Source organism: Mauremys mutica, chromosome 21 (genome assembly GCF_020497125.1).
Source record: "Mauremys mutica isolate MM-2020 ecotype Southern chromosome 21, ASM2049712v1, whole genome shotgun sequence".
Lineage (NCBI taxonomy): Eukaryota > Metazoa > Chordata > Testudines > Geoemydidae > Mauremys > Mauremys mutica.
This window is the reverse complement of record NC_059092.1, coordinates 24,456,561-24,595,359: the sequence shown is the minus strand read 5'-3', so window position 1 is coordinate 24,595,359 and position 138,799 is coordinate 24,456,561. Positions and strand designations below refer to the sequence as shown.

Genomic DNA, 138,799 nt, shown 5'->3' with positions numbered 1-138,799 from the left:
ATTACTTCCCAGACCAGAAAATAACAGTTGGGGATGTTGAAATGCCTGTCGTTATCCTGGGGGACCCAGCCTACCCCTTGATGCCATGGCTCATGAAGCCATACACAGGCAGCCTGGACGGTGGTCATTAGCTGTTCAACTACAGGCTGAGCAAGTGCAGAATGGTGGTAGAATGTGCCTTTGGCCGTTTAAAGGCGCGCTGGCGCACATTAGTGACTCGCTCAGACATCAGCCAAACCAATGTCCCCTATGTTATTGCTGCTTGCTGTGTTCTTCACAATCTCTGTGAGAGTAAGGGGGAGACCTTTATGGCGGGGTGGGAGGCTGAGGCAAATCACCTGGCTGCTGATTACGCGCAGCCAGACACCAGGGAGATTAGAAGAGCACACCAGGAAGCGGTGCGCATCAGAGAAGCTTTGAAAACGAGCTTCATCACTGGCCAGGGTAGGGTGTGACTGTTGTGTTTGTTGATGAACACCCACCCCCCTTGATTGAGTCATTCCCTGTAAGCAACCCACCCTCCCCCTTCAATTACAGCTTGATTATGGAAATAAAGTCACTCTCGTTTAAAAATCATGTATTCTTTATTAATTCATTATAAAAAGAGGGAGAGAACTGAGAAGGTAGCCCGGGTGTGGTTTGGGAGGAGGATGATGTTTGTCCATCGTTGTCGATGAAGACCTCAACAACTCATTCGTTTGATGACCGGGCTCTGTGCATCCAAAGATGACTGATCAGTCCGATTCGGGCATGGAACGTCCTGTCACACGTCGGGCAGACATGTGATGACACTGTCGATGATGTGCGGGCAGCTCTGGACTTGCGCAGCTCACACTTTCTTTCAGCCTCAGCGGTACGCCTCGCCTCAGAGGTATTACTGCCTGTGTGAATGAGGCTGCGCCATGCTGGACGGTTCAGTGCGAGGGTTTCCCATGTGGCGGTGTTGATCTCGAGGGACTTCAGAGAGGTCTTCAGCGTGTCCTTGAACCGCTTCTTTTGTCCTCCATGGGAGCGCTTTCCCTGGGCGAGTTCTCCGTAGAAGAGCTGTTTAGGAATGCGCTCGTCTGACATTCTCACGACATGTACAGCCCATCTGGTCTGGGCTCTCATCAGCAGTGTGTGAACTGACGGCAGACTGGCTCTGGTAAGGACTTCAGTATCGGGCACTTTGTCCTGCCATCTGATTTTTAGAAGCTTTCGCAGACAGGAAGTGTGGAAGTGATTGAGCCGTCGTGCATGACTCCGATAGACAGTCCACGTCTCACAGGCGTACAGCAGAGTTGGAAGCACCACTGCTCGGTAGACCTTCAGCCTCGTTGGTAGGCTGATCCCTCGACGTTCCCAGACGTTGGAGCGCAATCGGCCAAATGCAGAGCTGGCTTTAGCAATTCTGCACTTTACTTCTTCATCGATTGACACTGCTCGAGAAAGGGTACTGCCCAGGTACGTGAAGTGGTCCACTGCCTGAAGTCTCTGTCCATTTACAGTGATGGACGGTTCTGAGTACAGAGTGTGGGGAGCTGGCTGGTACATGACCTCAGTCTTCTTGATGTTAATGGTGAGGCCGAAGCTGTTGCATGTAGATGAAAATTTGTCCATACTGGCTTTCATTTCTGGCTCTGTACTAGCATTCAGAGCACAATCATCGGCAAAGAGAAAGTCTCGAAGTACAGTTTCCTTCACCTTGGTGATGGCACGCAGTCGCCTCAGATTGAATAGTTTCCCATCGGTTCTGTACTTCAGGCCTACTCCTTCAGTGCAGTGTTGAAAGGCATCAGTCAGAGTGGCAGAGAATATCATGCTAACCAAAGTGGGTGCTAAAACACACCCTTGCTTGATGCCGTTGGTGACTGGGAAGGCCTCAGATGTTTCACCGTCATCCAGGACACGAGCCATCATACCGTGATGAAATTGACGTACCATTCGTAAGAATCGGTCTGGACAGCCGAATTTCGACATGATCCTCCACAGGCCCTGGCGACTGACAGAGTCGAACGCTTTCGTGAGGTCCACAAAAGTTGTGTAGAGTTCACGGTTCTGCTCTTGACATTTCTCCTGTAGCTGACGCGCAGCGAAGAAAATGTCAATAGTCCCACGCCCCTTGCGGAAGCCGCACTGTGATTCTGGCAGTAAGCCCTGCTCCAGGTGAGTGATCAGTCGGTTCAACAAAACCCGTGCAAGAACTTTCCCCGCTGTAGAGAGCAGTGAGATTCCATGGTGATTGTCGCATACCTGGCGATTGCCCTTCCTCTTATAGAGGTGCACGATGGACGCGTCTCTAAATTCCTGTGGAATGGATCCCTGCTTCCAGAAGGACTGAAACAGCTCAGTGAGTTTCTGTAGCAGCACTGGTCCACCGACTTTGTACACCTCTGCTGGTATGGCATCTGACCCTGGGGATTTGCCACTTGACAGTTGGTTGATGGCTTTCTTCACTTCGTCCGCTTCTGATGAAGCATCCATGGAGTCATTGACTGCAACCTGGGGCATCTTGTCGATGGCCTCATCATTGATGACTTAGGGGCAGTTGAGAACTGCTTCAAAATGTTCAGCCCATCTCTGGAGAATCTGCGTCTTCTCTGTAAGGAGCACAGTGCCATCAGAGTTCAGGAGGGGAAAGCTCCCAGAAGCCTGTGGACCATAGAGCGTGTTGAGGGCTTCATAGAACTGCTTATAGTCGTTCCTGTCCGCGTACGCCTGTATTTCATCTGCTTTGGCGCTCAGCCACAAGTCCCGCATTTTGCGCAGTCGGTTCTGTACTGTTCTGCAAGCGTTGATAAAGGCGGTCTCCTTTGCCGCTGAGGATGGGTCGTTCTGATATGCACGATGCAGACGGTGCTTCTCAGCAAGCAAGGACTGGATTTCTGCATCATTTTCATCAAACCAGTCTTGCCGCCTGCGTGTGGAGGGCCCCAATACCTTCGATGCAGCTGTATGGACAGTGTTGCGGAATCGCTCCCAGTCTCTCTCAGCGTCATTCTCAATACGAAGATCAGCAAGCTCATTCTCTAGGTCTTCTGCTAGATTTTCAGTGATGCGGCTGTTCTTCAGCTTCGACACGTTGATCCTTTTAAGAGCCTTACAGCCTTGTGGTCGTCTCTTCGGCATGATACGGAGCCTCATTTTAGATACTATGAGCCTGTGATCTGTCCAGCAGTCAGCGCCGCACATAGCTTTTGTAACCCTGACATCTTGTCTGTCCCTTCTCCTGATGATGACATAGTCAATCAGATGCCAGTGCTTGGAACGGGGATGCATCCACGAAGTCCTGTTACGGGTAGGGAGGCGGAAGACCGTATTGGTGATCAGAAGTTCATGTTCTGCACAAGTTTCCAGCAGTAACAGACCATTGCTGTTACACTTTCCCACTACATTTTTCCCGATGACTCCTTCCCAGGCTGTGGCATCGCATCCGACTCTTGCGTTAAAATCGCCAAGCAGGATCAGCTTGTCTGTGCGGTGAACTGATGATAGCAGAGCATCTAGTTCTTCGTAGAATTTATCCTTCACATCCTCTGGGTTGGTCATTGTGGGAGCGTATGCGCTGATCAAAGTAGCTTGTTTTCCTTTTTGAAGCGGAAGCTGCATTGTCATGAGACGATCATTCACACCCTTGGGGGAACTGGCAAGTTTCCGAACAAGATGATTCTTGATGGCGAAGCCAACTCCAGATTCGCGACGCTCATCACTGCTGTGGCCACTCCAGAAGAATGTATAGCCTCCGCCTGACTCGGACAGCTGTCCTTCATTAGCAAGGCGAGTTTCGCTAAGGGCTGCAATGTCAATGTTGTAGCGTGCGAGCTCTCTGATGACAAATGCTGTTCTTCCCTCCGGTCTGTCTGCCGTGATGTTGTCCAGTAGCGTGCGCACATTCCATGTGCCAGTGGTGATCGGTGTCACTCTAAGTTTTGTATTTGTTCGACCGCTTTTATGGGATCCCCGCCAGCCGCGGTATGCTGGCCAGGGTAAGGTGAAGCAGGCAATGTTTAGGGCACCTTTTCTAGCCCCCTCCTCATTCTATGGAGGTGAGCAGTGCAATCCTGAATAGGGCTGCTCAGTCGCTCAAGAAGATGCCGAGCTCCACCGCTGCTTCGGTCAGTGAGGAACGACCATTATACTTGAGCCGCCTGTGTGCAGGTCCGCGGCTACAGCTCCCAGTGTATCCACACCTGCTGCTTCGTCCCTCGCCCATCGCCACAGGACTTGATATGATGTGATATGATATGATGTCGAGACTTGCGCGTGAATTGGATTAAAGTGAGGGAGAGTTGCGCGACGTCAACCTCACTCTCTCTTCCCAGTTCCTATCTGTATCCAGTGGCAGGACAAGAGTCGAGACGGCTGGAGATAGGGCAGGACGCAGTGGATGACCAGGATGCCTACGTGTCTTGTCAGGCTCTTGAGCGTTCCACAACGCTTGCTGTCACCGCCTTCCTGACCGTTGAGCCAGGTTTCCTCGGTCAGCCGGATCCAGCCTTCGCATGCAATGGGTAGACAGGCCCTAACTCACCGAGGGTCTTGGACTCATCGGCTACCCTCACCTGGTTTAGCCCGCCAGTCGAGACGGTTTCCGGGGTGTGGCCGCTGTCGCATGCTGACAGCTACTTGGAGCCACAGGTGAGAGCTGGGTGTCAAGTGGGGATCAAAGTGGATGAGCTACTCCTAGGAGTACGACTGCTCCCCTATCAGAGGTACTACCCCTCCCTGACAACCCCATACACGCCAGGGAGGAGGATAGGAGGGATGGAAAAGCCCACTAAAAAAATTTCACAGTAATGACAGCCTTCTGGTTGGGCTGTCCACGGGGGTGGAGTGGGCGGGTGCACGGAGCCTCCCCCCACGCATTCTTACACGTCTGGTGGGTGAGGAGGATGTGGAACATGGTGAGGGGGGTTATTCAGGGGCTGCAGCGGCACTCTGTGATCCTGCTGCCGTTCCTGAAGCTCCACCAGACGCCGGAGCATGTCAGTTTGATCACGCAGCAGCCCCAGCGTTGCATCCCGCCACCGCTGATCTTCCTGCCGCCACCTCTGATCTTCCTGCCGATCTTCCTGCCGCCACCTCTCATCTCGGGTGTTCCTCCTGTCCTCAGGTTCACTGACATCTTTCCTGTAATTTGATACCACCTCCTTCCACTTATTCAGATGAGCTCTTTCCTTGCGGGTAACTTCCATAATATCCGAGAACATCTCATCTCGCATCTTCTTTTTCCTCCGCCTTAGCTGAGCTAGCCTTTGGGATGGAGTAGGGAGGCTTGAAAAATTAGCAGCTGCATAAGGGAGGGAAAAAAGGGAGAGAAGTATTTTAAAAGATACATTTTACAGAACAATGGTTATACTCTTTCACAGTGAACAGCACTATTCACCTTACATAGCCCATGTGATTTCACTACGAGGTTATAGTCCAATGTCCATATTCAGGGTGACTCCAGTTAGTGACTCGGGATCTCAATCCTTATGGCTTAAGGTTCCCCCCTCTTGAAACCCAAAGCAGATCTGAGATGAAGCAGGATCATGTCCCAGACTTCTTATATATTTCCAGCAGCCTTTCAGCCAACAACAGGCTTAACTTCTTCTCCCAAACATCCTGGCAATTAGCACAGGGTAATTTACCCATTAAACAGTTCAGATCCAGGTTAGCACAACCTTCAAAGAGACACAGAGACAATAATACTATTTCACTCACGTATCATCATAAATGTTAATATTCCTTTCTTTGATCTTTGAATTAAAACTACAGCAATAGACAAGACTTGTTTGCTGACATCACAAGACCTGAGCAAACATCTCCCCTTCTACCTCTAACAATGCCGACTTGCATTTCAAAGCTCTGTTCATTTACAGATCTCCCTAACCAGTCCTTAAGGTTCACCCATGGGTCAGGTCAGTCTGTGAGGTGAGTTAATTAACTCTTTCTGGCCCTGTCACCTTTCAATGAAATATTATATTACACTCATAACGTCACAGGAGGTCAGGAATGGGATGGCAGGGGCTGCGGGTCGGGAGTGAGGAACATCAGCAGAGCTGGAGGGAGAGCAGGGGGCTGCAGGTTGGGAGTGAGGGGCACCAGCAGAACTGTGAGTCTGGAGGTCAGGACTGGGATGGCAGGGGCTGCGGGTCGGGAGTGAGGGGCACCAGCAGAACTGTGAGTCTGGAGGTCAGGACTGGGAAGGCAGGGGCTGCGGGTCGGGAGTGAGGTGCACCGTCAGAGCTGGAGGGAGCGCAGGGGGCTGCGGGTCGGGAGTGAGGGGCACCAGCAGAGCTGTAAATCTGGAGGTCAGGATTGGGATAGCAGGGGCTGCGGGTCGGGAGTGAGGGGCACCGTCAGAGCAGGGTCCTGGTGGGGCAGTCAGAAAGGATCAGGGGTTGGATGGGGCGGTGGGAGGCAGTCAGGGGCAGGGGTTCCAGGGGCAGTCAGGGGACAGAGAGAAGGGGTGGTTGGATGGGGCAGGGGTTCTGGGGGGCCATCAGGAATGAGAGGAGGGGTTGGATGGGGCGGCGGAGGGTACTCAGGGTACAGGGAAGGGGGGTGGATGGGACAGGGGTCCCTGGGGTGGGGGGGGCATCAAGGAACGTGGGGGGTTGGTTGGGGCAGGAGTCCTGGGGTGGGGGCATGATCCCTCCTGGGGTGAGGAGGGAACCGGTTGTTATGATTTTGGCAGCTCATCACTGCATATGTCCCCAGATGGAAAAAAAAGTGCCAGGAGAAGCAGGCAGTCGTAACCAGCTCTGTTATTACACAGGGAAGAACAAAAGGGTGAAATGGGGCCTGGAACCCTTAACAAGAATCCACCCCACCAAGTACCAACACTTGTCGCTACCTGCTGCCAGCTCCACTGAGAATGTTTTGGGGTCACTCCTTGGCTGTATCAACCTAGGGGGTCTCGGAAAATCCTAGCAAACAGGTGCTCCAGTGGCACAATTGGTTAGCGCACAGTACTTATAGGGCAGTGCTGAGAGGAGCTATGCTGAGGTTGTGAGTTCAAGCCTCACCTGGAGCACTGGTTTACCAGAAGCTGGGGATGGAGCAGTTGATGATTCCCTCTGGGGCACCTGGCACTGGCCACTGTCGGTAGACAGGATACTGGGCTAGATGAACCCTTGGTCTGACCCAGTAGGGCCGTTGTTAGTCATGCCCCCTGCACCAGGCAGAATAGAAAGGACCATTGTTGTGGGTACATCCCTACTCTGTATCCTAGCACCAGACCAATGGGGCTCTTGCAATCATCTGTCTTTAATGCAGCAAAACAATGGTTCTTCTTTGACTGCTTGCTCATGTCCATTCCACATTAGATGTGTGTGCTCGCCACATGCACCACTGCTCAGCAGTATCTGTAGGGGAGCAGCTCTGGCGCCCTCTGGAGAGGTGTCCGTATGGCGTGGTATAAGGGGCACTGCCGGCTTCCCCCATCCTCAGTTCCTTCTTGCCGCCAGTGACGGTGCACGGCACGTCCGCTGCTCTTGCCAGCGTTGCTTTGGCTTCGTTGGTACGAACCAGAGTTCTTGTAAAGTTAGCGTACGTGAACAGGCGAGGAGGCGCGCGCTCACCAGCTCTCTGCCAAGAGACTCTCCCTCTCTGGGATTTTTGCATTGGCCATGGCATCCATCTGGAAGCTGGTCACCTCCCCAGCATCAGGAACACCCTAGAAGATCACCTCAGCCAGGACTTCTCCTCTCACCACGAGTGGTCGCTCCACCTGGAGGTGGCCTGCATGATCTTCCAGAGGTGGGGAACTCCCCACATAGATCTGTTTGCCACCAGGCAAAACAGAAAGTGCCATTGGTTGTGCTCCCGGCAGGGCCTGAGCAAGGACGCCCTCTCCGATGCCTTCGTCCCCAAGCCGAGGGTCTGATGTACCCGTTCCCTCAGATCCTCTTGTCAGCCAGGTCCTAGTAAAGATCAAGAGGGACAAAGCACCGGTTATCGTGATCACCCGGGTGGCCTCGCCAGCACTGGTTCCGCACACTCATGAACATGGTGGTGGCCTCTCCCTGGCCCCCTTCCCTACCGTCTGGACCTGCTATCACAGGATCACGGTCGGCTCCTACACCCCAGCCTCAAGTCTTTACACCTCTCGGCATGGGGGCTGCGTGGCTGAACCCAGAGGCACGTACCTGCTCAGAGGAAGTCCAGCAGGTCCTCCTGGGAAGTAGGGAGCCATCCATGATACTATCTTACCTGGCCAACTGGACAAAGTTTTCCCCCTGGGCATCGGAGCGCAGCATTTCTCCCTCACGTTCTTCAGTGCAGTCCATCTTCTACTACTTACTGCAGCTCAGGACCCAGGGTCTGGCGCATTCTTCCATCAGAGTGCACCTTGCGGCCATCTCCGCGTTCCACCAGCCGATCCAAGGTCAGACGGTCTTTTCTCACAACATGACTGTCAGGTTCCTGAGGGGCCTCGAGAGGCTTTACCCGCAGGGATGGGCCCCTGTCCTGCAATGGTCCTCTCCAGGCTCACCAGCCCACCTTGTGAGCCGCTGGGCTCCTGCTCCTTTTCCTGCTTGTCCTGGAAGGTCGCCTTCCTCGTGGCGGTGACGTCGGGAAGACGAGTCTCAGAGATTAAGGCTTTGACCTCGGAACCACCTTACACGGTGTTTTATAAGGACAAGATCCAGCTGCGGCCTTCCTGCCAAAGGTGGAATCTTCCTTCCACATGAGCCAGGACATGTTCCTGCCTCTGTTCTGTCCCAAGCCGCACAAGACTGCTGAGGAGAGGCATCTGCACGTGCTGGACATCTGGAGGGCCTTGGCTTTTTACTTGGAGCGTACCAAGCCCGTCTGTACATTGACCCAGCTCTTCATCGCTATGGCGGAGCGGAGGAAGGGCCTTCTGGTTTCTTTGCCAAGGATTTCCAACTCGATCACCTCTTGCATAAAGACCTGTTATGAGCTAGCAAAGGTCCCGCCACCACCAATCGTCAGGGCCCATTCGACTAGAACACAGGCGTCTTCGGCGGCCTTCCTGGCGCACATCCCAATCCAGGACATTCGTCGAGCCGTGACATGGTCCTCGGTCCACACGTTCACGTTTCATTAGGCTCAGCAGGCCAGAGACAACGCTGGGTTTGGCAGAGCTGTACTACAATCTGCACAGCCAAGAACTCCTACCCGCCTCCGTGGGATCTGCTGGGAGTCACCGAATGTTGAACGGACGTGAGCAAGCACCCGAAGAAGAAAAGACGGTTACCTGTTCTGTAACTGGTGTTTTCGAGATGGGTTGCTCATGTCCATTTCATGACGCACCCGCCTTCCCCACTGTGGGAGTTTCCGGCAAGAAGAAACTGAGGGTAGAGGGAGCCGGCGGCACCCCATATACTGTGCCATACGGGCCCCACTCCAGAGTGCGCCAGAGCTGCTCCCCTATGGATACTGCTGAGGGAAAAACTTCCAGCACTGGTGCATGTGGTGAGCGCACACACCTAATGTGGAATGGACACGAGCAACACATCTCGAAGAACAGCAGTTACGGAAGGGAACCGTCTTTGGGGGGAGGTTGCAATTCTACTCACTCCCCTCCCCTTGCCTGATGTGCTGTGAACAGGGCTGGAAAGGGCTGGAAATATGGCTCCCAGCCTACTCAGCAGCTTTCCTCTCTGGCCTTGGCTGCAGATTTCACAGCTGACAATAACTTCTTGCTACAACTGACTCCAGTTAGCCCTGCAGAGCCACGACCGCTGAAAGCTGGGATTTATTTGTGAACGGTGCCTAAGGGAATTAGACACCCAAGTCCCATGGAAACTGGGTGCCTGAACCCCTTTGCAAATCCTAGATGTTGTCTAGTCTGGATCCTGAAGTGTGACCTCAGCTCAAACCTGGCCCTGGGCAGACCAGAGCAATGACTGCAGCCGGTGGCATCTTCCATGGTGCTGAGGCCTGAACCAGGAAAGGGCCCAGCTTGGCTTTCACTCGCAGACTGAATTGGCAATTAGAAAAACGTCCTCCTCTGCCGTTTGAAATGCTCCAAACTGGTTATAAATAAGGGAGGCGCTATGAGCTCAGAGCCCGTTAGCCGAACGTGCCAGGCGCTGACCTGCAACCGGCTGGTGTCCAACGCTGCGGCCCGTCGATTCCAGTGTTCGGGGAACAGTCTAGGCCGCAATGGGCGTAACCCTGGGGCTCTGACTAAAATCAGAGATGCCGACAGGAGGAAATGGCCACACAGAGCCCCTGGCAGCTGCTTAGCGATACCCGCAGCCTCCGCCGGCTCTGTAATTCTCTCTAGACCAAAGAACCAGCCGATGGCAACACTTCACACTGTCCAGCAGAACCCTGGCCCTCGGTTCAGCTCTGCGCAGGCCCCAAGGAGCTTAATGTTGACACCCAGCAAGAGAGAGAAAGAATTCGATTGGTGCCGAGGTCTGAGGGGCTCAAACTCCTTGGCGTGGTTGGGAAGGACCAAGAACCCCGGTGGATGGCAGAACGGGGGCCCCTGGGATGGGTGGGGGGGCACACACAGAACCTGTGGCAAGAGGGAAGCAGGGTTGCAGGGCAGCTGGGGGGCCCTGACAGCTCCGCTGGGTCTCAAGAGTCCTGTCTAGAGACGGCAGTGAAGCTGCCGGGGTGCTAGCCAGGACAATGCAGCTGGGGGGGAAGAGGAACAGCGGGCCAGGGAACTGGTCTGGCCTGAAGCACAGGGAGACACACACAGCCCTTGCTCCTTCCAGGTCCCACCCACTGCAGTGAGAGCAAGGCCAGGCCCTTGCTGAGAAATACCTGGGGGGGCGGTTAATATTGTAAAGTACCTCTAGAGCCCCCAGCTCTGTGCATGTCAGGGCCGAGGCCTGGCTGGCTCAGGGGCTTGGCTGTGAGCTCTGGAACCTTTCCTGGCCGGTGCAAATGCAGAGCAGGGGCTTCCCGTCCTCAGGGAGCCTGTGTGAACGGAGTGAGTCTGGAATCCTGGGGACCAGGGTCCCCGTAATAACAGGGCCCCAGCGGGCCCCAAGGCCCAGCGCCTCTGAGGTATTTAGCCACCTACGGCTGATTGATTTCACTGGGCGTTAGGTGCCTAAAAACCCAGAAGAACCTGCATTTAGGTCGCTTCCCTTTGCTGCCAGTCTCACCAGAAAGGCCAAGGTCTGACTGGGCCATAGAGGCAGAACCTCCAGGTTCCCTCAGCTCAGTCTGTGAGCTCTGGGGCAGGGACGGTCTGCGTTTCTCCAGCACACACAGCGAATGCCATTGAACGGAGCATGGGGACCATGAGGCACTTGGGTTTTGTGGGAGGGGGAATCTTGCTCTGCCGCAGCCCGGGTGTAGCGGCTCTGGCACAGGGTTTATCCAGCAGGGCTGGCACTCAGTTTTACATGGGAACACTCAGGAAAATTAATCTGAATTAATTTTTAAAGTGGATTAGTTAAAACGCATTAAATCCCTATGTGGACACACTCATTTTGGATTAAAGTGGCCTAGATTCGGTTTAGCTTAATTAATTTTGGAAGAGAATTAACGCCACTTTCATTCTGAATAAGAGTGTCTACACAGGGGTGTCACACAGTTTAATCTATCTACTTCAAATTCACACCTTTAGTTCGTTCGGAATAATTCTTCTGAGTGTCTCTGCATAGACGATCATTTTTTACCAGGGCTAAATTTTACCATGCTTTTTTTGTTATTGGCAAGTGTGACAACCCCCTTTGGAATTTTTTTTCACCCCTCTTTTCTCCCTAGCTGAAAATCCTGCTATTAATGGCATTCCGTCTGCGTCTACTGGGTCCTGATAGGGATTTTAAGGGGTCCCGTGTGCCCCAGACTGTGTCCCGCTTGCCCCAAGCTGAGTTAGCTGCCAGACCCCCACCCATAGGGTCAGAAGCAGACTGCATCCTAACCCCTGCCTTTCAGGCCTAGGCCTGTTAGCAAAACCCAATTGCTATATAGAACAAAGGTTAACTTCTGCAATTCTTGTTTGTCTATATAACGGGCACGAGGGGGGGTGATGGTGGTGAAGAAACCAGAGAAAGGGGAACTGAGGGAAGCTCAGCTAGAATGCGACAAGAGCCTTATCCAATGCAACCGCAAAGGAGGGGTCTTAAGGCAGGCAGACTACCAACGAAAACTGTCAAAGAACAATAACAGGAAAAACCAAATATGGAAAAATACTGAACTATCTTGCTTAATTTGCCACTGTTAATCCCAAATAAGGAAATCTAGGTAAGTGTTAATTTGCGGTTTTAGCCTTTATAAGCTTGGTGAAAATCTGTTGAAGACAAGGCAGCAACCCCCCTTCTTTGCGTGGGGCCATGCTAGCCTTCCCTGTATGCATACCTGTATTTCAATAAAGGTGCCTCAGTGTGTGTGACACAAAATCAACGGTGTGGTCAATTTTTCCACAACAGTCCGCATGGCGCAAACCCGCCTACATGATTTGTTAATGAGACACATGCTGCTGACAGCCCCTGGGCAATTAGAGCTTCATTATTTTTGCATCAGAAAATGTCTTTATGGGCTTCATGTGGCAGAATTTGTTTACATAGAAAAAGGCAACGTTTTAATCTCCCCGATTATTATGTTGCACTAATTCTGCGGGGCGCGTGCTGGATTAATGGAGCGTTTGCCTTATATAATTGTCAGGACCAAATTATACTGAGCCACGGAGACCAGAGAAACAGCCAGCCCAGTGTATGTGTGTGTGTGTGTGTGGGGGGGGGCAGCCAGGGGTGCACGGGACATTGGCTGGAGGCATCAGGATCTTTCCTGCTAAATGACACACACTGTGCCCTGGGTGAAACTCGCCCAACACAACGCCACCAACTGAGTCCTCAGAAATCAGGTGGAACTGGGGCCATGTTGTTATTATGATGGCAGGGCCCAGAGGCCCCAGCTAAGAGCAGGACCCCATCGTGCCGGGCGCTGCATGCAGAAAGGCAGGAGCAGAAGGCTGGCCCGCTGGTTAGGGTAGGTCCCAGGACGTAGACGACCTAGGTGCAAGCCCGTTCTCGGCCACAGCCTCCTCGTGCGCCTTTGGGGAAATCACTTGGCTGCTCTGTGCCTCAGTTTCCCCTCTGTGCCCTGGAGATAACAGCCCTGCCCTGCCTCCCCGAGCGTGGTGAGGCTAACTACACTCCGGGTTGTGAAAGCCTCAGAGCAGCTTGGCCGGCCTTGTGCGTCCCTCTCCCCATGAGCACTGACCCTCAGAACGTGGGTCTTGACTCCGCTCCCCTTGCCGCCTCCCAGGAGCGGCTTTTCAGCTAATCCCGCAGGCGTCCCCCTGTTCTCACCCAGCGGGCAGGGGCAGGCTGCCCTGGGGCTAAGAAATTCCCACCCGCCTCAGTGGGCAGGGAGCCCCCACCCTGTGATTGCTGCACCCGACCTGACACGGGTGCTGTGCTCTCTGGGGCAGGGGCCTCCCCCCTTTGCTACCGGGCAGCACCCAGCACAAGGGGGCCCTGCCTCCCAGGGTGACCCCTGGCCCCTGGGGTGCAAAGCGCTAGAATACGATCCACAGGCCAAGTGGGGCCCCTCTTGCAGGAGTCTCCCCACCTGCGCCTGGCCCCAGGGGAAGCCGGAGCTGGGGAGAGGCTCGGGGACGCGCTGGGGCACCTGGGCCCTGCAGCGCCCATCCCCGCGGCTGCTGGGCGCGCGGAGCAGCTTAATTGGCGATTGAGTCCAGGTGCAGGCGGCCCGTGCACAGGGCGGCGCGCGCTCCGCCCACCCCATAAGCGCCCTGGGCAGCCCGGCTGCAGGCTCCTTGCACCGCCTGCTCCGGGGCCCCTCGCCATGGCTGCCGCGGAGCTGTACGCGCAGGTAGGTGCCGCGCCCCGGGGAGCTGAGCACGGTGCGCTCCGGACCGGGCTCCCCGGGGCGGGCAGTGCCCGGGGCGGGCTTCTCCAGAGCGGGCCCCCGTGTCGGGCCCGGCGGTGGCTGCGCCGCTGCAGACCCCGCCAGGGACGCTGTTACTTGCGCTAGTGAAAATAGCAGCTCGGGGTCTGCGCCAGCGCAGGGAGGCGGCTATTTTCAATGGAGGCGGCACCGCTAGTGCAGCCGGCAGCCCTGCCTGGCTGTGGGGGCGGGAGACTCCCCAGAAGAGGCACGTCTGTAAACCGTCCCAGCCCCCCGGCACTTACAGGCTGGGGGCTGAGCCCCCTTGGGGCGAGGGCTCGGTGCTTAAGGGCCGTGACCCGTTCATGTCCTGCTGCAACTCTCTGCAGAGGCTTCACATGTGCCGCCTGCAGCCCTAGCGAACGCCCTGAGCCTCCCTGGGATTGGGGGCTCGGTTGCTATTTTTGTGCTCCTAGAAACGTGGGGCTGGTAGAGACCTCGAGAGGCAGGAGCCTGTGACCCTAGACTGGCCCTGGCCGGGGTTTGTCCAGCCTGGTCTTAAACCTCCAGCGTCGGCGATTCCACAACCTCCCTGGGCCGCTCGTCCCAGAGCTGAAGGAGCCTTAGACTTAGCAAGATTTTCCTAACGTTTAAGCGGAACATTGTGGCTGGTTAAGCCCATTATGTCTTCTCCTAATTTGAGTGGACATGGAGAACAATCGATCGGCATCTTTTTTTTCTAACAGCCCTTAAGTGTTTGAAGACTGTTCTCAGGTTCCCTGTCCAGTTGTCTTTTCTCAGACTAAACATGCCTGGATTTTTTTTTAACCTTTCGTCTGAGGCAGTGGCTCTGGACCCCTTTTAATAGTGGGGGTGCTGAAAGCCAGCCCCCCACCCCTGCCCATGCCCCCCCAGCTGGGGCTGGGAGCAGTGTCTCTGGGACTGGGGGGGGGGTCCCAGACAGGGGTAAGGGGGCAAAGGCTGGGGGGGGGCGCGCTGGGCCAGGAGTGGTGCCCTGGGCACGGGGCCTGCAGTCGGGACCCCGCATGCAGGGTCAGTAGCTGGCTGGGGCCCTGAGAGCGGGGGCCAGGGCACAGGAAGCAGGGCTGGCAGCTGGGATCCCAGTGCGGGGTGCAGGGCTGGCAGCTGGGGAGTGGAGGCCTGGGGCCACCGGCCCCGTGTAAAACCCAGGGGGGCTGCAGCGCCCCCCACCCTGCTAGTTCCCAGGCCTCTGCTCTGAGGTCAGGTTTTCTAAACTTTTTATTATTTTTGTTGCTCTCCTCTGGGCTTTTCCCACAACTCTACGTGGTACCCAAACTGGACCCATGGTTGACCCTCACAGTCTGACCGTGAACCATTGATAACTACTCTGTGTTCAGTCTTTCAACTAGTTGTGCCTCCACCTTGTAGTAATTTCATGGCGCTCACGTTTCCCTAGAATGTTGGGTGAGCCTGTGTCAAAAGCTTGACTAAAATCAAGATCTGTCATGTCTGCTCCTGCCCCCTCATCCACTAGGCCAGTGAGCCCTTGTCAAAGACAGACATTAGGTTGGTTTGTCATAACTGTTCTTGACAAATACAGACTGGCCATTGCTTATAACCCTGTCACCCTCCAGGTGCTGACAGACTAATTAATTTAATAACTAATAATTTTTATTATTTTTATTTAATAATAATTAGAAATTAAAAAAATAACACACAATAACTGGTTAATAATTTGCTCCAGTATCTTTTGAGGTATCGCAGTTAGGCTGACTGGTCTGTAATTCCCCAGGTTCTTTGTTCCTCTTTCAAAGCTAGGTGCTGTGTTCACCCGTCTCCAGGCCCTCTGACGTCTCCCCTGTCCTCCATGCGCTCTCAGGGGGAATTGCTTCAGCTAGTTCCTTACGTACTCTGGGATGAGTTTCATCAGGCCCTGCTGACTTGAATTCATTTAACTTGCCTCGCTGTCCTTTAACCCGTTCTTCCCCTGGCTTGGCTTGTGTTCCTCCCCCCTTGGGATGACCTGACACCCCATTAATATTAACAAGTTTTTAGTGAGGACTGAAGCAAAATAGCCACCAACACCTCCGCTGCCTTGATGGTCTCAGTTATGGCTGTCGGAGGTGCTGGAACAGTTTGTACAGTGGGGGTAGGGTTGCCAACTGTCTAATCGCACAAACTCAAACACCTTTGCCCCACCCCGTCTCCGAGGCCCTGCCCCGCTCACTCCATCCCCCTTCCCTCCGTCGCTCGCTCTTCCCCACCCTCACTCCCTTCCCCTGGGCTGGGGCAGGGGCTTGGCTTGAGGGAGGGGATGTGGGCTCTGGGCTGGGGCTGAGGAGTGAGAGGGGGCTCTGGGCTGAGCCCAGGGCAGGGGGTGGGGGCTCTGGGAGGGAGTTCGGGTGCAGGAGGGGGCTCTGGGCTGAGGTTGGGGTGCAGGATGGGGTGATGGGTGCAGGCTCCGACTGGGTGGCACTTACCTCTGGCAGCTCCCGGGCGGTGGCACAGCAGGGTTAAGGCAGGCTCCTCGCTTGCCCTGGCCCTGTGCTGCTCCAGGAAGCAGCCAGCATGTTCCTTGAGGGGCAGGGGATCTCCATGCACTGCCCTGCCTGCAAGCGCTGCCCCTGCAGCTCCCATTGGCTGCAGTTCCTGGCCAATGGGAACTGTGGGGGAGGTGCTTGCAGGCAGGGGCAGTGCATGGAGACCCCCCCACACACACACAGAGGGATGCTGGCTGCTTTCTGAAGCAGCACAGGGCTTGGGCAGGTAGGGAGCCAGCCTTAGCCTCGCTGTGCTGCAGGACTTTAAGCAGGCTAAAATCTCCCAGTGGCTTCAGGAACCTCCAGGAGATAGAGCCTGATTCTGGGAGACGCCTGGCGAAAGCAGGAGGGTTTGCAACCATAAGTGGGGGTGGGGGGCCCTGAGAGCCATTGAACCAAACTGTAAACCCTCTATATGATAGAAACCACTTCAAGCCGGGGGTGCAGCAGTGCCCCAAGTTCCTGCAGCTATGGAGGACCTAGAGTTTCTTGTCTTTCTCCGGCTATTGATGTCTCTAAAGCACCTCTTATTGCCTTTTATGCCCCTTGCTCAGTGGACCTCGTATTGTACCTCAGCCGAGCTGACTTTTAGCCATACGCACTTGAGCTGCTATTTTCTTATACTCCTTAGCAGCTTGGCTGCATTTCCACTTTTTGTAGGATTTGTCCTTTGGGTTGTTTTCAGGTCATTAAAGGGCTCCTCAGGAGCCGTGTTGACCTCTGATTGTTGTGCCTGCCTCTCCCTTGGATTGGCATGGTGGGCAGCTGTGCCTTTGTCTCCTTGCGAAGCTGCTGGCTCTCCTCAATGCTTCTATTTCCTGCTTTCTGTTGTCCCTGCTGCTCCATAGCAGCTGAGAACTGCTCTCAAACGGACAGTACCAGGGATGCCAAAGCTGGGGCGTGGCACCTTCCTGCAGCTAAACCTTTGGCCTGCTGGATGGCGTGTCAGGCCCAAGGGCCACCTACCTCACTGGGTGGCTGATGTCCGTTTGAAACTGGCCATGCTGTTAGGCAAAGCGTGTTGGTCTGTTACAGGAGGCAGTGAGACGTGGCACTTGCTTATTGCTCTCCACTGTAAAAGCTTTGCACTTTAAACCTTACCCTGGCTTAGCTATGTTGGTCAGCGGTGGGGTGGGGGCAACCCCCCCCCCCCCGGGGACATTGCTACGCTGACGCAACCCCCAGTGTAAATACCGTATGCTGCCAGAAGAGGGCTATCAGCATTCGGGGTGCTGGTGATCCTACCCCAGTGGAAAAACGCCTGTTGGCGTATGCTGTCTACACTTGGAATTACGCTGGCGTGGGGTCTGTAGTGTAGACAGAGCATCCCAAGCCCCCCTGTACTCTCTCCATAGCATTGCTAGGGGCCGGGAACAGGTGGCAGGGAGTGGGTAGTTACAATGATCTGCCCCAGCCCACCCACTAAAACGTCCCAGCGATGCCCTAAGTTAGGGCCCTGTCTTTCTGCCATCCAACGTTGCCTGCTCGGGGGGGCGAACAGCAGCATCTGGCTCGCGTCACTGGCAGGTGACAAGCTGGGCTGGCAATGACCATTCCCACCCACTTCACCCCAATAGCCGAGTGACCTGGCCTAGCGCCCAACATCCAGGCCTCCTGCAGAGGGAGGCTGCGGGCATCCAGGGCGCGGCCTTCAGCACTGGCCCATCGGCTCTGAAGTCCCAAAGGCACAAATCAGAAGTTTGGCCTTGTTGATAAAAGCCCTCCCCCGCCCCCACCTCCTCCTCGCTCTGGCTGCCCTGTGTTCCTCCCCAGCCAGGGCGCGAGCCGACCGGCTGTGCCCTGTGCTGGCTTTCCTGTAAACCTGGCGAGATATCGTGTTACAGGCTCCTAGGTGCAGTGCTCTGGATGCTGGGGTCTCGGTTCTCGCAAAAAGGCGAGAGCCTTGTTTAACGTTTGTACAACGCTCGGCAATAGACTGACCCCTCGTCTCTGGGGAAACTAGCACAAAGCGAACGACCATTTGGCTTGAGTGTCCCTTTCCCCCTCCCCCACTTTTTAAACCTGCTTGAGACGCTCGAGTATCCGGAGACCGTTATTGCTCATCGCCAAGGAGTGGATGCTGGTAAAACTATTCTGACCTCCAGCACCTTTACAGACACTAAGGAATTGTCGGCCTCCGAGAGGGTCCCCGTTCTGTGCTGTGTGTGGGAGCTGGCTGGCCAGATGTCCCATCCAGCTGCTATACTGCATTGCAACGGCTAAAATTCCTCAGACCTGCCCCTCCCAGTACTCCCCCACGGGGGGGGGTGGGGGGGTGGGTTAAGGGAAGGTTAGCGGGAAAGGAGGTGGGTTAATGGGGTCAGGAGTGGGCGTTCATAAGGCACTTTCACAAAATGTGCACCAGACTATGGAACCGACTGGTGCAAGGGATCACCAGGGCGGGAGGTGCCTTGTGAGCCAAATGCCAAACAAAGACCTTCACCCTCCCACTAAGCCCATGACTTCCTCTCCTCCAGACTTGTGGGGGGAGTTGATGACCGAGCTGATGTGGCCTGTGGTGGCAGAAACGGCTGGAGAGTAAGGGTGACCTGGTGGTCAGGCACTGCCCTGGGACTTGAGAGAAGCATGTTCCATTCCCTGCTCTGGCACCGACTCCCCGTGTGACCTTGGTTAAGTCACTTTGTGTGTCCACATCCTATCTGTGCAGCGAGGATAATAGGGCTGTCCTGCCTCCCAGGGGTGCTGAGGATAAATACACCAGAGTGAGGTGCTCCGATACTACAGTAATATGGGGGAGGCCGCTAAGTACCTAAGATTAGCTGGCTATAGGCTGGACAGTAGCCCAAGGACTCCTCCCCGCAAGTTTAGAACCCTCCTAAACACATGGCAAACTCCAGACCTTGGTGGAGCATGTGGGTATCTGGGGACCATGGGTCTGTTTCCAGCTGAGATACAACTCAGAATGACCAGTGCCACAAATAAGCTGCTGCCTCTGATAACTCGGTGCAGTGTAACTTCTGATGACTCAGGATGCTTCGAGCCTCTTGGAAGGCCTGTAAGGTCATCTCTGGCATGGTACGGGCTGGTTAAGTTACAGCCTGGGCTTTTCGACAAGCCTTTGCATTATAATTAGGGCTTCCAGCTGTTGGTATGAGGCCATCTGTGGTTAAAGAGCCGGGGGCGTTGTCTGAGACAAAACCCTGCTCTAAGAAAATCACGTGTCCATCCCAGACGCTGCTAAAACTGCCCATCCGAGGGCTCCAGCTCACTTCCCCCATTACTGTGGCCTGTTCGCATGGCTCAGAAACCGAACCTTCAATCTCACCACCTGGTTCTCACGCATTTGCTCACCGCTGCAGTGTGACCTGCCACAGTTCTGTACAAACGTGTCCTTAGTCTGGCTGCTGTGAGCGGCTCAGGCCTAGGGCTTTAGTGTTTCTGGGCTTTGCTGAAGGCCTGTGGGGAGGGGACAAACTCCAGTGACGATCTGTGTAACCCAGCCTGGCTTGAGCTGAGCTACACAGGAGTCCCTCCCTTTCAGCTGTGTCTTCTGGCAGGTCTGGCTGGTACTGATTCTGCTTCCTCTCGAGTCGGAGTTCGGGTGCCTTCCTTTCCCACCTTAAGCCACCTCATCAAATTGTGAGGCTTACATAAAAGCAAAACGGTTGGCACAATTTAGAAGAGAATTGTGCAAAAGGGAACAGTAACTATGGCTTTGCTCATCTGGCTGGGTAATGCGACCAAAGCACGGGAAGGTGGCCTCTAGTCTTGTGTTCAATGAGATGGAAATGCTACCTAGACACCTGAACTTCAGTGATGCTATTGTCTTTGTCCCATCTTAAGTGCTTGCAGCCTTTCATTGTGGAATTCCGGCATGTTTCCCAGAGCTTCCTCTGACCTCCCAAGCAGCAGTGAACCCTCTATCACCCCCATGGGAAGTGAGACTAAGGGTACATCCAGACTACCCGCCGTATTGGCTGGTAGCGATCGATTTTTCAGGGACCGATATAGCGCGTCTCATCTAGACGTGATATATTGATCCCTGAATGTGCTCTCGTCGACTCCGGAACGCCACCGGAGCGAGCGGCGGTAGCAGAGTCGACAGGGGGAGCCGCGGACGTCGATACCACGCCATAAGGACCTGAGGTAAATCGATCTAAGATACACAACTTCAGCTACGTGATCTTAGATCGATTTTCCCCCCCTCCAGTGTAGACCAGCTCTGGGTGCTCACATGATGGACGTACCATTGTTTGAGTGACACCTGTGTTCTTTGAGGCAGCCTATTCTTACTCAACCAGAACTCTCACCACAGGAAGGCCTGTCCCAGAGCTGGCAATTGGGGCATGTTGGCGCATTCACAACCATGGCTAATGTTTCATAGAACGTGACTTACTATCCGAAAAATTCAGCGGATGGGGAGTGAAGTCGTCAGCTGATAGAACGTGATGTGATTATATCCTGCAAAATTGGTAGGGGGAGGTGGCAGTAGAGCATATAAACCTAAGAAAAGTCTGGGGGGTGGACATCTGTCCCCTGTGCCCCATATTGAATGCCACTCCTGCTTACTATGTTCCATCCCAGCAATTATAAAATACTGATGCCTATTTGAGGTTTTTCTCCCTTCCACAAAATATATGTGCCCAGCAGTGAGTTTGTACATGTTAGTTCCTTTCTGAAAATTTAATTACCATGCAAGTGCAATTAGACCCTGTGTCCAGGCCAGCATGGATTGATTTTTCCAGGCTGGAAACATTGATTTAAATGACAGATTTTAATCTTGTCTTGCGTTTGTTCTTTTCAGTTTCTTTCCTAAAGAAAGATTAACCCTCGTTGGTTGGTTACCATTAGAACATGTTGATTTGCAGGTAAATACTAACCAGGAGCAAATGCTATTATTATAGACACTTATTCAGGTTCTTCACACTTATATTTTTGTTAGAAAATGGTGAATGATGCATTTCTTTACTGGAGCACTGTTAATTTGTTGCGTGTGATTTGTGTCCAGTTCCATTTGGATGGAAATGCAATTAAAAGCACAGCAGCATTTTCAAATTGTTAGTGAAATAAAAATAGGGCTGGATATGTAAAGGGGGAAAGTTTATCAAAGTTTGTATATTGCATTTTAAAATTTTATTTTGATTTTTATTGCTCAGTTACCGAATTGGACTGATTTTTGGTCACCATTGTCCTTCAAGGATTTAGAAGTAGTAGATCTCATCCTCTCATCTAGTTTTCACTCTTGGAGTGGAAGACAAGCTTTCCTATTCTTCTCCCTCCCTATCTCCCCCCAAACTCCCAGTTGGTTTCTTACCTTCGTGTGAACTAGTCATTGAACTGAACTAATTGAATGAACTGAAGTGAAGAAAACACTTGCTCTGCTCCTGCAGAAGAGACTATTGCTGTCAAAAGCTGCTTCAGCTAACTCTGGTTCCAGGTGCTTAGCAAATGACTTCCACAAGTTCACTTTCTTGAAAACTTGGCAGCTGCCAAGCTTAGTTTAAATAACTTTGTAATTGATTATAATATCCTTAGGCCTTAGCGTAGGTTGTTATAACTTCACATTTAATTTTAAATAGGTTTTGATTTTTCAAAATCATCATGGTGTTTTTTTTTAGTTTGGACTAGGGTGGGTAACTGCTACATGAAACAGGCAAAACCCATGGAGCTCTGACTCTGTATAGCAAATGTACCCAGCTTGAGGTGCTATAGTTGACAACAGAGTCCGTATCTTGAGCAGCGATGGTTTAAAATTGGCATATTCACTCCTGCATCTCGGAGCATGTCCTCATTTTAGCACCGTTTAAAGCACTGCCCCTCCTGACCCCCCCAAGCTGCTCTTTGTTATATTGGGGTGGGGGAATCGATGGTGAAGTAGGGAAATACTACAAGCGAGATCAAGGGACTTCTTGTGATGTTCAGTTTTGTTGAACATGCATAATGCTGTGGAGGGGATTGAACCTTGACGTTTAGCGTACGAGTCTCTACTGCATGAGCTAAAAGCCACAGGCTCTTTCAGACTCAATCTCTAGAAGGTTTAGGTGCCGTAAGAAGGGGGCAGAGTACCACACCAAACAGGCATGCGTTACACACGCTCAACTCCATCGAATCATAGAATCTCAGGGTTGGAAGGGACCTCGGGAGGTACCTAGTCCAACCCCCTGCTTGAAGCAGGACCAAGCCCCAGACAGACTTTTGCCCTAGATTTCTCAAGGATTGAGCTCAGCCCTGGGTTTCCTTTTCTCACAGATGAAGACTTGCAATATTTATCTCCATATAGTCTATCGCCTAGAACTGGAAGGGTCCTTGAGTCCAGTCCCAGCCCTTCACAGCAGGACCAAGTATTGTCCCTGACAGATTTTGCCCCAGTTCCCCAAGTGGCCCCCTCAAGAATTGAGCTCTCAACCCTGGGTTTAGCAGGCCATTGCTCAAACCACTGAGCTCTCCCTCCCACTCTGCTTGAAGGCTATAGGAGCAGTGGGTGCTCCACGTCTCAGACCTGCCCCAGAACCACAACGCTTGCTGCTGTGTGTTTAAAAATCCCCTGGTGCACTTTGACTTGCTCGTGTTTGAAATGGGATTAAAAGGCTTTGGCCAAAGTGGTTCTGCTGTTTCCAGGAACAAGCTTAGGGAAAACTATTCCTTGCCCGTCTCTTTATTTGTTTTTTCATTTATATACTGACATGGTCTCATTGCAGAGTTCTGGTACAGCTGCTTTGCAGCACGGCCTTGAAATTTGGCATGAGTGGGGAGGGAGGGGGTCACCGTGGTGTCAGAGGGACCTTTTGCTGCCCCCATAAAGTGCTCAAATTGGCAGAACTAAAACCTCTGAGAACTTAGGTCGTTTGGTCGCGCTCACTCTTGTTAGAGTTTTGCAGCTCAGATTGTCTGCCCTGACCGTGTTCCGGTTTGGGGGTGAGCAAGATTCTCCCTGCAGTTGCTCCTCCTGGCACCAGAGGTGCGTCTACACTGCAACTGAACCCCTGGCTGCCTTGTGCCAGCTCACTTGGACTTCCAGGCTCAGGCTCTGTAGCCCGAGCCCAGAAGTCTACACGGCAGTGAAACAGCCCCACAGCCTGAGGCCTGCAAGCCTGAATCAGCTGGCAAGGGCCAGCTGCAGGTTTTTAACTGTAGTGTAGACCAACCCTGAGGCTCCAGTCACTAGAACTGAGAGCTGGGAAAATCTCTCCTGTGCTCTGTGCCCTCTGCAAACAGCCTGGCTGAAATGCAGAGCAGGGAAGTGGGCTGCAGGACCCAGTGGGAAGGGGTCAGTAGGGTGGGTGGGGTTGGGAACAGGAGCCAGGGGATGGGACAAGCTGGGGGTAGAAGGGTCGAACTGCCAGAGCACATTTTCCCCCCAATACAACCAGGAATTAATCCAGAAGTTTTTTCAAACAGCTGTGAAAGCCAGTGGCAAACTGTTGCCATCTCCCTCTAGTGGCTGGTCATATAGAAGATAACCTACTACTGCTACCGGTTACTCCATTAGCTCTAGCTGGGGCTGAGTAGGGTTACCCATGCAACCTAAAACTCTGGCATTTCCCAACATTGAAATGCTTACCTTTGCAACCTAAATATTTTCAGCACAGGGTTTTTGGATATAATGCCATACGCACCCTGTGTAGTTTAAAAAAAAAAAAAAAAAAGCTGTTCAAGTCTTCTAGACTTAACTATTCACTGCTTGTTTTGTTAACGTTTTATTAACACGTGTCTTACACGCTGCAGAAACACCTGCTCTGAGCCAAGTTACATTTTTGCTGATTTTGCAAATCTGTGAAATTTGCAGCCCCGATTTCTAGCAACAGGCAGGCAGGAGCCAGCTGGGAGCATGATATATTACTGGCCTTGCAAATCTAAAATAGACTGTATAACTTACAGAATTGTGGGGCTTCTGCACGGGCCTAAAACTCCTCCCAGAGCCTGTCCCTGAAAGCTGGGCCGTATGTATTGGGAAAGAAGCTTTCCTTGGACTGCAAAAGGCCTCTGGCTTCTCTTATGAGGGGTTAATCTGTGTGGGTAGATGTAAATTTTGTAGAATTTCTGGGTGGCAAGGAATATAGCCACACTAGTTCCTAATATCCAAGGAGAAACTTAATTAGTAGGAATTGATTGTGCAGAATAAAGAAGCGGGCTCTAGTGATGAGGGCCGGCTTTAAGCCGATTCACTGGAATCGGGCCTCACACCCGCGCCTCTGAATGAGCAGTGTTGCAATGTAAATTCTCAGTCATGATTTGGTAACCGAATTCTATAAATCCTCAGCAGTTCAGGGTTGTGCTATTTGGTCTTCTGCATGTCTGCTTTAGAGAACTGCCAACTAACTTGTGCTCCGACTCGCCCGAATGGGATAACGCTCCTTTTCGCTGCTGTTCCTGGATTGACTCTTCCAGTGAATGCTCTGGGGCCTCGGTGGTGAAAAGGGGCTTGGGAAGTGACGCACTCGGAGACCTTGCCCTTCAGTGAGCTCCGAGTTCGGCTTTTGCTCTAGCATCGCATTTTCTGTGGAGTCAGTTTAGTGTCTGAAGTAACTGCTGCATGGAGGAGCCAGGAGGCACCGTTGTCTGACCTCGTGCATAACACAAGCTATAGAAGTTCCTGAACGAATTCCTCCGAACACGAGCAGATCTCTTTAGAGCAGTTGGGATTTTTGGAACTTCCAGTGATGTGGGGAGGGATCCCTGGGGGGATCCCTCCCAACCCTTGATAAATAATTCAAGGGTTAATTATCTCACTGTTCAAAACTTGCACCTTATTTCCAGTCTGTCTAGCTCAGGGGTCGGCAGCCTTTCAGAAGTGCTGGGCCGAGTCTTCATTTATTCACTTTAATTAAAGGTTTCGTGTGCCGGTAATACATTTTAATGTCTTTTTAGAAGGTCTCTCTCTACAAGTCTATATATTATATAACTAAACTAGTGTTGTATTGTAAAATAAACAAGGTTTTCAAAATGTTTAACAAGCTTCATTTAAAATTAAATTAAAATGTTGATCTTACACCGCTGGCCCGCTCAGCCCGCTGCTGGTCTGGGGTTCTGTTCACCTAGGCCGGCAGCGGGCCTGCGGCCGGGACACCGGCTGGCAAGAGTCCAGCAGCCAGAACCCCAGACCAGCAGCGGGCTGTGCGGGGCCGGCTGCTGGGACCCCAGACCGGCAGTGGGCTGAGCAGCTCAGCCTGCTGCCGCTCAGAGGTTCCATCCGCCGGCTCCTGCCAGCTGGGATCCTGGCTGCCAGACCTACTCACCCCGCTGCCGGTCTGGGGTCCCGGCCCTGCCCACATACAGCGGGTAGCTACCTTCTCCCTGGTTCTGGCCATTCTCTCCCTCTCTCTGCACTGAGCTGAGGGTGGGAGTGGACCGAGCACAGGGCTGGGGGTGAAGGGTCTGGCCAGGAGCTAGAATGAGGGAGGGGGCTCAGGGTTGGGGCAGGAGGTTTGGGTGTGGGGCACTTACCTGGGCAGCTCCCATGTGGTGTGAGGGGTGCAGGTGGGAATGTGGGGGGGGGTGCAGGAGTTCCCGTTTGGTGCTCTGGGTGGGGATGTGGGGGGTGCAAGAGTCAGGATGTGGGGGGTGCATGGGGTGTGGAGGGGCTGGGGATGTGCAGGGGGTGCAAGAGTCAGGGCAGGGAGTGGGGGGGTAGATGTATGTGGGGGTGCCAGAGTCAGGGCTGGGGTCATGGGGGTGTGTGTGAAGGAGTCAAGCAGAGGGCTGGGTGTGTATGAGAGGGTACAGGGCTCAGGGCATGGGCCTGGGGGGTGGGTGGGGCTGCGGGGCTCAGGGCAGGGGCCTGAGTGTGTGTGTGTGTGGGGGGGGATGTAAGGGGTCAGGGCTGGGGCGTGAGTGTAGGGGGGGGGTCAGGGCTGGGGGCTGGAGGGGATATGTCCTTATTCCACCCCACCCCTTCCCCAAGGCCCTGCCTCTGCTGGGAGCAGTGAGCACGCTGACCCTGGTCTAGCTTCGGCATCCAGCCGCTGGATAGTGGTGGTCGTTTCTCTGCGAGATAGACTCCACTTGGCTCTTCCTTCTCCACGTGGGTACTTGCAGGCTGAGATCGAGTGACCCCTGAACCGTCTCTTTGTTAAGCGAAGTAGATAGACACAAGGAGCTCATTCACTCCATGGCCGGTTTTCTAACCCTTTCATCGTTCTCATCAACCCTCTCCAAATGATCAACATCCTTCTTGAATTGTGGGGACCAGGACTGGACACAGGATTCCAGCAGCTTTCGCACCAGAGTCAAATACCCTCTGCTTGAGAGTCCCCTGTTTATGCCTCCAAGGATCCTGCTGGCCCTTTGGCCACAGTGTTGCGCTGGGACGTGGTGTTCAGCTGATTATCTGCCATGACAGGACAGGCCAGGAGGTGGTTTTCAAAAACGGCCACAGTTGGTGCCGACAACTGTTGGAAAGGAGTTTAGAGATTCTCATAAATAGAAGCGATTAGGAGATCTAATGTGGAGGGTGCAGACTCTAACCTGCTTAATGTTGAGGTTTATTTCAGAGCAAGATGCAACTTCTGATGCTGGCCACAATCCGAGACTGGATACTAGACAGACGATCTGGTCCAGTTGGACTGTTCCCAGGTTTCTAACCTAAAAAAGTCCATGACAGATTCTTCTTTCATGAAAACTTCCACCTGATTTCTTTGCGCTTGTGGGCGTCATACTGTGGGAATCGTGCCATTTTTTTCCAGAAGGGCTTTTCCCCCACCTCCACCCCCCAAAAAGTCCAACCTGCTGATCTTTCTGTATTGGAAAAATTGCAAGAACTAAACCTCTTGGGCCTCGCTGAAAGACCTGCATGCAGCTCCCTTACGAGGCGCAAGAGCTCATGGCTGAAGGGTGAATTAAAGATGATGCTATGAGAAATTAGAGTAATAAATTATTGATAACATAGAATCTCTTATAGTGACCTACATGATACTAATTGGTCTCCTCTATGTATCAGGCTCACCCTGGGGCAACACCCGCTGAAACAAAACGTATGGACTATTTTAATGGTGCTTTTCTGAGCTTCAGATGGAAATTTTTGTTTGTCACCCCAGTTTGAGGGAGCCCCCAGCCAATGCTGGCACAGATGTGCTCAGGACCTAGAGCAGGGCTGGTAATCTAGCAGGCATCACCTTTCCTTGTGGTCCTCCCAGCCCCAGCGTCTCTTGCTAACTGAACCTGGAGCTGTTGCTCTAACTGAGAAAGAGCCTGTGTCATAGATATACAGCTCCGGGTAGCAAAAAATCCCTCCTTTACCTGTAAGGGGTTAAGAAGCTCGAATAACCTTGTTGGCACCTGACCAAAAGGACCATAAGGGAAGAAGAACCTTTCTTATCTGCTGAGCGGGGGGGAAAGCTTTGTTTGTGCTCTTTATTGTTCTCTCCGGGACAGAGGGGCCAGGGCAGGAAAAAACATCTCCTAAACCCCTACCTGAAATAAGCCTCCAAGATTACAAAAATTGTAATCAATAGCAAGGAAATGCGTTGGTTTATCTTTTGTTTTAGCTTGTACATTCAAAGTTACAAAAACACAGGAAGTTTTGCCTAGAGGGGAATCCTCTCTTAAATCTTATTGCCCTGTAAAATTACCTTCCTTCCTGATTTTAGAGGTGCTGCTTTTACCTTTTTTTTTCTTTATTATAAAGTTCTGCTTTTTAAGAACCTGACTGGTGTTTAGTGTCCTAAAAACCCAAGGGTCTGATCTGTGCTCACCTTGTTTACCTATTTGGTTGGTATATTATTCTCAAGCCTCCCCAGGAAAGGGGGTGAAGGGGCTTGGTGGGGGGGATATTTTGGGGAAACAGGAACTCCAAGTGGTCCTTTTCCTGAATCTTTGTCTAACTCACTTGGTGGTGGCAGCGACACTGTCTGAGGGACAAGGAAGAATATGTACCTTAGGGAAGATTTAGCCTAAGCTGGTAGAAATAAGCTTAGGGGGTCTTCATGCTTTGGCAGACCCTCCGCTGAGAAGGCGGCTGCTCATATGTTGGCGCTTGAGAATTTCAGGGCCAAGTCAGGCCCCAGATCTGAGCTCTGATTGTAAGAGAACCCAGAGGCCTGTCTGTTCTGTGCCCTTGGCACAATCTCCGACTCTGGCCAGAGGAATTACCAGCTCACCCCGCTCCACAGCACTTCCTATGGCCCTCCAGTCCCACATGTGCATCTCCCCAGGTGACTCCAGTCTGCTGCCTTGGCAGGACAGAATCCAGGAGTCTGCATTGCAGCTGTGCATTGCCCACTGGCGTATGCTCAGGCCTCCGTACCATGGAACGCTGCTGCGGTTGGAGTAGTGGCTCGGGCCATTTCCCCCTTTGTGCTCTGCTCCAAAATGGCTCTGTCTCTTCCTGGTCTCAGGCATTTCGTGTCCCTGCTCTGTTAGCTGGTCTGGGGTCCGCACACCCCCTGCCTGCACCCACTTTGTCCCAGTGACTCCCTGCGCGGAGCGGCGTAACAGACTGCTTTGCTAGGCCCCTGCAGCCGGATGGACGTGCCCTGGTGCTGCCAATGGCCATTGCCTTCAAATGGGGCTGGGTGTGCAGGGAGAGGCCTGTCTGCAGTGACGGGCTCGGTTCCCTGCAGATGCTAGGAAGGGCTTTTGTAGGCAAACTGCCAGCTGGCGAGAGGGTTTCTTCCTGGGTGCAGCCTGAGAGCTCGGCCGTGCTGTTCCCCAGTGTTGGAAGAGGAGATTGGTCCCTAGCGCCAGTCATGGAGCAGGTGGCTTCCCCCGCCTGAGGGGATGCGGAAAGTGCAGCCCCTTGGCTCATGCCAGATGGGTCCCAGCCAGCAGCGCTGGTCCTGCTGCTGCAGCCTTGGCCAGCCAGGGTGTGGGAAGGGGGCCAAGCTGGGCTCTTCTCCGTGAGTCATTGGTAGCTGAACTGAGCACTGAGGGGGCATTAAACAGCCTGGAACGCAGGCCACAGTGGCTGTGAACCACCAAAGTTTCAGCTGCCAGAGCACTAAGGACAAAGCCAATGGAAGAGGCTGAATGTCCCAGCCTAATCCTGCAAGGTGAGCGCGTCTCCCACTGGCCAGTTCTCGTCCTCTTTCCACTGCAGGAACTCAGGTGTCCGCTACCATCCCAGCCCCCGCCCTGCCAAATTCGCCCTGCTACCTTCAGACCCTGGAGATGGCCGGTGAAGAGCACAGCTGGGCTCCCAAGTGACCTCCCGTGGCTGGGTGCAGAGGTCGCCCCTACGTACCTCGGCACCCCTCCACTCACTCATTCAGCTTGGGGGTGGGGGGGGGTCTGCACCTGGCACAGCCGCCGGGGGAGGGGCTCAGCGGAAGAAGCCCTGTTCTTCCCTTGTGTCTGATGTCTCGTTTCTGTGCTTCCCCCGGCTTTTCCTGCAGGGCACCCGGGTGTGGATCCCTGACTGCCTGGACGTCTGGAAATCTGCAGAACTAACCAGGGGCTACGAGGAAGGAGACAGCTTCCTCCATCTCCGCCTGGAAGATGGCTCGGTAAGTCAGGGAGCCTTCTGGCCTGCAGGGTCTAGTAGGTGGCACCCCAGCCTCCCCCCCCCACTAACTCCAGTGGATGGGGTGGAGGGGAGACACTGTTCTAAGCTGCATAGCTCCCTGGGGTGGTGTTGTGTATTTGGTTGTCATGGGTTTTGTTACTATGGCAACTGAGTTAGACTATTAAGGGATAGCTCAGCCGGTTTCAACCGGCTGAGTGAGCTCTCTGTATCTGTAAATAAAATGGAGGTTTTGGTTAGCTGTCTGCTCTCTGGCCTCAAGTGATTGCTTCCTACACCGGCTGCCCCAAGGACTTAACACTGGCGACGAGGGTGGGATCCTGGTGCTGCTCCAGTAACCGAAGGAAGTAGAAGTCAAGGTAAAGACCAAACAAAGAAAAAAAGCTGCTTGTTTGCACTGACTGTGAAAGTGAAACTAAAAATCATGGCTACTCTGACCAGGCCCCTGGAGCCTTTTGATGAGAATACAGAGCAGTGGCATGTGTATACTGAGCGTTTTGAGCTTTTTGGTATTGCAAATGACATTACAGAAGCGAAGAAGGTGCCAATATTCTTAACTGTTGTAGGGGCTAAAACCTACTCTCTGCTACGCAGCTTACTACACCCTGTTAAGCCTGAGACTAAATCTTACAGTGACATTGTGGAAATCCTGGGGTCTCACTTCTCTCCAAAACCACTGGTAATTGCTGAAAGATATAGGTTCCACAAAAGAGACCAAAAGGAAGATGAAACAGTTGTACAATTTGTAGCCATTTTAAAAAAGCTAGCAGAACACTGTGAATTTAAAGAGATGTTAAATGATGCCCTGCGTGACAGGTTAGTGTGTGGCCTCTGCAGTGAAGCTATACGGAAGCGCCTACTGACAGAGGCTCAGCTTACATTACAGAAGGCTGTTGATATTGCTGTCTCCATGGAACTGGCTACAAGGGAGGCACAATACATCGGTGCATCCCCTAGGGTGCAAAAAGTGTCACAAGAACTGACCCACAAAACGGTGCAGAGTCAAGAATGTTACCGCTGTGGTAAGCTGGGTCACCAGGCATCAGAATGCTGGTGTAAGGACCTGGTGTGTCGACACTGTGGCAAAAAGGGACACATTGAGTATGCCTGTAAACAAAAGAAAGAGGCCTGTGGTCTGGCCGACAAAAAGAGGAACCTTGCATACCCTAGAGCAGACCCAGGATGATCAAGGTGACACCTCCTCACAAGAGGAAGTGCCTCTGCATGTTTTGTCTTTGGCAGCGGGCTCACATGAATACTGGGTAACCCCCTTATTGGAGGGCAAACCTATACGCATGGAACTAGACACCGGTGCAGCTGTCTCGCTGGTTCCTGAGACTGTGTATAAGGAAAAGCTACAGCATCTTCCGCTTAAGGCAACAAAAACTGTTCTGAAGACGTATACAGGTGAAGCTGTGCCCATGCTGGGCACTATTGATGTTAAGGTGGAGCTCAATGGATAGGCGGCTAAATTGCCACTGTTTGTGGTGAGAGGTAACTACCCAGCCTTAATGGGTAGGTCTTGGCTTGGGAAGATTCAGCTGAACTGGGCAGAAGTGCACCGGATGACTAAAGAAGAAACCAGTCTAATTCCTATACTAAGGAAACATGCTGCTGTTTTTGGAGATGATTTGGGAAGTATGAAGGGAATCACTGTGACATTGAACATTAAACCTGGCAGTCCACCAAAATATCTGAAAGCCCGAACTGTGCCATATGCCATCAGGCCAAAAGTTGAAGCAGACCTGGAGCGCCTGGTCACCAATGGAGTCCTAATACCAGTTACCCATAGCTCATGGGCCAGTCCTATCGTTCCAATAGTGAAGAAAGATGGCTCTCTCCGGATTTGCGGTGATTTTAAAGTCACTGTCAACCCAGTGTTGTGTGCAGAGCAATACCCGCTTCCCCGCATCGATGACCTCTTCGCAGGCCTGGCTGGGGGACAAAAGTTCAGTAAGATTGATCTGAGTCAAGCATATTTACAGATGCACGTCGATGAAAAGTCCCAAGAGCTGTTGACTATTGTGACTCATAAGGGGCTTTATCGATACTGTCGCCTACCCTTCGGAATCACATCGGCTCCCGCCCTGTTCCAGAGGGCTATGGACCAGATCTTGTGTGGCTTGTCAGGAGTTCAGTGCTATCTGGATGATATCCTGGTCACTGGAAGAAATGAAGCGGATCACTTAAAGAATTTAGAGGCTACCCTACAAAGACTGGAAGAGTATGGCCTACGAGTTCGCAAAGACAAATGTGAATTCTTCAAGCCCTCTGTTGAATATTTGGGACACATCATCGATTCTGCAGGTCTTCATCAGGCCCCTGCAAAAGTTAAAGCTATTGTGGAGGCTCCCCCACCTCGAAATGTAAGCCAGCTGCGCTCATTTCTAGGACTACTGAACTATTATGGAAAGTTCATCTCACAGTTAGCCACACTGCTAAAACCACTTCATGAGCTCCTTGGGCAGAACAAGGCCTGGAAGTGGACTGAAGCCTGTGATGTTGCATTTAACAAAGCTAAGGATGCATTGTTAAATTCTGAAGTTCTAACGCACTTTGATCCATCCTTACCCCTGCAATTGGCCTGCGATGCTTCCCCTTATGGAGTGGGAGCGGTCGTGTCACACATTATGCCTTCGGGAGAAGAAAGGCCTATTGCTTTTGCTTCACGCACTCTAAGCAAAGCAGAAACTAACTACGCCCAAATCGAACGTGAGGCATTAGGAATTGTTTTTGGAATTAGGAAGTTTCATCAGTACCTGTTTGGGCGAAAGTTTACTCTTCTTACAGACCATCGACCTCTGACATCAATTTTTGGACCCTACACAGGCATTCCCCCATTAGCTGCTAGTCGTATGCAACGTTGGGCATTGATACTTTCTGCACACACATGAAATCAAATATCGGAAATCCACTCTGCACGGCAATGCAGATGGCCTCTCAAGGTTGCCTTTACCGGTCAAACATCAAGATAGTGCCCAAAAGGAAATCTTCTACTTTGAACAGGTAGAGAATACACCCATCACTGCTACTCAGATAAAGAAGGCAACCCGTGTTGACCCAGTATTATCCCAAGTTATGGACCTGGTGATGCATGGAAAATCTCGACAAACCTCTCCGGTCTCACCCGACCTTGTTCCCTACATGTCCAGGCGGACGGAGTTATCGGTCCAATCTGGTTGTTTGTTGTGGGGGAGGCGTGTCATTATTCCACCACCCCTGAGATCACAGATGTTAGAACAGCTACATTCCGGTCACTGTGGAATAGTGCGCATGAAGGAAATTGCACGAAGCTATTTTTGGTGGCCTAGATTGGACGGTGCTATTGAAGAGAAGGCAAAAGCTTGTATGTCATGTCAGGGTGTAAGAAATGCACCTCAGTGGGCACCCCTACAACCATGGGACTGGCCTGAAAACCCATGGCAACGTATTCACGTTGACTTTGCTGGCCCCCTTGAAGGAAGCATGTTCTTGGTGGCAGTAGATGCCCATTCTAAATGGCCAGAAGTCTCTATAATGCAGTCCACTACTGCAGAGAGTACTATCCAAAAACTACGAGGACTCTTTAGTCGTTTTGGTCTGCCAGAACAACTTGTGAGCGACAACAGACCGCAGTTCGTCTCTCAGGAGTTTCAAAATTTTATGAAGGCAAATGGGATACACCACATCACGTCAGCACCATATCATCCGTCCACCAACGGATTAGCTGAAAGATTTGTGCAGACAATGAAAAACGCTTTGAAATCAGCAAAGGGACAACACTCCATTCAAAAGCGTCTGGATACCTTCTTACTTTCCTATAGAAACACACCTCATGCTACGACCCAGGCTTCCCCAGCCTTTCTAATGATGGGACGACAGCTGCGCACTTGCTTTGATCTGCTGAAACCTTCTGAACCCAGACAAACTGTGCAACATCAGCAGCAATATCAAGTCATCAGACGGGCACCCAGAGCAAAAGACCGAACCTTTAGCCCAGGACCGCCAGTTTTGGCTCGGACTTATACTTCCAGAGCTAAATGGGTCCCGGCCACAGTCATCACTCAATCAGGACCTGTTTCCTATACAGTCCAGACTGCAGAGAATCTTACCTGGCGGCGACATGTAGATCAGCTGTTGCCAGGTCATGCCAGTCTTCAGGACCCATCTGCAGTTGAGGGGTCTGACTTCACCCCTCCTGGTGAGACACCGAATCATGAGTCACCTGTTCCTGACTGTTCTCCTCCATTACTGCCGGCAGCTGAGATACCCCTTTGCCCAGGACGAGCTGATACCACCTCCTCACCTATTCGTGCTGCGGACCCTGAGCCCCTAGTACTTTCGGGTGCAACAACACCAGAAGTTCGCCGTAATCCACCTAGAGACAGAAGGCCGCCTCATCGGCTGGATCTTTAGTTAGGGCGAACCCACGGTTATGGGGCAAAATAATCCCCAGGGTTTAGCCGGGAATGGAGGCAGTCTACCCTCCTTCTCTAGTTTAGTGTGTTTTATTTAGGGGATGTTCTTATTAGGGGGGGAGGAATATGTTGTGTATTTGGTTGTCATGGGTTTTGTTACTATGGCAACTGAGTTAGACTATTAAGGGATAGCTCAGCCGGTTTCAACCGGCTGAGTGAGCTCTCTGTATCTGTAAATAAAATGGAGGTTTTGGTTAGCTGTCTGCTCTCTGGCCTCAAGTGATTGCTTCCTACACCGGCTGCCCCAAGGATATAACAGGTGGGAGCAGTCCCAGATCCATGCTGCAGGCAGATGAGCAGGTACTGACAGGGTCTTAGTTGGGTGAAATAGGCACAGCAGGGGCTGCTGTGGTCGGGGGTGGAGCTCTGTCCCATGGAGGGTCCTGTTGTCTGCCCAGTCGCTCTGGCAGATGCACTTTCCTTGGGGTGGAAATGGCGTCTGCAGAGCTTGGCAGCAGACTGCTCTCCTGGGGCTGCCTGCAGTTCCGTGTCCAGCCCCCTGCTGCGACCGGGGGAGCAGGTGTCCCGGCAGCTTCAGACAGGATGGGGAGTGCCTGGCCTCATTGCGGAACTGGCATCTGTCCTCCAACCCTCCTCCAGCGAGTGGCATTCCCCTCTGCCAAGCGCGGGGGCTGCCCTCGCCCCCCGCCGGCGCTGCCGAACGTGCCAGTGAATTTCCGGGCCCTGGTGCTGGGGAAAGCCACGGGAAGGTCCCCGCCTGGCGGTGTTCACTACATCCGTGTACATGAGAGTAGTGGGGGTGCTGAGGGTGGGTTTGGAGAGTGAGATCACCCCACTGCAGCAGCAGCTCCTGTCCTGTGGGCCGGGCTCTGGGCATGGCAACCTAGTGCCTGGGCTCGCACTGCCGTGCCACTGAGATTTGGCCCCTCCGTCTCCATCTGCGGAGGGATGGACGGGCCAAACGTCGGTGGCATTGCGACCCCACGCACCAGGCTGCAAAGCCCACTCTGCTTGCGGGGCCTCATCAGGCGTGTTTGCCGCCACTTCCAACGTGTCACCGACTTGATTCAAAGTCACCACTTCCGTGACCTCCCTGACAGAATCGTGGGCCTGGCCCTGCCTAGGACAAGCCACGGCTCTGCCTGGCGTCACTGCTCCAGGGTCGCCGCCAATGGCTTGGAGGCTGCTCAGACGTCTGGCAAGTGCCTCAAAGGGCCCCAAAAAACTCTGGTGGGGGACCCTGCAGGGCCCAGGGCAAATTGCCCCGCTTGGGGCCCCCCCCCCCTCCGAGCAGCCCTGTGGCTCATGGCTGGGGCCCTACCAAATTCATGGTCCGTTTTGGTCAATTTCACGGTTATAGGATTTTAAAAATAGTCAATGTCATGATTTCAGCTATTGAAATCTGAAATTTCAGGGTGTTGTAATTGTCGGGGTCCTGACCAAAAAGGAGGGTTTTCTGGCAGGGGGGGTTGCAGTACTGCTACCCTTACATCTGCGCTGCTGCTGGCGGTGCCGCTGCCTTCAGAGCTGGGCGGCTGGAGAGCGGGGGCTGCTGGCAGGGAACCCAGCTCTGAAGGCAGCGCCGTGACCAGCAGCAGTGCGGAGGGCATGGTATGGTATCGCCACCCTTACCTCTGTGCTGCTCCCTGCAGAGCTGGGTCCTCAGTCAGCAGCCGCCACTCTCCAGCTGCCCAGCTCTGAAGGCAGCAGCACAGCCGTAAGGGTGGCCTGGGATGTTATTGTCACCCTCGCGTCTGCACTGCTGCTGGCGGGGTGCTGCCTTCAGAGCTGGGCACCCGGCAAACAACCGCTGCTCTCTGGCCGTCCAGCTCTGAAGGCAGCACAGAAGTAAGGGTGGCAATACCGCCACCACCTTAAAATAACCTTGTGATCCCCCTGCAACTCCCTTTTGGGTCAGGACCCCCAGCGTGAGAAACACCGGTCTCCCTGTGAGATACGTAGAGTATTGGGTAAAAGCGCACAAAAGACCCGATTTCACGGCCCGTCATGCATTTTTCATGGCCGTGAATTTGGTAGGGTCCTAGTCATGGCTAACTTGGGCTTCCTCGCACCTGTTCCTCCTGCGCACCAGTACACAGGGCAACATCCCAGCCTGCTCATCCTCCACCTCCGACTGGCCTGGCAGGGGGCTTTGGGAACAGGCAAATGCCGGTTTGGCTGCGCTAACCCCTCGCCTGCTGCATTGGAGGGAGGGAGGGAGAAGTTCTTCCCGGCAGGGTGAGCTGGCATCTCTCCCATGAGGAGCCTCAGTCCCTTCCGCAGGACAAAGGGTTGGTTGGCATCCCACCCGTCCTGCGCAGCGCTGGTGGCAGTGGCTTAGAGGCCAAGTCCCAGGGGATTGGGGGTGACGGCAGGTCTGGGCTGGGGAGAGCAGCTGCTGCTGGGTGGGGGTGACCCAGCCTGGCTTCATAGGAAGCCTCCCAAGTGCCTTCCCGGGGGGCTAGAGCCGTGACTAACACTGTTCTGAGGTTGAGGGCACTGGCTCCCAGCAAGCTCAGCTGTTCTCCCTTGACCTCCTTCCCCGTGACAGGAATCGACCTTCCCCCTCGACCCCCGGTGCCCCCAGCTGCCCTTCCTGCGCAACCCCGACTACCTGTCAAGAGAGAACGACCTGGTGGCGCTGAGCTACCTCCACGAGCCGGCCGTGCTGCACACGCTCCGGACTCGCTTCCTGGAGACCAACACCATCTACACCTACTGCGGTGAGCGCCTGGTCGCTGGCTCTCCTGGGACTCTTCTGTGCGGGGGAGTCCTCGAGCTCGGTAACCCACAGCGCTCCCCAGGGGGCAGGGTCCAGCGGCTGGAGCAGGGGAGAGGGAGTCAGACACCGGGGTTCCATGCCCGGCTTTCCAGGTGACCTGAGACCAGATGTGGTCACTGCTTTCTGGCCCTCCATAAACGAGCCTCCTGCTCTTCCTGGGAGGAGCGATCACCTCGGTCTCCTAGCCCCCCCCCAATAAAATGGCAGCTGGGGGGATGGTACTGAGGCTCATACTGGTCCCCCAGTGATGGCCACACACATCAAATACCTGCCATGGCTCACTTCAGTGCTTGCTCAAATGCCCCCCCACCCCAAGCTTAATCTGAGCTGCTGGAGGATCCCTCTCACGGCATCTCCTGCCCCGCTCCTCTGCTCATGGCTGGGTTTGAATGTCCTCCCTCCTGCCCCCAGGTATCATCCTCGTCGCCATCAACCCTTACAAGCAGCTGCCCATCTACGAGGAGCTGGTTATCTACGCCTACAGTGGCCAGAACATGGGTGACATAGACCCCCACATCTTCGCTGTGGCCGAGGACGCGTACAAGCAGATGTGCAGGTGAGCAGAGCTCTGGCAGGCCGCACCCGGCATGCTGTGACGTACGCATCCCTCGCTGGCTCCTTGTCCTGCTGGAGTGATTGGTGCAGAAGAGCCCCCCCACACACACTTCTCTGGACCCCAGGTCCTTCCAAGCTGGATCCCCAGGGATGGGCTATTGTTGCTGATTAGCTACAAACAGGACTTAAGTTATGTTGAGTGTTGGGATCTCATGATGGGGTGGAGTAGGCCCCCTGCTGGAGGCCTCAAGGTCCTGCGATGCCCTGCCCCAGAAAAGGGCAGTGGAGAGAGTCCTCCAAGCTGCCTAGAGAGGCCATGTGGGATGCAGCCAATCCAGGCCCTGCAGGCGCATATAAAAGGAGCTGCAGGGCTAGAGTGAGTTCAGTCTGCTGGCAGGGACTGGGGGAGGATGAGGTGCTCCTGGCTGGCTGCAGGGGCTGGACAGATGAGGCTGCTAAACAGGGACAAGGGGAGCCTGAGAATAGCTCCTGGCTGGCTGCTGGGACTAAGCAGGCAGTTGCTGGCAGGGACCGTGGGAGCGAGGACGGAGATCCTGGCTGGCTGCTGGGACTTGGCTAAGATGGGCTGTGGGGAAGTGACCCAGGGAAATGTTGAGCAACAGTTAGTAAAGGGATGCAGCACAGGGTTTAAAGGGTCCCTGGTTCGGGACCCAGAGCAGTGGGTTGCACCAGGGGACGTGGCTATGCTCTAAGGAAGGGAATTAGAACTGCAGGACCAGCACCCCAGGGAAGGGGCTGACTCTGCGAACTGAGCCCAAGAGGGGTGGCTCAGCAGGAAGGCTGGAGTCACCAAGGACTCAGGTAGGGGGCAAGGAGTCTCCAGGGAAGAAGCCCTCGGGGGTGCTGCTCAGCTCCAGGGTAGGAGCCTTGCAACCCTGCTGGACCAAGCAGTACTGTGATGGGCCCTGCTGGACTGGTTAAAGGCTGAGCCTGGGAGGGCTGCAGGACAGGGGGGACACTTGGGACTGTGAACCCCAGAAGGGGTGGGTTTGTTTTGCCCACCCATGGACAGAGTGACTTGGACAGAGGGCTGAGTCACCAAAGACCCTCCTGACAAGCGCAGCGGCCAACAGGGGCACTGTGAGTGGAGAAAAACTGCAGGCATGTGCATGCTCCAGCAGGGGGCGCTTGCGAGAGGTGGGTGCCACCCCATTGCAGATCTCCAGTCATGTTAAAGGTCAGGAATCCTGGCCGGGGTGGGGGGAAGAACAGGGGATCTCCCAGTCTCCATATTGTGAGCTGCTCAGAGCAACTGAACAAGAAGTGAGACTGGGCTCGGGGGGAGAAGATGTGGGGGAGGCGAAACAGAGTCCAAGGGCCTGGAACTTGGCAGGATGGCACCCTGGAGCGATGCTGTGGGGCATGGCCAGCAGTGCCCAGCCTTGGCCAATGGGAGGAACCTGGCGGCCCGTCTGAGCAGCACAGAGCATGGCCGGGGTTCTCAGAGGCTGAAGCCGAGCATCTGCCTTTCTGAAAATCCCAGCCTCCGAAAAGGCCCAGCGGGTGGCTCAGCTGGGGTAAGACTGAGCAGCAGAGCAGTGCCCTGGGGAGAAATCCCATAGAATCTAATAGAATGGAGGCAGTGGGGGTCCCCAGAAATTTCTCTCTCTCCAGAATTTAATAGTGGGAGACCCGTTCTGTTTGGGCCAGTCTGTAGCAGGGGCCGTGGCTCTGTTAATCCTCAAATTGACTATCTGTGTGGATGCGAAAGTCTAAAGAAATTGCTGCAAAACAAACTGGTTCCTTGGCCTTTTGTGTCTTCCCTTGAAGCATGTGGCGCTGATCAGTCTGGGGGTGGGCACATGACGTGTGGTTTGAGGGAAGCTCTCGGCAAGTTCTGATGGCTCAGTAACCTGATGGGTCCACGGGTGTTGACGCAAATGCGACTGCCTGTACGTGGTACTCAGGCTGGGGGCGGGGGGGGTTGAAGCTAGTTCGTGCGACCCTGTTCTAGAGGGAAGTGCGGGCGCGTCTGCCTCCAAGGTCCATCTCCAGTGTAGGTGTCACTTCCTGGGGGGGGAGCTGTACCCGCGCTAGCTCTGACCAAGCCAGCCTGCTAAATACAGCAGGGTGGCTCCCCCAGGTCTGTACCTAGAGCTTCAGCTGGCATTGTGTGTGGGGGTGGCCAGCGCCGTAACAAGGCCAAGGCAAGTGAGGCACTTGCCTCCGGCGCACAAAGCTGGGGGTGCAGAAAGTGGTGGAGAGGGGGGGAAAGGCTGCTGGGAGAGAGATTTATAACTAGGGTGATCTCCCCCCGGCCCCACCTGCGCGTGCCTCCCCCCCCCCCGCCTCCCCCAAGTGTCCTCGGACCCTGACTTGCTTTCCCCCCCTTCCAAGCCTGGAGCAGAGCAGCTCCATGTTGCCTCCCTGCAGGGTCCTAGTGCCGCAGCTCACTGCCAGGGCAGACTGACTCTGAGCCTGCCCTTCCCCCTCAGACCCTTTCATTTTCCAATGGGACCCTCCAGCAGCACTGGGGGCCCCCCCACCCGCAGTCACCGCTCCTGCCCCACGCTGGGCAAGGAGGCAGCCCCATCCCCCACCCCCAGTGAGGCTACAGTCAGGGGCAACAGCAGGGGAGGAGGCGCACGCAACCCCCCCGGCACCCACCCCAGGGAGGGGAGGGAGGTTCCTGGACCTGAGGGGCCCTAGGAGCACATGCAGTGACAGTGGTGGGGGTGAGTGTGCTGCTGGGGGGGCTCCTCCCCCAGAGCTCGCTGCTGCCGGCAGGGAAAGGGCTGGGGGGAGTCCTCCTCTCTGGCCCCTGTCCTGGAGCAGCCTGCCTGCACCCCACACTCATCCCCAGCCCTCCCCACCCCAGAGCCCACACCCCCAGTCAGAGCTTTCACCCCCCCACTGCACCCTCAACCCTCTGCCTGAGCCCCTCCAGCACCCCAAACACTTTATCCCCAGTCCCAGCCAGAGCCCTCACCCCCTGACCCTCTGCCCGAGCCCCCACCCTGACCCTCTGCCTGAGCCCTCCACCCCCAAACCTCCCATTCCCAGCGCCCCAGAGCCCTCACCCCCCTGCACCCTGACCCTCTGCCTGAGCCCCCCCAAACCTCCCATTCCCAGCCCCAGAGCCCTCACCCCCCTGCACCCTGACCCTCTGCCTGAGCCCCCCTGCACCCCAAACCCCTCCTCTGCAGCCAAGCCCTCACCTCTGCACCCCATCCTCTGCACCCCTCCCATCCCCGAACTCCCTCTCAGAACCTGCACCCCAATCCCCTGCCCCAGCCTAGGGCCTGCACCCCAGACCACCTCCCTCATCCAAACTCCCTCCCAGAGCCTTGGGGGGTGGAGTTTGGGTGGGGGCGGGTTCTTGGCACCACCAAAATTTCTACAAACCTGCCACCCCTGCCCTGCAGACCTGACCTTCCAGCATTCTCAGGACACTTGCTAATCCCTAGTGGCCACTGCTGATATCCAGCACCTCCCTCCTCTCTTAACCCTCTCTGGATTGGAACTGGACAGGAACCAAAGACCATCTTGGAAGCAACATTACCAGCCCAAGCAGTCAAAAATCATGAGTTGACTCCCCAAAATCACAGGCTCTATTGCCGCCACTTTATTCATTATTCGGCGGCAATTCGGCGGCCGGCCCTTCCATCTGTGAGGGACCTGCCACTGAATTGCTGCCAAAGAGCCACCCCTGGGGGAGGGCGCAATTTTATATTCTTGCCTCGGGCGCAAAAATACCTAGTTATGGCTCTGGTGGTGGCTAACCCACCCCACCACTTGCGCCACTGCCATTGCGTTATCTTTAGCACCCAAGTCAATCAGAGCTAGCGGGGGTATGTCTGCCTGAGCCGGGAACCTCGCCTCCCGCTCCTGTGTGGACGCACCCTAAGACAAACATCTGCAACTGCAGACTCCCCAGGGTGTTTCATCTCTGATTAATGGAGCTGGTGGCTGATGTGGGAGAGCCCAAGGTACAACCTTAGTGTTGGTTCAGTACACGCCACCGTCCTGATGCCCAGGTCCATGGGGGTCACCTCGGCATGGGGCCCCAGAGAACTGGGGGTGAAGCAACCAAACAGCTGGCTAAGGATGTTGAGATGAGACCAAATAAGCTCCCTAGAATGGCCCCTGCCAGCCCAGCCTATTAACTGCATCAGAAGGACCCCGCAGCTTAATTACAGCCGTGGCTCCTCAGCAGCTCCTGGAGGAGGTAAATGTGTAACCAGGGCTCTGTGCATGCCCCACTGCTTGCTTCCCCCCAGACCGAGCCGAATGGCCAGGGGAGGCTGGCACTTGCTAGTGGCTGTATGTGGGGCAGATGCTTGCTCTCCCCAGCTATTGGGGAGGGATGGGAACAAAGCCCCTCTTGGGGCGTCATGGCGGGGGAAGGAAGGGCTGCTTGAGCCAGGAGCAGCTGTCTTTAAAATAAAACCCAGTGCTCCCTGGGGCTGGCTCCCAGCCAGGGCGGTGGAAACAGGTGGGGAGGGTGAACCTGCATTTGTCTCTGCGAGGCAGAAGAGTGGTGGCAGGATGGGTGGGGCTGGCTCCTGCAATGTGTGGTGCTGGTTTGCTGGAGCGCAGCTGAGCGTCACTTAAAACCCACCCTGCGAGGAAGGGTCTGTCTGAAAACTCCCCTGTCCCAGAAAAGCCGCTCAATGCTTCTCCTTGGCGGGGAGTAGGGAAATGCTGGGGGTTGGCCCCTTCTCAGCCCCAGATGGGACTGCAGTGCTGAGCCTGCCCAGCAGGGGGAACCAGACTCCATCTCTCCCTCCCCGTTAGATGGGTGCATAGAACCGCCAGGGAGTGAGTCAAACCGGCTAGTTTCCCTGGTGCAGCGGCTTCCCCGTGGCCCCAGCATGCCAGGTTCAGACCCGGCCCACGTCAGCCTTCATCCCTCCCGCTCCACCCTGACGCCGCTTGCTGCCTGTCCTAACTCAACTGAGAGGGGCCGGATGGTCCCCAGGGTGCCCTCGGGGAACTCCTGGCCCAGCCACGTCTGGGAGAGCCCATGGGACGTTCAGAGCAAACTCCGGGCCAGGAGAAACATGCGACTTCCCCAGCCGGGCTCCTTAGCGTCTGGCGGTTCAGCCGTGACTAAAGAGGGTATTTTCCTGCTGAGTCTCTGCCCTCGCGGAGCCCCCATCTCCCACAGCGACGGGCTCCTGTTGCCTCCCGCAGGAACAACGAGAACCAGTCGCTGATCATCAGCGGCGAGTCGGGTGCTGGCAAGACGGCGTCGGCCAAATATGCCATGCGGTACTTTGCCCTGGTCGGGGGATCCCTGGGTGACTCCAGCATGGAGGAGAAGGTGCTGGCCTCGAGCCCCATCATGGAGGTAGGTGCTGTTCGTCTCTCCTGGGTGTGCCGGAGGGGAGGGAAGGAGCAGGGATAGTCGCTCCAGATCCACTCTCTGATACGGGGAGGAATCTGTGTGGTCTCCAAATGGCTGAGAGAACTTCCTAGCCATGCCTAGGGAGCTGGGCGGGGGGGAGAGACTCCTGCTAATAGTTGGGGCCCCTCTATAGCCCAGTCCCTCTCCTCCGCCCATGGGCTTTCTGGGCTGCATGGGTCCCTCTGGGCTGCAGGAATGCCCTCAGGAGGCAGTGGGGGTGGATTCTGCTGGAGGGCTGGCAGCTCCCCTGCAGCAGGGCCGCCCTGAGGGCAGAGGTGCTGAGCTCCCCACGGATGTAGGGTGACCAGGCTTCCCCTGGAGCGAGTGTCTCCTCCCTGCCCCTGCTAAACACACCGCCGTGCAGCTGTGCTTGGCACAGTATTGCCCCTCGGGGGTTGAGGGAGGGGATCTCTGCAGAGCAGCCTGGCGGGGGGCCTGGCAGGCCTCGCTTTCCCTGCTGGCGGGGCACATCTCCTGTCGGCTGGCTGGCTGCCCTGCTCGGAGAAGGCAGCTCTCTGCTCCCTTCCTATGGGGCTCGGTTTATTTTTTATCCTGGAAGGGAGCTGCAGTTCCCAGCCTGCCTGGGTTCTTCCCCTCCCCTCTGCTCTGTGTGGGAGATGTGGTTTCCCACCCCCAGCTTGGGAAGCGACTGCAGCTGTATGGCAGGGTCTCTGATGAATGGCCTCCCCAAGGTGAGGGAAGCAGACAGCTCCCATAGCTGGGGGATAGAAAGGTTTGGCAAACTCCCCCCGCAAGGCCCTCTGAGTCGGGGGTGAAGTAAATCTCCCCTTGTCTATCCCCTCAGCTCCCCGTGCCGTAGCTAGCAGGCAGGGCCGTCCCTGCACAGAGATGAGGGCCACTCATGGGACCTCGGGAGGCCTCTCTGGCCCAAGGTCCATCAGCGCGGCCCGAGCATGGAGGAGCTTCCCCTGCAGGCTGATCAGGGTGGGAACGAGGCCCCGAGGAAGGGGCGGCGTAAGAGCAAGAGGAAATCTGCAGGGCAGTGTCTCTGCCCGGAAGCCCGCTGAGCCTGTGGCATGGGAGCCGGTGGGGCAGCCCTGCCAGCTGCTCTGATCCACCCAAAGGCAGAGTAAGGTTGGCACTTGCAAGGATGGCAGCTGGAAGTGCCTGTTCCTCTGTTTCTGCTGCTGCTTCGATGGCAGTTGGGCTCTTCCCCCAGGGCCGTCTCTGGCTTTTTTGCCGCCGCAAGCAAAAAAAACAAAAACAAAAACGGCCGGCCGGACGGAGTGGCAAAGGGGGAAAAGACCCCAAACTGCCAGGCTTGCTACAGACCTGGCACCGCTCCCAGCAGGGCGCTCCCCTCCTCCGTGCTGCTGCCCCCTACAGGGCAGCTGGAGCGGCGAAGGGGGAAAAAAAACAACCTGCGGGAATGCCCCCCCTTGGAATCTGCCACCCCAAGCACCACTTGCTCAGCTGGTGCTTGGAGCCGGCCCTGGGCCCGGCTGGCTACATCCAGTGACTTGGCAATGCTTCGTGGGGTTGGATGAGGGTGTCTGGGGACCACTCAGCATCCCAAAGACTCTTCTGATCCCGCACAGACCCATCTCCCCACGCACAGCTTGATCGGGGCACAGTTCATCTCTGTTCCCAGCCCCGCTCCTCCAGGGGAGGCTGGTTGTCTCGGTTTGGGGCTTAGAGAGCAGCTAGCTTGGGCCTCGTTCAGTGTTCAGCCCGTCCCGGCACTGATGCCTCATTTCTATACGACTCTCAGCAGGATTTCTTGCTGCCTGGGCTCCAGGCTGCTGCAGTGAGGTCTCCCGAGGGCACCAGGCCCTAGAACCACGTCTCCCGAAGGCGACCCACCAACGGCCTTGTCTCTTTGCAATTGCACGTGTTGGCGAGCGAGTCAGTCCTGCAGATCTGGGCCCAGCTCAATCAGGGTTGCAGTATCGCGGCAGGTTCGGCCCAGCTGCCCCTTGTCATAACAGCTTGGGTGGCTGGGCCGTAAGAGTGATGCTGTGACCCTGTCTGCCAGGAGCAGGGAGCTGGGTCCAGGTCAGTGGGACAAGAGCTGCCACTGTGACCCCCACCCACCCCATACTGGGTCTGTGACCCATCTAGAACCTTCCCACAACCACTGGAGGGTCAGGACCCACCGTTGGGGGAATGCTGCCTAAGGCCTGCCCCACACCAGCCGTCTCACTGCGAACGCAGCTAGGAAGGGAGAGAGCTCAGGGCTTGCAGACTGATCAGCCTGCATGGTCCCAGGTGTGCCCAGCATGGGTGGAGGCAGCAGGGTGTGCAGAGGTGAAGGGTGCATAGATCCAGTCGGCAATGTGGCCTAGTGGGCAGGGCACTGGACTAAAACTCAGGAGACTTACGCTGTGTTTCCCAGCTCTGCTGGGTGACCTCAGGAGAGTCCCACACCCGCCTGCCTCCGTTTCCCCACCTGTAAAATGGGCGTAAGGATGCTCTTGGCTTGGTGCTCGGAGATCTAGGGTGAAAAGTGCCATGTAAGGGCTAAGCGCCATTTCCCTTCCCGATCAGGCTTTTGGAAATGCCAAGACCACCAGGAATGACAACAGCAGCCGCTTTGGGAAATACGTGGAAATCTGCTTCAGCCACGAGTATCGCATCGTCGGGGCCGCCATGAAAACCTACCTGCTGGAGAAATCCCGCCTCACCTTCCAGGTGGGCCCTGTTCGGGGCAGGGGGTGTAGGACGCCGGCTGGGTAGGGCACTGCGGCCCAGGGTATCGCTGAGCGGGCGACTGGGTCCGGGTAAGCAAAGCCCCTTTAGAGACGGCGTAGGGGTGGCTGGCGCTTCCCCTCGCTCGCTGGATTTTCCTGTTGCCTGGGCTGGGACTGCAGCCTCGGCCAGGCTCTGGCTCTCTGCATGCTGAGGAACTGGACTCTGGGAAGGGTCTGAGAGGTAGCAGGGTGTGTGAGTGAGAGCTCCCCCCTCGAGGCCCTCTGAGTTGGGGGTGAAGTAAATCTCCCCTTGGCTCCCCCTGCTAGCTAGTGGGCAGGGCCGTCCCTGCGCCTACATTGGGGAGTTCCTTCAATGCAAGCTCCAAACACTACCCGAAATCCTTAGCCCGTGTGCGGTGGGCAGCGCTCCCAGCGTGCCGCTGGGGTCGGGGGGCACCATGACCTGCCCAGGGCTGGGGGTGCACGGATGTCAGGTGGTGGTGAAGCCGCATGATGTGCTCTGACTATTGGACACACTCCCCTCCGCCCCAGGGCCCTTGCTCGCTCATATAAGATTGAGCTGGGCCCCTGTTGCTGACCGAGATGCAAGGCTCCAGGGGAGTCTTAATCTGTCGTCTCAATATCCTCCCCCCACCCCCGACGTGCCCGGTCTGTGCAGCCCCAGCTTGCCGAGAGCTTCAGGAAACTTCCTGAACAAAAACGTGAGAGTTAAAAGAGCCTTTTTGACTACAGGAAACAGAAGCCCTTGCGATTTCCTCCCCTGCACACAACACAACAAAGGCTGTGGAGAGTCGTTTAATTTTTCATTGTGACGCTTTAACTCGTGAAAAGAAAATGGTGTGTTGGGCGGGGGGGGGCGGAGAACCAAACAGCCTCCCAGGATCACTGGTTGTTTTCTGTGGTAAAGCTGGAAAAAGGGAAGGCCTGAAATAAACTTCCGTAAATTCTCATGGGAAAAGTTAAGAGCCCATCATTCAAAGCCTGCCAACCAAAAGGACCTGGATGTGAGTGTGGTTTTCGCAACCAATTCGGCCAGAGCTTGTGAGTGAGTTAAACACACCAACGAATGCCCTCCTCAGCGAACTTCCCGCTGGTGGGAAAGCCCGAGGAAGTGGCTGAGCCTGGCTGGCTTACTGAAAGTTCAAATCCAGGCTCTGTCAGACAATCATGGGGAAGGAAGTTCCACAGACCCTTCGCTTTCACTAAGGAGCTCCGTTGGCCGACCGAGGCAGGCATCAAAGCTAGAAGGTTCCCATCTTGGATCAAAATTGCTACCGTAACCCCCTTCCAGTGAGCAAATTGGTAAAAGCAAGACCTGGTTGTCTTTTATCAGGAGGGCTGGCTGACTTTTTCAAGCAGGAAACATTTTTGACTGGGCGGGGGGAGGGGGAGTGCTTTTTTCTACTTAACTTTTCACTTTGGAAATGAGCCTTTTTAAAATGCAGCTTTCCATTTTTTAAAGGGAAAATCCACCATATTGTTAAAAAACTAATTAAAATGCCTATTCCAGAAACAGTGACCAGAAATTCCAATGGGGGAAGCTGGAGAAATGCTTCCCTGTTGCCTTCTGTGCTTCCCCCTCCTGGCTGGAGCTGGGGGTGGTGGTGGGGAGATGGCTGAGATGCCCTGAGATCCAGGCAGACCTGAAAGATGTGCATATGGAGCCAGGCTGCAGTGCTCTTCCACAAGCTCCCGCTTGGGTGGGAGGGAGTCTGAACTCAGACCCTTCCATTCCAAAAGCAGGAGGCTCTTCCTCTTGAGCTCAGGGAGAGACTCCCTTCGCTGGTAGCTATAGTAGGCCCTTATTCTCTTATGTGAACCAGCCACTAAGCATGGGGTGGCCAGATACCCATCCCAGCACAGGTTTGTTACTGTGGAGGAGGGGATAGCGGTATCTGACCTGGCCTGTGCGTTCCTTTAGCCAGAGGGATGAGGTGGGGGATCCAGGAAAATCTGGACCAAACCAGCTGTTCTGCTTGTCTCTGCAGGCGAAAGCCGAGAGGAACTACCACATCTTCTACCAGCTGTGCGCGTCGGCCGCGCTGCCGGAGTTCCAAGGCTTGGGCCTCGGTAAGCCCCACGGGCAGAGAAGCAGGGCCTCCCCGGGCAGCCAGCGTGCCAGCAAGAGCCGGGCACTGTCCCTGCAGCAGCAGCTCTGGGTGGTGCAGAGTTGGGAAGCTGCCAGGCTGGAGTGGGCTCTATACAGGACATCTCAAACAAGGGCTGTGGACCTGGGGGTGGGGGTGAGGTGACCAGGGTGGCTCTGGGGCTAAAGGACCTGTCCCCTTGGTGTTGACCTGTTGTGCAGCATGAGAACCAGGGGCTGGTTGGACAGTATTCATGGCAGGCACTGAAAAGGTAAATGCTTCTGGCAGTGTATGGGGAAGAAACACAGCACGTGGCTTGGGTTCACAGGGACAAGCAAAGCTCCTCCAGCAATTATTCCATGGAGAATTTGCCTGTTCTTTGAAATCAAAGCTTTCTGCAGAGGGGGTTTGATTGGGACAAAGTTCCTCAGGTTTCAGTCCTGCCTGGTTTCCAGTCTGGCTTCCTGACAACTCGTCATCCTGGCTTCTTGGCAGGCTGCCTGGTAGGCTGCCGGGGACCGCAGGACTTCCAGGGTCTCCAGTTCGGGGACAGCCCATTAGACAGACTGCTGCAGTCTGGGGGCTCCCGGGGAGCTGGCTCCGGAGCTGTGGGAACCCCTGGAGCCTGGCTCCCCTTTAGCCCACCAGACAATTTTATTTTGAAATCAACCCACCACACTGATATTTGGGGGGATGGGCGGGATGACACATTTTTATCTTTTTGCAAAGAAGTGTGAACTCGTGTGTGTGTTCCAAATCTCGAATTCTTAAAACCCTCCCCAGACCGGCACTAGGGCTCAGCTTTTGTGTCCAAGGGGCTCTCGGTTCTTGCCTGGCACCAAGAATGTGGCTGCTTCATACAGCAGGGGTCGGCAACCTATGGCACACGAGCTGATTTTTAATGGCACGCTGCTGCCTGATGGGACTCCAGCATGCCATTAAAAATACTGCCTGGTGCAGCAAGCTGCAGGGTCCGCGCTCCTGGGCCGGAGCGCCCGGCCGAGTGCAGCAAGCCGCCGGCCCCTTCCCTGGAGCTTCTTAAACATTTTGAAAACCTTGTTTATTTTACAATACAACACTAGTTTAGTGATATAATATATAGACTTGCAGAGAGACCTTCTAAAAAACATTAAAATGTATGACCGGCATGCGAAACCTTAAATCCGAGTGAATGAATGAAGACTCGGCCCAGCACTTCTGAAAGGTTGCCGACCCCTGAGCTACAGCTTTCTGCGTCGGTGTCTGGCCGTGTTCCAGCAGGGAAGGGCTGGGGATCTGTGTCTGGGCTGGGAGCAGGGCCGTAGCCACCCCAGTAGCTGAGGGAAGCTGTGGGAGGCGAGACAGAGGCAGTGGGGCTGTCCTGCTGATCTTGCTTGGTCCCAGTGGAAGGGAACTAACTGGGAGCTGGTGTCAGTAGGGTCCATCTCTCACCCTGCAGGTGGGGCTGAATCCTTCCATTACACCAACCAGGGGCAGTGCACGCACCTTGAGGCGACGGATGATGCCGCTGACCTGGAGAGCACACGAAACGCCTTCTCGCTGCTGGGTAGCTGTCCCTGCCTGGTCTGGTGGTACCTCCGGCTGGGGGTGGGGAGTCGGGGTTGCATCCCCACCGGCTTTGCACGCTCACTGCGAGGCGCATGGGAGTCCCTGTACCCCATCAGGCCCGGCTCGGTCAGCCTGATGTTTGAGGAAGGTGCAAGGAACCCCCTAGTGGATGGTGAAGGAATGACCCATCCATGGTCCTGACCCCTGGCAGGCTCCCCCCACCCACCCCCGGTTCCCTGCTGGCAGCCGCCTGGGGCTTCTCGGGGGTGGGGGGAGCTTTGTCAATGTCACTGTAGAACGGGCTCCTGGCAGGGGTGGGGGCTGCTGGCTCCTTGTCTGAGCTGAAGCTGTCCTGGGGCCAGCGGGAGGGGGAGCGGCTAGTGGCCCTCTCCATGGGGCTGCCCCGCGCCTGGCCTGGTGCGGTACCGTGTGCTGTGCGCTCTGCAGGGGTCCATGAGTCAAGCCAGCTGGAACTGTTCAGCCTCCTGGCCTCTATCCTGCACCTGGGCAACATCCGGCTCCGAGCGAAGGACCGGCACGGGGAGAGCTGCTTCGTTGAGGTAAGGGGGAGCCGGCTCCCTCCGCCCTGCAGCAGCCCTGGGGGCAGCAGACTGCCGGACTGATGACTGACGAGGGTGGCCCTTGCCTCAGCCCAGCTAGAGGGGAGGGGCTGCGGGGCAGGTGTATGGGCCTTGGGCTGTTGGCTCGGAATGGGGTGCTCTGCCGAGCCCCCCCGGAGGCTCTCCCAGTACTGGCTGGGGGTCATGGGGAGGGCTCCCTTCCCCACAGCAACACAGCTGATGCGAGGTTTCCGTCTCCGTGCAGCCAGGCGACAAAGCCCTGGGCCTGTTCTGCGCACTGCTGGGCGTGGAGAAGTCCCAGGTCTCGCGCTGGCTCTGCTACCGCAAGCTGGTCACGGCCAGCGAGACCTACGTGAAGCCCATGTCCAGGCAGCAGGCCCTGAACTCCCGCGATGCCCTGGCCAAGCACATCTATGGGCAGCTCTTCAAGTGGATCGTGGGCAGGATCAACAAAGCCCTGCGGGCATCCTGCAGGCAGCAGGCCTCCATCGGCATCCTGGACATCTACGGGTAAGGCCCGGGCCTGCGTGGAGTCCAGCCTTCCTCGCTCAAGGCCCCCCAGGGACGCTGGACCAGCCTCCGCTCACCCCTGTGTGAAGGAGGGTCTGTGCCTGCTCAGGGGAGTGAATCCACACGGGGTCCTTCCCGGCAAAACCTCTTTACTAGCGAGCCAGCCAGGCGGCAGGTGCCCTGCATTAGCCCGGTGATGTGGCCTCAGAGCATGGACTGCCTGGGTGACTCTCCACACACCTGGCCAGTTCCCTGGCCAATCTCCTCTGGGGTCTTCTGAGCTGGCAGGTCCTAGCTCTCCTGTTCCCCTTCCCCACGTGGGGCGCAGGTGCCTACCTGGCAGACTGTCTGGGAAATCCAACTCCAGCCCCGTGTGGGCACGACTAGGGTATGAGGCTGGGCCGAGCTCGAGAGCGGCCCTGGTTGTCAGTGTTCGTTGGGCCGTAGCCGCGTCCTTCCCCCTCCCCATCTCCTGCTCTTGCTGGTGCACTTGGGGAGTGCTCCCTGGCCGTCCCTGCTGGGCTCCTGCCTAGAGGCTGTCGTGCGTGCCCCCCCCTTCTTTGGAAGACCCGAGAGTTCAGGGCAACTTGCGGTGTTGCTGAAGCTTATGGGGTGGAGAGCAGTGTTAGACTCAGGGATCCTCCTCTCAGCTCCAGCACTGAACCAAGCTGGACTTGTTTCCCCCACTAATTCGGGGAGAGGGAGAGCTCAGTGGTTTGAGCATTGGCCTGCTAAATCCAGGGGTGAGAGTTCAATCCGTGAGGGGGCTATTTAGGGAACTGGGGTAAAAATCTGTCTGGGGCTTGGTCCTGCTTTGAGCAGGGGGTTGGACTAGGTGACCTCCCGAGGTCCCTTCCAACTCTGGTATTCTGTGATAATTCTCCTTGTTGAAAAGCACAAACCCTTGGAGAGGCCTTGTCAGCTCCCCTGTCGTCGTCCTCTCCTTCCTCCTAGTCACCCCCACCCCCGTCTCCCTTCAGGTTCGAGATGTTCACAGTCAACAGCTTCGAGCAGTTCTGCATCAACTACGCCAACGAGAAGCTGCAGCAGCACTTCAACCTGGTCAGTGCTGCCCTCCCAGCTGTTGCCTGCTGGGCTCCCGTACCCTTGGGGGGAGTCTAGAGCTGGCAGGCTGTCTCTGTACAGCACCTAGCGCAGCAAGGCCCGGGTCCATGACTGGGGCTCCTGGGTGCTACGGTAAAACAAACTAACTGAATTACCCAGGGAAGGTCACTGGGTACCTGAACGTCTGTTCTCCCCTCTCTTGTCCCAAGCCTGGTGCCCTCCAGGCAGCATGCTGTGGGTGTGGTAGTAACTGCCAACACCCCCCTTCCCCTCCCCTCCACACCTTGGGGAGCTGGCTGGGGAAGCCTTGAAAGGCCCCCTGAATGGCTCTTACCAGCTGATTGTTTCTTGCTAACTCAACTGAGTTTGACACCTGCATATTGAATTCCCGGTCTGGCGCCTTAGTGCTGAGGCCAGTTAGGCCGTGTCTGTAACCGTGCTCCGGTCACTGGGACCAGTCCAGCGGCAGCTGTTAAAGCGTTCACCAGAGAACAGTCTGACGTTGGTGCCAGAGATGTTTCCCCACAAACCCCTAATATCTGGGCTGGGAAACCTTTTTGGTCTCAAATTTCCTACAAAAATGCTTCTATCCCTTCCCCCCCCCCCCCCATCAAAATGCTTTTTTTTCCTTAAAGGGTCAGTTTTGACACTGTTTTGGTCAGTGTCCCCACGGGACGTTTTAGGAACAGGCTCGTTTTTCTTGAAATAAAACTCAGTTTATACAAAACTTTAATTTAAAAAACGCTAATAGTCAAAATTGGAACATCGCTAAAATCAAACCCACTTTTTTAGAATTTCATTTTGTTGAAAACTTTTTAAAATCTTCATTCCACTTCTGAACAGAGAGTTTGAAAATCGGGGGAACTTCCTGTGAAACAGGATCTGTCCCCTGCTGTCTCAGCTAACGATACAGAGCTGCTGAGAGTCGCCAAGCCACTAAACAGTGTGCTGCAAAAATGTAAACTCGTCCGACGGGCCCTCGGCTCACCAGGCTCCTGCTTGTTTGGGGGGCAGATGGGAGCCGAGGTTCCACATCCTTTCACAGGCTGCCACCTGCCCACAAAATCCCATTCGCAGGGGTGAATTGCCATGTTCGCCCAGGGTTCAGCAGATGTCACTACCACTGGGGCTTGGGCAGCTGGGGTGTTTGCTGGGCTGGTCTCTGGGCTGCGCGTGTCTAGCGTGCTGGTTAGCCTGGAGGGCTGGAAATAGCAAAGGAGCCTAGGGGAATTGGGCACCTGATTCCATTGTGGCAGGGAGGTTCAGAGGATTCCATTCAGGGGTCTCTGCGGGGGGCTCTGTCCAGAGAAAATGGAGCAGGGGCCCGCCCCCCCGCAGAGTGCTGTTGTGCGGACTCAGCACCTGAGTGGCCCTTATGTCAGTTCCCCAAATCCCAGTCCTGGCCTGGCAGGGCCGTGCAGAGCCGCTGCAGTCAGGCCAACACAGCAGGCGGCCTAGGGCCCGATTCTCCCCTCCCTGCAGCTCGTGGTCACTTGCCGCCTGTGCAGCATGGCCAGAAGTGCCCTTGTAGTTGGCGGGGGAGCCGACTGCGCATCTTCCCAGGCGGAAGGGCTGCCCGCTGGCGTGGCACAGTCAGGCAGCAGTGCAGGGCCCACTGAAACCTAGACCGAACTCTGGCTAACCTCCCCCAGCCCTGTGCGGGGGCAGGAGGGGCGAGAGCTCTGATCCCGTTCCCACCCCTCCCCGTAGCACGTCTTTAAGCTGGAGCAGGAGGAATACATGAAGGAGGAGATCCCCTGGACCTTCATCGACTTCTACGACAACCAGCCTTGCATCAACCTCATCGAGGCCAAGCTGGGCATTCTGGACCTGCTGAATGAGGAGTGCAAGGTGAGCGTCCGTCCTGCCTCGCCGGGGGGCCAGCAGCACAGCTGGGGGCGAGGCCGGCTTTGGGGGGCGTGAGGGTCCAGCGCGCTCCTTGCAGCCTGGATAACGGGACAGTCTCTGGTCCTAGGCCTGAGCCAAGCTGTTCTCAGATGAACACCCTGCGGGGAACAGCCGACAGCTTCCCAATCCTGGTGCTTTGTTCTCCCCTCTTGTGAGGGGTGTGGAAGCTTGGCCGTGGGGGAGCATTGGGGAGCCTTGATGCTACGTTGCCCGTTCAAATGCTGATGGTGGCAGAAAACTGCTGCCGTGGGCTTAGGCCCATCCTGTGTGCAGGTGCCCACTGCCCACCACACTGGGCGTGGCGCTGCCTGGCAGACGTTGGGCTGGCCCTCGGCTGGAGAGCATGAGGCAAGCTGGGAAAGGCAGTTCATGCAGTGCCTGCGCCTCACAGCTCTGCACGTGGCACCCTGACTAATCCACAAGCAGTGTCAACTTCCAGCCAGCCGTCCGGCTGCAAAGAAGCTAAGTCAGCGCCACCCCTGGTGCCTCCGAGAGGCACTCCTGGTCTTGGGGCAGCGCTCCACTGGCACGGGGCCAAAGGAGCTCGGCTGGCTTGTGCCGCGTAAGAAATACAGGCGGCAGCACATGGGTAGAGGGGGAGGCTAAGAGGTCTAGGAGTTGGCTGCCTGCCTTCCACAAGGGCATTGCAAACTGTAGGGAGCGTCCAGCATAACGGGCAATGTCCCTCTCCCGGCTGGGCCCGCTCCCGGCAGGCAGCTAGCTGGGAAGAGCTGCTAAACTGGAGGGGGTTCAGAGAAGAGCCAGGAGAGCGATCACAGGAGAATCTGCCTGATGGTGACAGCCGCAAGGAGCTCAGTCGAGTTAGTTTATCCAAGAGAAAGTTAGGGGGTGACTTGACTGCTGTCTGAATCTGTGTGGGGAACAAATATTTAATAACGGGCTCTGCACTCGAGCAGGGAAAGGTCTTGCATGACCCAATGGCTGCAAATTGAAGCTGGGAAGGGCGTACGTTTTTGACAGCCCGAGTAACCATTGGAACAGCTTACCAAGGCTTGTGGTGGATTCTCCATCCCTGATGAGGATGATTAATGAAGATGGATGGGGTTTCTGAGGTGGGCTCTAGGAATGATTTTGGGGGTAGCTCTCTGGCCTGTCTCGTACAAGAGGTCAGCCCAGATCGCAGTGGTCCCATCTGGCCTTGGAAGGAAGTAATCTAAATACCCAGCTGCAGCTGGATGGCCTACGTGGGGGCAATGGAGGCGTCCTATTCCCCAGGCCTCCTGCTGTCTGACTCGCCTTCTCTGCCTCCCAGATGCCCAAGGGCAGCGACGCGAGCTGGGCTCAGAAGCTCTACGACAAGCACCTTCCCCACAGCTCCCACTTCCAGAAGCCCAAGATGTCCACAGAGGCCTTCATTGTCCGCCACTTCGCGGGCAAGGTAAGAGGGGCCTGGGGGAGGTCGCAGGGCACAGGTGGGGGGGCACTGGGGTACAGGGGAGGCTGAGACTTGTCTGAGGTCAGGCTCTGTCTGAACTGGGGTGAGAATGGAGCTGGCTGGGAAGTCTGCCTTGGAAAAATCTGAAGACTAAAGTTTTCTCTCCCAAACTAATGCTGTGGTATAACCGCACTGGACTCCTGGTGGTGCCGGTTGGGGGAAGGGGACTCTCCCGAAGCAGGAGGGAGCCCAGCAGGCCCAGGACTGCGGCAGCATAAGCTCTGCAGCCAAATGTCACTGCGGTGCCTGCCCGCTGCTGTCCGCGCTCTGCTGGCTGCAGGGGAAAGCTGCCTCCCCATGCACCAGGGCCCAGTGGGTCTGCAGCCGGCCCCCTCCTGCCACTCGCTCCAGGGCTGAGTGGGCTCCTAGCATGGTGATGGGGCTGAAAACAAAGCAGGCTCTGTTAGAGCCAGCCTGTGACTGGAGTCTGAACTCTGTCGTGTGCCGCCCTAAGTACGTCTCTAGTAGTCTACTGGCCCCTTAAAACAAGCTCCCTGTTCTGCGCTGTGCATCCTGGGACTGGTAGTTCCTAGAGATCAGGTGACTTGTAGGCTTGGAGCAAGGCCTGCTGGGAGAAGAAACAAGATATAAGGCACCACTGTGAAGGACTGGGCGTGGCCCAGCTGGCACAGGTGAAACTAAACCTGTCTGGAGAATCCAGTGTCTAGACGGTCGCCACACCTGTGTTGGGTGTGGCTGCAAGTGGCACTGCCTAAATGCCATGAGACACCCCCACCCCCACCCTAGCTGGCACCCACTGGGAGCATCCACAGCTCCAGCTGCTGATCTGTGGGGAGCTTCCAGCCCCTCTGGGTTTGGTAGAGTATCCAGGGCAGGCTGGTGAGCTTTGAGCAGGGGCGGGCAAACTTTTTTTGGCAGGTTCCATAAATTGAATGGAGGGCCAGTTAGGGGAGGGGGTTGTGGCCTGGCCCCCACTGTCTATCTGCCCCTCCCCCTGGGACCCCTCCCCCATTCTCCCCCCTCCCCACCCCACTCCTGGTCCCCTGACTGCCCCCGGACCCCCACCGCCCCATCCAACCCCTCCTCTCATTCCTGACGTGCCCCCCCCAGGACCCCTGCCCCATCCAACCACCCCTTCTCCCTGGCCCCTGACTGCCCCCCGGGACCACCACCCCTGAACTCCCTTGCCCTATATCCAACCCCTCTGTGCCCCCTTACCATGCTGCCTGGAGCACCGGTGGCTGGCAGCACTACAGCTCGGGCTGGGCAGGACGGTCCCGTGGGCTGTAGTTTGCCCACCCCGGCTTTGAGCCTCAGAGTCCCAGGGGCTGCTGGGACCCCAAGCGGTCTGTGCTGGGGCGTTCGGCTCTAGTCCCTTCGGAGGGGCCCCTGTGGGCGGGGGCTGGACTAGACTCCTCCTGAGGCCCCCTCCAGCCTGACATTTCTATGGCTCCGTCTGTGGCCTGGGCAGGGGGTATTTGTCTGTCTGCATGAGAATTCCAGCTGCAGCCAGCCTTCGGCAATGACTCCGGGGCTTACCTCGCTGAGGGCTGGGTGGGGGTGTGTGTGTGTGTGTGTGTGTGTGTGTCTAAAACACCTATTTAGGCACAATTCTTCACCACCTCTCCTGTGTAACCAGCAGACGAACTCCCACCCACCCCAAGCTGTTCCCTGGAGCACAGCACTGGTGCAAACATGGGCTGGGGCATCTCAAAGGCCCAAGAGCTTTAGGCACCCAACTCCCATTAGCTCTGATTCCCCACCCCAGTACCTCTTCTCTAGAGACCCCTGGGCTCTGAATTGTCCCAGGAGACCCCGAGGCTGTCATAGCCCGGAGCTGCTGAGGCCTCCTGCATGCCCTGTTTACCCACAGGTGGAGTATCAGTGCAGCGGGTTCCTGGCGAAGAACCAAGACACTGTCCATGCAGAGCTGATCGGGCTCCTCCGAGCCAGCAAGGTGAGCCCACGGCCCTCCCAGGGGGGAGGCGCTTGGCAGCAGACTGCACAGAGGAGGGTGGTAGGCAGGTGTCCCCTGAAGTCCATCTGCATCCTGTGCCGGGATGGGGCGTGTCACGTGGGTCAGAAGGGGCAGCGCTGGCGCCTTGGGGAGAAGTGCCCTGGCAAACCTGCAGCAACAGGGCAGCCCCAGTATTCAAGATTTGCAAACAAAGGGGTCTTGACAACACAACTGACCTGGGGAGCTGTGGGGGGCACAGTATCCTCACTGTGGATGCCAAGGTGGGGACCCACGTGCCTCCTGCCATAAGGGCAAAAGCTGCACCCACCTTGAGCCCTCTCTCCATGGGGGAGGGTGTGTGGGGGGCAGGGTGATGGGAGCTGTGGTGCAGAGACCAGATGCCAGGGGAGCGATCTAGGAAATAGGACTAATTGGAGTCCTGTCCTATCCATGATGCCCTGAGTCGTCAGGACCCCTTCTCGGAGCACACGCTGCTGCTGCTGCAAAGGCTTGTTGCAGACTAAGCTGTGGGTGGGTTAGAAAATGAAGACTCGTCTCCACCAGGGGGCACCAGACCTCTATTACCCTGCCCCCCCTGACCCCCCCCATAAACCATGCTCTGCAACCTGACCTGTGAAACAGCTGCCTGGCTAGAAACCCCCTGGCATGGGAGCGGCCTGTGGGAGCCCAACAGGCCAGGCCTCGCCAGCAGAGCCGATGGCTGGGAATGGGGAGCCGGGGGGACTCCAGGTGTCTGAACTCTCTGCTGTGCTGGGGCTCCAGGCCACTGCTGCAATGCAGGAGACTAGACACTGGGAGCTGTTAGCCTGTGTTGGGGGGGCTGGCAGACAAAGCAACAGTGACCTTGCTGTTAAGTTAATGGTCTGTCATTTCTCCCCCCCCCCCCGCCATTGCCATCCTGTGGACCCCACAGGAGGTAAGTGGTGCCGCGGGTAGGAGACACAGGCCGCTCTCCCTTGGCTGGTGGGGGAGCCTGCAGGTTGCCAGCTCTGGCTGGACGTTTTCCTGCAGGTCTCCTCACGTGATGTGGAGGGGTGGCAGCCCGGGGGGTGACGCCTGGTGCGTCGCAATGGGCGGAAGCCTGGGCCCTTCACTCGGGGCTGTGGATGCTATTCGCCCTGTTGGGAGTGGGGATGAGCTGCTCCCTACGTTGGGGGGGCCATGGGCTGGTTCGTGTCGGGCTCCGTACTGACCGCAGGCTCGGATCCCTGCTGCCTGTGACTCAGCAGGGTCCTGGGCAGGTCAGACTCTGCCTGACCCCCCAGCTGGTGCAGGGAGCAGCTGCCCATGAGCAGCACTGGCACAGCTGCAGGGAGGGCTGCACCCCGCCGCAGGGCCTGCCGTTCTCATGCAGCTGGCTCTGTGGCTCCCCACGGTGCTACTGCAGCACCGGGAGCCGGGGGGCTGTGGCCACGGACAGGGGCGGCTCTAGTAATTTCGCCGCCCCAAGCACGGCAGCACGCTGCGGGGGGCGCTCTGGCAGTCGCTGGTCCCGTGGACCTCCCGCAGGCGTGCCTGCAGATGCTCCACCGAAGCCGTGGGACCAGCGGACCCTCCGCAAGCACGTCTGCGGGAGGTCCACCGGAGCCGCCTGCTGCCCTCCCGGCGAAAGACAGAGCACCCCCCGCGGCGTGCCGCCCCAAGCACTTGCTTGGTGTGCTGGGGCCTGGAGCCGCTCCTGGCCACGGAGCCCCTTGTAGCGATAGGGCTCGGGGTTGCTGGCTGCCTGCCCCTGCTGGCCAGTAGGTGTCACTCATGGCCTGCTGCTGGCTCTGATCCTGCTGCTGTCTCCCCACCCAGTCTGCGCTGCTCGCCGAGCTCTTCCCAGAGGAGGGGGATGGCAGCATCGCCCCGCACGGCTCCAGGGTGCCCATCCGCCCCGGCAGGAGGTCTCTGCCAGCTACAGACAAGGAGCACAAGAAACCCATCTCCACCCAGGTACCCAGCGGGGCTGGCGTGTCCTATCCCCGTTCCGCCTGCCTTCCCCACGGTGGGAGGTTCAGCCCCCCACGCGTCACTACCCCCTTTAACGCTGCACTGAGCATCCAGTGCACTGCACTGTGAAAACCCCACCTGGCTTCTCAATGTGCCTAACAGATTCCTCCTCCGTCTCCAGGAAATCTTACTGGCCTGGCTCTGCCTTAGAAGTGCTGAGCCCTACAAATCCTGCTGGCCTCCGGGGGCAGCCGGTGCTCAGCACAGCTGGAAATCGGGGCTCTGTGCCCCTGTCAGTGAGATGCTCCAAACCCTTTCGCTGGGTGGTGGGGAGAGATGGGCCCAAGCGCACAGACCTTCCCAGACTCTGCCGTGTGCTGGGGCAGGCCTGAGCTGCAGCCCCACAGGCTGGGTGGGCTGGGGACTCTGGTTCCAGGCCGCTCGGAGGCTTATCAGCCTCTGAAGCACTGAATGGTGCTGCCAGGTGAGGAGGTGGCCTGGAAAGGGGCAGCTGGGTATCCAGGGGCTGCACTCAGGGGTTCCCCTTCTCCCATGGACCAGCCTTCAGCTTAGGACAGTGGGTCCTGGTGCTCTCTGCTGCCCGCCCAGTGTCCAGGCCCCTTGCCTGTGCCCACGGAGGGCGGGGGAAATGCCAACCCTCCCCAGGGAATCTAGAAGCAGCTTCACTCGGCTGAGGACAAGGTCAGAGCCTGCTCCCAAGCCCTGGCTCCCTGCTGGGGCACTGCATCCACACCCAGACCTAAGCCCGCTCGCTCTGTCCCCCGCAGTTCAAAGCGTCGCTGCACAAGCTCATGGAGACCCTGAGCAGCACCGCGCCCCACTACGTGCGCTGCATCAATCCCAACGACCACAAGCAGCCCTTCGAGTGAGTGCCTGGCAGCTCTGCAATGGGGCCGGGGCCGGGGTGGGAGAGACTCCAGCTGGATGTGCCAGGCCCAGACCTGCTGTCTGGGGGACCTGCATCACCAAGGAACTCTTGTGAAACTAGCAGCAACGTGTTCCGTCCCCTGCGGTGGGGCTGGCTCTGCAGTAGCAAAACCGGCCAACTCCTTGGTCCAGTGCAGAACTGAGCGACTTCCCTCGCTGTCGGGAACGGCTGCGCAGCAGGGCTGTGAGCTGCAAAACCAGCAGCCTCATTCCCATGGGCGCCTCTGCATGCTATTGTGGTACAAGCAGTCAGCAAGGAGGTGGCCTGCCCAGGCTTGGGCCGAGAGCAGTGCCAGCCAGGATGTGGGATGGCAGATCCGAACCGCGAGCCCTAAGGAACCCTCGCTCGGAGGGTGCTGACACTGACTCTCTCTGCTCTAGGTTTGATGCCAAGCGAGCAGTCGAGCAGCTGAGAGCCTGTGGGGTCCTGGAAACCATTCAGATCAGCGCCTCCGGCTACCCATCCAGGTACGGCCAACCCAGGCGTTTCCTGCCTGCCCTCCTCTCTGCCGGAGCATTTGGGTCCCTGGCGCTCGCTAACTCGCCCCGTTGGGTCTGGCTTCTGTCCCCCACCCCCCGCAGGTGGACGTACGTGGAGTTCTTTAGCAGGTGCAGGGCTCTGATGCGCCCAGAGGAGCTGATGGGCGGTGATGAGAGGCAGACCTGCCGGCTTGTCCTTGAGAGGCTGCTGAAGGTAAGAGCCCTGCACGTTGCCGTGCCGGTGGAGAGGACCCTGAATGGGGCAGCAGGGGATTAAATTCTAGGCCCTCGCTGCTACTGCACCCAGCCTTCCCTGCCACCCCACCCGCTCCTCCGTGCCCTGCGGGGAGCTGCCTGCTGGTGCGCCCGGCCGTGTGGCCTTGATGGGCCCTTCCCTCCTGGCCGTGAGGTCACTATTGCAGGGAACGGGTGGTTCAAGTCCATCTGGATTGTGCCATAGCCTCAGGCTGGGGGTGTCTGGGGCCAGGTGTCACTGCCTGCGGGTGCTGCAGTCATCTGTCCCCTCTCGATAATGGGACTAGCCTGCCCAGTGTCCCACTGCTCCCACGGTGTCCTAGAGACTGGCAAAGGGGGCCTGGCCCAGAACCTTGTGCCCAACACAACCTGCTCCCGTTGGAAACATCGACTCAGCCGAAACCCACCAACTTCCCTGTGGAGACGGTGCTGCATCGCCCGGTGGGAGGTGTGGTCCGGGCTGCCTCTCCTCCATGCACCACTCTGCCTTCCTGACGAGCAGCTCGTCCTAAGAGTCTCTGGCCATGGAGCCTGCCTCATAGAGCAGGGGTTCCCAAACTGCAGGACACGCGCCCCTGGGGGTACACGAGGCCCCTCTCTTGGGGGTGCACATGGGAGAAATTATGTAATTGATTTATTGCATTTTCCTAATAGGCTACTCAGATGAAGCTTTAAAACTGGGAATTTATTATATAAAATACGGTACATTTCCTTCAAGCCGTACCGATGAGAACAGATGCAGGGCGATGCTGCTGTACAAAGCCCTCCCCTCCAATCACTGTGCAGCGCGGGTTCAGTTGCCCAGCAACTGTCCGGTCTGTCTGAGCTCAGAACTTAGGGTTTTATGGGTTGTACCTGTTCATGCTCTAACTAGATCTGTATGTAACCGTGGAAGCCGGGCCGATGGCTAAAGCCAGGCAGTGTGAAGAACAGAGTAGCCGTGATGAGAAGAGGGTGGGGACGCAGGCAGCTGGCAGATCTGGAAGGGGGTCTGCATTGAGCAACATTTATATAGAGAGGGCATGAGAGGCCCCTGAACTACAACTCCCAAGAGGCATTGCAGCAGCCTTTCCAAACTGGAATATTGAGGATTTTGGCTGCAATCTTGGGGGGGGGGGGGTTTCTAACCAGCCCTGGGCATCTGAGCCCATGGTTGGGCCATGTAGGCCGGGGCAGCTCCTGCCGGCTGGTGCTGACCGTACTGTGCTAAGCCGGCGTTAGGCTGGTCCCATGGCAGAGTTGAGGGTCTCCGTTCTCTGGGCAGGCCAAGGCCCGTCCCGGTCTCTGAGTGCTGCAGCTTCCTTTCTGCCCAGGCCAGAGACCGTCTGGGGGACACTAGGATTCGTTCCCCAGCTCTGCCAGTCTGACCCTTATCCTCTGGGGACCCACGTCCCAGTGACACCTCCCGGCGTGCAGCTCAGTGTGGGGAGTGCTGCAGTTGGAGGGGGCGTTGGGTGTCTAAAGGGTTAATACCCCCCTCTCCCTGGGATGCTCTGGATGCTGCAGCCCCCCTCCTGTCAGCTGTGGCGGGAGGGTCTGTCCAGCCAGGCCCTGGCGCCAGGAAGGACCCGCACAGCGCTGCTGCTATCCAGGCCTGCAGCAAGGAGCACCCATGGCTGAGTTCACTCCACCCCATTGTACTTGCCTGGTCCTGGATCTCGCTATCCCCTTCCCACAGGACCCTAGCAAATACCAGTGCGGGAAGAGCAAGATCTTCTTCCGTGCTGGCCAGGTGGCCTTCCTGGAGGAGCTGCGTGTCAAGAGGCTGAGAGCAGCCTGTGTCGTCCTTCAGAAGAGCGTTCGCTGCTGGTTGGCGAGGAAACACTTCTTGCGTATGCGAACTGCAGCCGTCTGCCTCCAGCGCTTTTCCCGGGGCTTCCTGGCCCGGAGGTGAGAGGTGCTGCCCACGTCTGCCGGGTTGAGCCAGGCATTCATGTGGCTCTGCCTTGGCATCATCTGGCCCCTGGAGACCCATCTCTGGGCACCCTCGCCCTTTGCGGTACCCAGCCGCTGGAACGGGCCACCTAAGAGCTGCTGATGCAGAGTGTCTGGCTGGCAAACAGCATCCCCGAAGCTACCGCAGGTGGAGGCCTAGGCAGGGACCTGGCGCTAGCCACGCTCCACCCCAGAGGTGGCTGCATTTCCAAAGCCACTGTAAAAATCCCATGTCCCTACTCTGGGAGCCAGGAGAAGCTGGTACCATGACAGCAGCTGCGATTGGGTCTCATTTGGGGGTGAATGGAGCAGTGCCCTAGCTCTGAGCCTAGGGAAGTGGGGGGTCGGCCTCAGGGCCTGGTGCTGGGTCTTTGCTGTGGGGCTCTGCGCTGCTGGGGGTCGCTCTGTCCCTGGGGGGTGTGTAAGTTCTGCCCTGCCCCAGTGGGCTCTGGCTTCCCACGCCCAACGCCTGTTGCCCTTTACGCAGGCTCGCCAGGCACCTGAGGATGAGCAACGCCGCTCTCATCCTGCAGAACTTCTTCAAGATGGCCCTGGCCAGGCGCTCGTACCTCCGCACCCAGGCAGCAGTGGTCACCATCCAGGCCTTTGCCCGCGGCATGTTCGCCAGGCGCCTGCACCGCCAGGTACCGGCCCTGCCCGCAGCCGCGGGGTTGGGGATCCGCTCGTGGTGGCAGCTTCGGAGGGGGACATCCCACGTGTGCTCCCAGGGGTGCAGCCCTTGGGTAGGGGGTACTGACGGGTTACAGGAGCCCCAGGTAATGTGGGAGGGGGGTGGGCTGGCAAGTGCATCCTGGGATCTGGAGGGAGCCCCCCTGTAGAGCAGAGATGCATCCCCCTCTCGCTGCTGGTAGAGCAGTGACCTGTTTGGCTCAGCTCCTTGTCCTGCATGTGCAGGGAGTGTGGGGCCTTACCTAGCAGCATGGGGGGGGTACCTGTGGGCAGCCCCCCCCAACTGCAGGCAGTGTGAGCAAGTCGTGCTGTGACTCCCCGGGCAGAGGTACCGCTCTCCTGCCTGGGGGGTGGGGCGCCTGGTGGCCCGTTCAGGGTCTGTTGGGAGCTGCCCCATCCCCACCCTCAGGAGTGAGCAGGTTCCTAGCAGGTATCGAAGGCGGCCCGTGCGCCTCAGCTCGGGGGATCTGCATTGTCGTTGTGCCGGCTCATGTGGGTCCAGTGCCCAGCGGGGCTCGTGCTGGAGCAGCCCATGCCCCACCCCTGCCCACAGCCCCTCTGCGGGGAGCAGGCAGAGTCCTACAGCCACACCCGGCGTCACGCTGGTGCCGACTTTCACTTGTCCGGCTGGGTGCTCCACCCAGTGGCCCCGCCCCACCCCACCTCTTCTCCAAGGTGCCCCCTCCCGTCCCCGCGTGACCCTCCCTCATCCCACCCCTGCTCCACCCCCACAAGTGCCTCCTGCCCACTGCCAAACAGCTGATTGGTGGGTGCTGAGCACTCCCTATTTTTGGTGGGTGCTCTGGGGCTGGAGCACCCACAGTTAGGCCAGGCATAGGCACTGACTATCTCCTGGGTGTCCTCGGAGGCCGGCAGGCTGCCTGCAGCCCTCGAGGCTGCCAAGTGGAAGGGCAGAAACCCACTTAGAGCTGGGGGGCAAAGGAGGCGGGGTGGGAATTTGATACCTGGCTCTGGTCTTGTCCTGGAGTCCAGGCTTGGATCTGATCCCAGCCAACCGCTCCCTTGTGAGGTGTGTGCGCGTGCGTGGCATGGTTCTGGAACTGCCTTGGAGTAGAACCACCAAATACCCCCACGCTAGGAAAAATGATTCCTGCCCCAGTCTCTAGCAACCCTTCTCCGCCTGCCCCCAGGCTCAGGTGCAGGATAGAACAGTTGCAGCAGTGTCCTCTCATCTGCTCCTAAATGCTCTTCGGGGGCCACCAAGTGTCTCATTCCAGTAAGACCACGTGGGTAAACCCTCTGGCCGTGAAGCAGGGCTCCTATTCTCACCGGCATCCTCGGCGTCAGGCAGGGGGTGCACTCGCGTGTTCTTGGATCCCTTGTGGCCGCTGTTTGTGCAAGGACGTAGCTGCCGGCACCTGGTGCTCTGGCCGAGTTTCTGCCCTAAGCCTTGGCGGCTCTCTGCTCTCTACCCAGATGGTGGCAAGCCAGAAAGCTGTGGTGATCCAGAGCGCGGTGAGGGGCTGGCTGGCTCGCACCAAGTACCTTCGGGTGCGCAGGGCGGTGGTCTATCTGCAGTGCTGCTACCGGCGCATGCGGGCTCGCAGGGAGCTGAGGCGGCTCCGGATCGAGGCCAAGTCGGTGGAGCACTACAAACAGCTCAACAAAGGCATGGAGATCAAAGTGATGCAGCTGCAGTGCAAAGTGGATGAGCAGGTGGGTGGGTTGGCTCCTCCTGCTGCCCCAGAGCTACAGGGGGATTCCTGGGTCTCTAGCGCTGGGATGAGCCTTGGGCACATCTGGGAGAGTCCTGGGGAGCTGCATTCTGCCTTGCTAAGTTCCCCTAGCAGTCTATGTTGGATCGTCTCCTCCTCTTCCGTGTTCCTGTGAGTTGTTAAGCAGTAGCCATGCTCCACTCCAGAGGTGGCTGCATTTCACTCCCTTAATGATACCGAACAATCTCCGATCACTCTGCTGAGAAAAGGTGCCTGGGGGAAAGGCCTCTCTACCCTTCTCCTGGGAAGCACTGTCCATTAGTGCAGCCAGACTTTGGTTCTTTTCCGGCCCAGCAGTACCTGACTCCAGGGCCCGGCAGGAAGACTTGGATCGGGCTCTCCTGGCAGAGCAGGATCCTGGACCTCTTGGCTCAGGACAGATTTCTAGTTCTGAACCCACCTAACTCCCTCTGGCTCAGCCCTCGGGCGGGTAGGGGAAAGCGAAGGTGTGGGGAGTGAGGCAGTGCAGGTGGAGCAGCTGGCTTGGTAGGGCTGGAGGAAGGCTGCAAGCGGCAGCGGCTTTCCCTGCTCTGGTCTCCTCGGGTATTTCACGGGGCGCTCGGGGACTGAGTGGCTCTAGAGGGCACCACGTGCTCAGGCCCTGGCAGCCTTTGAACCTTTTCTTCTCCCCACCCCTCTCCCGCGTGACCCAGCGGATGCCGCTTGTGTAACTTCCTCACGGTGCCTCGTGTCCGCCCTCTCCTCCGCCCGGCAGCGTCTCTGGCTCTGCTCGTGCCCGGCAGGCCGTGCTCTGTCGCTGACTATTTACCAGTTGGCGCCGCCATCTCTCTGCCTCCCGTGTCTCGCGGTTTGCTCTCTGCTGGGGAGGGGCTTTAAATCGAACCTGCGCCCCTGACGGTCTCTGGCCTATGTGGACAGAACCCATCTCGCTGCCCTAGGGTGGATCGGGCGGCCTGGAAAGCTGGTGTGGGGACAAAGGAGACTTGGGAAAAGCCAGCGCACTCTTGGGCCAAACACATCCGGGGTGGGGCAGGGCAGGGCCCAGGATCTCTGACACAGGCTGGCCCCAGGGGGGTTCATGGTTCCTCTGAGATGTGCGGAGCCTGGGAACAGCAGGTGGCCCAATGCCAAGGAGCAGGTACACCCGGCCTGGCCCTAGCATAGGAAAGACTGACGCCAGGGCTGGTAAAGCAGGAAACTGGGAGTCAGGACTTCTTGGTTCCATTCTCAGCCCTGACACTGAAGTGATGGGCCTTGGGGAAGTCATTCCTCCTCCCATGCCTCAGTTTCCCCAGCAGTGTCCTGGGGCTGCCCCTGCCCGGGTTGGGGGAGGCACTGGATAGCACCTCACTTCCGGGGAGCTGTTTGGCTTTGGTGGGGGATGAGGCCCAGGCAGCTTCTCTGGATTTCCCCCTCCTGGTTCCCCGCTGTTGAGTGCTCAGATAGGAATCACCCAGTTCCTCCCCTGGGACTCTGCAAGCCTGAAACGGCTCTTGACTGCAGCCCCTCCCACAGGCCAGGAAGATCTGGAGTCTCTCGGAGCAGCTGTCGGCACTGAGAGCCTCCCGCAGCGAGGAGGTGAAGCGGCTGTGCAGTGAGCTGCGGGGGCTGCGGGAGGACAAAGCGCAGGAGAAGCGCATCCGGGAGCTGCAGGAGCAGCTGCAGCGCGTGGAGTCGGAGAAGAGCAGCTCGGAAGGCCGGCTGGGCCAGGAGATGGAGGAGCTGAAACAGGTGCAGGGCACAGGCAGGGGTGATTCTTGATTGTCCGGCTAACCGGCAGCCAGCAATAACACTGAGGGGAGCTAAACGTCCCTTCCTTAGACCTGGTCCCAAAGAGCAACGATCCCCACCCCAGTGGTTAACGGGTGTGACTCAAACCCAGCACTGAACATATGGGGCAGCTCCAATAGCTGGCAGCAGTAGTAGGCTGGTTATCCTCTCTGGCTCAGCTGTGAGAGTGGGAGGCGACACAAGTGTTCTCCTTGCTAGTGTGTTGCAAAGGCTCTGGTGACTTGACTTAAGCTAGTCTGTACATAGACTTGGCAGGAGTCAATTTTTTTTAATTGATAAATATTGGCCACCATAAATATCCCTGTACGCACAGACAGTCAAATATGTCCATCGATAGTCGAAACCTAGACAGCCAGAAACGCTGCTTGACATGAACCTTCTGAAAGCAAACCCGGATTATTCTGTATATCTGACGTAAGACGTTGATGATCGGGTTTAAGTTGTGGAGACTCCGAGAGTTAAAGCTCCACCTTGTCTGATCCCCCTTCTGCCACCAAAGTTCCCACAACTCAAAATTTGAATAAAAAATTGAAGCCAACACTTAAATCCTTGATGCTGCCCATCAAAAGTAAAACTGTCAATAAATCTCCCATGCAGGGGCCTGGCTACTCTCCGGGCCCCCTGGCTGGTGGGGTAGAGGAAGGATGGGCCCTGCAGCCTGTGATGGGCCCCATGTGAAAGAGCCTGCCTGGCCTCCGACCCCCAGAGCAGGTCCTCTCGCCCCATAGCTCTGGACTGCTGTCAGGGTCTGCCCCCACCACCCAGCTCTCTCTCTCCCGCCAGCGCCTGACTGAGCTGGAAGCCATGAAATCCAATCTGAAGGAAGAGAAGGACGCTCTCAACCAGCGGATCATGGAGCAGTCGCAGGAGCTGGAAGGTTAAAATGCCCCTCCCACTAGCCCCTTTCCTGCTGTGCCGGGTGCAATCAGCTGGGGGCTGGATTCTAGGGAAGCCCAGTGGGTGGCTCCGGCTGTGCTCACCCGGGCGGCCCAGCTCTGTGGGCAGGGTGATGCTGCCAAGCCGAGACTGTGGCCCAAAACTAGGTGGGCTGGTTACTGAGACGGCTCCTGCCGATCACTGCCCTAGCTCTGTGCCCAGCCTCGTCCCAGAGGCGAGGTCTCGTGTGGCCTGAGCCTGCCCGCCCTGGCGGCTGAATCCATGGGCCTGCTGGCCATGCTGCTAAGTTCCCAGCTCTCTCCTCGCAGCTCCACGCCGGAGGAGATGTTTTCCAGAGGCGGCGCAGCATTGGCGCTCGGCAGCCCCGTCAACGTTCCTCCCCTGGCGCTGGTGCCTGAGCTCCTGCACAGGGTGGGCAGGGAGCAGAGCCTGTCACACTCAGGTCCAGGCCTGCAGGCAAACGTTACCGTCTCTGCTCTCCTCTTCCCCGCCCCCTGCAGACCAGCTGCGCCGGCGCGCGGCGGAGAGCCAGGAGCTGCTGTGCCAGCTGGAGGGGGAGAGGGCTCGCTACCAGAACCTGGTGAAGGAGTGCGCCCGCCTGGAGCAGTGCTGCGAGAACCTGCAGGATGAGGTGGCCTTCCACAAGGTGAGCAGTGCGGGCTGGGCTGAGCCCAGGACATCCCAGATACCCCGGGGAGCCAGGCGAGGGGTCACAGGCTGCCGCGAAATGGAGGGAAGCTCTTGCTGAAGGATTGTCGCATGGAGGCCGGACGGGCAGGACTGGGGAGGTGGACAGGAAGCCTTGCTGGTCTGTGCTGTGTTCACTCAGTGCCAGGGCAGAGGTGGCCCTAGGGTCGCTGTGTGTTCAGAGCCGCGCCCTGCCGCTGAGAACAGCTGCACCATCGGCGCGAAGCTGGCTGGGGCTTTTGAAACCGCGAGGAGCCCAAATCCCAGTGACTCCACGTGGTGTCTGGGTGCCAGACACCTTCAGCTCTCTGGGAAAGTCCCAGCCCGAAGCTAATGTCACAGCTGCACCATCCACTTCTGCCCTGCTCCCTGGAGATCAGAGGGGAACGTCTCTCTGGTCCCCATGGCGGGACTCCCTGGCGGGCAGCACATCCACTGGAGGACGGAGGCACCCCGCCCCGAATCTGTCACCACTGGGCTAGGGAGCGGTAGCACGTGCCCACGTAAAGGTCCGAGCTGTCTCCCTGCCGAGTTCTCCCCATGCCCTAGCCCCCCGCCCCGTAACAAGGACTGGAGCTTCAGCCACTGTATAACGCACCTTTGTACCTTTCATCCCCGCTCCAGCAAACCCCCAGCCTCCAGAAGTCCCCTTCATCTGACAGCATCCTGGACTCCGAATGCAGCTACCTATTGTCTCTGTCGACAGCCCCGTCCCGGGATGATGCCGACCCGCAGAGCGAGGTGAGACACTTTCACATCAACCAATTGGCTTTGGTGCATGGCTCTGCTGCCCTGACTGCAGGCGGGAAGCTGAGGGTCTGGGCTCTGGAACAAGCATTGCCTGGGCTGGGCACAGGCAGGGGGCGGGGGAAGTCCCCGAGCCAAGCCTGCCCTCCAGCCCTTTGCCCCTTGGCGCTGGCAGCGGCACCTAGCTGCCAGTCCCATTGGCATCAGACTCGGGCCGGGGATCGTAGCAAGGCCCTTCTGACTGGGTGGGCTGCGCTGGTGATCTTGTTGGTACAGCCCAGTTAGTGCCTGCAAAGACGTGGCCTTTGACTGGCATGTGTCGCACAGGGCTCCGTGCGCTTCCTGTGTCACACACCTCCCCTCCCGTGTGAGGGCTCAGCTGGGGAAGCTGCCCGAGCTCACAGCTTGGTGGCAGAGCCAGGAGTAAACCCTGGCGTCCCCTCCCGTGTGCTGCCTCCCGGCAGCGTTCCTCTGTGTGCGACTGGGCCAACCAGACCGACCTGTCCTGCCGTCCCATGGCTGCCACTGTGTGGTCAGATGCCAGGGGTGCCCTTTCCCCTCACTCCTGGAGGGAGCGGGGGCGTGGCCTCAACCAGAAGAGGCGGAGCCTTTCAAAATTTTAAAGGCCTTAAATGACCCTGGAGCTACTAGCTGCAGAGGTGGCTGGGAGCTCTGGGGCTCAGGGGTGAATTAAAGGGCCTGGGGCTCCAGCCGCCGCTTGGGTGGGGTTTTAAAGGGCCCGGGGCTCTCCGCAGCGGGAGCCCTGGGCCCTTTAAATCACCGCCGCGGAAGCCGGTCCAGTCCGTCACGGCATACTGGCTCTTGCCGGTACTCTGTACCGTCCCGTACCGGCTTACTTTCACCTCTGGTGCCAGATGGGCTGTGGGTTGGGGCGTTCATGGGGAGTTAGTGCAGAGCTTGGCATCAGGCGCCGCCTGCCCAGTGCAGCCAGATGGCCCAGTCCGAGTGGGGCTCGGTGTCCAGCGTCCGACACACCAGGGATGGTACTTGAATGCATCTCCTGGCCTCCTCCTCCATCCACAGTCCCCATCTCAGTCCCTGGACCATGAGAGGGGCCGCTGGAGGCAGAGACATGAGTGGAGGAGGCTCAGATCCGACAGCCCTTCCTCCTCGCTGAACGACGACGATGGGCAGGACCCCTGTCACGGAGTGTAAGGGAGTCAGGCCCTGCACCCCCGGGCTCCCTGCCGATTCACCAGGACTCTCAGCCAGCCAGTAAAGCAGAAGGTTTATTTAGACGACAGGAACACAGTCCAACACAGGACTCGCAGGCACAGATAACAGGATCCCCCCTGTTAGGTCCATCTTGGGGTCCCAGGAGCCCCACAGCTCCCATCGGGGATCAGAGCCCTCTCTCTCTGCTTCCCCTCTTTTCCCCAGCCGGCTCCAGTCTGCCCCACCCCCTCCGGCCCCTCCTCTCTCCTCAGCTTCTTTCCCGGGCTAGGAGGTCACCTGACCCCTTTGTCTCCAACACCTTTAGCCAGCACCTTTGCAGGGAGGGGCCCGGCCATCAGTTGCTAGGCGACAGAGTGTCAGGCATTGGGCCTTCTGCTTTGCTAGATACTTAGAGGCCTGCACCCAGCATTCCCAGCCCCCAGTACGAACAGTCCCACTTCGTCACACCTCTCCCCCCTTCGAGACTGAACTGAGCAGGGTCACTCCAGCCAGTGACCTGGGGAAGTTCGAACCCACCTACATTGCCATGGCTGCCCCAGGGTCCCCCCCGTTCTGGGGGAAGTTACCCCCAGGTCATTCCAGTTTCCTGCCCCCCTGTAGGTCGGGGGAACTCGAGGGCACTTGCAGGTTGCAGGGGGGAAGCCTTATGCCACCCGTGCTCTTTCCCCACCCCAATACCCCTAGGGTGCACGCAGGGCTGGGGCCTTCTCCCCACGTTCCAGTCTGGGGGGCTGTGATTCAGGCTCTCTCGGTTCAGAGCCCCCCTTTTGACCCTGGCCCCCCTCTGGACAGGCTCCTTGGGGCGGGGCCCGGGCCTTACAGCCATCTTCCCCCTGCCCCGGGCCTTCCTCCCCCTCTGGCAGAAGTCACAGGAGCGGCAGTGCTGCCGGACATGGGCAAAGACCCCAGGCCAGTAATAGTTCTGTAGCAGCATCTGCTGGGTACGCCAGGCTCCCTGGTGCCCTGAGGGGGGAATGTCATGGGCCTGGCACAGCAGCTGGTGGCGATACTCCTGGGGTACCACCAGCTGCCTCCTGATCTTCCCCCCCCCCCCGACTCCATTTTCCCTGGGGGAGCCCATTCTCGGTACAGGAACCCCTTCTCCCACAGGAACCTTTTCTGGCCACCTCGTCCCATGGTCTGTCACCCCCCGAGGTTGGCCAGGTCCCCTATCCTCCGCAAGGAGGGGTCTTCCCGCACCGCGGCCTGGAACTCAGCCGCTGGGGCAGGGACGGGGATCTGCTCTCTCTCACTGGCTGGGTCTGCGGCCGCAGCCTCTCTGAGCCCTGTCCCTGCGCGTTCCCTCCCCACTGGGTCAGGGTCCTGCGCCTCGGGCGGAGTACCTTCCCCGGTGTCAGGGTGCAGAGCCCTGCGTCGGCTCTGACTACGGTTCAAGGCCAGGGCACCCCGGGAGTTACTTGGCCAGTCCTCAAGGTCCCCCCCATTAACACCTCCGTGGGCAAATGTGGGTGCACCCCCACATCCTTGGGTCCCTCCTTGTCCCCCCACTTCAGGTGTACCCTCGCCACAGGCACCTTGAATGGGGTCCCGATCACACCCCTCAGAGTCAGTTAGGTGTTGGGCACCATCCGATCTGGGTCCACCACCTCGGGCCGGGCCAGCATCACCTCTGCGCCCGTGTCCCAGTACCCAGTGACCTCCCTCCCGTCTACCTCCAGGGGAACAAGGCACTCGCTCCGGAGGGGTAGCCCCGTGCCCACCCTGTAAACCCAAAACTCAGGGCCGGGAGCATCCAGCCCCTCGGAGGGGTTGACCCGGGGCCCCCCTCCCTCCTTCGCAGGTGGTACGCGGCCAGCCCCCCTTTCCTGCAAACGCTGCCCCTCATCCGGCTGGTTCTCTACCCAGTTAACCCGGTGGGGGGGTTGGTCTGCTCAGTTTGTCCGGGAGTTTGGGGCACTGGGACCGCAGGTGGCCCCTCTGGCCACAGTGATAGCAGCGCATGTCCCGTTGGTCCCCTCGAACCGGTCGGTTGTCCCTGGCGCTGGCCGTTCCCTTTGGGAGGGGATTCTACCGATTCCCCTTTTGGGTGGTCTCAAGATGACTCTCTCTCTGCGTCGCGACGGGCCTGTTCCTTTGGGGTTCCTCCCTGCCACCCCCCAACCGGCTCTTCACATAGTCATCGGCCAGCTGCCCTGTATGTCGCGGGTTCTCTGGCTTTTGGTCCCTTAACCACAGCCTCAGGTCAGATGGGCACTGCTCATACAGCTGCTCCAGTACCAGCAGTTTAACCAGGTCCCCCTTCGTCTGGGCCCCATCTGCCCACTTGCTGGCGTACCCCTCCATGCGGACGGCCAGTTGCAGATAGGAGACCTCAGGGGTTTTATCCTGACTCCGGAACCTCTCCCGGTACATCTCAGGGGTCAGCCCAAACTCACGCAGCAGGGCCTGCTTGAATGGGTCGTAGTTCCCTTTCTCCTCCTCTCCCAGCTGGCCGTACAATGTCATGGCTTTGGGGTCCAGTAAGGGGGTGAGAACCCGGAGCCTGTCTGCAGGATCCACCTGGTGCAGCTTGCAGGCCATCTCAAAGGCACCCAGGAAGTCACCCATGTCCTCCCCCTCCTTGCGCGGGGCCAGGATGGACTTATCAAAGCTCCGTGCAGTCCTGGGCCCCCCTTCACTCACCGCCGCCCGGGGCCTGCTTCCCCCAGCCTCGCCAGGTCCAGCTCATGTTGACGCTGTCGCTGTTTCTCCGCCAGTCCCTGTTCCCTCTGTCGCACCTCATGTTCCCTCTGTCTCGCTTCATGTTCCCTCTGTTCCTTACGATCCTCCAGCTTTCTCCGTTTTATCTCTCTCTCCCATTCCAACCGCTGGCGCTCCACGGATGAGCGTCGCTGGGACGATTCCCTGCTGGGGGGTGAGCTTCGCCGGGAGGATCCCCTGCTGGCCGGGGGGGTCATGGCGCCCTCGGTGCTCGCTGGGCTCCTCTTCCCCCTCCCCCTAGGCATAGGAATGGGGGGGTCTCGGGACGCCCTCAGCAGCCGGCTGACCACTCCCAGCCGGGCCAGACACTGGTACCTGGGCTGCCTCTGCCTGGCTGCTTCCCTCAGACAGGGATCGGTTCATTCCTGTGATCTTCCTCCTCCAGCTGGGCAATCAGCTGGTCCTTGGTGAGTTTCCCACGGCGCAGCCCCCTGTGCTTGCAAATCTCCACCAGGTCGCACTTGCGCCGCTTGGTATACATCTTCCTGCTGGCTGCTCGCAGGCCGGGGTGCTCGCCGCTCCCCACGGGTTCCAGGGGGACCCCTCGTGTGCCAGTCCTTGAGGTCACCACTCTCCTCCTCCTCCTCCCCAGCAGAACATTGCGGAGATCCTGGGGTTGAACAGGAGCCCGGAGAAGATGGTGGAGGAAGACTCCATGATAGAGGAAGACTTGAAATATGCGTATGATGCTGTCCGGGTCTCCAATAAGTGAGTCTGTTTACTCAGTGTCTCAGCCATGTCTGGGTTTTCCATAATGCTGCTGTGGAAGCTTAAAACCCCCCTCCGGGGGCCTGGCCTCCAGGGCCACCCAGAGGATTCAGGGGGCCTGGGGCAAAGCAATTTCAGGGGCCCCTTCCATGGAACAAGTTGCAATACTATAGAATGCGACATTCTCGTGGGGGCCTTGCGGGGCCCGGGGCAAATTGTCTCTCTCCCCCCTTGGGTGGCCCTGCCGCCCTCCAGCAGCGCTGGCCCTGGGGGAGCAGCAGGCCATCTGAGGTTGCAGGGATGCATTTGTGGTGGAGAGGCGAGACGGGGTTTGGGTGGCAAGAGCCAGGTCAGAGCCCTGACAATGGGAAGTGCGTGGTTCAGAGTTTGGAGACTTCAAAAAATTCCAGGTTCAAGTCTTCTGGATTCTGTTCCTATCTCGGCCTTGGACTTAAGCAACCCCTGCCTCAGTTTCCCTAGCTGTAAAATGGGGGAAGCTTGCCTGTCTCACCCACGGAGGGGCATAGAGTTGAGGCCTTGCCAGCCTCCTGCCTGGTGAGCCAATCGCTGGCACCTCTGAGTTATTGCCCTTCCTTGCAGGCTACTCAAGAGCCAGCTGCAGGAGCAGCAGCAGGAGCTGGAAGGTCTCCGCCTGGACGTCTGCTCCCTGAAGCAGCTGAGCAAGCAGCAGCAGAGCCTGATCCAGGACCTGCAACTGCAGCAGGAGGAGGGCAGGCTCCAGCACCAGATCGTCCAGCTGAAGAGAGAGAACCTGGTAAAGCGGGAGCGGGCCTGTTGGGATGGCGGGAGGGGGGTTGGTGGGAGCATTGCATGGCTGAGCTTGCAGTTCAAGACTTGCCCCAGCCTGGCCACGTAGCTGTGGCTGTGAGAAGGCTGATTGCTGCTCAGCATGCTGGGTAAACGCCCTGGTGCAGCGCACCCCCCGCCTCCCCATGCTGGGACTGGGCTCCATGGAGGGGCCATGTGCCTATTAGAGACGACAGTAGCTGGGGCAGCGTTCTGGCCAGCTGCTTTCCGTCTGCTGCAAGGCCTTCCTGGGGAGATCTTGCTGCTCCTGGCTGGGAGGGTGTATTGGAAAGAGAGGGTCCCCTCCAAGCACCAGGTGATGGACTATCCTTTCCCCGTGTGCTCCCCAGGATCTGAAGGGTCAGCTGGAGATGCAGGAGAAGAACATGCTCAAGCTTCAGAAGCAGCTGAAAACCTCCATGAAGCAAATCCAGGATCTCACAGGCAGGTGCCTCCTGTGACTGGCCCGGCTGGGGGGCGAATGTCCTTTGTGGCCGGCCTAAAGGGGGGTTCTGCTCCCGACCGCATCCCCTAGCCTGGATGCAGCAGCTTCAAGCAGAAACACGGCTCTGCCGCCTCACCGCAGGAGCAGTGGGGGCTGGTGGGATGGGCCTGAGCGCTGCTCAGATGGCGAGGGGCCCTGGGCCTGGCGATGGCACTGCCGAGGCCTGAGCTAGAGGGGATGGGGCCCCTGCTCCCCCAGCTGCCCAATGAGACCCGCTAGGCAGCAGGGCAGAGGCGACCATCTGTGCACCATGAGCTCCGTTAATGCCAGCGTTTCTGCTTTTCCTTCAACGCCCCCTTACCTGCCACGGGGCATCGCTACCCGTCTGCACGAGAGCTGCTTTGCAGCCGGGAAGCAGAAATGAGCCTCTCGCTGACAGACGACCGACCAAAGTGGCTTTTCTTAGCTGCTGTTCTGGGCTCGCCTTGTGTCTCGTGTTGTCTCCTAATAGCAAAGCTCCCACACAGCCCTTCTGTAAACCTCCATGTTCTGGGATGTGCTCCCCGAAAGCCCCACACTGAGCGCACAGGACCCCCATCACAGCTGCCAACCCCAGAGCAGAGCTAGCAATGCCTGGTGAATTGCAGAGTCGGACTGCTCTGATTCAGCGTCCCCTTCGCTATTGTGGGGTACAGAGCAGCAAGGGTACCCTACTACGGCACTGGCCGAGCAGGGAGCTTTGCAGAACTGGGGGTGCTCTTGGCAGCAGTTTGATGGAGGGGAGATGCTGGCTGGGTTTGTAGGCAGCTGATTAAAACTGGTGAGTGGAGAGTGACCAGACAGCAAACGTGAAAAGTCAGGACAAGGTTGGGGGGTAATAGGAGCCTATGTAAGAGAGACCCCAAATCAGAACTGTCCCTGTAAAATTGGGACATCTGGTCACTCCAGGTGGGTGCCATGGGGTACTGGACATTCACAGATTAAGAGGCGAGCAAGTGAAGGGTTATTTGCCAACAGCAGCTTACAGGGCTGCCTGGCAGCGTCCATCCGGTTCGCTCTCAGCCCAAGCAACCTCTAGCTCTGAATATCCCTCTGCCTGGGGCCCAGCTCTCCTGGCAGGAGTTCCCCGGGCAGAGGTGGGACCCCCAGTCCCTGCCCCACTCAGGAGTCAGGTTACGTGGCCCCGGATCCAAGCGGATGCTCTGACTCTAATGTTCTTGCTCCTTCCCCTGGGCAGCAAGCGGAGAGGCCCGGTTGCTGGAGCAGACGGTGGAAGAGATGGAAAGGCCCTTCGATGTCCCGTGCCCAGCGGGGGCATTCGGGGGCATGCTGGGGTGCAAAGCAGAGGATGAAGGGCGCCACATCAGGACCATCATCACAGGTGGGGGGCTGGAGCCCCACGGGGAGTTGTGGCTGAGGGTCTGTCTACACAGCAGTGTAAGTCCTGGCTCAAGCCAGACCCCCTTGTGTCCACACAATTCCCCATGGGCTCGAACCTCAGGGCCCAGGACCCTGCAGAGCTGGAGGGGCCGGGACTCTCCTATCCCCAGTGGCTTGAACAGACAGACTCCCTCGGGGCCTGTCGTGCTAGAGCAGCAGCAAGAGGCAGGTGTGATGCGGAGCAGCATATGCCGAGGCATCAATCGCGTCCCGCACAGCTGCGTGGTGCCAGTCTCGCTGCCGCACCTGGGCCATGGCGTGCAGACAGGCTCGTGGGAAGGCGCTCACGGAGCAGCAGGCTGGGACTGATGTGAGGAAAGATGACGTGTGGCTGGCTTGGCGGGATGACAGCCGGGGAGGGAAGTGCCCGAAGAGAATCTGCGCTGGGAGAGGTGCAAAATGGCCCGATGGAAAATGGGGACAAACTTCCCCTTTCTGAGCCCTTCCAGGGGAAGGATCCCTGGGCAGGTGCTTTAGGGCATTGGGCTACCCAAGCTGCTCCAGAGCCTCCACATTGCGCATGTCTTTCTAACCACGCTGACTTCTCCCGAGGAGCATCTGGGAATGGGACGTTCCCCATGGCCCGTGCAGAACTTCACTAAGCTCCTCTGCTACTTCGCCCTCCACTGCAGCTCCCCTTTCCGCCCGCACGCCTCGTCCCGTTCATCCCAGCCTCCCCGGATGCTTCTTGCCCCCGGAAAAGCAGCCAGTTCTGGGGTAGAGCACATCAGTGCTGCACTGGGAGTGAAGAACCCTGTATCCCTTTGAAACCTGCAGGGTAATGCAGGCACACTGGCAGAGCACTGCGGGTCTGGCCAGGACCGTGGGGGTGAATGTGCCGGTTCGGATCGAGCCGTGGGCTGTAGAATGGCCGTGTGAGTGGCGCTTGGTTTGCTGACCGGTCGGGAAGGCACATGAGGTTGAGTTGCCTCCTTTAATGAGGGCAGGGACCCTACATGGGAGCAGGCAGGGATGGGGTGGCTAATGGACAGCTGACTTTGAAAGGGGATGGGGGGGGTTCTGTTTATTTGGGGTGGATGGGAAGTCTCCAGCCCCACCTTGGTTAGTGCTGGGCCAGGCCAGCGGTGGCTCTGTGCTTATGAGCAATGACTGAACTCTTGTGCGTGGGTGAAGGGATTAAATCAAATGTGCACGTGCCCACGTGGGAGAGCCCAGGAATGCAGCCGTGGGGCAGGGGGGTCTGTGCATGTTAATTTCCATGAGACCGGAGGGCGACTGTCAGCAGCCGGAGGCCTCCTCCCCAAACCCTTCAGCAGACCTGCAGGACAGGAGCAGGAGCCTGCTAGGGGTGACCCCAAGCTGGCGAGGAGGGGAAGGAGGAGGACAGCACCTGGCTGGGCCAGATGTCGGCTCTGTCAGTGGGGGCGGGTGGAGTGGCTGTGCTGGAGGCTGGGGGGCAGAGGAATTGGGCAGGGTGGGGGCAGAGATGAAGCCCCTGCACGGGGAGGGAAGAGCAGAGGGGGCTGTGCCTGGAGAGGTGCTAACGGCAGGGAGGGGTGATGCCCCTCTGGGCGCTGGGCTGAGCTCAAGCTGCTTGGCTGTAATGAAAGGGGCGACTGGGCCTTGGGATCCGGGCTCTGTCCAGGTGATGGGCCCAGGTCGGGGTCAGAGGACGTATTGCTGAAGTTAGCAGGAGCTTGGCTCCTTCCGGGGAGGGGAGGGGTTTGAAATTGGGGCCCTGAATGCAGGGCCTGTCTCGTCCCACCTGTCGCTTGCTACGACCCCTCTGCCCTGTAGGCAGCTCCCGTGGGGCAGGCCCCAGCCTGTGACCTGTGGCTCAGACCTCCGGCTCCATCCCGGACTCACTCGGCCCCTTCTCGCCCTGCAGATTTCAAACCGCAGCACAGCCCCGGCGCCCTCCCCACACTGCCGGCCTACGTCCTGTTCATGTGCTTCCGGTACGCGGACTCCGGCCACGACGAGCACGGGATCCGCTCGCTCTTCGCCGCCGTCGTCAGCGGCATCAAGCAGGTGGTGAAGGTACGGTGGTGGGGGACAGGCCGGGCGAGGGGGCAGGGGGATCGTGGCCCCTCTGTAGCCAATGGCTGAGGGGCGGCCCTCAGGCGCTGGCTCCCTACCGCTGGCACGTGCCCCCCACCCAATTGTTCCCTCTCGTGCCCGAGCTGCCCAGAAATGCCTCCTGCAGCCCCCAGGCATGTCCTTGTGTGACCCGGGGCAGGGGCCAGGGCGTTACTAGGGATCTGTGGTGCCACCCTCAGGAGTGTGCCCGTCGAGGAGGGCTTGGGGCCCTGGGGCTGAGGTGAGAGGCCGGCTCAGCACGGCTGCTCTGGGCCACTGCCTGGCTTGGAGGGGCAGGAGGCCTCGTCCTGCAGTAGCCGTGCTGCTTACGCGCATGGGGTGGATTGGGGTTTTTGTCGGGGTGGGGATCTGGGAGGTGCAGGCGGGCGCCATGATGGGGAGGTGCAGGCAGGCAGGTCGGCTCCCTGGGGTCAGCCAGCAGGAGCCTGAGGCTGCTGGTTTTCTGCCTCTGGCCAGAGGTGGCCTCAGTCACTGAGGGTGTCCCACTGCTCCACCCCCTGGGCAGGGGCTTGGGGCTGCCAGCAGGGAGGGCTGGGTTGCTGCTTCCCCCCTTCTGCCCCCCATGCAGAGGGAGAGGCCAGGGGTGTCTGGGGGCAGTGGTTGGGGGAGGTGTTGCTGCCCCAGCAGGGCATGTGGGGGAAGAGACCCCTCGGTCCCGGTGAGAGCCCTGCCGAGGAGTGTCCAGCCCCAGTGGCTGGGAAGAGGAGCGGAGGCCGCTCTCGCTGCAGTGTCGGTCCCCTGTGAGGGGCCTGGGCCCGGGCCTGGGCGGAGAAGGGAGCAAACGCTGATACTGATGTGATATTAATCCTTGTGTCTCAGGGGCTCCTCTGCAGGCTGGCAGCCCCCCAGCCTGGAGCACTGGGCCCTGCAGAAAGCAGAAGCTCTCGCTGGCCTGGCCATGCCTGGTGCCGCTTCTGCCTGCAGCTGCATTTGCCTCTGGCAGTGACTTTGGAGCCAGCCTGGGGCAGTGACGGCTCCTCCGCAGCACTGGCTGCATCAGGGCTCTTACTGCCTCTGAGCAGACGCTGCTCCCTGATGGGCAGTGGCCCCCAGGGTCCATCCCAACTCCCCTGATCGCTGGGGCCCCACGGCGCCGTGAGATGGAGATTGCTGGAGCTCGCCCATGGCTGCCAGCTGTGAACAATGAATCAGGGTGTCTCTGGAGCAGGCCCCGTGGTGACTGGGGACCCCGGACGCTGGTTGGGCTGTCGGGGAGCAACTGTAAAATCCAGGCCTCCCGAGGCAGCCAGGGGCACAAAGGGGGGGCTCGGCTGGGCTGAATGCAGCCACTTGTGTCTGCTGAGTGGCCTCCTGTTCTGGCCCTCGCACTGATTTGGGGGGAGGCGGGGAGGGATGCAGACCCCCAAGCAGCGGCTGGCTTTGCTGGTGTGCCCACGCCCTCTAGCGCGGCTCCCTGGCACAGTCTCCTCGTGCTCCCTCCTTGTGCGAGTCTCCAATGCCTGGGCCCCCCCACCCCACCCTGATGCGTCGCTTTGTGTCTCCCGCTCGCAGAAGCACAGCGAGGACTTCGGCGTGGTGGCGCTCTGGCTCGCCAACACCTGCTGCCTCACCAACTGCCTGAGACAGTACGGCGGGGACCAGGTGAGGGCACGGGGCCTGCTCCAGCACGGCACCGCCAGGCTGGCCTGGCCTGGCCTCCCCCGGCTGGGGGCTGCAGACCAGGTCACAGCCAGGAAGCAGCAGGCATGGGGGGGGCTGTCGAAGAAAAACTCAGTTCTCGCTTTCTGTTTGGGTGCAGCAAAATCAAATACTTTATTCTTTCTCTAGTAATTACAATAGAGGGAGGGAGTGTCCTAGGAAACAGGGTTGCCCCTTGTCCTGGACAGGTCTCTCTCAATTAGTAAACAATCACAACAAGCATTTATACCTTTGTTACAGACAATAGCTAGCAATCATGGAGACAGGAAAGAGAAAACATTTGCATTTGTTTATACATAAGCCTTTCTACTATCTTATTTGTCTCACTACTAGAAAAAAGCAAGGCTGCACATTTGGTTATCTGAATTGCAAGGTCGTAATAACTTTCACACAGTTCACTCTGTCTTACATTATCTTGCTTCTACAAATCTCACGTCATTAGGGTCACAGCTAGCCTAACTCATGCTAACTAACATTCAGATCCCTTCAAATCCTTATTAATTATTTCCTGGCTTCCACAGGGCTGTTTGCCTTTAGTGGGCTCCCCCTAGTTTCTTTTGAAACCAAGATGGCGCTGAGTCAGTCCCTGGCGCTGGCTTGGGCCAAAAGGCCTGTCTTGGCCCACTGCTCCGTGGCTGTTTACTTCAGCTTCTCTCCTTTGGGGTCAGTGGCTCCTGCCCTTGGCCTCAGACAGAACCTGGCCGGGCCATGGCCTCGCTGCTCCAAGGGGAAGCCTCTGGCTGATGCCGCCCTGCGTGTACTGGCTCTTTGCCTGCCATACTATGCAGCAAAGTGCACTTGCACTTACTGAATTTCATCTGGCTGATTTCACACCAGCTCTCCAAAGAGCTGCCTGTAGGCAGGGACAGCCGAAGGGGAATAACCGGTGAGGCAGAGGCACCTGAGACTGGTTCTGGGTGCCGTGCGTCAGGAAAGATGTGGATAAATTTAGTCCAGAGGCGAGCAACGAGAATGAGAACAGGCTTCCACAGCCTGACCGTGGAGAGAAGCTGAAAACTGGGCATGTTTAGTCTTGAGACGCAGAGCTTGGGGGATGGGAACCTGATGATTAGCCTTCAAATGCGTTAAGGGCCGTTACAAAGAGGACAGTGATCAATTCGCCATGTCCAGCCTTCAGAGGACAAGGAGTGATGGGCTTAATCTGCAGCAAGGGAGATCTAGGTGAGATATTAGGAAAATCTTTCAAACTCTCAGGGTAGCGACGCTCTGGAGGGAGGCGGTGGGATCCCCTCCCTGCAGGTTTTTAACAGGCTGGACGAACACCTGTCAGCGATGGCCGAGGTTTGGTCCTGCCCCAGCGCGGGGGGCTGGAGTCTGACCTCTCGAGGTCCCCTCTAGCCCGACAAGCCTACGATTCTATGGTGAACCACAGCCCAGACCCTCTGGCTTCAAACTGGGCAGTAGCTGCTGGCCTGGGGAGGGGTCTCTTCCTACCAGCAAACCATCCACCCCCGAAGGGCTGAGAAGAACCCAGCCAGATCCCCTCCATGGAAGCCCCTGAGACCAGCATCCTCAGGGGATGTTCTGAGCACTAGAATAGGATGCCTGGGTGACCTGTACCGTGGGGATACTGGGTGCTGCTGGCTTCTTTACGCCACCTGCCTTGGGGAGGGGGGCAGGGGAGCTTATGGCAGTGGGGACAGAGTTGATCTTCAGTCACTGACCTGTGTCAGGTGCGCTGAGACCCCTGGGTGGGAATGTGACGGACTCTGGAGGGGAGACGTGTGCACTGGATGCTGGGGTGGGTCCCTGCATGGCTACCCCACAGCTCTCCAGAGCCCAGGGCGTGGCTCTGCCGGGCTCCAGCACCTCTCGGTCCACGAGCCCGGCCATTTGCTGTCTGCAGAGCTACCGGCTGGCCAACACCCCCAAGCAGAACCAGCACTGCCTAAAGAACTTCGACCTTGCCAGCCACTGCCAGAGCCTGGGTGACCTGGCCATCCAGATCTACCAGCAGCTGATCTGCGTGGCACAGAAAAAACTGAAACCCATGATTCAGGGGCGGCTCTACAAATTTGGCCGCCCCAAGCAATCATGCCCGGGAGGCGCCCCCGAGCCGCGGGAGCAGCGGACCTCCCGCGGGCATGACTGCGGAGGGTCCGCTGGTCGCGCGGCTCGGCTGGACCTCCCGCAGCTGCGGGCGGTTCGCTGGTCCGGCGGCTCCGGTTGAGCTGCCGCAGGCATGCCTGCGGGAGGTCCAGCCGAGCCGCGGGACCAGCGAACCGCCCGCAGTCATGCCTGCGGGAGGTCCACTGGAGCCGCCGGCCGAGCGTCCCCTCCGCAGTCATGCCTGCGGCAGGTCCGCTGCTCCCGGGGCTCCGGTGGACCTCCCGCAGGCATGACTGCGGCAGGTCCGCCGGCCCAGCCTGCCGCCCCCCCGGGAAAGGGCCGCCCCAGGCGGGTGCTTGCCCCGCTGGGCTGTGGAGCCGGCCCTGCCATGATTGGTAAGTACCGGCTGGGCCTCCTGGGAGCACTGTAGGGATGGGAGCGAGCTTGGTGTGACGAGCTGCACTCGAGGCGTGAGGGCAGCAGAGAGCTGGCTTCTGGCTCGGTGCTCGAGGCGGGGATGCCATGGCTAGGCCTGGCATAAAGGGGTCATGGTGGGCTGGGCAGACCTGGCATCTCGAGAGCAAGTGGCTGCCCCGTCCCCCTCAGTACAGCCTCAGAGGGACCCTGTTACCTGCCCAGTGACCCTCTGGGATTGAGGGTGGCTGGGGCACTGACCTGCCACAAGCCCTGTGGGGGGAGTGAGGAGATTAATGGCATGAGCTGGACAGGGCGGGGTGGGGGGTGGGGGGCGGGAAGGTCCCTGCTCTGCCGCCTGGCTGAGCGACTGCCCCCTGGGAGCGTGGCACTCGGGGCTAGTCTGGGTCTGCTCTGAATGGCAGCGAGCGGCAGGTGACTCACCAGATGGCAGGAGCCGGTCTGGAGGTGCAGCCTCCCAAACACAGCGCCTGGGCTGTGGGGTCCCGGGGCATGCACCGGGTGCTGCCCAGAGATCAGTGCCCAGGTGTGACGTTATTGATATAAATGGGGACCATATAGAACATGGGTTGCAACCAAGGTCCTGTAGTGGCACCAAACCTTGGGTAAAGGGGGTCATCTAAGGGGTCTAAGACCAGGTTCTGGGTTGCTGGTTATGATTATGCTGTCTGTATGTCTGCGTATCATTTTGTAGTTGAAGTTATAAGTATTGGCTCTGTAATGTCTGTATTCTGTATTATGCTCTGCCTCTGGGAAGTGTCCCAGACAAAGCTGATGTTAGCCCGGCATAGCTGGCTTGATGGCCCATTAAAGGGCCATTGGCTACACAATTGACCCATGGAGAGAAGGCAGACACGCCTTGTGACTCAGCAAAGTATGCAGGGACTGGCCCATGTGACTCCAGGCTCCATTTTGCTGTAAATTTCCACAGTGAAGACAAAGGGATTCTTACACCTGGAAAAGTCTATATAAGGCTAATGCCTCATCTCCATCTTGTCTTCAATCCTGCTTCTGACCTCTGGAAGGACTTTGCTACAAACTGAAGCTTTACACAAGGGACTGAACGACCCATCCCAGTGGGGGATGCATTCCGGAGACTCAATTTGAACCTGCAGTTTACTCCAGCACTGCTGCAAGCCTGAACTAAGAACTTTGCCATTACTGTATGTAATTGATTCCATTTAACCAATTCTACCTCTCATTTCCACCTTTTTCCCTTTGTAAATAAACCTTTAGATTTTAGATTCTAAAGGATTGGCAACAGCGTGATTTGTGGGTAAGATCTGATGTGTATATTGACCTGGGTCTGGGGCTTGGTCCTTTGGGATCGAGGGAACCGTTTTCTTTTATTGGGGTGTTGGTTTTCATAACCATTCATCCCCAGGACGAGTGCACTGGTGGTGATGCTGGGAGACTGGAGTGTCTAAGGAAATTGCTTGTGTGACTTGTGGTTAGCCAGTGGGGTGAGACCAAAGTCCTTTTTGTCTGGCTGGTTTGGTTGGCCTTAGAGGTGGAAAAACCCCAGCCTAGGGCTGTGACTGCCCTGTTTGAGCAATTGGTCCTGATTTGGCACTCTCAGTTGGGTCCCGCCAGAATCGCTCCGTCACAGTGGCGTAGTCGGCAGGATCCACAGAACCAGGTCAATTAAGCTTTGGGTTAGAACCCCACGCTATCCAAATCTTAACTGTGGGATTGAGAGTTTGGTTGGTTAAAGATCAGTGACCATGAGACAGAAAGCATCAGGAAAAGCAAGGAAACTGCAAGCCTTGAGAGACAGCCTGCAGTTTGATTATGAGCAAGAACTGGCAGAAATTCGAATGGAGAAAGAGGCTGATGAGAGAAAGAAAGAAGTTGCTAAGAGAGAAGAAAAAGCTCGTAAGAGGCGTCTGGAGCTGCTGGCTGCTGAGGAGAAAACTCGACAGATGCAACAGGAGACGGCTAGACTCCAACTCCAAGTCAAGAAAGCAATGGAAGAACAGCAGAGACTGTATCCTCTTGAAAGTCCAGTTTGTAACAATGTTGGTATGTTGTATAAATCTGAGCAGTTGTCTGGGGGTAACCAAATGTACCCCAACAATGCCACCTTTTATGTCAATGCTGTTACTGTGTGTTCAATAGGGGGTGGCCCCATAAATTGTGCCAGTGCTATGGATGGGAATGGTAATGGAAAATTCATAGAGAGTGTAAAAGTCAATGGTAAAAGCTGTTTAGGGCAAATTATGGCTTCTAACATCACTCTTGTTAAAGCAGATCTGGTCAAAGAGGAAGATTATTTACCAAATCAGAGTGTGAATGTTGTGATCCTCTGTGAGTTTACTGTCCGTGTGCCTTTAGCCAGAATCCACCTTGAGTGGAATCGGGCTCAGCATGAAGTGATAGCTGGCATCAGGAAGTTATTGCCTAAAGATCTTTTAATTGGGGAAAATGTTAAAGCTTTGTTCAATCCAGGTAGCCAGTCACAGGAGAGGAATAATCTTAAACCTGTGTCTATTGTGAGCAATGATTTGCCTGAGGAGGGTTGCTCCAAAGGTTTGTCTGTGCAAAAAAGCAGCTTGTCTGTGAATGAAGTTTCTGAATGTCTGTCTGATGTCTCAGAAGGAAATCTGGAGTTCGATCAAGAGCAGAAAGATCTCATTGGGGAGGAAAATGTTTCTCAGGTTAAATCCCTAACTGAGGAAGGAGAGGGTAAATTTGTAATGGGTAATGGATTGGTGGCTAGTGCAGCTTGTAGAAGTGAACCTGAAATGGGTAACTGTGATTTGCTAAAAGTAGCTCAGTGTAGTGAAAAGAGCAGCAGCTTATCTGTTGGGAGAGGCAATGTGCCTGGTAGGGAAAGTTTGGAGGAGCCTAGGCAGCCTTGTGAGCTGATGGCTTTGTCTAATCAGCAGTTTGGGAAGGGAGGGATAGTGGAAGATGAGTGTCCATATCCCTTACCTGTTTCCTGTGTGGAGAAATGTGACAGTGAAGGGAATGTGCCTGTGTCTGTCAGGGGTATTGACTTGCCTGTGAAGGGAGCTACCTCGGTCTCCAAGCAGTTGTCTGTGAACAGCCCTGTGTGCTGGGACAAGGGAAATGAGATCCCAAGCTGTGTGTCTGGTGAAGGAGAATGTGTCTCCGGCTCTTCTGTGTCTGTGGAGCAGACAGAAGGTGCCTGTCAGCCTGTGATGGTTGAGGGTGATTCAGTTGTCTCGGAGTTGGTTGTAAATACAGCTAAAGCCCAGGAAGGGAATAGTCCTGAGTTTGTGTCTGCTGGGGAGAATGGCACTGTGACTAGGTTGCATCCAGTTAGTGTCATAGCAAGGTCCCAAAGACCAGACAGTTCTGGTGCTTGTAGTTTGCCAGTTGCTAATGTGCGGTTGGAAAAGGGTGCAGCAACTCTGTCTGATCAGGGTGATACCCTAGCCAGGGCACAAGGAGAGCATGAAGGTGATTTAAGTGTGTTACCTACTGACAGTTTGACAACTTGTAGCAAGAAGGAAAAGATTCCTGAACTTGTTCATGGCCAAGGGAAGGAGACTGCTTCTGACCTGTTATCTAGAAAGTCTGTAGGTGTGCCTAAAAGGGGATTGTGTAGAAATCCACCTGTTGGGCCTGAAGTAATTCTAAATGTAAGTGAGACCCAGAAAGCGTCTGTGGTTGCTCAGGGAAGTGTTCCTTTAGAGCAAGCCCTAGGTGAAGAGGGGAGGGGCAGAATTTCTGTGAGGGGTGAATTGCTGCTTAGAGAAGCTCCTAGGGAAAGGAATCCTCATGGTAGCCTGCGCAAGCAGTTTACTGCAACTGAAGGGTGTAAAAGTGATTTAATCAAGAAAGTTTCAGTTCCTAACAGCCAGAAATTTTTGGTTGTGAATGGATCCACTGACTTTCCATTTGAGAGATCCAGTGTGGGCAGCTTTGAAAAGGTCTCAGGTGGAGTAGAAGCTGTTAAGGAAGTTGAGCAGCCCTATAACCACCTGGCTGTGTGTAGCCAGCTTGTTGGGGAGACAATGCTGTTGGGACAGGAATGTCTCCATGCTGAATCGGTAAGTGAGCAGTCTGTGCTTCAGGATCTGAGGACAGATTCAGTTACTGGTTTTTCAAAGCTGAACAGTTTTATGGCTGAATGCTTGAGGAGGCAGGGGAGAGCAAGCCAGCTCTCACCCTCAGACTCTTTGGATTTGTGTGGTATCTCTGTTAGACAAAGTCCAGCCGTGGAATCCATAGCAGCTAAGAAGTTAAAAGCTAGTGTCTGTGTTGATGCGAATTACTTGGCTGGCAGGGAGAAGAAAGACTTGCTAATAGCTGTTAGCACAGAGGGCCCACCCCATCAGCCAGTGATCTCTGTTAAGCAAGAGAAATCCCGGTTTAATCCTGAAGGACAAGAAGGAAAGAGAAGACTGAATTTTGCAAAGGGAACCCACAGGTTAACCCTAAAAGGCCCAAACTCCAATGGTATTGAGCCAAGGGTGTGGCATGACAAACATGTTTCTAGATGGACACTTGCAATCAATTTGTTGTTATTGCTAATGCTAACTGTAACAATGTATAATGTGCCTAATCTTTTGGAAAATCCCTTGAACATGTTGAAAGGAATACATGAAAACACACTTTATGTTAAAGGGCCTTGCTATACTGATGTCTCACAGTTAATGCCTGTAAACAGTGTTGGAACTTTTCACAAGGGAAAATACATTCCAGACCTGATGTGCTGTATGAAAGGGGAAACTGAGGCACACTACCATATTGCTTTCATGGCTAAATGCCAAAAGTCCTGTACTATGAACAACATCAATATCTACATTGGTTTAATGTTAATTGGGTTCAAAACATTGGCCAAAGCTGGTATGGATAAAGTAGCTGTTTTCTTTAGCTCTTGGCAAAATCACATGAAACATACAGGAACCATGCTGCAAAAGCTAACCAAGTTATACCTTAAGTTTGTAAAGAGATCCATTCATGTTATTGAACATGACTTTGATAAACCATTTCGGTTATACACTGGTACGGCCTCTAGCCCAACACTAGCTGTAGTGAGACAGACCCAAGGAAAGGGGGCTCTTGGGATGCAGTCAGCGATGTTTTGTCATCCCTTCCTGCATCAATTTTGCGTTGGGGGTGTGACGTTATTGATATAAATGGGGACCATATAGAACATGGGTTGCAACCAAGGTCCTGTAGTGGCACCAAACCTTGGGTAAAGGGGGTCATCTAAGGGGTCTAAGACCAGGTTCTGGGTTGCTGGTTATGATTATGCTGTCTGTATGTCTGCGTATCATTTTGTAGTTGAAGTTATAAGTATTGGCTCTGTAATGTCTGTATTCTGTATTATGCTCTGCCTCTGGGAAGTGTCCCAGACAAAGCTGATGTTAGCCCGGCATAGCTGGCTTGATGGCCCATTAAAGGGCCATCGGCTACACAATTGACCCATGGAGAGAAGGCAGACACGCCTTGTGACTCAGCAAAGTATGCAGGGACTGGCCCATGTGACTCCAGGCTCCATTTTGCTGTAAATTTCCACAGTGAAGACAAAGGGATTCTTACACCTGGAAAAGTCTATATAAGGCTAATGCCTCATCTCCATCTTGTCTTCAATCCTGCTTCTGACCTCTGGAAGGACTTTGCTACAAACTGAAGCTTTACACAAGGGACTGAACGACCCATCCCAGTGGGGGATGCATTCCAGAGACTCAATTTGAACCTGCAGTTTACTCCAGCACTGCTGCAAGCCTGAACTAAGAACTTTGCCATTACTGTATGTAATTGATTCCATTTAACCAATTCTACCTCTCATTTCCACCTTTTTCCCTTTGTAAATAAACCTTTAGATTTTAGATTCTAAAGGATTGGCAACAGCGTGATTTGTGGGTAAGATCTGATGTGTATATTGACCTGGGTCTGGGGCTTGGTCCTTTGGGATCGAGGGAACCGTTTTCTTTTATTGGGGTGTTGGTTTTCATAACCATTCATCCCCAGGACGAGTGCACTGGTGGTGATGCTGGGAGACTGGAGTGTCTAAGGAAATTGCTTGTGTGACTTGTGGTTAGCCAGTGGGGTGAGACCAAAGTCCTTTTTGTCTGGCTGGTTTGGTTGGCCTTAGAGGTGGAAAAACCCCAGCCTAGGGCTGTGACTGCCCTGTTTGAGCAATTGGTCCTGATTTGGCACTCTCAGTTGGGTCCCGCCAGAACCGCACTGTCACACCAGGACGTACCCAGCCCCCTGGGCACCGAGAGCAGAGCCAGCCGCAGAGGCAGGGCCCTTTGCTCCCTGAGGGAAGGGCCCTGGGATTTCACCACCCGCTGGCCAGGCTGAGCTCAGTCTCCCTCCCCTCTGCCTTGCCAGTCGCCGCCATGCTGGAGAGCGAGACCATGCAGGGCCTGTCGTCGCCCAGATCCCCCAGTTACCGCAAGCAGCCGGCAGCTCCCGCCTACAGGCTGGACTCGCTCCTCCAGCAGCTCAGTTCCTTCCACGAGGCGCTGGGGAGGCACCAGCTGGAGCCCGTGGTCGTGGGCCAGGCCTTCCGGCAGCTCCTCTTCACTGTCAGCAGCGTGGCCCTCAACTACCTGCTCCTGAGGAGGGACGCCTGTTACTGGAGCCAGGGCCTCCTGCTCAGGTCAGTCCATCCCCTCCCGGCTCCTGCGGGGCTTGGGTGCTCCCCTGTCAGGCTGGTCTTGGGCTGGGCCTGGAGCCTCCTGGACTCTCTGTCCGGGGTTTTGTCCCTCCTAAGCTGGGCTTGGCCTGCGTGGCCCAGGCCCATCCTCCAGAGCACGGGACTGGGCGCTGGCCCCTCCTGGGCTCCGGCTGACTCCCAAGCGCTGGGTTTTCCATGGGCGTAGGGCTAATCCCACCTGGCCAGGGGGCGTCTGTAGAGGGGGAGGAAAAGCTCTAAGTGCCAGGTTCCTATGGTGCCATCAGGCCTAGCTACCGTCCAGCTCTGCCCCCATCACTGGTGGGGCACCTCAATCTGCCTGCACGTATCCTCCTGACACCCCAGCGGTGGCAGTAATACCCCCCGGGGAAGCTTGCTGTGCCAGAGACCTCAGGCAGGACTTGAACCCAGGTCACCAGAGTCCCAGGCTAGTGTCCTACCCCCTGGGCCATCCTTCCTCCCACCTAGCTGGTTGGGAGTGGGGCCGCTCAGCTCTTCATGGCCCTGGGCTGCTATTGGCAGTTCTCCTGCTGGGTCGAGCCAAGCTGTGCCCGGCATGGGGATGTCCCGGCTGGCCGGGGGCACAAAAGTGGGGGGGGGAGCTGTGTCCTGGCTGACTAGTCTGGGGCGGGGGAGAACTGGGCCCAGCTGAGTGGAAGGGAAAATGATGCTCAAACTGGGGCCACCCGCTCCATTGCGTGGGCAACAGGGAGCCTCGTCCTGGGCAGTGCGGAGCCCAGGATGGGGCTTGAACCCTGGACGTGTGGCTCTAAAAACCTCCACCCCTGGGCGGAGCGAGGGAAGACACGAGCTGTCACGCTCCCGTCCCTGGTCCCGGCACTCGAGGGGGACAGAGCCGTGCTGGATACATTCATAGTGCTGCAGCCGCAGAGAGCCACCCTGCTATGCGCTGACAGGCGCCAGGCTCCCCCAGGCAGCTGCTCTTAAGGGGCTGAGCTTATGGCTGGAGCGTCTCGGTGTGGCTCTGTTCCAGCTGCAATGTGAGTCAGCTGGAGGAGTGGCTGCGGGCCAAGGGCCTCCAGCAGAGCGGCGCCAGGGAGGTCCTGCAGCCCCTCATCCAGGCCGCCCAGCTGCTGCAGGTGACGAAGACGACGCAGGAAGAGGCTGAGGCCATCTGCTGCCTGTGCACGGCGCTGACCACTCTGCAGGTGACCGGCTGCTCCAGGAGCTCGGGGGTGATGGGCCACGGGCCTGGGCTCCGCCACCCTGGAGGGATCAAAGCTCCCCAAAGGAGGGGGTGGTGCTGGGGGAGGCCGTGTGCATTTGGGTAACTTGAGGGCACCACCCACCCCATGAAGGGAAAGTGCTCGGGCTGCCAGGGCCAGTGGCTCTGGGAGCTGGTACCAGGATGTGGCCCCTGATTCAGCCCCGAGGGCTCCCAGCCAGTGCCCAGGGCTCCTGCTCACTCGGGGGCCCACAGGCGGGCCCCTTTTTCTGTAACTGCCCCAAGTTCCACCAGCCAGGACCTTGCTTGGGGTCCCTTCTCTGCTCCCCTAGGACTCCGCTTCCTGCCGGCCCCGGCATGGGGACCAGATGGGCCCTGTCCTCTTTGCTCGGGACTTGCTACCTTGGTGGGCTTGGAAGGGGCATGAGGCCATGGGCCGGGCTGGAAGGGCCCTTGGAATTCCCAGCCTGGCTCTAGCGCCCTCTCCACTGGCCGCCGTCCAGCCCCGTCACCTCTGCGCTCCCTCCTTGCAGATCGTGAAGATCCTGCAGGCCTACACGCCCGCCGCCGGGCTGGAGGAGCGCGTCAGCCCCAGCTTCATAAGCAGCGTAGAGGTGAGTGAGGCCTTTCTCTCCCCCTCCCCCCCCGACTCAGTTGTGCTGGCAGGCAGCCGCGCGGAGTTGCTTTAGCCTGCTGCTGGAGAGTTGGCCTGAGCTGGCCAGGTGCTTGAGCCAGCCATGGCTGTAAGGAGGGGCTGGGGGCTGGACCGGGGAGGGCGGGGTGAGAATTGCTGGAGACTGGATTGTTTCTCCCCACACAGAACCGGCTGGCAGAGCGAACTCCAGCTGGCCCCTGCCAGCTGCTGGTGGACACGGCTCACCTGTTCCCCGTGCACCTGCCCTTCTCCTGCTCTCCCGTGCAGCTGGATGAGCTCCGCATCCCTGACAGCATTAACCTGACGTTCCTGACCCGGGTCTGAGCGCCGCCGTGTTGATGCTCCTGGGGAAGATGCGGTCTCACAACCGTGTGCAGGGTACTGGCTGCCGTGCCCTAGACATACCCTTTTTCCTTGGAAAGGAGCCAGCGGCTCAGGCTGAAATTTCAGGGTGCTGGCATGAGGCTACAGCTCCAGAAACGGCCCCTTCTAAAATTCAAAACTCTGGCAGAAATTTCCTCTCGGAAACGTCCGCTTGCCCAGCTCTGCCGCATGCCTGGCACGTCCCTCCCTGCTCGGAGCCCGAGGGCTTTTTGCAACGGGCCCTCGGGGAATGCTGTGCAGGGGGGTAAAGGTGCTTCCCTTACACGCCCGGGTCTGCACGCCAGAGCTGAGCGGGGCAACGCGGGGCGCCCGTGCTGTGGGCTGCGCGATCGCTGACTGACCCACCTCCTCTGGAACTGCAGTGCTCCCCGGCGGTGTGGGGGGGGGCGGGTTTACGGCACATGGGGCAGCATCTGAGCACTTGGGAGCAGGTTTAAAAGCATGTCCTGAGTGTGGCTGGCTGGGCAGGGAGTCCCCACTGCTGCTGAGTGAGGAAGCAGCTGCCAGGTGGAGCCAGGTTAGGGGGCTTGTCCTCCTTGCTGCAGGTGGCTGCTCTTGACCCAGTACCCACTGGGCATCCATGGGTGTCTCTGGGCGGTGCTGTTCCTGCCCCCTCAGCTGCTAGGGCCTGGGGGAGAGAAGCCAGGCCTGGGGGCTGCCTGCCCAGCAGCTGGGGGTGGGAGAGGAGCTCTCTTCATGTGGCCTGTGTTCAGTGAAACGCCTCTTAAAAATTGTGTGAAGTGAATAAAAGTCTCTTTAGTAATAAGCTGGAGGCTGGTCTCCCTCGCGAGTCGCCGATCTCCGGGCCAGGGTGTGTGTGTGTGTGTGTAGGGGGGGGAGGCTGTGTGCAGTCTCTGGGGGGAGCATTGGGAGCTGTGCTCTAGTAACGGGACAGAGGCCACCTGCGAGGCTGGAGCTTGACTTGAGACCCCTGGTAAGGGGAGCGGAAGGTTTGTTAGGCGCTGCAGACATGAGTCCCAGATTGTCTCCAGCAGGCCCCAGGCTGTGTCCTTTACCTCGGACACTGGCCACCTGATCCTGGGTGTTCACAGGTCCTTGGAGTTTAGCAGGTGAATCCGACCCCCAGGCCAGGGAATGTTTTCCCCACTTCCAGGGGGAGAAAACGGGGGCAGTGGATGTGTAGTGGGTAGAGCTGGGCCAGGAACCCAGGTATCCTGGGCTGCAATAGGGGCCTACATGCTCCATCCCCAGCTAGCACCTGGACCTTCCTCTCTCTCTCTGCTTCTGCTTGAAACTTCCTGGGGTGCTGGGACAGAACACGCAGGCTCCCCAGCAGTTCCTGCCCCTGCCCAGCTCCAGCCAATCACACCTGGCCTCTCCTCTACAGGAGTATGAAGATTTGCTAGGGGAGGGGGATACTCTTACCCCTGTACTTCAGCTCAGTCGAGTCCCCGGATTTGGGAGAGTCCAGGGCTTATGGGGGTGCCGAAGCGGGAAGGTTCTTGCTGTGAGGTGAATGCTGAGTGGGGAGGATTGACCTGGGAAGGTTGCAGGGGGTTGTGCTGGGACTAGCTGCCTTGGGGAAGGGAGGATACCTGAGCATGTAACATGAGAACCCAGGAGGGGGGTTGGAGGCCAGGTGACACCTCTGCCCCGGATGCTGGACAAACGCTGGGGGAGGAGCCGGGGGGAGGCTGAGTGAGGGGCTGGGGGGAGTTTCAGTTTGGAGCTGGCTGGGAAATGGAGGGGAGCCCCGACGGGGCTTGGGCTTCCCTGGGGCCCCAGATGGACCAAACTAAAGGGGGTCCTGTTGTCTGTACCGGCAAGACCTGTCTGGGACTGTGTTCCTGTCATCTTACAAACCTCTGTGTTACTGGCTGGCTGAGAGTCACGTCTGACTACGAAGTGGGGGTGCAGGACCCTCTGGCTTCCCCAGGACCCCGCCTGGGTGGACTCGCTGGGGGAAGCGCATGGAGGGGCAGAGGATGCTGAATGCTCCAAGGAGAGACCCAGGAGGTGAAGCCGTGTGAGCTGCTTGCCCTGGGGACAGTCTGCTCCAAGGGAGAGGAGGCTCCCCAGAGTCCTGCCTGGCTTTGTGGGGAGCAGTTCCAGAGCATCGCCTGGGGACTCCGTGACAATGGGTCTGGGGTGTGTGCTGTACCCTCCTGGGGCTGATGTGAGAGCACCAGCCCAAAACCCATGCAAGAGCAGCACTGCAAATTCCCTGGTGCTCGTGCCATGGGTGGCCTCTCCCTTATGGGAACATCTGGGCAGAGACTTTGAAGGTTCATAAGAACCAGGGCCGGCTCCAGCGTTTTTTCTGCCCTAAGTGCTGGGAAAAAAACAACAAAAAAACCGCAATCGACTTCATTCTTCAGTGGCAATTCGGCAGCAGGTCCTTCCCTCTGCGAGGGACTGGGGGACCTGCCGCCCAAGAGCCTGACGTGCCACCCCTTTCCGTTGGCCGCCCTAAGCACCTGCTTGCTGTGCTGGTGCCTGGAGCCGGCCCTGATAAGAACAGCTGTACTGGATCAGAGCAATGGTCTCTCCAGCCCAGTGGCCCTGAGGGAATGAACAGAACATGGAATCATCAAGTGATTCGTTCCCCGCTGCCCATTCGGCTTCTGGCAAACACCATCCCTGCCCATCCTGGCTAATAGCCATTGATGGACCTGTCCTCCATGAACTTATCTAGTGTGTGTGGTGGTTTTTTTTTTTTTTAAAACCCTGTCATAGTTTTGGCCTTCACAACATCTGCTGGCAAGGAGTTCCACAGGTTGACTGAGTTGTGTGAAGAAATGTTAGGATATAGATATTCAGGCCTGTCTGCAAAGGCCTATACTTTAAGAATTTAGGTGTATTCTTATCACTTAGCTTGTTAGAGAGGTATAAAAGAAAGAATCAGAAATCACTGCCTGTGTAAGGGCCTTCTCTCACTGTGACAGTCTGAGGCCCTGTTCAGTCACATTGAAATCAGGCAATCCGGGGCTGTTAGATCGGATCACCTTCCTATCACCTCCAGAGAAAGGGAAGAGCCTAGGAGATGTAAAAGGAAACTTAGTTTGATAGCGTCCTGTCTGGTAAGAACTCACTTATCAATAGACACAGCTGGAGAACCCTTATGTCTGTATAGATATAGTTCTAAAATCCTCACTTCTGTATTGTTTTGTGTGTTTATTTGCATGGTCTGTCTGGTTCTGTGATTGTTTCTGTCTGCTGTATAATTAATTTTGTTGGGTGTAAACCAATGAAGGTGGTGGGATATAATTGGTTAAATAGCCATGTTACAGTATGTTAGGAGTGGTTAGTTAAATTTCAGTCAAATGATTGGTTAAGGTCTAGCTAAGCAGAACTCAAGTTTTACTATATGGTCTGCAGTCAATCAGGAAGTGTGTGTGGGGGGGAAATGGGAACAGGGACTGAGGCTGTGGGAATTGGGTTCATGTTTTGCTAAAGGGGGGAGTGGGAACGGGATGGGAACAGGAACAGAAACAGGGACACAGGCAAGGCTCTGTGGTGTCAGAGCTGGGAAGGTGGACACTAAGAAAGGAAACGAATCATGTTTGCTGGAAGTTCATCCCAATAAACCACAAATTGTTTGCACCTTTGCACTTTGGGTAGTATTGCTCTCTGTTCATGCAAGAAGTACCAGGGAAGTGAGGGTGAAGGAATAAGCCCAACAAGAAATATTCCCTTTTGTTTGTTTTAAACCAGCTGCTTATTAATTTCATTTGGTGACCCCTAGTTCTTGTGTTACGAGGAGTAAATGACACTTCCTTATTTACTTTCTCCACACTAGTCACGATTTTATAGGCCTCTGTCATATCCCCCCTTAGTCGTCTCTTTTCCAAGCAGATAAGTCCTAGTCGTATTAATCTCATCATATGGAAGCTGTTCCATACCCCTAATCATTTTTGTCACCCTTCTCTTCCCTTTTCCAATTCCAATATATCTTTTCTGAGACAGTGGCCAGATCTGCACACAGTATTCAAGATGTGGGCGTACCAGGGGTTTATATAGAAGCAACATGATATTTTCTGTCTTATCTCTCCCTTTCTTAATGATTCCCAACATTGTTTGCTTTTCTGACTGTCGCTGCACATTGGGTGGATGTGTCCAAAGATCTATCCATAATGACTCCATGATCTTGTTCTTGCGGGGGAACAGCTAATTTAGACCCCATCATTTCATACGTGTAAACGGTCCGACTGGGTTCTGAGTTCAATCCCTCGTCTGAAAGGGGAATGTTAAGCCTGAGTCTCTACAGCTTGAGCGTGACGAGGCAAACTCTGTCGCTGGGCTGGGTCACTCGGCCGTCGGGGGCATGGGCGCGTGTGCCATGGCGCTCAGCGGGATACGCTTTGGGAGGCGGACGCGGCGGACGGGTGTGCTTTTCTTTTTAATGTGTTTATAATAAAATTATTTTTACAGAGCCCAAAAAAGTCAAAATAGTGCAAAACATCTCACTGTCATGCATCCATGTTTACCATTGTTTGCTCCAGTTCAGGTACGGACAGACACACGGGCCAGCGCTGACAGAGGTGCTACAGGAGCAGAAGTTACGGTTGTTTTAGTTTCAATCACAGGCCGACCGGAAGTTCTCGAAGGGGCGCGGCGGAGAGGGAGCCGGGGAACGGGTCTTGTGTTCCAGTAGCCATAGGGCTCAGCGGGGGCCTAGCCGGCCGTGCTGCAGGCGGGGATGAGGTCAGTCTGTGCAGGGGGGAGCCACCAGGGCTGCTGTCTTGCAGCCCTTTGGGTGGGAGGCTGCATTGCTACACGCTGCAGCAGCTGGAAAAGGGGTGTAAACATTGAACTGAACCAGGTGTGAGCAGCTCCCACTTTGGTCCCAGGCAAGTACTACAAAAAGGACTGGCTGAGGGCGCAGGGCAGAGGCTGAGGTCTGGTCGCCCTTATCTGGGCAAGGGCATTGCAAGCCCATGGCCAGGAGCGTGGAGCCAGGAGCTGTGCAGGGTCAGCATCCCTAACCCGCCTGGACGTTCCCAGGGAGAAAGAACATCCGCTCTGACATCAGGCAGGGTTGGATAAACCCAAAGGGACATTTACCCCCCCCCGTGCTGGGGGCTCCTCACCCCCTTAACCCTGCTCCAGAACACCGAGTTTCTTTGCATAGCTCCCTGCAGCAGGACCTCCAGTGGTCCCCAGGGCCAGAGCCATCCCATTGTCAATCTCTGTTCCTACCCCCACACGCCTGGGTTCTCCTTGCTTGCATATTGGCCCCTTGGCATGAGCTCGGGCTGCTGTATGGGGCTAGGCCACTACCCCTCCCCCCGCCTTGTGTGGGGAAAGGGGCCTAGGGCTCCCGGCTTCAACTGCTTCCAGGGCCCGGGCCTCCCTTTCGACCTGGGGCTGGAGCCACCTCCCTGCAGCTGCCCTTCCCCACCTCTCAGCACTGGCTGGAGGGCGGCTCCTGCCCTGGGCACATGCTGTGCCCAGCACTGGGCTGCAGGGTCTGCGAGGTACAGCCGGGCTGTGCTGTTAGGGAACAGGGCTCCATCCCCTGGGCCCAGGGCAGCTGCCAGCCTGGCCCTGCCCTCTCCCCCCATGAAGCAAACAGCTGCTTTGTCCTGCTCTCTGCGGGGCAGGGCCTGAGGCTCTGTAGGGCCCTGCTGCTCCATGGAGCTTGGCTGTTTAAAGGCCCCAGTGAGGCCTCCGTCCCCGCTGGAAATTGTCCTGTGCTCCTCGAGCAGGGGCCTGCTGGCGTGAATCTCGCTCTGCCGAGGCGGCAAGGCCTGGCCCTACTGCAATGGGGTGGGGGTGGGTTTAAGCTGTGGCCTAGTTGAATGCACCTGTGTGACGAAGTGGAACTGGTCTTACTGGGGGCTGGGTACAGATCCTAAGTATCTAGCAGCAAAAGGCCATGCAGCCAAATGCCTGACGTTCTGTCTCCTAGCAACGGATGGCCCGACCCCTCCCTGCAAAGGTGCTGGCTAAAGGTGTCGGAGACAAAGGGGTCAGGTGACCTCCTGGCCCGGGAAAGAAGCTGAGGAGAGAGGAGGGGCCGGAGGGGGTTGGGCAGACTGGAGCTGGCTAGGGAAAAGAGGGGAAGCAGAGAGAGAGGGCTCTGATCCCCGATGGGAGCTGTGGGGCTCCTGGGACCCCAAGATGGACCTAACAGGGGGGATCCTGTTATCTGTGCCTGCAAGACCTGTGTTGGACTGTGTTCCTGTCGTCTAAATAAACCTTCTGCGTTACTGGCTGGCTGAGAGTCCTGGTGAATCGCAGGGAGCCTGGGGGTGCAGGGCCTGACTCCCCTACACTCCGTGACAACCTGTATGAGCCAGGGGGCTGGGGAAATCACCTGGCAGCCGTTCTTCATCCACATTCTCCCCCTCCCTGGGCTGCGTAACCCCAGGTGTGAAATGAGGCTCTGGGGCTCACCCCCCTCCCCAGTTCCTGAGCCAGGGGCCTGTGCACGCTCCAGCCCTGCCTGGTGCTGCTGGGGGGCCCAGGGTGTCGTTACCCCCGACCTTTAGAAACCAGGAGAGGTAGAGGGAGGCGGCATCTGTGCTGTGAATTCTGCTGGGGGCGGGTGGACACTCTGCCCCCTTGTGCCCCACGTGAGGGGTGTATAGGGGGCTGGATTCAATGGGGGGCTGGGGCAGGATTGGAGCAGGTTCGATCTCCTTGGCTGTGGGACTGAAGCACTCAGGGGCCTGTGATAGGACAGAGGGGCCCCTCATGGCTTGTGAACTGGGTCAAGCTCCCCTCTCCCCCCTTCAGTGCCGGTCCCAGGCTGCACGGGGAGCCCCGCTGGCAGTGCCTGCCCCTGCCCCGCCAGCCTGGGAAACCTGAGCTCCTGCCTGGCCGTGATACAACCCTGCAGCAGGCCCAGCTGTGCCAGGGACTGGGGGGTGGGGGAATGTCTAAACCCAGCTGTGGGGGGAGGATGGGGGTTAGGTGTCAAAATCAGCTTGGCCTTTAGCCCGGCACCCAGCCCGACCTGTGTAGCCCCCCGGTGCCTCTGGCCGGGGAGGCCCAGCTGCCAGCCCCTCTGCTCAGCACGGGGCTGGGGTTGAAATGGGGTGTGGGGGGGCAGAGGCAGCTGCTCTTGGCTCAGAAGTGACCAGCCAGTGCCAGGGAGAACAGTGAGTTATTAATGGCGGGGGGGGGGAGCTATTAAAACTCACTAGCTACTAAGAGATCGGGGGGGGCAGATTATCCCACAGGGGCTAGTAGGGGTGCTTGCTCCTTCCTCTCAGGGACCCGCTTCTGGCCAGGAGCTGAGCCAGGATCCTGCATTGGGCTCTGTTCTTGGAGGCTCTAATGTGCTGCTGCGTTTCCTTGGGGGTAGGGCTGGTGCGTGTTTAGGGTCAGGGGCAGCTGCCTGGGTTTGGGGTTCCTCTCTAAGGGTGGGGGGAGCTGGGGCCAGGCTGTGCCTTTGCCATGGGAGGCAAGCGAGCAGGGCAGAGCCGGGCCCTGGGTTACAAAGGCTTCCCCTGCGCCGCGTGGCCGCGGTCTGACGCGATAGCCCTTCAGAGCTGTTGCAGTCGGGTAAAGAACATGGACAAACCGTCTTTATTTACAGCTATTTACATATTTACAGAGCTGTCTGCAGGGGCCAGGCCGTCCCGCCCCCTCTCCCCGGGCACAGCTCCCTGGTGCAGCTCAGACCACAGCCGGCCGGCTGCCAAGGCTGGTACCTAGTGGGGCCGGGAGGGGGGCGCTGGGGCCTGTGTGCGGAGGCCGTTGTGCCCCCGGTTCTGCCTGCGGGGAGGTAGGAAGTTGCAGGCCACGGCCAGGGCCGAGAGGCTGTTCTCTCTCTACCTGGGCCTAGCTGCACCGCATGGGCCCTGCAGTGCCTGGGCTGAATCAGGCCCTGGGGGGCGGGGGGGAGCCTCCTGTCACTCGGCCCCTCGTCAGCGGGTGCTGGGGCATGGCTCCTGCACGTGGCCAGAGCCGTCACTGCGTAAGCAGGGCCCGGGCGGGGCTGAGTCACTGGGGCTGCTGGGAGTGAGCATAAGAGATGCTGGAGGTTGGCACCAAGCCCTGGCCCAGGGCCCCGAGCCGGGTTAGCTCTGCCTCTGGCCTGATGTGAGGCTGTTCTGCCTACAGGATCCAGCCTTCCTGGAGCCAGGCCAGGCTCTCGGCTTTCTGTGGCAGGGGCATGGTGGCTGCAGGCTCGGTCTGGGGCCTGAAATCATCTGAGCGCAGAGCACCCCCTTTCCCCAGGGCTCTCTGCTGGGACTGTGGCAGAGTCTGGCTTTCGGAACCAGCGGAGCCCACCCTGGCCTATGGGGCCCATGCACTCGGGTCTGCTAAATCAGGTAGTGCTGCCCCTGGCCCGGCCCCACTGCTGTGCCCCTTCCCCGGCACAGTGGGTGAAGCTCGGCTGACCCCCTGGCTAGCGGTGTCCGTGGGGGTGGGAAGGGCTGGCAGCTGCAGTGCAGGTGAGGATGGGGTCCCACGAGGTACCCGGGTTCCTGGCTGCCGGGAAGGGATGGGCTCTAGGTTTCCATCTGCAAGGCATGGAAGAGGGAGGCATGGTCCCTGCAGGAAAGCGACGGCGTTGGCAATCTCCTGGGTAGAGGAGGGGTTTTCACTCCGGCTGGCAGCGCAGGGCTCACAGGGCCATGGCTCAGCCAGCCATGCATAGCGGATGGGGGGGTTCTTGGCACAGCTGGGATCAAGCCCGCCCCCCATGCTCTCAGAGTGTCGCTGGGGAACAGGCCCTGCTGCTGAACTCCAATCGCCCCTGCAGCCAGGCCGGGGGGGGGGGGAGCTCCCCCAGGTGGGGGACAGCGAAGGATTTAGGGAGCTACGTGCAGCACCAGCAGGGGCAGGGGGCAGGGAGCTTTGCCCCACTGCTTTTCAAGCGCCCTGGGCCAGTGTGGGAGTCCCGCCGCCTACCCGCCGGGAGCACCCACCCGTGCCCCGCCGGACACTCAGCACGAGGCCCAGGCAGGACTCATGGGCCTGTGACGCTCTCCTCGTTGGCAGCAGGGCTGGGGTGGGCAGAAATATTTTGCCTTTTATCCTGTAAAGCGACCCAACCTCCTCAGGTGCGTCCCCTTGTCCCACCTGCTGCATCGACCTCCCTTGCACCCAGGCTGCAGCACCATTGTCACTCCCTCTCGCCTCCACCGGCCGGCACCCGGCGTTCATTCACTCACCTGCTTCCCCACGCAGGAAGGCAAGGACAGGCCCCTGACCCTGAGGCCTCACTAGGCGCCAGTCCCCCCTTTGCTGCTCCTTCTCTCCCCGGCAGGCTACCCTACTTCAGCCCCCCAGGAAGGGCTGCCTGCGGGGAGGGGGGGAGATGGGGTTTGTGTCATGGAGTGTGGGGGAGTCCAGCCCTGCACCCCTCTTCCAGAACTCACAGTGACTCTCAGGCCTTGTCTACACTACAAGACTATTTCGAATCTACTTAAGTCGAATTTGTGGATTCGACCTTATGAAGTCGAATTTGTGTATCCACACTAAATACACTAATTCGAACTTCTGAGTCCACATTAACGGGGCCGGCGTCGACTTTCGAAGCGGTGCACTGTGGGAAGCTATCCCACAGTTCCCACAGACCCCGCTGCCCATTGGAATGCTGGGTAGAGCTCGCGATGCCTGCTGGGGGAAAAAATGTGTCGAGGGTGGTTTTGGGTAACTGTCGTCATTGAACCGTCAATCACGCCCTCCCTCCCTGAAAGCGCCGGCGGGAAATCTGATCGCGCCCTTCTCTGGTCGGTTACAGCGCGGACGCCACAGCACTGCGAGCATGGAGCCCGCTGCGATCATCGCTGCACTTATGGCCGTTGTCAACTCCTCGCACCTTATCGTCCACCTCTTCCACAGTCAGCTGCTGAGAAATCGGGCGAGGAGGCTCCGGCAGCGCGGTGAGGAGAGTGGCGCAGGCCTCTCACAAAGCAGGGTACGCTGCGCCGTGGAGATCATGGTGGCAATGGGTCAAGTTCATGGTGTGGAACGGCGATTCTGGGCCCGGGAAACAAGCACGGACTGGTGGGACCGCATAGTGCTGCAGGTCTGGGATGAATCACAGTGGCTGCGGAACTTCAGGATGCGTAAGGGCACTTTCCTTGAACTGTGTGACTTGCTGTCCCCTGCCCTGAAGCGCCAGGACACACGGATGCGAGCAGCCCTGAGTGTGCAGAAGCGAGTGGCCATAGCCCTCTGGAAACTTGCCACGCCAGACAGCTACCGGTCAGTAGCGAACCACTTTGGCGTGGGCAAATCTACCGTGGGGGTTGCTCTGATTCAAGTAGCCCACGCAATCGTTGAGCAACTGCTCTCAAAGGTAGTGACTCTCGGAAACGTCCAGGTCGTCATAGATGGCTTCGCCGCGATGGGATTCCCAAACTGCGGTGGGGCTATAGATGGGACTCACATCCCTATCCTGGCACCAGCCCACCAGGCCAGCGAGTACATTAACCGAAAGGGCTACTTTTCAATGGTGCTGCAAGCACTGGTGGACCATAGGGGACGTTTTACCAACATCTTCGTCGGGTGGGCGGGCAAGGTTCATGACGCGCGTGTGTTCAGGAACTCTGGTCTCTTCAAACGCCTCCAGGCAGGTACTTTCTTCCCGGACCACAAAATAACGGTAGGGGATGTGCAGATGCCTACAGTGATCCTCGGGGACCCGGCCTACCCGCTAATGCCCTGGCTCATGAAGCCCTATACAGGCGCCTTGGACAGTGAGAAGGAACTCTTCAACTACCGGCTGAGCAAGTGCAGAATGGTCGTGGAGTGTGCTTTCGGACGTCTCAAGGGGAGATGGCGGAGCTTACTGACTCGCTCGGACATCAGCGAAAAGAATATCCCCGTAGTTATTGCTGCTTGCTGTGTGCTCCACAATCTCTGTGAGAGCAAGGGCGAGACCTTTTTTGCCGGATGGGAGGTTGAGGCAAATCGCCTGGCTGCTGTTTACGATCAGCCAGACACCCGTGCCGAGAGAATATCCCAGCGGGAAGCGCTGTGCATCCGGGAGGCTTTGAAAGCTAGTTTCCTCGCAGAGCAGGGTAACCTGTGACTGTCCACTTGATTTTAAGAGAGCCTGATCATGGGCCTGTGTCTGTATGTGTCGAGTTAGATCTGAGCTCACAAACCCGGTTCTCCAAGTTTCCCCCACTTCCAAAGCACGTTTTAAAACTAATGAAATGTAACAGTAATTAATAATAAATCTTTCGTTGACTTTGCATTTCTGTTCCTGGGTTGAAACATGGAAGCATACTGTGCTGGGTTCGGTGTGCACTGATGTACAGACCGCTTGTCCAATACAGGACGGACAGCCTCCTGCTCCTACATAGGTCTGTGGGGTGGGGGACGGTTTACAGTGGTTGTGCATGTAGGGGTGGGTTTGCAGGAATGGGTGGGTTTGCAGGAAGGGGCGAGGGGTGCCGTCTTTGGATAGGGGTTTGCATGACGGCTGTGGGCTGTGGGTTTGGGCGTTGGAAGGGGTGAGGGGTGTGGGGGAAGGGTGAGTATCTGTCCCTGGATGAGGGCTCTTTTTGGGGCTCAGGGCAGCGGAGAGGCTCGTGGCTACGGTCAAAGTGCATCGTAAGGGAAGCCTGCCTTTACATTCGGGGATGGCAGGCGCCAGGACCCTGGACAAGCATACACATCAACGAATCACCCGGGGCAGCATACACCACACAGACTGACCCTGGTGACTAGTGACTGCAGTCTGTGTGTGCCCTGCAGTTGACCCTGCCCCCAAGTCTGTACCCTGGTAATGTGGGCTATGCACTGCAATTAAAAATCCCCCCCCACACACACAAAGTCTTCTGACACGAGAAACGTGACGGAAACAGTGAGTAACAGCAAACCGCTTTTAATAATGTTATACACAGTGGGGGGTTGAAACTTGGATTTGGGACTGGGTGATCCTGTAAGGGAAGAACTTCTACAAATTTAGAGCGCGAGAGGTGTCTTGTACATTAGCGCTCTGCTGCGGTGCAGTGACAGTTCTCACGGCCCCTACCGCCCCTCCTTCTTGTTACTTTGGGTGAGGGGGGGACAGGACTTTGTGGCAGGGGAGGGCGGTTGCAGATACAGTTCAGGGGGGCTCTCTCCTCCTGCCTGTGGTCCTGCAGAACATCTACAAGGCGCCGGAGCGTGTCCGTTTGCTCCCTCATTAGACCAAGCAGCGTTTGAGTCGCCTGCTGGTCTTCCTGCCGCCACCTATCCTCCCGTTCGATGTGTGTGCGATGCTGCTGACACAGGGTCTCCCTCCACTGTCTCTGCTCTGCCTCCTCTGCTCTGGAGCTGGCCATCAGTTCCTGGAACATCTCGTCCCTAGTCTTTTTCTTTCGCCGTCTAATCTGAGCCAGCCTCTGCGAGGGGGATGCCGGGGCAGTCCGGGAAAGAGCCGAAGCTGTGTGATGCGAAAAAGTAAGTGATTTCCTTGACCAAATACAGGTTTGCGGATAGTGAACACAGTCAAGTCAGTTTAAGAGAGCAAGACTATACAGGGCACCAAGTCTCGCGAGATCTCAGAACTAGTTCGAGATTTCGGAGTACGCTCTCATTGGCGGCGCCATTGCACAGGAGAGCGGACAAGCGGGGAGAGACAGCTGAATCCGTCTTGCAGACAGTCCTGGTAAGCCTTACAGTAGATAATGCTTATCAGGTAGTGGATAGCTGTGCTCTCCTGCTAAAGGCAATGTGGAAAGCAGAAAGGATGAGCCTTTTGCAGCCCCTCCCGCCACTGCATGGGAAAGATCAATGTATGCTTGTTCTCTGTGGCCTCTAGCACGTGGCTGTTAGGCGAGGGTCATTGTTATGCAACCTAATTTTAAACCATTAACAATAGTAACAATACACTAATTGCCCTACTTAGATGCAGTATTTCCAGAACGAGATCACCCTGAGGCGGGTCACCCGTGCCCAGAAAGAGAGGATGCTAAGGGAAGCGCTGCACCGACCAGGACCATATGCAGCAATGCTCGTGGAGGCGATGATCCCTCTGTATATCCGGATGTCCTGGCAAGGAAGAGTTTGCTTCAACGGAGCGCCCAACAAGGCACCTCTCCCAAGAAACCTCCTGCGGAGGCTTTTCGAGGAACTGTATGACACCTTCGTTGAATTGTCGCTAGAGGATTTTTTTTCAATCCCTCTTTGTGTGGACCTACTTTTCGTATAGTTTAATATTTACAATTTTTTATATAGTGTTTCTATTTTTTATATACATATTTTATAAAAAATAAATGTTTACACGTCTATCGCACTCACCGCCTGATCCTTCCCCTGATTCTGAGTCCGGGTTAACGGCAGGGGAGGGTTGGTAGGGGATCTCTGTGAGGGTGATGAAGAGATCCTGGCTGTCAGGGAAAGCGGGAGTGGGTTCCTTGTCGCCTGCGCCGTCCTCCAAAGACCATTCCTCATCTTTCCCATCGGCGAACATCGAGGAGGAACTGTCCCGGTACACTATTCCGTCCTCGGAGTCCACCGTCACTGGTGGGACAGTGGTGGCAGACCCACCGAGAATGGCATGCAGTGCCTCGTAGAAGCGGCGTGTCTGGGGCTGGGCTCCGGAGCGTCCGTTTGCCGCTCTGACTTTTTGATACCCTTGTCTTAGGTCCTTGACTTTCACGCGGCACTGCATCGCATCCCGGCTGTATCCTTTGTCTTTCATGGCTTTCGAGACCTTCTCGAAGGTCTTTGCATTCCGCTTGCTGGAGCGCCCCACACAGCGATCAGATCCATGACTTCCCGGTCAGTCCATGCTGGGGACCTCTTTCTATTCTGGGATTGCCCAGACTCCTCTGCTGGAGAGCTCTGCATCGTGGCAGGTGCTGCGGAGCTCGCCCCAATGTCCAGCCAGGGCGTCAGATTCAAAGTGCCCAGACAGGAAAATGAATTCAAATTTTCCCGGGTCATTTCCTGTGTGGCTGGTCAGAGAATCCAAGCTCCGACTGCTGTCCAGAGCGTCAACAGAGTGGTGCACTGTGGGATAGCTCCCGGAGCTACTAAGTTCGATTTGCATCCACACCTAGCCTAATTCGAGCTAGCCATGTCGAATTTAGCGTTACTCCACCTGCCGGGGTGGAGTACCAAATTCGAACTAAAGAGCCCTCTAGTTCGAATTAAATGGCTTCCTGGTGTGGACGGTTGAGCGGTTAGTTCGAATTAACGCTGCTAAATTCGAATTAAAGTCCTAGTGTAGACCAGGCCTCAGCCAGCCAGTAAAACAGAAGGTTTATTGAACAACAGGAACACAGGATACAGCCCAGCTTGTGGTCAGAGCCAGGACCCCTCAATCTGGCCTTTCTGGGGGGTTCAGGGTGCTTGGATCCCAGCCTAGGGTCCCCTGAAAACCCACCACCCAGCTCCCAAACCGAAGACTGACTCCCCTCCACCCTTCCCTTTGTCTAGCCCCAGCCAGAGGTGACGACCTCCCCTCCCCCAGGCCAGGCTCATGTTACAGCTGAATACCTGGCTCTCACCTACCAACCACACAAACAGTCCCTATTCCATCACACCTCTCCCCCCTCCGAGACTGAACTGAGCGGGGTCACTTTGCCCAGTGACCTGGGGAAGTTCAGGGCCTCCTCTCCGGGACAGCGCATCCGCTATCAGGTTGGCACTTCCCTTCACGTGGACCACGTCCATGTCATAGTCCTGCAGGAGCAGGCTCCACCTCAGGAGCTTGGCGTTGGCTCCTTTCATCTGGTGCAGCCTGGTCAGGGGAGAGTGGTCGGTGTACACGGTGAAGTGGCGTCCAAAGAGAGATGGCTCCAGTTTCTTCAGGGCCCACACCATGGCCAGGCATTCCTTCTCGATGGCCGCGTAGTTCTGCTCCCGGGGTAGCAACTTCTTGCTCAGATACACGATGGGGTGTCTCTCCCCCTTTTCATCCTCCTGCATCAACACCGCCCCCAGGCCCGTGTCTGAGGCGTCGGTAAACACCATAAAGGGCTTGTCAAAGTTTGGGTTTGCCAGAACTGGGCCTTTGAGCAGAGCCTCCTTTAGTGCCTGGAGATCCTCCTGGCACTGCTCGGTCCAGACCACCTTGTCTGGCTTCTCCTTCTTGCACAGCTCAGGGATAGGGGGCGGCTATGGCACTAAAGTGGGGCACGAACCTCCAATAGTACCCCGCCATCCCAATAAAGGCCTGGACCTGCTTTTTGGTCTGGGGAGCGGGCCAGTCTCTGATCACCTCCACCTTGGCTGGTTCCGGTTTTAGGCAGCCGCTCCCCACCCGATGGCCCAGGTAAGATACTTCAGCCATCCCCACCTTGCACTTCTCAGCCTTTTCGGTTAACCCCGCCTCCCGGAGTCGGTCCAGCACTTGTCTAACCTGGAACACGTGGTCCTCTCAGGTCTGGCTGAAGACGCAGATGTCATCAATATACGCCACAGCAAAACTCTCCATCCCCCTCAGTAGCTGATCCACCAGGCGCTGGAAGGTGGCCGGCGCTCCCTTGAGGCCGAAGGGCAGGGTCAGAAACTCATAGAGCCCCAGGGGGGTGATGAAGGCCGATTTCAGCCTGGCATCTGCGTCCAGCGGCACTTGCCAGTAGCCCTTTGTAAGATCCATGGTGGTGAGGTACCGAGCGCCTCCCAGCTTGTCTAGGAGCTCATCAGGCCTTGGCATGGGGTAGGCATCAGATACGGTGATGGCATTGAGCTTTCGATAGTCCACGCAGAACCGGATCGGCCCGTCCTTCTTGGGGACCAGCACCACTGGGGAGGCCCAGGGGCTGGCGGACGGCTGGATCACCCCTAAAGCCAGCATGTCCCTGACCTCCCTTTCCAGGTCCTGGGCAGTCTTCCCGGTAACCTGAAAAGGGGAGCATCGTATCGGGGTGTGTGCCCCAGTCTCCACCCGGTGGACGGTCAAATTAGTGCGCCCAGGCTGGTTGGAAAACAACTGTCGGTACAGTTGCAGCACCCCTCTGATCTCAGCATGCTGGGCCGGGGTCAGCTGATCAGAGAGGGGAATCGCCTCCAGGGGGGAACCAGCCTTTGTCCCTGGGAATAGATCCACTAGAGGGTCATCCCCCGGCTCCTCCCAGTGCTCACACACGGCCAACACCATATTCCCCCGGTCATAATATGGCTTCATCATATTCACATGGTACACCCGGCGGTGATGAGCCCGGTTCGACAGCTCCACCACATAGTTTACCTCATTTAGTTGCTTGACAACCTTGAAGGGCCCTTCCCAGGCAACCTGGAGTTTGTTCTTCCTCACGGGGATGAGAACCATCACTTGGTCCCCGGCGGCGAAGGCGCGGGCCCGCGCCGTGCGGTCGTACCAGACCTTCTGCTTCCTCTGGGCTCGGGCCAGGTTCTCCCTGGCCAGGCCCATGAGCTCGGTAAGTCTTTCCCGGAAGGTCAGGACGTACTCCACCACCAACTCTCCATCGGGAGCGGCCTTCCCCTCCCATTCGTCTCTCAGCAGGTCCAGGGGCCCCCTTACCCGCCTTCCATATAACAGTTCGAAAGGCGAAAACCCAGTAAACTCCTGGGGTACCTCCCTGTATGCAAACAGCAGGTGAGGTAAGTACTTGTCCCAGTCCTGTGGGTGCTGGTGCATGAATGTTTTTAGCATCATCTTTAGCGTCCCGTTGAACCTCTCCACCAGCCCGTTGGTCTGGGGGTGGTACGCTGAGGCCCAGCTGGGTCAGACCCCACATTTCTCCCACAGGGACTGGAGCAGCTTCGACATGAAATTGGACCCCTGGTCCGTTAAGACTTCCTGGGGGAACCCCACCCGGCTGAAAATGGTCAGCAGCGCATCCGCCACGGTGTCTGCTTCGGTAGAGGACAAGGCCACCGCCTCGGGGTATCGAGTGGCGAAATCTACCACCACCAAGATGTATTTCTTCCCTGACCGGGTCGCCTTGCTGAGAGGTCCCACCATGTCCATGGCCACCTTCTGGAAAGGCTCTTCTATGATGGGCAAAGGCCTCAGAGCTGCTTTCCCCTTGTCCCGGGCCTTCCCCACCCACTGGCAGGGGTCACAGGATTGGCAGTACTGTCGGACATGGGTAAAGACCCCAGGCCAGTAAAAGTTCTGAAGCAGCCTCTGCCTGGTGCGCCGGATTCCCTGGTGCCCGGCAAGGGGGATGTCATTGGCCAGGTACAGGAGCTTGTGGCGAAACTTCTGGGGAACCACCAGCTGCCTCCTAATCCCCCGTGACTCCACTTCCCCGGGGGGAGCCCATTCTCGGTACAGGAACCCCTTCTCCCACAGGAACCTCTCCTTGCAACCTCTCCTCATGGCCTGCACTGCATTGAGGTCAGCCCGGTCCCTGGGCTTCTGCAAGGAGGGATCCTTCTGCACCTCGGCCTGGAACTCAGCAGCTGGGACAGGGATGGGGACCTGCTCCCTCTCACCGGCTGGGTCTGAGGCCGCAGCCTCTCTGGGTCGTGTCTCTGGGCGTTCCCTCCCCACCAGGTTAGGGTCTTGCACCTCGGGCAGAGTACTTTCCCCATTGTCAGGGTGCAGTGCCCTGCGCCGACTCTGACTACGGGTCACGATCAGGGTACCCCGGGCATTGTCTGGCCAGGCCTCGAGGTCCCCCCCCATTAGCACCTCTGTGGGCAAATGGGGGTGTACCCCCACATCCTTGGGGCCCTCCTTGACCCCCCACTTCAGGTGCACCCTCGCCACGGGCACCTTGAATGGGGTCCCGTTCACGCCCATCAGGGTCAGGTAGGTATCAGGCACCATCCGATTTGGGCCCACCACCTCGGGCCGGGCCAGCGTCACCTCTGCGCCCGTGTCCCAGTACCCAGTGACCTTCTTCCCATCCACCTCCAGGGGAACAAGGCACTGTTTCCGGAGGGGCAGCCCCGTGGCCACCCTGTAGCAGAACCTTGTGTCCGGAGCATCCAGCCCCCCAGAGGCGCTGACCTGGGGCCCTCCTCCCTCCGTCCCAGGTGGGACGCTGCTAGCCCCCCTCTCTTGGGCATGTTGCCCCTCCTCCGATTGGGTCTTTACCCAGTCAACCCTCTGCGGGTTGGGTCTGCTCGGTCTGTCTCTGAACTTGGGGCACTGGGCCCGTATGTGGCCTTGTTGGCCACAGTGGAAGCAGCCCATGTCTCGTGGGTCCCCTCGAGTGGGTCGGGTGGACCTGACGCTGGACGTTCCCCTTTTGTGGGGGTTCTCCATAGGGCCCCGCTGGGAGGTCCCATGGTGACTCTCTCTCTGCGTTGAGGCAGGCCTGTTCCCTCGAGACTCCTCCCTGCCATCCCCTGCCCGACTGTCCACATATTGGTCGGCCAGCCGGCCTGCGTGCTGCGGATTCTCCGGCTTCTGGTCCATCAACCACCGCCTCAGGTCGGATGGACACTGCTCATACAGGTGCTCCAGTACGAATAGGTCAAGCAGGTTCTCTCTAGTTTGGGCCCATGCTGTCCACTTGCGGGCGTACCCCTGCGCCCGGTTGACCAGTTGTAGGTATGTGACCTCCCGGGTCTTATGTTGGCTCCGGAACCTCTTCCGGTACATCTCCGGGGTCAGCCCAAACTCGCAGAGCAGGGCCTCTTTGAACAGGTTGTAGTCCCCCGCCTCCGCCTCTTTCATTCGGCTGTACACCTCCACGGCGGTGGAGTCCAGTAAGGGGGTGAGGAACTGGATCCTGTCTGCAGGGTCAACCTTGTGCAGCTCGCAGGCATTCTCAAAGGCCGTCAGGAAGGTGTCTATGTCCTCCCCCTCCTTACGCCGGGCCAGGAAGTTCTTATCGAAGCTCTTTGTAGGCTTGGGCCCCCCCTCACTCACCACAGCCGGGGCCTTACTGTTGTTCAGCTGGGCCATGGCCAGCTCATGTCTGCGCTGCTGCTCCTTCTCCCTCTCCTCGTATTCGCGTTGCTTCTGCTTCTCCTCCAGCTCACGCTGGCTTTGTCTCTCCTCACGTTCCCTCTGTCTCTCCTCATATTCCCTCTGTTCCTTACGCTCCTCCATCTCTCTCAGTTTTATCTCTCTCTCCAAGTCCAGCCGCCTGCGCTCCACGGAGGCCGAGCGTCGCCGGGACGATCCCCGGCTGGGGGGTGAGCTTCGCCGGGGGGGTCACGGTGCCCTCGGTAGCTGGGCTCTTCCTCCCCCTAGGCCTAGGGGTGGGAGGTCTCGGGGAGCCCTCAGCGGCCGGCTGACCACTCCCAGCGGGGACAGACACTGGTGCCTGCGCTGCATCTGCCTGGCTGCTTCCCTCAGAGACAGGGACCAGTTCATTCCTGCGATCTCTCTCCTCCAGCCGGGCAATCAGCTGGGCCTTGGTGAGCTTCCCACAGTGCAGCCCCCTCTGCTTGCACTGCTCCACCAGGTCGCACTTGCGCTGCGTGGCATACATCTTCCTGCTGGCCGCTCACAGGCCGGGGTGCTCGCCGCTCCCCACAGGTTCCAGGGGGACCCCTAGTGTGCCAGTCCTTGAGGTCACCACCTCTTTGCCAGGGTCGAGCTGCAGACTCCTCCGCCCCTGGAATCGCTCGCTGTGATCCCCCAGGGGGACCCTGTTACTGCAAAGTCCTTCTCGCTGGTCACACTCTCCCAGGGGTTAATCGCCCCTTCGTTTTACTGCTCCCCAGTCACTTACTGCAGGAAGCGCCGTCCACGGGGTGCAGTCGATCCCGCCACTGCCACCAGTTGTCACGGAGTGTGGGGGAGTCCGGCCCTGCACCCCTCTTCCTGAACTCACAGTGACTCTCAGACAGCCAGTAAAACAGAAGGTTTATTGAACAACAGGAACACAGGATACAGCCCAGCTTGTGTTCAGAGCCAGGACCCCTCAATCTGGCCTTTCTGGGGGGTTCAGGGTGCTTGGATCCCAGCCTAGGATCCCCTGAAACCCACCACCCAGCTCCCAAACCGAAGACTGACTCCCCTCCACCCTTCCCTTTGTCTAGCCCCAGCCAGAGGTGACGACCTCCCCTCCCCCAGGCCAGGCTCATGTTACAGCTGAATACCTGGCTCTCACCTACCAACCACACAAACAGTCCCTATTCCATCACAACGAACAGTCCCACTTCGTCACACCTCTCCCCCCTTCGAGACCGAACTGAGCGGGGTCACTCCAGCCAGTGACCTGGGGAAGTTCCAACCCACCTACGTTGCCATGGCTGCTCCAGGGTCCCCCCCGTTCTGGGGGAAGAGTTACCCCAGGTCATTCCAGTTTCCTGCCCCCCTGTAGGTCGGGGGGACTCGTGGGCACTGGCAGGTTGCAGGGGGGAAGCCTTATGCCGCCCGTGCTCTTTCCCCACCCCAGTACCCCTGGGGTGCACGCAGGGCTGGGGCCTTCTCCCCACGTTCCAGTCTGGGGGGCTGTGATTCAGGCTCTCTCGGTTCAGAGCCCCCCTTCTGACCCTGGCCCCCCTCTGGACAGGCTCCTCGGGGCGGGGCCCGGGTCTTACAGCCATCTTCCCCCTGTCCTGGGCCTTCCTCCCCCTCTGGCAGGGGTCACAGGAGCGGCAGTGCTGCCGGACATGGGCAAAGACCCCAGGCCAGTAATAGTTCTGTAGCAGCATCTGCTGGGTACGCCAGGCTCCCTGGTGCCCTGAGGGGGGAATGTCATGGGCCCGGCACAGCAGCTGGTGGCGATACTCCTGGGGTACCACCAGCTGCCTCCTGATCCCCCCCCCGACTCCATTTTCCCTGGGGGAGCCCATTCTCGGTACAGGAACCCCTGCTCCCACAGGAACCTTTTCCGGCCACCTCGTCCCATGGTCTGTCCCCCCCCCCCCCCCCCGAGGCTGGCCACGTCCCCTATCCTCCGCAAGGAGGGGTCTTCCCGCACCGCGGCCCGGTACTCAGCCGCTGGGGCAGGGGCGGGGATCTGCTCTCTCTCACCGGCTGGGTCTGCGGCCGCAGCCTCTCTGAGCCCTGTCCCTGGGCGTTCCCTCCCCACCGGGTCAGGGTCCTGCGCCTCGGGCGGAGTACCTTCCCCGGTGTCAGGGTGCAGAGCCCTGCGTCGGCTCTGACTACGGTTCATGGCCAGGGCACCCCGGGTGTTACTCGGCCAGTCCTCAAGGTCTCCCCCCATTAACACCTCCGTGGGCAAATGTGGGTGCACCCCCACGTCCTTGGGGCCCTCCTTGTCCCCCCACTTCAGGTGTACCCTCACCACAGGCACCTTGAATGGGGTCCCGATCACACCCCTCAGGGTCAGGTAGGTGTTGGGCACCATCCGATCTGGGTCCACCACCTCGGGCCGGGCCAGCGTCACCTCTGCGCCCGTGTCCCAGTACCCAGTGACCTCCCTCCCGTCTACCTCCAGGGGAACAAGGCACTCTTTCCGGAGGGGTAGCCCCGTGCCCACCCTGTAAACCCAAAACTCAGGGCTGGGAGCATCCAGCCCCTCGGAGGGGTTGACCCGGGGCCCCCCTCCCTCCTTCACAGGTGGTACGCGGCCAGCCCCCCTTTCCTGCGAACGCTGCCCCTCATCCGGCTGGGTCTCTACCCAGTTAACCCGGTGGGGGGGTTGGTCTGCTCAGTTTGTCTGGGAGTTTGGGGCACTGGGACCGCAGGTGGCCCCTCTGGCCACAGTGATAGCAGCGCACGTCCTGTTGGTCCCCTCGAACCGGTCGGTTGTTCCTGGCGCTGGCCGTTCCCTTTGGGAGGGGATTCTCCCGATTCCCCTTTTGGGTGGTCTCAGGATGACTCTCTCTCTGCGTCGCGACGGGCCTGTTCCTTTGGGGTTCCTCCCTGCCACCCCCCAACCGGCTCTTCACATAGTCATCGGCCAGCCGCCCTGCATGTCGCGGGTTCTCTGGCTTTTGGTCCCTTAACCACAGCCTCAGGTCAGATGGGCACTGCTCATACAGCTGCTCCAGTACCAGCAGTTTAACCAGGTCCCCCTTCGTCTGGGCCCCATCTGCCCACTTGCTGGCGTATCCCTCCATGTGGACGGCCAGTTGCAGATAGGAGACCTCAGGGGTTTTATCCTGACTCCGGAACCTCTCCCGGTACATCTCAGGGGTCAGCCCAAACTCGCGCAGCAGGGCCTGCTTGAATGGGTCGTAGTTCCCTTTCTCCTCCTCTCCCAGTTGGCCGTACAATGCCACAGCTTTGGGGTCCAGTAAGGGGGTGAGAACCCGGAGCCTGTCCGCAGGATCCACCTGGTGCAGCTCGCAGGCCGTCTCAAAGGCACCCAGGAAGTCACCCATGTCCTCCCCCTCCTTGCGCGGGGCCAGGATGCACTTATCAAAGCTCCGTGCAGTCCTGGGCCCCCCCTCACTCACCGCCGCCCGGGGCCTGCTTCCCCCAGCCTCGCCAGGTCCAGCTCATGTTGACGCTGTCGCTGTTTCTCCGCCAGTCCCTGTTCCCTCTGTCGCGCCTCATGTTCCCTCTGTCTCGCTTCATGTTCCCTCTGTTCCTTACAATCCTCCAGCTTTCTCCGTTTTATCTCTCTCTCCCAGTCCAGCCGCTGGCGCTCCACGGATGAGCGTCGCTGGGACGATTCCCTGCTGGGGGGTGAGCTTCGCCGGGAGGATCCCCTGCTGGCCGGGGGGGTCACGGCGCCCTCGGTGCTCGCTGGGCTCCTCTTCCCCCTCCCCCTAGGCATAGGAATGGGGGGGTCTCGGGACGCCCTCAGCAGCCGGCTGACCACTCCCAGCCGGGCCAGACACTGGTACCTGGGCTGCCTCTGCCTGGCTGCTTCCCTCAGACAGGGATCGGTTCATTCCTGTGATCTTCCTCCTCCAGCTGGGCAATCAGCTGGTCCTTGGTGAGTTTCCCACGGCGCAGCCCCCTGTGCTTGCAAATCTCCACCAGGTCGCACTTGCGCCGCTTGGTATACATCTTCCTGCTGGCTGCTCGCAGGCCGGGGTGCTCGCCGCTCCCCACGGGTTCCAGGGGGACCCCTCGTGTGCCAGTCCTTGAGGTCACCACTCTCCTCCTGCTCCCCAGCAGAACATTGCGGAGATCCTGGGGTTGAACAGGAGCCCGGAGAAGATGGTGGAGGAAGACTCCATGATAGAGGAAGACTTGAAATATGCGTATGATGCTGTCCGGGTCTCCAATAAGTGAGTCTGTTTACTCAGTGTCTCAGCCATGTCTGGGTTTCCCATAATGCTGCTGTGGAAGCTTAAAACCCCCCTCCGGGGGTCTGGCCTCCAGGGCCGCCCAGAGGATTCAGGGGGCCTGGGGCAAAGCAATTTCAGGGGCCCCTTCCATGGAACGAGTTGCAATACTATAGAATGCGACATTCTCGTGGGGGCCTTGCGGGGCCCGGGGCAAATTGTCTCTCTCCCCCCTTGGGTGGCCCTGCCGCCCTCCAGCAGCGCTGGCCCTGGGGGAGCAGCAGGCCATCTGAGGTTGCAGGGATGCATTTGTGGTGGAGAGGCGAGACGGGGTTTGGGTGGCAAGAGCCAGGTCAGAGCCCTGACAATGGGAAGTGCGTGGTTCAGAGTGTGGAGACTTCAAAAAATTCCAGGTTCAAGTCTTCTGGGTTCTGTTCCAATCTCGGCCTTGGACTTAAGCAACCCCTGCCTCAGTTTCCCTAGCTGTAAAATGGGGGAAGCTTGCCTGTCTCACCCACGGAGGGGCATAGAGTTGAGGCCTTGCCAGCCTCCTGCCTGGTGAGCCAATCGCTGGCACCTCTGAGTTATTGCCCTTCCTTGCAGGCTACTCAAGAGCCAGCTGCAGGAGCAGCAGCAGGAGCTGGAAGGTCTCCGCCTGGACAACTGCTCCCTGAAGCAGCTGAGCAAGCAGCAGCAGAGCCTGATCCAGGACCTGCAACTGCAGCAGGAGGAGGGCGGGCTCCAGCACCAGATCGTCCAGCTGAAGAGAGAGAACCTGGTAAAGCGGGAGCGGGCCTGTTGGGATGGCGGGAGGGGGGTTGGTGGGAGCATTGCATGGCTGAGCTTGCAGTTCAAGACTTGCCCCAGCCTGGCCACGTAGCTGTGGCTGTGAGAAGGCTGATTGCTGCTCAGCATGCTGGGTAAACGCCCTGGTGCAGCGCACCCCCCGCCTCCCCATGCTGGGACTGGGCTCCATGGAGGGGCCATGTGCCTATTAGAGACGACAGTAGCTGGGGCAGCGTTCTGGCCAGCTGCTTTCCGTCTGCTGCAAGGCCTTCCTGGGGAGATCTTGCTGCTCCTGGCTGGGAGGGTGTATTGGAAAGAGAGGGTCCCCTCCAAGCACCAGGTGATGGACTATCCTTTCCCCGTGTGCTCCCCAGGATCTGAAGGGTCAGCTGGAGATGCAGGAGAAGAACATGCTCAAGCTTCAGAAGCAGCTGAAAACCTCCATGAAGCAAATCCAGGATCTCACAGGCAGGTGCCTCCTGTGACTGGCCCGCTGGGGGGCGAATGTCCTTTGTGGCCGGCCTAAAGGGGGGTTCTGCTCCCGACCGCATCCCCTAGCCTGGATGCAGCAGCTTCAAGCAGAAACACGGCTCTGCCGCCTCACCGCAGGAGCAGTGGGGGCTGGTGGGATGGGCCTGAGCGCTGCTCAGATGGCGAGGGGCCCTGGGCCTGGCGATGGCACTGCCGAGGCCTGAGCTAGAGGGGATGGGGCCCCTGCTCCCCCAGCTGCCCAATGAGACCCGCTAGGCAGCAGGGCAGAGGCGACCATCTGTGCACCATGAGCTCCGTTAATGCCAGCGTTTCTGCTTTTCCTTCAACGCCCCCTTACCTGCCACGGGGCATCGCTACCCGTCTGCACGAGAGCTGCTTTGCAGCCGGGAAGCAGAAATGAGCCTCTCGCTGACAGACGACCGACCAAAGTGGCTTTTCTTAGCCGCTGTTCTGGGCTCGCCTTGTGTCTCGTGTTGTCTCCTAATAGCAAAACTCCCACACGGCCCTTCTGTAAACCTCCATGTTCTGGGATGTGCTCCCCGAAAGCCCCACACTGAGCGCACAGGACCCCCATCACAGCTGCCAACCCCAGAGCAGAGCTAGCAATGCCTGGTGAATTGCAGAGTCAGACTGCTCTGATTCAGCGTCCCCTTCGCTATTGTGGGGTACAGAGCAGCAAGGGTACCCTACTACGGCACTGGCCGAGCAGGGAGCTTTGCAGAACTGGGGGTGCTCTTGGCAGCAGTTTGATGGAGGGGAGATGCTGGCTGGGTTTGTAGGCAGCTGATTAAAACTGGTGAGTGGAGAGTGACCAGACAGCAAACGTGAAAAGTCAGGACAAGGTTGGGGGGTAATAGGAGCCTATGTAAGAGAGACCCCAAATCAGAACTGTCCCTGTAAAATTGGGACATCTGGTCACTCCAGGTGGGTGCCATGGGGTACTGGACATTCACAGATTAAGAGGCGAGCAAGTGAAGGGTTATTTGCCAACAGCAGCTTACAGGGCTGCCTGGCAGCGTCCATCCGGTTTGCTCTCAGCCCAAGCAACCTCTAGCTCTGAATATCCCTCTGCCTGGGGCCCAGCTCTCCTGGCAGGAGTTCCCCGGGCAGAGGTGGGACCCCCAGTCCCTGCCCCACTCAGGAGTCAGGTTACGTGGCCCCGGATCCAAGCGGATGCTCTGACTCTAATGTTCTTGCTCCTTCCCCTGGGCAGCAAGCGGAGAGGCCCGGTTGCTGGAGCAGACGGTGGAAGAGATGGAAAGGCCCTTCGATGTCCCGTGCCCAGCGGGGGCATTCGGGGGCATGCTGGGGTGCAAAGCAGAGGATGAAGGGCGCCACATCAGGACCATCATCACAGGTGGGGGGCTGGAGCCCCACGGGGAGTTGTGGCTGAGGGTCTGTCTACACAGCAGTGTAAGTCCTGGCTCAAGCCAGACCCCCTTGTGTCCACACAATTCCCCATGGGCTCGAACCTCAGGGCCCAGGACCCTGCAGAGCTGGAGGGGCCGGGACTCTCCTATCCCCAGTGGCTTGAACAGACAGACTCCCTCGGGGCCTGTCGTGCTAGAGCAGCAGCAAGAGGCAGGTGTGATGCGGAGCAGCATATGCCGAGGCATCAATCGCGTCCCGCACAGCTGCGTGGTGCCAGTCTCGCTGCCGCACCTGGGCCATGGCGTGCAGACAGGCTCGTGGGAAGGCGCTCACGGAGCAGCAGGCTGGGACTGATGTGAGGAAAGATGACGTGTGGCTGGCTTGGCGGGATGACAGCCGGGGAGGGAAGTGCCCGAAGAGAATCTGCGCTGGGAGAGGTGCAAAATGGCCCGATGGAAAATGGGGACAAACTTCCCCTTTCTGAGCCCTTCCAGGGGAAGGATCCCTGGGCAGGTGCTTTAGGGCATTGGGCTACCCAAGCTGCTCCAGAGCCTCCACATTGCGCATGTCTTTCTAACCACGCTGACTTCTCCCGAGGAGCATCTGGGAATGGGACGTTCCCCATGGCCCGTGCAGAACTTCACTAAGCTCCTCTGCTACTTCGCCCTCCACTGCAGCTCCCCTTTCCGCCCGCACGCCTCGTCCCGTTCATCCCAGCCTCCCCGGATGCTTCTTGCCCCCGGAAAAGCAGCCAGTTCTGGGGTAGAGCACATCAGTGCTGCACTGGGAGTGAAGAACCCTGTATCCCTTTGAAACCTGCAGGGTAATGCAGGCACACTGGCAGAGCACTGCGGGTCTGGCCAGGACCGTGGGGGTGAATGTGCCGGTTCGGATCGAGCCGTGGGCTGTAGAATGGCCGTGTGAGTGGCGCTTGGTTTGCTGACCGGTCGGGAAGGCACATGAGGTTGAGTTGCCTCCTTTAATGAGGGCAGGGACCCTACATGGGAGCAGGCAGGGATGGGGTGGCTAATGGACAGCTGACTTTGAAAGGGGATGGGGGGGGTTCTGTTTATTTGGGGTGGATGGGAAGTCTCCAGCCCCACCTTGGTTAGTGCTGGGCCAGGCCAGCGGTGGCTCTGTGCTTATGAGCAATGACTGAACTCTTGTGCGTGGGTGAAGGGATTAAATCAAATGTGCACGTGCCCACGTGGGAGAGCCCAGGAATGCAGCCGTGGGGCAGGGGGGTCTGTGCATGTTAATTTCCATGAGACCGGAGGGCGACTGTCAGCAGCCGGAGGCCTCCTCCCCAAACCCTTCAGCAGACCTGCAGGACAGGAGCAGGAGCCTGCTAGGGGTGACCCCAAGCTGGCGAGGAGGGGAAGGAGGAGGACAGCACCTGGCTGGGCCAGATGTCGGCTCTGTCAGTGGGGGCGGGTGGAGTGGCTGTGCTGGAGGCTGGGGGGCAGAGGAATTGGGCAGGGTGGGGGCAGAGATGAAGCCCCTGCACGGGGAGGGAAGAGCAGAGGGGGCTGTGCCTGGAGAGGTGCTAACGGCAGGGAGGGGTGATGCCCCTCTGGGCGCTGGGCTGAGCTCAAGCTGCTTGGCTGTAATGAAAGGGGCGACTGGGCCTTGGGATCCGGGCTCTGTCCAGGTGATGGGCCCAGGTCGGGGTCAGAGGACGTATTGCTGAAGTTAGCAGGAGCTTGGCTCCTTCCGGGGAGGGGAGGGGTTTGAAATTGGGGCCCTGAATGCAGGGCCTGTCTCGTCCCACCTGTCGCTTGCTACGACCCCTCTGCCCTGTAGGCAGCTCCCGTGGGGCAGGCCCCAGCCTGTGACCTGTGGCTCAGACCTCCGGCTCCATCCCGGACTCACTCGGCCCCTTCTCGCCCTGCAGATTTCAAACCGCAGCACAGCCCCGGCGCCCTCCCACACTGCCGGCCTACGTCCTGTTCATGTGCTTCCGGTACGCGGACTCCGGCCACGACGAGCACGGGATCCGCTCGCTCTTCGCCGCCGTCGTCAGCGGCATCAAGCAGGTGGTGAAGGTACGGTGGTGGGGGACAGGCCGGGCGAGGGGGCAGGGGGATCGTGGCTCCTCTGTAGCCAATGGCTGAGGGGCGGCCCTCAGGCGCTGGCTCCCTACCGCTGGCACGTGCCCCCCACCCAATTGTTCCCTCTCGTGCCCGAGCTGCCCAGAAATGCCTCCTGCAGCCCCCAGGCATGTCCTTGTGTGACCCGGGGCAGGGGCCAGGGCGTTACTAGGGATCTGTGGTGCCACCCTCAGGAGTGTGCCCGTCGAGGAGGGCTTGGGGCCCTGGGGCTGAGGTGAGAGGCCGGCTCAGCACGGCTGCTCTGGGCCACTGCCTGGCTTGGAGGGGCAGGAGGCCTCGTCCTGCAGTAGCCGTGCTGCTTACGCGCATGGGGTGGATTGGGGTTTTTGTCGGGGTGGGGATCTGGGAGGTGCAGGCGGGCGCCATGATGGGGAGGTGCAGGCAGGCAGGTCGGCTCCCTGGGGTCAGCCAGCAGGAGCCTGAGGCTGCTGGTTTTCTGCCTCTGGCCAGAGGTGGCCTCAGTCACTGAGGGTGTCCCACTGCTCCACCCCCTGGGCAGGGGCTTGGGGCTGCCAGCAGGGAGGGCTGGGTTGCTGCTTCCCCCCTTCTTCCCCCCATGCAGAGGGAGAGGCCAGGGGTGTCTGGGGGCAGTGGTTGGGGGAGGTGTTGCTGCCCCAGCAGGGCATGTGGGGGAAGAGACCCCTCGGTCCCGGTGAGAGCCCTGCCGAGGAGTGTCCAGCCCCAGTGGCTGGGAAGAGGAGCGGAGGCCGCTCTCGCTGCAGTGTCGGTCCCCTGTGAGGGGCCTGGGCCCGGGCCTGGGCGGAGAAGGGAGCAAACGCTGATACTGATGTGATATTAATCCTTGTGTCTCAGGGGCTCCTCTGCAGGCTGGCAGCCCCCCAGCCTGGAGCACTGGGCCCTGCAGAAAGCAGAAGCTCTCGCTGGCCTGGCCATGCCTGGTGCCGCTTCTGCCTGCAGCTGCATTTGCCTCTGGCAGTGACTTTGGAGCCAGCCTGGGGCAGTGACGGCTCCTCCCCAGCACTGGCTGCATCAGGGCTCTTACTGCCTCTCAGCAGACGCTGCTCCCTGATGGGCAGTGGCCCCCAGGGTCCATCCCAACTCCCCTGATCGCTGGGGCCCCACGGCGCCGTGAGATGGAGATTGCTGGAGCTCGCCCATGGCTGCCAGCTGTGAACAATGAATCAGGGTGTCTCTGGAGCAGGCCCCGTGGTGACTGGGGACCCCGGACGCTGGTTGGGCTGTCGGGGAGCAACTGTAAAATCCAGGCCTCCCGAGGCAGCCAGGGGCACAAAGGGGGGGCTCGGCTGGGCTGAATGCAGCCACTTGTGTCTGCTGAGTGGCCTCCTGTTCTGGCCCTCGCACTGATTTGGGGGGAGGGATGCAGACCCCCAAGCAGCGGCTGGCTTTGCTGGTGTGCCCACGCCCTCTAGCGCGGCTCCCTGGCACAGTCTCCTCGTGCTCCCTCCTTGTGCGAGTCTCCAACGCCTGGGCCCCCCCACCCCACCCTGATGCGTCGCTTTGTGTCTCCCGCTCGCAGAAGCACAGCGAGGACTTCGGCGTGGTGGCGCTCTGGCTCGCCAACACCTGCTGCCTCACCAACTGCCTGAGACAGTACGGCGGGGACCAGGTGAGGGCACGGGGCCTGCTCCAGCACGGCACCTCCAGGCTGGCCTGGCCTGGCCTCCCCCGGCTGGGGGCTGCAGACCAGGTCACAGCCAGGAAGCAGCAGGCATGGGGGGGGCTGTCGAAGAAAAACTCAGTTCTCGCTTTCTGTTTGGGTGCAGCAAAATCAAATACTTTATTCTTTCTCTAGTAATTACAATAGAGGGAGGGAGTGTCCTAGGAAACAGGGTTGCCCCTTGTCCTGGACAGGTCTCTCTCAATTAGTAAACAATCACAACAAGCATTTATACCTTTGTTACAGACAATAGCTAGCAATCATGGAGACAGGAAAGAGAAAACATTTGCATTTGTTTATACATAAGCCTTTCTACTATCTTATTTGTCTCACTACTAGAAAAAAGCAAGGCTGCACATTTGGTTATCTGAATTGCAAGGTCGTAATAACTTTCACACAGTTCACTCTGTCTTACATTATCTTGCTTCTACAAATCTCACGTCATTAGGGTCACAGCTAGCCTAACTCATGCTAACTAACATTCAGATCCCTTCAAATCCTTATTAATTATTTCCTGGCTTCCACAGGGCTGTTTGCCTTTAGTGGGCTCCCCCTAGTTTCTTTTGAAACCAAGATGGCGCTGAGTCAGTCCCTGGCGCTGGCTTGGGCCAAAAGGCCTGTCTTGGCCCACTGCTCCGTGGCTGTTTACTTCAGCTTCTCTCCTTTGGGGTCAGTGGCTCCTGCCCTTGGCCTCAGACAGAACCTGGCCGGGCCATGGCCTCGCTGCTCCAAGGGGAAGCCTCTGGCTGATGCCGCCCTGCGTGTACTGGCTCTTTGCCTGCTATACTATGCAGCAAAGTGCACTTGCACTTACTGAATTTCATCTGGCTGATTTCACACCAGCTCTCCAAAGAGCTGCCTGTAGGCAGGGACAGCCGAAGGGGAATAACCGGTGAGGCAGAGGCACCTGAGACTGGTTCTGGGTGCCGTGCGTCAGGAAAGATGTGGATAAATTTAGTCCAGAGGCGAGCAACGAGAATGAGAACAGGCTTCCACAGCCTGACCGTGGAGAGAAGCTGAAAACTGGGCATGTTTAGTCTTGAGACGCAGAGCTTGGGGGATGGGAACCTGATGATTAGCCTTCAAATGCGTTAAGGGCCGTTACAAAGAGGACAGTGATCAATTCGCCATGTCCAGCCTTCAGAGGACAAGGAGTGATGGGCTTAATCTGCAGCAAGGGAGATCTAGGTGAGATATTAGGAAAATCTTTCAAACTCTCAGGGTAGCGACGCTCTGGAGGGAGGCGGTGGGATCCCCTCCCTGCAGGTTTTTAACAGGCTGGACGAACACCTGTCAGCGATGGCCGAGGTTTGGTCCTGCCCCAGCGCGGGGGGCTGGAATCTGACCTCTCGAGGTCCCCTCTAGCCCGACAAGCCTACGATTCTATGGTGAACCACAGCCCAGACCCTCTGGCTTCAAACTGGGCAGTAGCTGCTGGCCTGGGGAGGGGTCTCTTCCTACCAGCAAACCATCCACCCCCGAAGGGCTGAGAAGAACCCAGCCAGATCCCCTCCATGGAAGCCCCTGAGACCAGCATCCTCAGGGGATGTTCTGAGCACTAGAATAGGATGCCTGGGTGACCTGTACCGTGGGGATACTGGGTGCTGCTGGCTTCTTTACGCCACCTGCCTTGGGGAGGGGGGCAGGGGAGCTTATGGCAGTGGGGACAGAGTTGATCTTCAGTCACTGACCTGTGTCAGGTGCGCTGAGACCCCTGGGTGGGAATGTGACGGACTCTGGAGGGGAGACGTGTGCACTGGATGCTGGGGTGGGTCCCTGCATGGCTACCCCACAGCTCTCCAGAGCCCAGGGCGTGGCTCTGCCGGGCTCCAGCACCTCTCGGTCCACGAGCCCGGCCATTTGCTGTCTGCAGAGCTACCGGCTGGCCAACACCCCCAAGCAGAACCAGCACTGCCTAAAGAACTTCGACCTGGCCAGCCACTGCCAGAGCCTGGGTGACCTGGCCATCCAGATCTACCAGCAGCTGATCTGCGTGGCACAGAAAAAACTGAAACCCATGATTCAGGGGCGGCTCTACAAATTTGGCCGCCCCAAGCAATCATGCCCGGGAGGCGCCCCCGAGCCGCGGGAGCAGCGGACCTCCCGCGGGCATGACTGCGGAGGGTCCGCTGGTCGCGCGGCTCGGCTGGACCTCCCGCAGCTGCGGGCGGTTCGCTGGTCCGGCGGCTCCGGTTGAGCTGCCGCAGGCATGCCTGCGGGAGGTCCAGCCGAGCCGCGGGACCAGCGAACCGTCCGCAGTCATGCCTGCGGGAGGTCCACTGGAGCCGCCGGCCGAGCGTCCCCTCCGCAGTCATGCCTGCGGCAGGTCCGCTGCTCCCGGGGCTCCGGTGGACCTCCCGCAGGCATGACTGTGGCAGGTCCGCCGGCCCAGCCTGCCGCCCCCCCGGGAAAGGGCCGCCCCAGGCGGGTGCTTGCCCCGCTGGGCTGTGGAGCCGGCCCTGCCATGATTGGTAAGTACCGGCTGGGCCTCCTGGGAGCACTGTAGGGATGGGAGCGAGCTTGGTGTGACGAGCTGCACTCGAGGCGTGAGGGCAGCAGAGAGCTGGCTTCTGGCTCGGTGCTCGAGGCGGGGATGCCATGGCTAGGCCTGGCATAAAGGGGTCATGGTGGGCTGGGCAGACCTGGCATCTCGAGAGCAAGTGGCTGCCCCGTCCCCCTCAGTACAGCCTCAGAGGGACCCTGTTACCTGCCCAGTGACCCTCTGGGATTGAGGGTGGCTGGGGCACTGACCTGCCACAAGCCCTGTGGGGGGAGTGAGGAGATTAATGGCATGAGCTGGACAGGGCGGGGTGGGGGGTGGGGGGCGGGAAGGTCCCTGCTCTGCCGCCTGGCTGAGCGACTGCCCCCTGGGAGCGTGGCACTCGGGGCTAGTCTGGGTCTGCTCTGAATGGCAGCGAGCGGCAGGTGACTCACCAGATGGCAGGAGCCGGTCTGGAGGTGCAGCCTCCCAAACACAGCGCCTGGGCTGCGGGGTCCCGGGGCATGCACCGGGTGCTGCCCAGAGATCAGTGCCCAGGACGTACCCAGCCCCCCTGGGTGCCGAGAGCAGAGCCAGCCGCAGAGGCAGGGCCCTTTGCTCCCTGAGGGAAGGGCCCTGGGATTTCACCACCCGCTGGCCAGGCTGAGCTCAGTCTCCCTCCCCTCTGCCTTGCCAGTCGCCGCCATGCTGGAGAGCGAGACCATGCAGGGCCTGTCGTCGCCCAGATCCCCCAGTTACCGCAAGCAGCCGGCAGCTCCCGCCTACAGGCTGGACTCGCTCCTCCAGCAGCTCAGTTCCTTCCACGAGGCGCTGGGGAGGCACCAGCTGGAGCCCGTGGTCGTGGGCCAGGCCTTCCGGCAGCTCCTCTTCACTGTCAGCAGCGTGGCCCTCAACTACCTGCTCCTGAGGAGGGACGCCTGTTACTGGAGCCAGGGCCTCCTGCTCAGGTCAGTCCATCCCCTCCCGGCTCCCGTGGGGCTCGGGTGCTCCCCTGTCAGGCTGGTCTTGGGCTGGGCCTGGAGCCTCCTGGACTCTCTGTCCGGGGTTTTGTCCCTCCTAAGCTGGGCTTGGCCTGCGTGGCCCAGGCCCATCCTCCAGAGCACGGGACTGGGCGCTGGCCCCTCCTGGGCTCCGGCTGACTCCCAAGCGCTGGGTTTTCCATGGGCGTAGGGCTAATCCCACCTGGCCAGGGGGCGTCTGTAGAGGGGGAGGAAAAGCTCGAATTGCCAGGTTCCTATGGTGCCATCAGGCCTAGCTACTGTCCAGCTCTGCCCCCATCACTGGTGGGGCACCTCAATCTGCCTGCACGTATCCTCCTGACACCCCAGCGGTGGCAGTAATACCCCCCCGGGGAAGCTTGCTGTGCCAGAGACCTCAGGCAGGACTTGAACCCAGGTCACCAGAGTCCCAGGCTAGTGTCCTACCCCCTGGACCATCCTTCCTCCCACCTAGCTGGTTGGGAGTGGGGCCGCTCAGCTCTTCATGGCCCTGGGCTGCTATTGGCAGTTCTCCTGCTGGGTCGAGCCAAGCTGTGCCCGGCATGGGGATGTCCCGGCTGGCCGGGGGCACAAAAGTGGGGGGGGGGGGGAGCTGTGTCCTGGCTGACTAGTCTGGGGCGGGGGAGAACTGGGCCCAGCTGAGTGGAAGGGAAAATGATGCTCAAACTGGGGCCACCCGCTCCATTGCGTGGGCAACAGGGAGCCTCGTCCTGGGCAGTGCGGAGCCCAGGATGGGGCTTGAACCCTGGACGTGTGGCTCTAAAAACCTCCCCCCCCTGGGCGGAGCGAGGGAAGACACGAGCTGTCACGCTCCGGTCCCCGGTCCCAGCACTCGAGGGGGACAGAGCCGTGCTGGATACATTCCTAGTGCTGCAGCCGCAGAGAGCCACCCTGCTATGCGCTGACAGGCGCCAGGCTCCCCCAGGCAGCTGCTCTTAAGGGGCTGAGCTTATGGCTGGAGCGTCTCGGTGTGGCTCTGTTCCAGCTGCAACGTGAGTCAGCTGGAGGAGTGGCTGCGGGCCAAGGGCCTCCAGCAGAGCGGCGCCAGGGAGGTCCTGCAGCCCCTCATCCAGGCCACCAAGCTGCTGCAGGTGACGAAGACGACGCAGGAAGATGCTGAGGCCATCTGCTGCCTGTGCACGGCGCTGACCACTCTGCAGGTGACCGGCTGCTCCAGGAGCTCGGGGGTGATGGGCCACGGGCCTGGGCTCCGCCACCCTGGAGGGATCAAAGCTCCCCAAAGGAGGGGGTGGTGCTGGGGGAGGCCGTGTGCATTTGGGTAACTTGAGGGCACCACCCACCCCATGAAGGGAAAGCGCTTGGGCTGCCAGGGCCAGTGGCTCTGGGAGCTGGTACCAGGATGTGGCCCCTGATTCAGCCCCGAGGGCTCCCAGCCAGTGCCCAGGGCTCCTGCTCACTCGGGGGCCCACAGGCGGGCTCCTTCTGTAACTGCCCCAAGTTCCACCAGCCAGGACCTTGCTTGGGGTCCCTTCTCTGCTCCCCTAGGACTCCGCTTCCTGCCGGCCCCGGCATGGGGACCAGATGGGCCCTGTCCTCTTTGCTCGGGACTTGCTACCTTGGTGGGCTTGGAAGGGGCATGAGGCCATGGGCCGGGCTGGAAGGGCCCTTGGAATTCCCAGCCTGGCTCTAGCGCCCGCTCCACTGGCCGCCGTCCAGCCCCGTCACCTCTGCGCTCCCTCCTTGCAGATCGTGAAGATCCTGCAGGCCTACACGCCCGCCGCCGGGCTGGAGGAGCGCGTCAGCCCCAGCTTCATAAGCAGCGTAGAGGTGAGTGAGGCCTTTCTCTCCCCCTCCCCCCCCGACTCAGTTGTGCTGGCAGGCAGCCGCGCGGAGTTGCTTTAGCCTGCTGCTGGAGAGTTGGCCTGAGCTGGCCAGGTGCTTGAGCCAGCCATGGCTGTAAGGAGGGGCTGGGGGCTGGACTGGGGAGGGGGGGGTGAGAATTGCTGGAGACTGGATTGTTTCTCCCCACACAGAACCGGCTGGCAGAGCGAACTCCAGCTGGCCCCTGCCAGCTGCTGGTGGACACGGCTCACCTGTTCCCCGTGCACCTGCCCTTCTCCTGCTCTCCCGTGCAGCTGGATGAGCTCCGCATCCCTGACAGCATTAACCTGACGTTCCTGACCCGGGTCTGAGCGCCGCCGTGTTGATGCTCCTGGGGAAGATGCGGTCTCACAACCGTGTGCAGGGTACTGGCTGCCGTGCCCTAGACATACCCTTTTTCCTTGGAAAGGAGCCAGCGGCTCAGGCTGAAATTTCAGGGTGCTGGCATGAGGCTACAGCTCCAGAAACGGCCCCTTCTAAAATTCAAAACTCTGGCAGAAATTTCCTCTCGGAAACGTCCGCTTGCCCAGCTCTGCCGCATGCCCGGCACGTCCCTCCCTGCTCGGAGCCCGAGGGCTTTTTGCAACGGGCCCTCGGGGAATGCTGTGCAGGGGGGTAAAGGTGCTTCCCTTACACGCCTGGGTCTGCACGCCATAGCCGAGCGGGGCAACGCGGGGCGCCCGTGCTGTGGGCTGCGCGATCGCTGACTGACCCACCTCCTCTGGAACTGCAGTGCTCCCTGGCGGTGTGTGGGGGGCGGGTTTACGGCACATGGGGCAGCATCTGAGCACTTGGGAGCAGGTTTAAAAGCATGTCCTGAGTGTGGCTGGCTGGGCAGGGAGTCCCCACTGCTGCTGAGTGAGGAAGCAGCTGCCAGGTGGAGCCAGGTTAGGGGGCTTGTCCTCCTTGCTGCAGGCGGCTGCTCTTGACCCAGTACCCACTGGGCATCCGTGGGTGTCTCTGGGGGGTGCTGTTCCTGCCCCCTCAGCTGCTAGGGCCTGGGGGAGAGAAGCCAGGCCTGGGGGCTGCCTGCCCAGCAGCTGGGGGTGGGAGAGGAGCTCTCTTCATGTGGCCTGTGTTCAGTGAAACGCCTCTTAAAAATTGTGTGAAGTGAATAAAAGTCTCTTTAGTAATAAGCTGGAGGCTGGTCTCCCTCGCGAGTCGCCGATCTCCGGGCCGGGGGGTGGGTGGGTGTGTGTGTGTAGGGGGGGAGGCTGTGTGCAGTCTCTGGGGGGAGCATTGGGAGCTGTGCTCTAGTAACGGGACAGAGGCCACCTGCGAGGCTGGAGCTTGACTTGAGACCGCTGGTAAGGGGAGCGGAAGGTTTGTTAGGCGCTGCAGACATGAGTCCCAGGTTGTCTCCAGCAGGCCCCAGGCTGTGTCCTTTACCTCGGACACTGGCCACCTGATCCTGGGTGTTCACAGGTCCTTGGAGTTTAGCAGGTGAATCCGACCCCCAGGCCAGGGAATGTTTTCCCCACTTCCAGGGGGAGAAAACCGGGGCAGTGGATGAGTAGTGGGTAGAGCTGGGCCAGGAACCCAGGTATCCTGGGCTGCAATAGGGGCCTACATGCTCCATCCCCAGCTAGCACCTGGGCCTTCCTCTCTCTCTGCTTCTGCTTGAAACTTCCTGGGGTGCTGGGACAGAACACGCAGGCTCCCCAGCAGTTCCTGCCCCTGCCCAGCTCCAGCCAATCACACCTGGCCTCTCCTCTACAGGAGTATGAAGATTTGCTAGGGGAGGGGGATACTCTTACCCCTGTACTTCAGCTCAGTCGAGTCCCCGGATTTGGGAGAGTCCAGGGCTTATGGGGGTGCCGAAGTGGGAAGGTTCTTGCTGTGAGGTGAATGCTGAGTGGGGAGGATTGACCTGGGAAGGTTGCAGGGGGTTGTGCTGGGACTAGCTGCCTTGGGGAAGGGAGGATACCTGAGCATGTAACATGAGAACCCAGGAGGGGGGTTGGAGGCCAGGTGACACCTCTGCCCCGGATGCTGGACAAACGCTGGGGGAGGAGCCGGGGGGAGGCTGAGTGAGGGGCGGGGGGGAGTTTCAGTTTGGAGCTGGCTGGGAAATGGAGGGGAGCCCCGACGGGGCTTGGGCTTCCCTGGGGCCCCAGATGGACCAAACTAAAGGGGGTCCTGTTGTCTGTACCGGCAAGACCTGTCTGGGACTGTGTTCCTGTCATCTTACAAACCTCTGTGTTACTGGCTGGCTGAGAGTCACGTCTGACTACGAAGTGGGGGTGCAGGACCCTCTGGCTTCCCCAGGACCCCGCCTGGGTGGACTCGCTGGGGGAAGCGCATGGAGGGGCAGAGGATGCTGAATGCTCTGTCGAAGAAAACTCATCAGCTGGTCATTCAGGAAATCCTGAATTTCCGAACATGCTAGATCCCACTGCAATGCCTTCCCAGCTTCAGTTATATTCAGTACCATCTCTCTCAATAAATTCTGGGTCAGAGAACTAAGGGCGGAAATGACATGTAACTCACCCACTCCGGTTCGCACTTGTGTCAGCTGTGCCCCAGAAATCAGGCCAGTGGCCTTCTCTAATTGGCCCAATTTCTCATCATGCTCCTGGGTCTTAAAAATATTCCAAACAGCAGCTGCAGAATTGGCCCCATCCCACAAGGATCCGGCTAGATCCCTCTTCTTTCTAGAGGAAATAACCCAGGCCCTCAGTTGTGCTAATCTAATGGCAGCCCCTTGGGAACAATTTGGATATGTAGAGGTGATCTGAAAACTAGATAAAGGCAATGTAAACTTCACAGTCCCTAGTGTAGTGTTTAGTACAGTCCACCGATATTCTGGCACATTTCCCCTCAGCGTAGGTCTATACCACATCTGTTGGTTGTAGACCTGCATATATTTCTGAGAGGCATTAATATCAATAGCATAAGAGGGAGTGTATTGCAATAAAGTACAAGTCACATTATCAGTCACTGGAATGGTCTCAAGACAGGTAAAATTCCCAGTAGTAGAACAAACTCTTTGGGTAGTCGTTTGATTATTCACTAATTGGGTAACCAAATAACAATAAGGGCCTCTTTCAGGTAACATAGCACAAATTCCAGGAATAACCATCATATCTACTTCACTATGGAATCCATCAATTTCATATCTAAAGTCTAGGGGCTGATCTGCAGTAATATTATGGATCTCTATTGCCACTGAGCCATTTGTTTTCCACTCAATGGTTCTCTCATATGAAGTCTGTTGAACTTTAAAAAATAGGCTTTCTGAGCAATATTCTAATAAATCACTAAGATGGGAAGGTCTGGGCCAACGAATCTCATTAGAATATACAATTTCGTTTACATCTGGATAAATTACAGAAGTGACGGCCAGGGTTGAGGGGCTAGTAGGGGTAACCTTTGTGGTAGCAAGGTGCTTTTGGTAGTCATTATCTGAAAGCCAATTAGGGAGGGCAGTACATCCCCAGGGTACTTGTCCATAAGCACAGAGCCCTGCCCCTGGAAGAAATCCAAGCCACCATTGAACCCCACACGCCCAAGCACGCTCCCCACAGTTCCCTCCTTGCCAATAAACGATGCTTCGTTTCTTCCACCAGGGCCAGTTCATAATGTCTCTTTTAGTCAGGAATCCCTGAACTCTGGAGGAGTTTGCAGAACGAATGTATCTTCTCCTCTTCCCCAAAAACAATCGTGGTCTAGCATGATAAAGGGAAGAGGGTTGTAATGTGGGAATACCTTTAGAAAAATCCAAAGGCACAGTAGGTCCGTCAGAGGACAAGGGAGAGGTTTCTAGCACGTCACCTTGTCCTCTTCTTCCGCTGTCCAGCAGGTGCAGCAGGGCTAGAAGAAGGAGCACGTTGATCATCAGTAGGTGTGGCCTCCCGAGGTGGAGGGGTCTTTTTGCAGTGCGATGCATGGGTCCAGGCAGGTAGTCCTTGACACTTCACAGCAGTGTTGGTAGTCAACAGGACTTGGAAAGGGCCTTTCCAGCGTGGAGCCAGGGCAGTCTTTCGTTGATGGACCTTTATGTAGACCCAGTCTCCCGGTTCCAATGAGTGGCAAGGTTGCACAGGATCCTTCGGTAAGGCTTCCTTCACCTGTGTATAAAAAGACTTAACACATTTCATTAGTGCCTGACAATACTTAAGCATTATATCATCCATCAAATGAATGTCTATCTGAGCTAAGGTCAGTGGGGGTGCAGTTGGTAGTCGCATTGGGCGCCCCGTCAAAATCTCATGAGGGCTGAGTCCAGTCTTTCGATTGGGAATGGCTCTCATACTCATCAGTGCCAATGGAAGGGCATCTGGCCACTTTAAGTTCGTTTCAGCACAAATCTTGGCCAGTTTATTTTTTAAAATCCCGTTCTGGCGTTCCACTGTCCCAGCAGATTGTGGGTGATGAGGGCAGTGAAGGTTGTGTTGGATCTGCAAAGTTGTACATAACTCCTTTACAATCTGTCCAGTAAAGTGAGTTCCACGATCACTGTTGATACTCACAGGAATGCCAAAACGAGGGACAAAATCCTTAAGCAGAAGTTTCACAACAGTCCTGGCATCTGCCTTCCTGCAGGGAAAAGCTTCAACCCAATTGGTAAATACATCAACTAAAACCAATACATATTCATAACCACAACATTTAGACATTTGAATAAAATCAATCTGAATATTTACAAAAGGTCCCCAAGGAGGAGGGTGGGCTGCTCGCATAGCTTTAACAGCTTTACCAATGTTGTGTTGTTGACAAATCACACAGTGTTGACAGTAGGAATGGGCAACAGAAGGGAAAATGGGTGCAAACCAATCTCGGGCAACTGCAGCAACCATCCCCCCTTTGCTCACGTGTGCCATCCCATGGTATATGCGAGCAAGATAGGGCAATAACATCTTTGGTGCCACCAGGCGACCATCCGGGGCACGCCAAAGATTATCAGAATGTAAAATGCAGCCAGCAGCACTCCAAGAGTGCTTCTCAGTTCTTGATGTTGCCTCCTGGATCTTAGCCAGATCGTCAAGGGAGGCCAGTGAAGGCTGCTCTATCAGTACACAGGAATGTACAGCCTGAGGTGCAGAAAGAGCCGCTGTCCTAGCTGCAGAGTCAGCTAGAGCATTCCCACGGGTAACTTCATCATGAGGGGTCTTGTGAGCAGTACATTTAACAACAGCTATAGCTGTAGGCAACAAAAGAGCATCCAAAAGAGCAGAAACATAAAAACCATTCTTAATAGGAGAACCAGTGGATGTAAGGAAGCCTCTATATTTCCAAAGCAATCCAAAATCATGAACCACTCCAAAAGCATAACGAGAATCCGTATAGATAGTGACCGTTTGATCTCTAGCCAGAACACAAGCTCGAGTCAAAGCCACAAGTTCAGCTACTTGAGAGGAAAACACTGAAGAAAGGAAAGCACTTTCAACAACAGCATAGGTAGTGCAGACAGCATAACCAGCAACTAATTTACCCTTAGAATCTCGCAAGCACGAGCCATCCACAAAATAAAGGAGATCAGGATTCTGCAAAGGCACATCCAGTAAATCATCTCTAGGACGAGTAAGAACAGACGTTACAAACACACAATCATGTGGGGTTCCATCTTCAGGCCCAGGCAACAAAGAGGCTGGATTAAGAACAGGGCAACGAGCCAAAGTAATATGAGAGGAAGAAAGCAAAACCAGTTCATATTTGATAAGACGAGAAGCGGATAAATGCTGCGTCCTAGATTTCAACAAGAGTGCAGCCACAGCATGCGGAACACACACACTCAAAGGAGAACCCAATACAATAGATTCAGATAACTGAACAGAAAGGGCCGTTGCCGCTACAGCCCGTAAACAAGGGGAAAATCCTACCGCCACAGTGTCTAAGGCAGTACTGTAGTAGGCAATTGGACGGTGTTTGTCCCCGTGCTTTTGCGTTAGTACAGCCAAAGCAAACCCATTACGCTCATGACAGAAAAGAGTAAAGGGTTTAGTATAATCAGGAAGTCCCAGGGCCGGAGCAGTAGATACTCTCTGTTTAATAGCAACAAAAGCGCTCTCAGCCTCTGGGGGCCAAGGAAGAGGTTCAGGGGTACCAGACTTAGTCAGATCCTGTAAGGGTTTAATCACTGTTGCATAACCTAAAATCCACTGCCTGCAATATCCAGTCATGCCCAGAAAAGTACGCATGTGAGAAACAGTACTAGGCCTAGGCATATTTAAAATAGCTGAAATACGAGAGTCTGATAAATGACGCTTGCCATAAGAAATATCATGACCAAGATAATGAACCTTGGGTTGACACAGTTGGAGTTTTTCTCGGGATGCTTTGTGACCTTTGGCAGCTAAAGCAGTTAAAAGAGTCAGAGTATCAGTTTTAGAAGAGTCAAAAGAGAAAGACGCCAGTAAAAGGTCATCCACATATTGTATAAGTACTGATTTTCCAAGGAAAACCACATCATCCAGATCCTTCTTCAGGATCTGAGAAAACAGGGAGGGAGATTCAGTATACCCTTGGGGTAACCTGGTCCAGGTATACTGACATCCTTTATAAGTAAAGGCAAACAAATACTGACTATCTGGGTGAATTGGAATGGAAAAAAAGGCTGAACACAAATCTACAACAGAGAAATAAGTGGCTGACGGTGGAATACAAGAAAGAATTGTAGCTGGATTTGGAACCACTGGAAAAGAAGGCAAAACCACAGCATTAATAGCGCGAAGGTCTTGAACAAACCGATAGGTATTCCTTCCTGGCTTCTTTACAGGAAAGATAGGAGTATTACAAGAACTAATAGTGGGAACAATAATACCCTGTTGCAATAAAGATTCTATAACCGGAGCTATGCCTGCCACTGCTTCAGGACGCAGTGGGTACTGTGGAATCCTTGGCAAAAGCTTAGCAGGATCCACAAAAATCTTAACCAGCTCGGCTGTTCTAATCTGTCCCACTTCATTTGCATGACGAGACCAGAGATGGGGGGGCACTTGTGACAACAAATGCACAAGGTCAGGGCTGAGTGGAGACTTCGACGCAGCTGGCTCGGATATATGGAGTGTAGCCAACACCAGGTTAGTATTCTCATCAGGAACCTGTAAGAATACGCCATCTGGTGTACAGTAGATGGTACAACCTAATTTACACAACAGATCTCTTCCCAGCAAATTCACAGGAGAAGTAGAACTGAGTAGAAAGGAATGTTTATCTTCAAGAGGGCCAAGACAAATTTCAAGGGGTACTGAGACAGGATGCGAAACAGGACAGTTTGAAATGCCCACAGCATTAACAGACAAAGCGGACAAAGGAACAGAGGGAAACTCCGAGGATCTCAGAGCAGACCTACTAGCCCCAGTGTCTACAAGACAAGTAACAGATTTACCAGCAATATTACAATCAACAAACGGGCCTTCTTGATTAATAGAAATTAAAGGATTCATGATGCAGTTACGTTCCCTCAGGCTGTCCTAGTAAGGGGTTCCTTGTGGGGAGAAAACAGGCGCTTCAGGATTGGGGAACTGAGTAGGATTTTGAGCAAATCGATTTGGACACTCATTTCTCCAGTGTCCCTCCTGACCACACAAGTGGCATGCAGTGCTCCCAGTCGGGGCAGGATTCTGGGCAGGATATGAGGAACCTCGTCCCATACCTCTCCCACGACCTCGTCCCCGTCCTCTTCTCATTCCCCCACGACCCCTATTCTGATAAGTTTGTAACTGTAAAGCCATAAGTTTTGTTTCACTGGTTTCTTTCTTCTGGTCTATGCAAGCTGTACAATGATTTGCAACTGTCACCAATTCTGAAAGGGGTTTAGTTTGCCAGCCAATACAAATAGTTCTCAATGGTTGCTGAACTTTTGGCAAGAGTCCCTGAACAAAAGCAGCTCCCACCGCTTCCCTGGCATTATCAGCTGGATCAGTAATTCCCGAATGCTGTTCAAAGACCTTAGTCAGTCTATCAAGATAATCAGCAGGGGATTCTCCCTTATTTTGTTTACAATTTGCAATCTTGGTCCAATCTGTTTTCTTAGGACAAACTTCTGAAATAGAGGTCAAGAGACGATTCCTAGCCTCTGTCAAAGCATCCCCAATACCAGGGTCGGCATCAGGCCAAGCCGCCTGTCTGTTAAGGCGTTGCTGTACTTCGGCGGGCAGTACAGCTCGTAAAAGTTGATTAATATCTGCCCAAGATGGATTATAGCACTGAATCACTGTCTGGAGCTCTTCTCTAAACTTTACTGGCTCCTCCCTGATTTTAGGAAAGTCTTTCACCAAGTTTCTAAGATCTCCAGGTGTCCACGGGGCATGTACCTTAATTAACCCCCCTATCGCTCCAGCTCCAGGCAAGTCCCTTAAAGGAGCCTGGAGTGCCTGTGTCGTGCTTCTAAGAAAGTAGCCGGCATGGTTATCAGCAGAAGCAGGGTTAACCGGACTACTGGTGTCAGTCAGTAGGGAAGAAGATAATTCTTCCGAAGAAGGAGAATGAACAACTTGTGCAGTTGATAATTGCGGCGACGAAACAATTACTGCCTGCACAGCCCGAGAAGGGGGGCCGAGGGGGAAACCTGCTGCGGCTGTGGAATGCTGCTAAAAAAATCCACTATATCTTCTGTAGTCTCCTCCTCACTTTCAGGTTTAACTAATTGAGGATAAAGAGAAGCAGAGGGCTGCACTGAAGCAGGAAGACATTTGGATGTCTGACATTTAAGTTTTAAATCTTGTACTTCAGTTTTTAATTTCTCCTGGGAGTCCTTCAGACTCCGCACCCGAGACTCATGGAGTCTCTTTGTTGCTTCCTCCCACCAAGACAGAAACTGCTCGCACTGCGCAGCAGAGGTGTGTGATTTAAGGGCTTCCCGGAGGCATGTAAGTTTATCTAACTCAAAGGTACCTTCTAATGGGCATTGTTTAAATGAATTTTCACGCGTGTACAGATTCCAATCATTTAAATACCTGCAGGTTTTAGGACCATAATGTACGTACATGTAATATGCTGGGGTACCCTTAGGGGGTAAAGTGGAAAGTTTAGACTGTTCCCCCCCCATGTTCCAGTCACACCAACTGAAGGGGTCCCTGTCCGCGCTAGCGGACCAGAATCTAAGAATCCCTCCCTACAGGGCACTCACGTACAGGAGAGACTCACAAGAAAGACTACGACCCTCGTACATCTCCTTTCAGCAAAGAGCGTCGGCTAAAGACTCCATTTCCGGGAGATAAACCCGCATACTCTAATTGCATCCAGGGAGACGATCAGATTGTCAGTAGCCCACACAGAAGGGAAAGGGAGGGAAAATGGGTTCACACACTCCTAGACCCAGGCAGCTTCCTCGCCGGACTATGCCAAGCTGAGTCAGCCCACCGTGGGTCGGATCTCCTAAAGATCCACTAGTTACTGGGCTTGCGTTAGACTACTCCTGATCATTAGCAATCGCTTCACAGGGCAATCTGGGCGTCTTCCAGCAACGAACACTCACACAGGTATACACACACACACACACACCAAGGCCTCTTTTCCTCTATTTAACCCTTTTTTAACCTTTTTAAAAAAATTTTTCTTTTTTATTTTATTTTTTTTTTTAACCAAGATGCATCATTACCTGGTCCGGACCAATACCATGAGGCGGTATGACAACCCCTCTTGAGGCGGTAAAAACCCCTCAGCACCGGTGCATTCTAATGCATTACCTTATGCATTACCTGTTGGCCAACTCAGCAGTTCCCAGTACTGCTATAACTAACCTTCTTGGGGCCTCTCCCCAATACCACTCTGCATTTGATCCTGCTGCACAGTCAATAAGTTCAGATGGCGTGAGCCCAACAGAAACAGACGTCCCCCACAGACAGTCCTCCTCCGATACCCCAATAGAGATTTCAAAAGGTCTCTTACCTCTATTGTGGCGCCATGGGGTTCGAAGGGGAACGATCCGTAGCAGCCGTCTGTGTGTCCGTGGGCGTTGCCATCCCGGACGAGCCCCCAAATTGTCGAAGAAAACTCAGTTCTCGCTTATGTTTAGGTGCAGCAAAAACAAATACTTTATTATAATACTCTAGTGAACACAAGAGGGAGAGAGTGTCAGGAACTGGGTTGCCCCTTGTCCTGAACAGATCTCTCTCAATTAGTAAAACAATCATAACAATCTTTATACCTTCTTAACAGACAGTGGCTAGCAAACTTGCAGACAGTAAAAGTAAACATTTGCATTTGTTTATACATAAGCCTATTCATTATCTTATTTGTCTGCAATACCAGAACAGAAAACAAGACTGCAATTCACAAGGTCGTAACGACTTTTCACACAATTCACTCTGCACCAGATACAGGGTAACAGCTTAACCTCTGCTAATTAGCTAACATACATTAAGATCCCTTCAAACCTTTATTAATTAATTCTTGGCCTCCACAGCTCCAAGGAGAGACCCAGGAGGTGAAGCCGTGTGAGCTGCTTGCCCTGGGGACAGTCTGCTCCAAGGGAGAGGAGGCTCCCCAGAGTCCTGCCTGGCTTTGTGGGGAGCAGTTCCAGAGCATCGCCTGGGGACTCCGTGACAATGGGTCTGGGGTGTGTGCTGTACCCTCCTGGGGCTGATGTGAGAGCACCAGCCCAAAACCCATGCAAGAGCAGCACTGCAAATTCCCTGGTGCTCGTGCCATGGGTGGCCTCTCCCTTATGGGAACATCTGGGCAGAGACTTTGAAGGTTCATAAGAACCAGGGCCGGCTCCAGCGTTTTTTCTGCCCTAAGTGCTGGGAAAAAAACAACAAAAAAACCGCAATCGACTTCATTCTTCAGTGGCAATTCGGCAGCAGGTCCTTCCCTCTGCGAGGGACTGGGGGACCTGCCGCCCAAGAGCCTGACGTGCCACCCCTTTCCGTTGGCCGCCCTAAGCACCTGCTTGCTGTGCTGGTGCCTGGAGCCGGCCCTGATAAGAACAGCTGTACTGGATCAGAGCAATGGTCTCTCCAGCCCAGTGGCCCTGAGGGAATGAACAGAACATGGAATCATCAAGTGATTCGTTCCCCGCTGCCCAAACAGTAGCCCCACCCCTTTCACTTGAGGCAACGCCCCTGCCCCCCCTTCCCCCCCAGACCCCTCCTCCCGCTCACTGCTCTCCGTCCCCTCCCCACCCTCACTCGCCCTTACGGTCATTACAAAGTGGCAAGGCAGAGCCCTCCCATTTTTAAAGTCCTGGGGTGTTGTTCCCCCCTGTTCAGGCCCCCCTGGGGCCCTGCACTTTGCACAGCTCTCCCTGATTTCAGCTGTTAGTGAGGGAGCGTCACTGCTAGCGCAGACTGGGCAGTTTCTTGCATGAGAGACACTGTCCCAAAGCAGGACTAACGCTTAGAGCTGGTTCTCAGTGATTTCAGCTCTGTTGGGCTGCAGCAAGACTCTCCATTGAGTCTCAGATGGAAAAAAAGTGCCAGGAGAAGCAGGCAGTCGTAACCAGCTGTTATTACACAGGGAAGAACAAAAGGGTCAAATGGGGCCTGGAACCCTTAAGAAGAATCCACCCCACCGAGTACCAACACTTGTCGCTACCTGCTGCCAGCTCCACTGAGAATGTTTTGGGGTCACTCCTTGGCTTTATCAGCCTAGGGGTTTTGGAGAATTGTAATTAGCAGGTGCTCTAGTGGCACAATTGGTTAGCGCACAGTACTTACAGGGCAGTGCTGAGAGGAGCTATGCTGAGGTTGTGAGTTCAAGCCTCACCTGGAGCACTGGTTTTCATTAGCCAAGTGGCTTCACCCCCTTATTTGCCCCTGCGGAATGTAGAATTCCGGCCAAGGGGAGCTTGAGAAGGGGAAGCATCAGTAATGCCCCCTTTGCTTATTACCTCCTCTCCAGAGCTCAGGTCAGAATCTACAATCCTTTCTGCTGCCCCTGCACTGTGCCAAGATCCCTGGAGTCCTGCCCATGGCATCTGTGCTATTGATAAACCCTAAATGACAGGGACAAAACACTCAAATCCCGCCTGCTGCAGGGAGCCAGGTTTGCTCTTCAAATTCTGTCGTTGGTACATTTCCAGGTCTGGGAATGTCCCACAACAGCATTTAATGGGAAGCTGCCTGCAGAACAGTTACACTGCACAGAGCTCCTGTGGAGGAGGGGTGGGAATTAGTAACATTTTGAGGATCGTTTGGGAAATGAGCCTTTGCTGACAAGGTTTGTCTCTGTTCATATTTCACCTTCAGGTGTTATGTTGAGGGATCTTTAGTAAATTTTTGGGAGGTTAATAACTATCTCCTCAACTTTATTTACTCAACTTAAAAATTGGTGTCACCTGACTTTTGCATCTCCCTGTGAAAATGCAACTGACACGTGTGGCTTTCTCCAGGGGGTCATGATGTTACAGTTGGGGAATTCAGTCTCTGTACTTGTGTGGGGGGTGTTGCTTTTTTACAGCTGCCTCACGGCCAGGCACACCGGGCTGTTAGCTGCACCCACTGTCCTTGCCAGGGGCCCGTGCTGAACCCTGGGCGGCTGCACTGCAGTGCTGGGGTGACTCTGCAGGTGGAGAAGCTGCGGTGGAGCAATGTAGAGCAGGTGCAGGAAGGAGACGGGGTCACTATTCACATTCTGAACTGCACAGTTTTCACTCCCAGCCGTACTGGTGCCCCTCACTCCCGACCCACAGCCCCCTGCGCTCTCTCCAGCTCTGACGGTGCCCCTCACTCCTGACCCGCAGCCCCTGCTATCCCAGTCCTGACCTCCAGACTCACAGCTCTGCTGGTGCCCCTCATTCCTGACCCGCAGCCCCCTGGGATCCGTGCTGAGCTCCCCAGTCACTGCGCTGCTGGTGTCCCTCACTCCCGACCTGCAGCCTCCTGGGCTTCCCTCAGCTCTACCAGTGCCCCTCACTCTCGACCCGCAGCCCCTGCTATCCCAGTCCTGACCTCCAGACTCACAGCTCTGCTGGTGCCCCTCACTCCCGACCCGCAGCCCCAGCTATCCCAGTCCTGACCTCCAGACTCGCAGCTCTGCTGGTGCCCCTCACTCCCGACCCGCAGCCCCCTGGGTTCCCTGCTGTGCTCCCCAGTCACTGCGCTGCCGGTGCCCCTCACCCCCGACCCGCAGCCCCTGCTATCCCAGTCCTGACCTCCAGACTCACAGCTCTGCTGGTGCCCCTCACTCCCGACCCGCAGCCCCAGCTATCCCAGTCCTGACCTCCAGACTCAGCTCTGCT

At 57.2% G+C, this 138,799-nt stretch overlaps 2 protein-coding genes and 2 non-coding genes across 4 annotated transcripts; all 4 read left to right on the top strand.

Annotated features, from left to right (window-relative positions):
* Positions 1-6,906: 6,906 nt before the first annotated feature.
* On the top strand, positions 6,907-7,000 carry TRNAI-UAU. The gene is made up of 2 exons: positions 6,907-6,944; positions 6,965-7,000. It is a non-coding gene; the product is annotated as a tRNA-Ile (tRNA).
* Positions 7,001-29,548: 22,548 nt separating this feature from the next.
* On the top strand, positions 29,549-90,108 carry LOC123354519 (unconventional myosin-Vb-like). Its single transcript, XM_044996639.1, has 33 exons — positions 29,549-29,680; positions 36,667-36,838; positions 37,309-37,453; positions 42,610-42,766; positions 45,332-45,475; positions 47,484-47,565; positions 49,021-49,128; positions 49,578-49,690; positions 49,956-50,221; positions 51,202-51,283; positions 52,997-53,137; positions 54,468-54,593; positions 56,485-56,568; positions 58,390-58,527; positions 59,313-59,410; positions 59,854-59,940; positions 60,055-60,166; positions 61,886-62,097; positions 62,630-62,786; positions 64,270-64,509; positions 66,045-66,260; positions 67,104-67,197; positions 67,718-67,863; positions 68,529-68,645; positions 73,162-73,277; positions 73,878-74,052; positions 74,435-74,528; positions 75,767-75,910; positions 77,819-77,970; positions 79,543-79,632; positions 81,557-81,638; positions 88,510-88,780; positions 89,811-90,108. The coding sequence occupies exons 3-33, from the start codon at positions 37,392-37,394 to the stop codon at positions 90,106-90,108; spliced, it is 4,404 nt and encodes a 1,467-aa protein (XP_044852574.1). The 5' UTR covers positions 29,549-29,680; positions 36,667-36,838; positions 37,309-37,391.
* A 23,245-nt stretch (positions 90,109-113,353) lies between these two features.
* On the top strand, positions 113,354-118,506 carry LOC123354518 (unconventional myosin-Va-like; the record flags this gene model as incomplete). Its single annotated transcript, XM_044996637.1, has 6 exons — positions 113,354-113,386; positions 113,822-113,937; positions 114,538-114,712; positions 115,095-115,188; positions 116,426-116,569; positions 118,478-118,506. Coding segments are annotated over exons 1-6 (591 nt in total), but the record flags the coding sequence as incomplete, so codon positions are not given.
* Positions 118,507-137,239: 18,733 nt separating this feature from the next.
* TRNAV-UAC lies at positions 137,240-137,333 on the top strand. The gene is made up of 2 exons: positions 137,240-137,277; positions 137,298-137,333. It is a non-coding gene; the product is annotated as a tRNA-Val (tRNA).
* Positions 137,334-138,799: the final 1,466 nt, after the last annotated feature.

Excerpts from the sequence above, each read along its gene's own strand:
- LOC123354519 (XM_044996639.1), top strand. The coding sequence starts at position 37,392 with ATGGGTGACATAGACCCCCACATCTTCGCTGTGGCCGAGGACGCGTAC. Across the intron at positions 54,594-56,484 it reads TCCGCCACTTCGCGGGCAAG|GTGGAGTATCAGTGCAGCGG; the intron begins GTAAGAGGGGCC and ends GTTTACCCACAG. Across the intron at positions 74,529-75,766 it reads GCAAATCCAGGATCTCACAG|CAAGCGGAGAGGCCCGGTTG; the intron begins GCAGGTGCCTCC and ends TCCCCTGGGCAG.